The 115,420-nt window shown below is 37.0% G+C and overlaps 1 protein-coding gene across 2 annotated transcripts; it reads left to right on the forward strand.

The window, feature by feature from the left end:
• Positions 1-2,622: 2,622 nt before the first annotated feature.
• On the forward strand, positions 2,623-69,587 carry ENPP1 (ectonucleotide pyrophosphatase/phosphodiesterase 1). 2 transcript variants are annotated; one of them, XM_081296324.1, is made up of 25 exons: positions 2,623-3,031; positions 32,205-32,277; positions 34,828-34,944; positions 35,716-35,841; positions 37,028-37,088; positions 39,249-39,346; positions 41,400-41,479; positions 41,607-41,726; positions 43,139-43,248; positions 44,432-44,497; positions 44,997-45,069; positions 47,807-47,915; positions 49,176-49,307; positions 51,407-51,438; positions 52,275-52,402; positions 53,431-53,500; positions 54,257-54,344; positions 55,416-55,585; positions 56,461-56,512; positions 58,182-58,336; positions 59,763-59,892; positions 60,848-60,928; positions 62,112-62,244; positions 63,820-63,982; positions 65,232-69,582. In XM_081296324.1, the coding sequence occupies exons 1-25, from the start codon at positions 2,702-2,704 to the stop codon at positions 65,400-65,402; spliced, it is 2,868 nt and encodes a 955-aa protein (XP_081152450.1). In that variant the 5' UTR covers positions 2,623-2,701; the 3' UTR covers positions 65,403-69,582. The 2 variants fall into 2 exon arrangements, with proteins under 2 accessions (XP_081152450.1, XP_081152451.1); XM_081296325.1 differs by lacking the exons at positions 2,623-3,031; positions 32,205-32,277; positions 34,828-34,944; ... (3 more) ...; positions 41,400-41,479; positions 41,607-41,726 and having other exon boundaries at positions 43,181-43,248; positions 45,023-45,069; positions 65,232-69,587.
• Positions 69,588-115,420: the final 45,833 nt, after the last annotated feature.

Raw genomic sequence — 115,420 nt, forward strand, 5'->3', positions numbered from 1 at the left:
TACTGGAGTGAGATGGTATCTTAGGGTGGTTTTGATTTGCATTTCTCTGACTGCTAGCGATGGTGAGCATTTTTTCATGTGCTTGTTGATTGATTGTATGTCCTCCTCTGAGAAGTGTCTGTTCAGGTCCTTGGCCCATTTGTTGATTGGGTTATTTGTTATCTTATTGTCTAATTTTTTGAGTTCTTTGTATATTCTGGATATTAGGGCTCTATCTGAAGTGTGAGGAGTAAAGATTTGTTCCCAGGATGTTGGCTCCCTATTTACCTCTCTTATTGTTTCTTTTGCTGAGAAAAAACTTTTTAGTTTGAGTAAGTCCCATTTGTTGATTCTAGTTATTAACTCTTGCGCTATGGGTGTCCTATTGAGGAATTTGGAGCCCGACCCCACAGTATGTAGATCATAGCACTTTTTATTACTAAAGGGCAACTGGTTCACCTTTTGCAAATCTGCAGGGGGCTGCCTCACTCATTCATGGTTCGTGCTGGTGCCTAGATGTTTGAGATATTTGTGACCCTGCAGAGGCACTGACTTTTCCAATGGACTGAAGTCTTTAAAGTCATTTGTTGTTTTGAGTTGCAGACAACACACTTATTCCATTTGTTTTGTCAGGTTCAAAGCCACTTTGGAAAGTCTCTGTTGAGTTGCTTTTAGAAGTTCTGACACTCATTTGATCAATCTCAGTGAAGCAAATCCTTGAATCTGACTTCAGGAAACAGTCAAAGCAAGATTTGAAGCCAAGTTTGTGGTAAGAAATAATGAAATAGTGAAAACCTGTTTCTGTTGGGTGGTTTGTAAGCTGACTCAAAGGTAACAACAATAAAATAAAAGTTCAAAAGTGATTTGAGGGATGGCTTTTACATCTTTCAATGTCAATTACCTTTTCTATTAATTGTTCATAATATCCTATTGAAAGACCCCCCGGACCCTCAAATCCCCCGTCCAAAAGAACTAGCGTCACACTGGCTGCAAAAGCAAGAGGCAAGTTTATTAATACACAGGCGCCTGCGGGTGCACAGCAAAACCTCAGCCGAAGCTTTGGTGAACTGGCACACCGGGCTTTGGGGTACAGATCTTTTATAGGGAAAAAGGAGTTGTTTTCCACCTAGTACAATAACAGATGTTTTTGAATCCAGCATACACGTCACTTAAAGGGTAAACTTGTTTTTCACTATGGTAAACTTGTTTTTCACTATAGGTTCCCGAAAAACTCATAAATCTCACAGGTTTACATTGTGTTTCCTCCCTGTTCCCGCTTATGATCCCAGTTTGCTCAAGCATGTCCTGTGATGTGGTCAGGGTGCCCTTTCTAACAGGTCATGTGGTGAGCTCACCTGTTTACTACATACTTTCTACTTTTTATAATCAGGCCTTAGGTTATGGGGCTGGGGTCTATTATGCATACATGACTTAGGTTTTGATTTTTTTTTTTTTTGATACATGTTGGCCCCACTTTCTCCTCTTCACCAAACTGAAACCATTTAAGGGAAAAAATATATTTTTATTCATTTTTAAATATGCTATGCATATTTGGAGGTGGCAGATTGAAGAGTTCATTATTGAAGGAATGAATGAAGTGCATCCCAAGTTGACTGTTTTAAAGGGGACAAAATCCACTTTATACCTGCTGAACATTCATTCTCTTTTTAAAACATTTGCATATATTCCCGTCAGTGAAATGAATAAGAATTTAATTGTTTGGGGATTGTTGGATTTTCCTCAGTCACTGAAGTCAGTTGAGAGTCACTTTTCCTTTGACAGGAGACTTCCCTGCACAATGTGGTTTTTGCTAACTGACAACCAAGGAAACGTGCAAGTGGTAGAATCAAAGATGAAACAAAACACATCTAGAATTACAGCCGCTGATTCATGGTCTAGTTAAAACATAAAGCTTTCAGTATTTCAGACTGCTTTAGAATTGTTAATATTGCTAACCAAGTAACAGTGTCACTCTCAGGAGAGCACATTGCTAACGTTTGGAAACCTTCCATACAGAAAGCCAAAAGGAACTAGTAAGTAAATATATTAAAACAGAAGCAGCAACAAAGCTCTAGAAACCACATAAAACCATGGAAAACTAAACATCCTGTATGTATGTATGTGTGTGTGTGTGTGTGTGTGTGTGTAAACCCGTTTATTTTAAGGTTGTATCTCCTCTCTTGGAGTAGTGTAGCCTAGGAGGTAGGTAAGCAAGGGCTTTGGGAGAACTCTTGTTTTTTTTTTTTTTTTTTCCCACGTGGGAGAACAAGAAAGTCACCCCACCCCCGCCCTCGACCCTACCGGTTCATTTGCATTTCTCTCCAGAAACCCACAGGTCTGTCCCGAGACTCACTCCCCTGCCTTTGAGAAGCTGGGAGCGCCTGGGCCATGCATCCTTCTCCTCCTCCTCCTTGCTCTATTTTGGGGCCCCATGATCTCATGCCCTCTGCAGACCACACTCTGCAATTCCAGTCCAGCCCGCGCTGCGGGGCCACGCAGGGCGATTCCTGCAAGTGTTCTCGGTGGCCGGGGCGCGGAGAGGGGAAGGCTTTGGGGAGAAGTTAAAGACACGCCCACGTGAAGGACTCAAAATAACCTACACGCAGAGTGCCCGAAATCAGACAGGAAGCCAAATAATCCGGGGCGTTGAGTCGCTTTCCCTTCACTTCGGGCGCTGGGCGGAGGGACAGCAGCCAAGGGTCTGACGGTGGGGCGGCGCGGCATGGCGCGGCGGGCGGGGGCGGGGCCGGCGTGGAGTCTATTAAAGGGCACTGGGAACAGCAGGGCCGGAGCGCCCGGGGCCACGATGGAGCGCGACGGCTGCGCTGGGGGCGGGAACCGCGGTGGCGGCGGCGAGGGCGGGCGCGGTCCCCGGGAAGGCCCAGCAGGGAACGGCCGCGACTCGAGCCGCGGCGGCGCCACCGATGCGCCCGGAGACCCGCGGGCGGCCGCGTCCTTGCTGGCCCCTGTGGACCTGGGGGAGGAACCGCTGGAAAAGACGGCGCGCGCCCGCACCGCCAAGGACCCCAACACCTATAAAGTGCTCTCGCTGGTAGGTCGGCGACCCGGCCAGGCGCCCAGGAGGGCGGGAGGTGGGGCGCGAGAGCTCCTTCTCTCGCAGCGCGGTCAGCACCCGGCCCTGGAGAGAGGCAGCCTCTGGGGCGCTTCGCTTCGCCTGCACACCCACCTTTGCAGCTGTGCCAAGTCTCAGCACCGCTTTCCCTTCTTTTGGCGCCAGCGATATGTTTCACTCCGGATGCTCGGGAGGGCCTCAGTATGAATCCAGAGTGTTAAAACCGGTCCTCTTTAGCGATATCACTTTCTTCCCAAGAAGAGCACAGGGTTTTTGGAGGAGGAAAAATGAGCAACCTGAAAGTTGTCGGTCTTAGGAAGGTGCAGCAATGTTAAACCTCTTTTGGTGGCTCTGGCTCGGGATGCAGTACTGTAGTGATGATTTAGAGTAACTGATTCCAGTTGAAAAGATTTAACAGAGCTCTTTTCTGAGTTTTATCAGGAACTTTAGAAAACACTTTTCGTTCGGCTGTTTTGGTATTTCTTGCAGCTGCTCAGAAATGCCATCAATGTTAACATTAAGTGACTGTGATTCTTTGCCCACTCTAACCACAGGCTACGCGATCTGGGTTGCTAATGTGTAACTAACTACCTATGGTCCCTTCGCTATTTTGTCATGACAGTTGCAGGATCCACAGTTAATTTTCTTGAAGTGTGTGGTTGTTTTTTCATTCTAAATCTTTGGTGGCCAGAGCTAATCTTGGGTCAGAAGGCCTGGGTTTCATGGTCATTGTTAGTTCCTGGGGCCTTCCATAATTCTTCCCTAACTCACTTTTTTTTTTTTTTCTGTGTTAAAATGAGGTCGTGGAGTCTCTTGGACATCGCATAGATTTTTGTGAGGATCAAATGGAGCAATGTGTATGATAAATAAGATCAAAACCCAAAGAAGATATAATCGTTTTTATTTTATTAAGTGGAAACCACAGGCTTCTGTGTATAGAGTACTAAAACGTATTGTCACACATGATGATTGAATATAATTTGTTGTAAGACGTCTTTTCTGGTGTTCGAAGTCTCCTTTTTGTAGTCATTTCCAATTATATTTTAGGTATCATGGTGACATTACAGTACTTTGAGCCAAAATTCCTAGACTTAAGAGATGTTGTCATATCCTTAGTACTTAAAAATAAGCCTAAGGTTCAAAGAATAAGTGTCCCAAAGCACATGATGTTTGCATCTCAAGGTATATTTTTGTATCAGATGTCGTTGTTATAACATATGGTATTGAAGAGAACTTGTTTAATTTGAGTCTAGTGGATTTTGTTTTGTTTTTATTTTTAATGAAGACCTTTAAAAGCTTTTACAACATGATCATTTAAATTATTTAGTATTACTACCTTCAGGTGGTTTTAGCATACTATGAGGCAGTCAATAATTATACATCGAATTTTATGCAAGTCAAATGTAAAACCATCTCTACATGCCTGTAAGTCTTGAAAGTTTTCCCAATTGCTAAATCTTTATATCTTCCCTGCTCATTTACCTACTCTCTACCCATTGAGAATCCACAATGGGTATCCACAAAGGTCCACCTTTGGAACAAAGGTTTTAGTCTTTGAAACCTGCACTCAGCTGGTCAAACAGCATCCCATGTGTTTTTATGATGCACCTTTGCATGGTTGAAATGGAAGTGTCCTGGTACTTATTTCCTCATATAGGACTACTAGGAATATCTTTTTTGTATCCCACTAGTTGGGGCCTTTTTCTGTAACCTATATTTAATTCTTATTCCAGATCTTTTGCTGGAATCCTGAGAGACATTAAAGTATAAGTAATCACCAAACTCATTTCTTATTCTTGAATCTTTTTAAAGCTGAATGTGAAGCCTCTTCCACATTCTTCTTTCCCTACCTAACTTCAGTACCCTCCTACCTCCAAATCTTTCCTCCAAAGGAATTTGACAGCTATTATCAAAGAGCACTGTGACACATCTTCTAGAGAAAAACTACAGTTAGAGAATTTCTCGTTTTCTTTCTTTTTTCAGATTAAGCATTAGCACACTTTTCATAAAGCTGTAGAAATAGGTTGGACTGTTGCATCCTGGTGTTGGGATTAAGAGTGGTCACCCACTCTACAGCTACTCTGCTTTAATCCAGCAGAATAAGCATGAGAGTTGCTTTGCAAATAGATAATTAATCAGTGGTAATGACTTTTGCACTTTTCTGAATTTTTCTCAGTAAACTGAAAGGATGAGGGTATGTAAGAATATATAAAGAAGGGAATATCTTGTCCTACTCTTGCTTCTCCCTGTGTGGTGTTTGATCCTAGGAAAAGACAAGCAAGCTCTATTCTAGAGGCTTTTGGCCCTGGGTCCTGGAAATGCTTCTGCCTAGGCACTGAGCCAGATTGAGGAAAGCAGAAAGAGGAAAAAACAAGTATTAGTTTCTATATGCCTCAGTAGATATGTGTGTCAGTCAGCTTTCTGTCACTGTAATGAAATACTGGGATAATTAAGATACACAGAAAAAAAAAAGTTTATTCAGTTTACAGTTCTGGAGGTTCCAGTCCAAGATCAAGATGCCATTGCTGTGGGTCTCTGGTGAGGAAACTGATGGTGTTGGCATGAAGCACATGGTAGAGCAAACCACTTTCATCTTGAGCCAGGAAGCAGAGAAAGAATGAGACCTGAATTCCACAATCCCTGCATAAGGCACCCCCACCCCCATGACCTAACACCTTCAATAAGGCCCTGCCTCTCAAATGTTCAACTACCTCCCAATAGGGCCACCCTGGGGATCGAGACTTTAAGCTCATGGGCCTTTGGAGGACTTGCAACATCCAAACTATAGCAATATTTTAAATACTAGATGTTTTTCCTTGATTCCAAATCAAGTTTTGAAGTATAGACTTCTATTCAGGTTGGATTTGGAGTTTCATTTGAAATATCCTTGTTCCCTGCATGATTTTAAAGGGACAGGAAACTTTAACTGCATTGCAATGCATTTTTTCCAGTTCTTCTGAAGCATTGTTTTGTTATGTTGTGATCTTCTGCTGTACTTACGTAAACATATGTCCATGTGTGTGTCAAAGACTTCATGTATAGGTAGTGATCAATGAAGACTACTTTCACCTTTCCTTTGAAGGGTTTCTTTTAAGAGGTGGAGTTGGCCTTGGTTATCTGAGATTCGGATGTGAAGGTTAATAATTCCCTCAGCTTCCTTCCCTTTGCCTTGTGATCTATTATCACTAGAATACAATGTTAATAATACTCACGATAACTCTCTGCTCTTCATTAGATTCAGAATTGACATGGCTCTTTGGTTAATGAAGATTTAATAATAGTATTCATGATAATTCTCGGCTCTTAATTAGATTCAGAATTGACATTGCCCTTTGGTTAATGAAATTTAATATCTGTCAACTACAGTTAAGCATTTTATTTTAAAATGGTCGGAGCACCTTGGAGGTCAGAGCTGTCTGCTCTTTGCCCTTTATGGTATTTATTTCACGTGTTCTAATAAAATGCACCAAGGATTTCTAGGAACTCAGCTAGACTGTTGTTTTTACTTCTGGTTCTAAGATAGTACCTGTGTCATTTGCTGCTAAGACAAATATCTGGAGAGATGCAACTTAAAGGGGAAAGATTTTTTGGGTTCAGTTTCAGAAGTTTCAGTCCAGGGTTGACTGGCTCCATTGCTTTGAGCCCTTGATAAGGCAGAACATCATGGTGGAAGTGCATCGTGGAGAAAAGCTATTATCTTATGGCAGCCAGGAAAAAGAGAGAGAGAGGGAGAAAGAGAGACAGAAAGACAGGCAGACAGGCAGACAAAAGAAGGGGCCAGGGACAAGCTATAGACCTCAAGGGCATGCCCCTGTGACCTGCTTCTTCTAACCATGTCCCACTTGTCTATGGTTTTTGCTACCTCCCACTAGTCCATTCAAATTAATTTACCAAATGGATTAATCCACTGATAAAAGATAAGATCTGGATCGGAGCCCTCATTATCCAATCATTTTCTGAAAGCCCCACCTCTGAACATTGCTTCACTGAGGACCAAGCCTTTAAAATATGAGCTTTTGGAGGACATTTCAAATTCAAACCATAACAAGACCTAATGTGGTTCAGTGTCAGTGTTTGGTTGGCTGAATAATTGCTACATTTTTAATTAGAGGGAGTCACACTTCAACTTGTAAAAGGGCAAGATGGGAAGACCAAATATATAACATGGCCTCAAAGGTTCCACAAATTCAGAAATCCAAATATACATGATCTGGGTATAGTTTCTCAGGTAAGATCAGAGTGGGAATAACAATTTATTTGGGCAGAGGGAAATGAAACAAGTAATGAATGAACAAGAGTTCCTGACTGAGGCCACATGTCTAAGAAGATACCAGACAGGGCCTTAGTGATCATTTAGATTCAGAATTAGAAATCTAGCTGCTGGAAAATTTTTTTTTTCAAGTAGAAATAACCCAAATGAGGATGCACTAGGATATTCAAGTAAGGCCATTGTATAGGTAAAATAAATCTCCCTTACCTATGCCAAGGCCTCTTTTGTTTTGGTGACTTTGCTGCCATATCCACATTCAGTCTTTATAACTCTTATGGGGCACTGTTGCCTCCAGCATTGCTGTCTATTACTTCTTTTCTTTTGCATTGAGTCATGCTCTGTGATTTCTCTCACACCCGTTTGTATCTCAGCTCTTTCCGTTCCATGTAGTCTCTTTCTACGGCATGCACAGCCTTGCTTTGAATACCTGTCTCATTTCCCTTCTGTGCTGCTTGTCAGTTAATTCTCAGTTTTGCCATCTCCTATCCCCATCATATACTAATCAGGCCTTGAAGAGAATCCCTGATGGCCATGGGAGAGACATGCATTATGCATTCAGTATAAGAACAACTGAGGCTATTTACCTTTGTAGAATATTTGCAGAAATTTTTATCAGCTTCTCATGTTTCTCCTTCTAACTCTTTTCTCTTAGTTTTCAGTAGCTAAGGTAAATAAAATAGTTTTATATTCAATTTTGTTTTGTAATACCATTGTAATTTTTAATATTAATGAATGTATTGCAACTGTAATGGGCATGTATTATGTATTATGAGCTCTTTAGACAAGGCAGAGAACTTAATCATGATTCACAACTTTTTTGTTGTTGTTAGAGGGAGAGGTATTTCAAGTTCCAGACAACTTGGAAACAAATGAGCTTTTGGAACTTAACTTATAATTAGTGTTATGGTTTGGAAGTGAGTGTCCCTGAAAAGCTCACATGTGAGACAGGGCAAGAAGGTTCAGAGAAGAAATGATTGGGTTACAAGAGCCTTAACCCAATCAGTGAATGAATCATCTGATGGACTTTAGTGGTAACTGAAAGGGGAGGTGGGGCACTGGGGGTATGTGTACCTGTGGAGTAGAGTGTCTCTCTCTGCTTTCTGATCACCATGTGAGCTGTTTCCCTCTGCCACACTCTTCCTCCATGATGTTCAGCCTCACTTCAAGCCCCAAGGAATGGAGTCAGCTCCCTATGGTCTGAGACCTCTAAAACTGTGAGCCCCCAAATAAACTTTTCCTCCACTGAAGTTGTTTTTGTTGGATTCTTAATCACAGCAGTGAAAAAGCTGACTAAAACAATTAGTGATCTGCCTTTGGTTAAAATAAACTTGCCTCTATCAACCATGAAATATACCCCAAATAACAAAAAATACACAAGAAACCTTTTTAGTAAATGAACTCATGGCACAACATGGATTACTCTTCTCAGCATAAATCTTGTGCAACAAGAACAGATATGCAGAATGCTGACCTAACATGAAAATCCTTTGGCATTAAATAAAAATTGGATTATGTGTTAACCAAGGAAGGAAAGTGCAGTAATACATTTAAGAAGGTCTTTTAAAAGAGTAGCCAGAATTTCAGCTAAATATTAACCGGGGCACACTACTTCCTGAATATTTTAGTTACCTGAGGCTTCATTACAACAGTTAAGATATTGTCTATAATATATGTCAGTATTTTCTCTTTTACTTTTAGTTTTTAGAAGAAGAGCTGTTGGAGATATAAGTGGTTAAAAATTTAGATGATGATGATTAAACTTTGCAAATTTTAACAGGCACTTTCCCATATATTTTTTAATTGATCTACAACACATCAACAGCTCTGAAATAGGAAAGTATGGTGACATTCAGTTCTACTTTGCAGATCAGGAAACAGGTTTAGAGGAGTTCAATCAGGTTTCTCCAACAGTGTTCACAGAAACCACCTGGGGAATGAATGCCTTAAAGACATGAATTCTGGGATTCTAATACCAGAGATAAGGATTTGGAATGGATTCAAGGAGTCTGCATTGTTTTTCAACATTTTTTCAGGTGTAGGTGGTTTATTTACCTCACTTTTAGAAACATATCAAATGCCAAGGCAAAAGCCACACCATTAAGTAATAGACCATGATAAGTGAAAGGCCTTTTTTTTTTCTTTCTTCCTCCTCCTCTTCTTCTTCTTCTTCTTCTCCTTCTCCTTCTCCTTCTCCTTCTCCTTCTCCTTCTTTTTAATTGAAAGGTCTTTTAAATGACAGATTTTTATTGTGGCCTAATGGCTGATGTCATCCATTCCTTTGCCTTGTCCATGATGATTGTTACATCTTGATGCACCAGGCTTTGTCTGTCATTGGGTGTCATCTCCCCACACTTCAATATAAGCAATATGTGATTAGAACCCCTGTGATTTCTAGTGTGATGCCACAGATTGTTATATAATGAGATATATTTTTTTTGGTAATTTAGCAACTAAATTTCCCTGAAAAAATTCAGTGACAAAATCAGTGTGCTTTTCATTAGCATAAAGTCAGGCAATAATAAGGTTTTCATGATCTTCTAATATTGCAAATTTTTGGTAAATTACTTTCTTAATTTGAATTTCCTTCTTGATACATTTTTTAATTACAAGAATAGGAAAATAGAGAGTCATCAAAGAAAACTGTTTTTGCAAGGGTGAATTTTCACAAGCATATCTCATTGGTAATTTTCTCACCACATCTTATGACTTCACATAGATCTATCTGGCAAACATCCATTCAGATGTGATTGGGGATCTTTAAAGATCATTCTATTGTGCTTTTTAGGAGAATATTCATGAGAAAAATAGCTTGTTCCTAAAACTGGGTTCTTTCCCTTCTAAGGCTTCTTGGCACTAGCATGCTTGTAGGGTCTTAATGGGTCATCTGAGGCCTAAGATCTCTTATGGAAAGAGAAAAGAGACATTTCAGAAGTTTTTATGGTGCTTTTATGTAGCAAAATAAATAACAACTATTGTGAGTTTTTTTTCCCCAAATGGAGTTTGGAAGACTCATATGGCATATTTGCCCACATATATTGCTGTTTTCTGGAGGCCAAACCATCTTGTGATGAGGTTAAAAGCCAAGCTGCATGCTTTTTTCCCGGGAACACCCTTGTTATTTAGAAAGCATTACTGACAAACTGTTGTTACTGCTAGTTGGGTATTTGGCAGACATTTTATTCAAAATGAATGTCATTAAGTTTGTCAATTCAAGGAAAACAAATGAAGGAGATATCTATTGTCTACAATAAAATTGAGCTTTTGGGCAAAATTAGAATTTTGAATAACTTTCATATTTGATTCATATGTGATTCAGACATATATTTCCTGAATATCTACTTTACAGCTTCCCAATCCTTAAAGATCTTTTGAGGTTATGGATGAAGATAATAAGGGATGATATTTTTCATATTGTTCAATGATGTATGTCAACATTTCAAAAAACGGCAGAACTTAGTAAACCAATATTTTTCAAAGAACCAGTGGATGATGTTCCAAAATTATGCACTGATACAAGTTCCAAAGTACAAGGTAGACTAATGGATTTTCATGTAACAATATGAAAAGTTGTCAGTATCTATCCAAGTTTCATGTTATGATTTAAAGAATTGCCACTTGTAGAATTTTGGTGTGGTTTTAAAGAAAAGTGTCCCTAGTCCTCTGAAAAGCCTTCTTAGGGTTGTTAGCTATTTGTAGGAACATAGATCCTGAGACCAAAAGTTTTGAGAATATATCTGCTTTAAGGGAAAGTATATATTTAATAATGTTTTAAGAACTAGAAGAGGGAAATGGGAGATTAAAACACATAAAAATGATCAAACAGGTATAACATTTGTATCTTTATGTAAATTCCTTTATAGATTTCAAAATCCTTCTGCTTCTCCTGCCTTATTGAGTCCAATTATCCTCTTGTTAGAGATAATTTTGGGGTTTCTGATCACATTAGTAAGAATTCTGTTAATCTTATCTCTGTAGTTTATTGGTAAATAACTTTGGAGTTGGAATTGTGATAAAATCCTGATACTCTCTTATTAGCTGTTTGAATGTAGACATATATTTCCTGAATATCAACTTCCACAACAGTAAAATAAAACCACATCAGAGTGTTGTTAGGAGAATTGAATTATATGTGCAAAGTGGCACATAGTGTGCCCCTCATGGTAGGTTTTCTTGTCATTGATAAGCTTCAGAGTGACCGTGAATTTTAAATTTTTCTTTACTCAGAAGGCCCTTGACAACTTTGCTACCTGGTGTGTGCTCTCCTAATCCATCTGCATCATTTTCCTGAAACTTGTAAAAAATGAAGAATTTTGGGCCCCATCCCAGACCTCCTGAGCCAGAATCTGCATTTCCCAGGGATTTGTCTGTACATTAAAGTTTGGGGTGTCACAGCTCTCCAAAGTTATGAGACCTAATTATTGGAATTTCTGTAGCTATGAGTTATAATCAATGCTTGCTCTGCCTTTGACTTCATATAAAATGCTGTGATTAAAAACACAAAGCAAGACAGAAAAATTCAGTTCCTCCCTCCATGACCTCAACTATGATGGCATTGGGTTGAAGTGGCGCTACTGCTGGTTGCATTTGGTCCCTCTCCTTCCTTGGACCCCAGTGGTACATTGATATAAGTAGCCCCATTGCTTCTGTGTGTCCAGAACACTGCACACCATCTCCTACTTCCCTTTGCACATGCAGTTTCCATCTTTCAGGAACTTACCCATGCTCTCATTTGTTGCTTGTTCTTTAATTGCTTTTTCCTTACTCTGTACTGGCTTGTCCTTTAATTGCTCTTTATTGCTCTCAGCTGGGCCAATTTTCTATCTTTGCAATCATATGGTAATAGCCAGGTGTTTTTCCAGCTTAGCCATCCATCTACCAGGATCTCATGTAGATTTCTCTTTACAACATACCATCAATAGAACTCTTCACTTCAAAGTTTCCATTGCAGTACCTTCTTGACAATCCACAAAACCAAAACAAAGGAATCTTGTACTGGGGCTTTTCAGGTGATGTTGAATCAGGCTAAATGTCCTTGGCACAAGTTTATTCCATAATACTTCATCATCCAATACACTGGCTTCCTATAAATCACCACCTAACATCATCTAGATCAGAGTCTCTGGAGACTAGGAAACAGGTGAATGGAATGTGAATGTGCTCAGGTGGGAAGGGTATGGGCTAGGAGCATTAAGAACAGATCATATTGGTCCTGTCTATTTTTGGATTACCCAGGGAAATAAATACAAAACAACTCTACTTATATATGGTTTATTTATATACCACATCCAATCAGCTTAAAGGAAGTTAATGTGCAGAATGTCAATACTTGGAAACTTCTTTGCCATCTCTTGGAAACTTTGAAAAAGGGAGTGTTGATTTTTCCGGAATGATTCAAGCAAAGGTCTCGGGAGACAAGTATCTTGTAGAGGGTAAAATTGGAGTAATAAGAATTGTTTGCTATATGACCTTTGAACATTTTCTTTACTTGGCTAACTTTCAGTTTTCTTAATCATAATATAAAGGGTTAGGTGGGCTTCTTCTAGATCTAAAATCTTTGTCTAGAGAGTTTAGAGTATTTTTCTCCTGTTGTAAAAATGCTTCATATCACAGAAAATGCAAAAGTGTAAAGGAGAAAATAAACATTGCTTTCATTCTATGTGCAAGCTATTAATATTTTGTTCTTACCCCAAGGATTCTATGTGTACATATCATTTTTTTAACAAAAAATGAGATCAAATTGTATGTACTGTTCTCTTTCCCTTTTTAAAAATTTATAGTCTATGTGCTATTTTAACATTGCTAGACAGTCTTTTTTTTTTTGGTGGCCCTGAACTAGGGCCTTATGTGAGTGCTGTACCACTGAGCTACATCTCCAACCCTTTATAATTTCATTTTAATGCAGGATCTTATTAAGTCACAGGTTGGCCTCCAACTTCACTATCCTCCTGCCTCAGCCTCCTGAGTGGCTGGGTTTACAGATATATACCACTGCACCCAGATGTTAGTTGTCTTTTTAATGTATCTTTGATAAGTAGGATTTTGGGACTTTTATTTTACTATCCTTAGCTCAGTGGCAATCTTTGTAACTGTCCCTGCTTGTATTTTACATGCAATTAGTCCTCAGAATTTTATTTTTTTTCTGTTTTAATCATTGTTTAGCTCTACTTCCATTTCCCATGACTCCTTCTATGGTTATATTATTAATTATCCTAAAATAGTGACTGCTTTTCAGTATATTTCTTTTTCTTTTTTTTTTTAAGAATTAAGGTTTTTTTTTTTTTTTTTAAGAGAGAGTGAGAGGGGGGGAGAGAGAGAGAGAGAGAGAATTTTTAATATTTTTTAGTTCTCGGCGGACACAACATCTTTGTTGGTATGTGGTGCTGAGGATGGAACCCGGGCCGCACACATGCCAGGCGAGCGTGCTACTGCTTGAGCCACATCCCCAGCCCCTTCAGTATATTTCTTTTCAGAATTTTCTAGAGACTGCCACATCACATGTGGTAAAATTTGTATTCCTCAGCCCAGCATTTAAGTTTTTTTTTTTTTTAATTTATTTAGAGACAGCCTCTCTACATTGTTTTAAATTTAAATTTTTAAATTTTAAGTTTTATTTAGAGACAGGGTCTCACTGAGTTGCTTAGGGGTTCGCTAAGGCTGGCTGCTTAGGGGTTGCTGAGGCTGGCTTTGAACTAGCAATCCTCCTGCCTCAGCCTCAGGAGCTGATGGGATTAAAGACACACACCTTGCTAACCAGCCTCATTTTTATTTCTCATTGTTTGAGTAATAGTGGATCTTGTTTTTCCAGGGCTTATTAACAACAGCTATCCATTTGTAGTAGCACTTCTGGATGACTAGTACATACACACGCAGCCAGTTATTTAATATTTGTCAATCATTTAGAGTAGACCCTAAGTGCTAGTAAGTTTGGGAAGTACATACACGCCTTCACCTTTGTTGAGTTTCTCATTTGTCAGGTCCTGTGCTAGATATTTTATCTCCTCTAATTGACACAGTTCTGTGAGTGAAGAGGAGCAAACCTGTTGGCTGATGAGGGTGTCTGGTCTGGCACCTGCACCTTAGTGGGACTCAGTGTCCTGCATGTTGTGTGAGACATGTTTTATACCCACAGCTTGAATTGAGGAGTTTGAAGGGCTCAGGTATTTTTTGGTCTTAAAGTTCCTTATCAATTTAGAGTCAAAATCAAGCTCAAGATACATGTCTCTCTCAAATCTTCCAGCTCTGCTGATCTATACCTTCCATTACAGTCAGCTCAAAGTAGGACTGTTCTTCACACACACCTTATACAGGTTATTTCTATTCTCTATCCCAGGTGTGATTTTTTTCACTTCTGTTTTCTCACCCAGCACCAGGCACCCCCAAGTTCCACTTCAGTGTATTCTTTTGCATGAAACATTCTTTAGCTGCTCTTCCATCCGTCTCCCTTGACCCTGAACCACTCAGTTGCTGTATAATCCTGTAGAAGTCATAGCCCTTATTTAAGCATAAGAAGTCATAGCGCCTTGTTTAAGAGGCAAACTATGGAGCCAGACTTCTGGGGTATAAATTCTGTCTCTGCCAATAACTGCTGTGTATCCTTTAATTTGGGGCAAGTCCTTAAACTTTCCCATGTTTTAGTTTTCTCCCCTGTACAAAGGAGATAATAATAGTAACTACCTCCACATCTGATAGAGTCTAGGCTAGATTATAGATTGTAATTTATTGGACACATATTTAGAATTCCTATTGTGTGAGTGGTCTGGTGCAAGAGGCTGGGCCACATGGTCAATAACAGCCCACCCCTAGGGGACCAGATACTTATCAAATAATTACATAAAATATCTCAAGTTGCAACCATGGTAAATCCCACCCAGGAGCCATATATTGAGCTGTGAGAGAACAGTGATGGGAAACTGGCCAATCAGGGGATTCAGAGGAGGGGGCCTCTAGGAAGTATGTATCTTGCAGAAAAGGATTGGGAGGGGTGGTAGTAACAGGGGCAAAGGTCCTGGAAGAGGAGGGAACATGATATATCCTAGAACTTGGAGAAGGCCACCATGGTTGGCATGCAGAGCTTGTGGTGTACTATGGGACAGTAGGCTGGAACTGTCATTAGGGGCCAGGCAGGGCTTTGCAGACCATCTGAGGGATTTTTTTTTTTTTTTTTTTTTTAAGAGCAATTGGAAATCACTGAAGTCCTTTTTCTGTTTGCCTGTTTTGTTTGGTTTGATTTTTGTTCTTAGCAACAAGATGTAATTTACATTTTAGAAAGGTCATTTTAGTTTTAATGGTAGGAACAAATTAAAGGGAGTGCAGAGGGTGGATGTAGAAAGACCGACACTTTTTTTTTTTTTTAAACTCAACTACTCTATAACTCTCTTTCCTTCCACTAGGCACATATTGTAGCTACTTATATTAAAATTTAAATAAAGTAATCTTAAATAAAATAAAAAAATTCATTTCCTCAGTCATAGGAGCCACACTCCAAGTGCTCAGCAGTGACATGTGGCTAGTTTCTACCATATGGGTGACCATGGATATGTGGGACATTTTTATTTTTTATTATTTTTTATTTTTTTTAAGAGAGGGAGAGAGAGAGAGAGAGAATTTTTTTTATATATTTATTTTTTAGTTTTCGGCGAACACAACATCTTTGTTTGTATGTGGTGCTGAGGATCGAACCCGGGCCGCACGCATGCCAGGCGAGTGCGCTACCGCTTGAGCCACATCCCCAGCCCTGTGGGACATTTTTAACATCTTAAAAACTTCAGTTGGATATCAGGTAAAGAATGAGGTATCATGGTTTTTGTTTTTAAACTTTTACAATTCTTCAGCTCATAGTGGTAAAACAGTAGGTAGCACTTGCTCAAGAAACATTTACTAAAAGAACAAAATTAAAGGATTAAGTGTGAATGTCCTTAGCATCATAATTTCAAGATTCCTTATCCAAATGAATGAGTATAATTAAATTGACTTAACTATAAATGAATACATTAAAAGATGCTATATTTCTAAAATTATGTTCCCTCTCAAATTATAAACCCATGTATCCATTACCAATTTTTAAATTGTGTCTTTAAGTTGCCGCCATAATTGCAATTAAGTAACCATTGGGCCTTTACAGAAAGTGAGTGATGGTTTATTTCCCTGTTAAGCTATTTCCTGTCCTAGGAATAAGTACTAAAATCCTCTGTGTAGTTGCTTTTTTTTTTCTTCTTAATTTCTACTGAGACTGTTTTTAAAGGATAAACACAAGGTACTGTAGTTTGAATTTTTTTTTCAGAAAAAAAAGAACAAACATAAAACACACTTAAATGCACATGATGTTCTTTCCACCTTTTGTTTTTCATCTGAGACTACAACCTGAATGTGTAGGTATGACACCTGCCTAGGTGAAAGGTCAGTGCTTTAGTTGAGACCCATAAAGCTTTCCCTCTTAGTCCATCTATCTTATTCTCTGCCTGAGGTTAGGAAGGGCTCTTCTGTAGGATGAAAAAACAAACTTTTTTTCTTCCTTTTCCTATTTTATGAACTTTAAAAATTCTTTTCTAAAATCATTTAATAAAAACTCTTTTTATTTAATGAGTCATATCTTTCTTGATGGTATCTTCAAAAATGACAAGGTATTTTTAGGATGGGGGGACAGTATTTTTTATTGTTTGACATTCAGCTGAGCAAGATCTAACAATCTAAGATCTAAGCAAGATCTGTTTCAATAGCATTTGCATTTAGAAGATTTGAGAACCACATAAAACAGGTGAATTCCTAAAATGGAGGGTTCTTTGCCCACATTAAGTTTAGCTACAATTATCCCCTGAGATGTGTTGATTGATCTATCTCCGTCTATTTATTTTTAGCTGTGTTCATCAGGTCTAATCAGAGAAACAAAAGGCCACGTCTGATAATTTAATCAAAAGAATTTAAAATTGGAAGCAAATTACACCACAACTAGAAAAGCTGGATGATGGGGCACCAGGACAACCCAGAGGCTGCTACCACCTGGGAACAGAGGACAAAGGGCAAAGGTGGTGAAACCAGGCCTTGGGAGCTAGGGCTGTGTTGGAGAACTGGGACCCTGAGAGAGGTTGTCACCACAGGGGTCACACCTAAGACAAGGAAAAGAGAATGGCCCTGATTCTCACTTCTTCCTGCCCTCCAGTCTTGTGTCCTTGTTTCCTACTTGATTATTCTGTCCTAAGGACTGGGGTCAGGGAGTCTGGGAATGAATTCAGCCAAGGTTCTTTCTCTAAGATAGAAGATCAGGAAAAAGCCGGAGTCCCCATTTGGGTTTCTTGGAAAACAGACTTGGGGACAGACTCAGAGATGGAGACTAGTGTACCTGGCATTTTCCTAGAGCATCTCTTGAGGTCAGCACCTGTGGGAGGGAAGGCAAGGAAATAAGAAAGTGAAGGGGAGTTGATATGCTCAGTGGAATCCCCGAGGACTTGCCCACCTTGTGGCCCAAACTTTTTTTTTTTTTGGTACCAGGGATTGAACCCAGGGGTGCCTAACCACTGAACCAAATCCTCAGCCCTTTTTAAATATGTGCTAGATGTGCGCTCCACCGCTAAGCCACAACCCCAGCACCCCCATGGCTCATTCTTAAATTAACCTGAGGGGTTTTTTTTGTTTTGTTTTGTTTTGTTTTTTTGTAGTTTTCTAAGAGGGAGAAGCTGCCCCAGGAAGAAGGTGTGGCTTTGGGCAAATGGCTCTTTTCATCTGAGGTGATTCCTCTGGGGTGTAATCCCAAACCCTGGGGAGCAGTTCCCTCATCCTTGAAGGGTTGTCCAGACAGCTAGCCAGAGTATTCAGCACATTCAGAGAATAGATGTGAAAGCAATGTCTATGCCTTTTTGAATTCTTGAAAAAAAAAAAAAATCACACATTGCTGCAGTGTATGAAGTGAACATGCAACTTGCTTTTTTTCCCTTAGCAATAGCATATATTGCTGATGTAGTCCACATCCCAACCTAGAGATCTACCTAAAAAATTTTAAAGAAACTTATTGGCAAATAAAAAAAAAATGTTTATAAAGTAGCATTACATGGAAAAGGATGAAACACAATTGTATATGGAGTTGTTTCTTGATAATGTACATGTATGGGATTTAACATTTTTTTAATATTTTTTTTTTTAGTTTTCGGTGGACACAACATCTTTATTTTATTTTTATATGGTGCTGAGGATCGAACCCAGTGCCCCGTGCATGCCAGGCGAGCGTGCTACCACTTGAGCCACATCCCCAGCCCCGATTTAACATTTTTTTAAACAAATTGGAAAATTTCTGGAAGAATAATGTGAATGCATGCCTATTTCTTTTTCTCCCAATAAACACTCTATTTTGAACAATTATAAATTAACAGAAAACTTGTGAAGCTAGGACAGAGTTCATCTCCACATCATATGTGGTTTTCCTCTCCTAATATCTCCAAAATTGGATGGTACATTTACTACACCTAAAGAATATTGATGTATTCTTATTAATAAAGTCCATACTTTATTTGGATAACCTTGTTTTTTTTCCCCCACTAATGTTCTGTTTTGTTTTTTCTTCCAGTATCCCATCCAGGAACACCAAATTACATTTAGTTTTTGTGTCTCCTTAGGCTCTTTTTCACTAAAATTCTCAGACTTTCCTTGTTTTTGATGACTTTGACAGTTTTGAAAGAATGAGTCATATATTTTGTGGGATATCCCTCTATTGGGATTTGTCTGATTTTTTCCTCATGATTAGACTTGGATGCTGTAGTTTGGGGAGGTAGCCCGCAGAGGTAAAGTGCCATCCTCAACATATTAAGAGTCTTTGTTATTACTATGACTTATCCTTGATGATGTTGACCTTAATTTCCTGGCTAAAGTAGTATTTTTCAAGTATCTCCACAGCAAAGTTACTTTATTTGTCCCTTTCTACACTGTACCTTTGGAAGGAAGTCACTATGCCCATCCCTCACTCCAGGGATGGACACTTATGTTCCTTCCACCTTTGTGTTGGTCGAATATCTACATAAGTTATTCAGAGTTCTCCTATATAGGAGATTTGCCTATTCTTTCCCATGCATTTACTTTTTAGTCATTTAAAATATAAATATGAACTCATCGATATTTACTTTATACTTTGGGTTATATCCCAATACTCTGTTATTTATTATTTTGTTCAAATTGTCCTAAGCCATTGGGAACTGGCTTCTCTGTCACTTTGCCATACGCCTATTATTTGTGTGTGTGTGTGTGTGTGTGTGTGTGTGTGTGTGTCTGCATATTTAGTAGCTCCTAACTTTCTGGCACTGCAAGGTGTTTAAGATTTTTCAGCTCATTTTGTCCTGTTGTTTATTTACTGAAGGTTGCTCAGCAACATAAAACTAGTGTATATAGTCCACATTTCCACTTGCAAATTAGGAGTGGACTTTTATAAACCTCTCTGCTTCCACTCTGCATTTATCAAAGAGGAGGGATGAGGGGTACACGCTACAGTGCCAACATCTCATAGTGCTCTGCCTGTGCAGTAGTAGTCAGGGGTTTCCTTCCTCCACTAAAGTGATGACAACCCGGGCCATTACCTTTCAATGAAGCACACTTATAGCAGAGCCAATTCAGATTTCTTGATTAATCATTTTACCTTGCAAGTGGTTTAAGCATAAAATCTGGGAGAAGGAGGCAGGCAGTGTGCCTCAGGTGGCCAGGAAGCTATTTTCGTTTGTACTACAAACTTGATAAATTTATCTCTGTTCTGCCTCTGGTCCTCAGTTTGATGGGCTAAAAATCTCTCATGGTTTTTGGTGGGTCAGGAATTTGGGGGAGGTGTGGCAGGGCAGATGCAGTTTATGGTGTTCATGCAGTTCATGCAGCTGCAGTCAGCTGGTGATTGAAATTAGAATGTCAGGGCAGAGCATCTAGGGGCTGGCTGGGCGACTCATTCTGTCTCTTCATGTAACCTTGGGGCCTCCCCTGTGGTCCCTGTGCCTGGGACAGCTTGGTCTTTCTCACTGCATGGTGGAGAATAATTACTCTATTGTTTACAGTGGGGCTAAATGCTAAAGGAATTTAGAGCAAGTATTCCAGGAATAGATCTAAGCAAGTATTCTAGGACACATCTACATAATTTTAAACTAGTTGGGTGGTATTTTATATTGTATGGATTTATAATGATGTATTCAGGTACTGGAGAAAAAAACAGAGTGTCTGTTTTCCCTCTGCTTTCATGTCACCTTAGTCAACACGGCAGACTTCTGTGACCTCAAAAGATATGAACCTTTCTCCCCACCCGCCAGCAATGATTCTGCAGCTGTGGTCACCAGCCAAGTCCTCTAATGCATTTATGACACTGCCTACCTAGAGATGGCATGGGATCCCACAGGTTGGGAGTTCAGTCTCCAAGACTGACCCCACCCCAGATATCAGTTGCAAGCCCCACATTGATTTTAACCTGTGCTTCTGACTGTCCTGTTAAAAATTGGGGTTCCCATAACATCCTCTTTGGATTCAGTCAATGGACTTGAGCAGCCACAAAACTCATGTTGCTGGGTGCAGTGGCTCATGCCTATAATCCCAGCAGCTTGGGGCTGAGGCAGGAGGATGGTGAGTTCAAAGCTAGCCTCAGCAATTTAGTGAGGCTCTAAGCAACTCAGTGAGACCCTGTCTCTAAATAAAATGCAAAAAGGGGTGGGGATGTGGCTCTATGGTTAAGTGCCCCTGGGTTTAATCCCTGGTACCAAAAACCAAAAAAATAAAAACTCAGGTTGACATTTATGACTTATTATAAAACATATTGCAAAGGATACAGATAAAGAGATGCATAGAGCAAGGTACAGGAGAAGGGTTATGGAGCTTATATGTCCTTTGGAGTATGCTGCCCTCTACATGTTCAGTCCTCCCCAAGTTCTCCAAACCCTGTCCTTTTGGCTTTTTATGGAGACTTCATTACATAGACATGATGGAAGCATGGACAACCATGTTGAACTGTGATTAGACAGAAAAGGAATCATATGATGCTGATAAACTAAATGGGAAATATAGTAAGGCCTGTGCACTTCCACATCCTTGGTCTCTGTGCAATATTCCTCCCTCCAGGGTTTGGGGCATTTGGAATGAGGAGCATCTTATGACTATCAGACAAGATGGGTCACAGAATTTGTTTCTGACCAAGATACTGAAAAGCAGGAAAAGGTTAGAGTTTCCGTGACCCCCTTGGGGAGGGAACAATGAGCCTAGAAACCATGAATGAAAACCAAAACATATGTAATATTACATATTCTGTTTACTCTCTGCTTATTAATAAAAATTTAGATAGTCACAGGTTTTTGCCATGGTAAACAATGCTGCAATAAATATCTTTTTATGCATATCTTTGTGTTATTTATGTGGAACATATTAACAGATACATTAATAAAATTAGAATCACAGGTATAGAAGATATGCAGTTTGAATTTAGATAGATTCTTCTAAGTGAACTTTTTGAAAGCAATATTTAGACGTCTGTGAAGACAGTGTGTAAGGGCCTATTTCTTCTCACTACCTCACCGACTCTTGTAATTATGAATCTTTTTAACATTTGTCAATTTCATTGGAGAGGAAAAACATTCATTGGTTTTTGAATTTTAGTGAAAGTGATCTTTAAATACTGTTGTTGGCTATTTTTATCCCTTTACATAGCTGGTTTATTACTCTTGGTATTTTAAAAATGTGGAGTGTGTTTTTCTACTTTTTTATAGCTTCATTATCCGCCAGAGAAAGCAACCTTTTGTTGTATGTTGAAAATGTTTCATCCTCGGTTCTCCTGCTTTAATTTTGTTTGTGCTGGATATTCCATTTTAGTTTACAGAAATTCATAGTTTTTGTGGACTCATATCAAATTTTCCTTATAATTTCTGGATTTTGTTGCCATGCCATTAAATGTGTCTAACACCTGAAAATTATAGAAATATTTGCCCATCTTCTTTCTAGTGATTTCATTTTATACCTTTAATTATTTACTCTGTCATCTCTGTCGTTTTATTTTCTTATCAGGCAAGAGATAGAAATCCTGTTGACTGGACACTTTCCTCAAGATCCCTTTTCTCCATAGATTACTTTTCTGAAGAAGCTGAAGTAAGTTAGATGAATACATGAAGAAAGACCACAAAAATTATTTTGCTCTTCTAACGTTCTATTCAAGACAGAAGACAGTTAAATAAGCAGAAGTGTTGATAGTTAATAATTCTGTGATGACTCAGGTTCATTAGCCATTTGTGGACATAAATTGAAGTTCCCGTGTGGGGATTAGATTCTGTATCTGAAGAACTGTCCTCTGGCCTTTTGAAGTGTGATGCTGCTTTGCAATTGAGGAGTTTTGAGTCACTGACCTTATTGATGACATGCTTGTTTCTCCATATTCTGTGAGGGTGTACACATCACAGAGTGAAGGTTAGCAGACCAACATCAAAGCTCAGCAGAGCCATTACTGTACACGATCAGATGGATGTTTTCTTCTTTGACCTTTAACTTCAAAGAGAAATGGTCTGTGAAAGTACTTGGTGAGATCCTGGAGAAGCTCACTTTGAGATCTTTGCTCACTGAGGCAGAAGTAATAACTATTGGTTATTCCTTTCTTTGAAATGTTTGGTACTTATTGGAACAAAAATAAATTAGCATGATAAGAGAATAACTGGGTGAGATAAACCATTTCCCTTGGAGGGCTCTAGGAAAGATTTCTAGTATGAAGGGCATGGTGCAGGTGAGTTCCAAGCCCCTCTCAACCTTGTCTGGGGAATCGTGGCCCCGGGACTTGTGTTTCAGCCTCTTCTCAGGACAGGCCTCCTAGTTTATTCCAGTGGCCTCTGTTCAACCAAAAATGATACATAGGTGTATTTTGGGGGGTAATGGTCTTTAAGAGAGGAGAGTAGGATATAGGGTAAAGGGTCATCCAAATTAAGGTAGAATTGATTGTTGGAGAGAAATAATAAAATGTGCCAAAGTATTTTTTGGATTATCATATTAGTTTAGAGATGAATCTGATAGCATCATCTGCCCAAGAGAGACTAGTTGAACCCGTTCTATACTGTTTTTATTCGTTGATTGTTTGGGACTATATTTTGGGTTATAACAGATTCATATTATCTCAAGGGCTTCGTGTTCTATTTCATGAACATAGTGTCATCCTGGAAAGTTAAAATATATATATTTTACACACACACACACACACACACACACACACGTATATAGATATCTGCTGTCAATGTTCTTTTCCACTTAGGAAAACATTAGATGCCCAGAGCCTCTAGTAATAGGAGTAACATGTAAGAGTCCCTATGTTTAAAGTAATAATTTAAGGATTTCTATTTGGTGCCTTAATCACAAGACATCTCCATCTCTTTCAGACTTTCTCATCTCTTCTGTTCTTTTAAAAGAAAGGTGTCAGAAATAATATACATTTTCCAAAGAAGAACATGTGGTTTTTCAATGTGACTATAACAGTGGATTGTAGTTCTCTTTATTCACAGCTACAATCCATTTTGGCAAAGTCTATTAAACTTGGCTTCACACAGATTTTTCCTACTTATTAAACATGAGAAGTATTTGGTCTTTTAAAAAATGTACCAGATTCATGGCACTGTTTCTAACATATGTTAGAAGCAAGTACTATTTGAAAAGATGCCATACATCCAGTAATTCCATTAATCATGATTGTAAAAAAATGCATTAATTGTGGATTCTTGGAAAGTCAAACAAAATTGTAGTATGTCTTTGAAGTATGTTTTCACGGACTTCTGTCTTACTATCTCTCATTTTAAAGTTGGAATTTTTCCATTTGTGTTTGTAGAGAGCTCTGTATTGTCATCTACAGAGTAGAGGTTCTTTTTCTTTTTAAAGGAGGAATGGCTCTTAGGAAGAGTGCTAAAGCTTGTGAGCTTAGCTCTCTTAGAACTCACTCAGAGAGTCCTAAAAGCAGTTTAGCAGCTGGCTTGAGCAGGCAGAAACAAATCCCACCTCACATAAATGGATCTGTACACAACCAAAGGAAGCCAGCATGGAATTCCCTTCTGTTATGTTGCCATGAGCACTCTGACTGCCTCTTTGAGTCACTAATACAAGTAGTGATTTGGTAATAAATGGCCTTGTCCACCAAGAACAAGAGTGAGTTTCCTAGATTATTTGGGTTCTCTTTCTTTCTTTTCTTTCTTTTTTTTTTTTTTTTTTTTTTTTTTTTGGTTTGGTTTGGTACCAGGGATCGAACCCAGGGGCACTCAACCACTGATCCACATCCCCAGCCCTATTTTGTATTTTTATTTAGAGACAGGGTCTTACTGAGTTGCTAAGTGCCTCGCTGTTGCTGAGGCTGGCTTTGAATTCTTGATCCTCCTGCCTTAGCCTCCAGAGCCACTGGGATTACAGGAATGTGCCACCACACCCAGCTAGATTATTTGGGTTTCTGTTGTCATTGTGTATAGTTTATCAATTGCTTACAACTTTATAAAATAACTTTTCATTACTCTTTTTTTTATTTTAGTACTTCCTTTTCCACCATTGTAACCTTCAGCCTATACTAGTTATAAGTTGCTAAATCCTTCTATAATAGTTTCTGTGGTTTTTAAGGACCCATTAATGAGATAATTTTAAAAATTACTGTTCTCATAATTGCCAAGACTAACATAATTGTGATAATGAAGGATATTCTGCTCTAAGACAGTTATTATTATTATGTGTTCCCTGGCACAGTACAGACAGGCATTAAATTTCTTCAGTTGAATTTGATGAGGTTGAAGATGGGACGGAGAGGAAGAGATATAAAAGATCTATTTTCGGAGGCTATCATAACTCAGAAATGAAGGTAAAGTTTTTAAATAAACATTTCAGTCTATAAGAAATTGTTGCACATTTGTATATCTGTAAGGCATGTATTTTATTGTAAGTATATTATATTGCACATCCATCATATTTTGTAAAGTTAGAACAACCAGTCAAGGACATAGCTATTGTATAATTTATGATGTATTCTTTATATATAAAGACAATACAAGTTGATCCCACTTTATTTTCTTCAGGCTGTGAAGATGGTTTCAAGCTTGAAGTTTCCCCAAGGTTCCTCTTTGAAACCAGTATAAATCCTTTCTCTAAGAATACATCTTTGTCTTAGGCTTTAATGAGTTTTCAAATTTAATTTTTTTTTTTTTAAATTATTTTTAGTTGTATATTCATACAATACCTTTATGTTATTTCTTTATTTTTATGTGGTGCTGAGAATTGAACCCAAGGCCTCATACATGCAAGGCAAGTGGCCTACCATTGAGCCACAACCCCAGCTCTCAAAATTTTTAATGTTAATGAATAGAACATAACTAAAATCACAAAAGAAAATGGCACATGACCAAAACAAAACAAAACAAAAGGCAGAAATTTCACAGTAGAAGCAAAGACTTCCATTATACCCATTATTGGACACAAATTACAGAACCATTTGACGATTTTTGAAGAAACTATGGAAAAAATAAAAATGAGTTGGAAGAAATATAATTTCTTTTAACCTTTTTCTCTGAGCTACATGCAGGAACTGTCTTCTGAACTATCCTCCAGCTCACTAATTCTACCTCCCACTGTCTCTTCTGCTGTTGAGCATAATCATTGAATTTTGCTCATTTTACTTTTTATTTCTGGTATTTTATTTGATTTTTCTAAAAACTTTATAGGTCATTTTTCATACTTTATTGTTTTCTGTGATTATATCCCTCTTACCTATTTTTACTTTGGACATTATTTGAAGAGATAATAAATTTCTAGAACTGATGAAAGTCACCAATCCTGGGATGTAGCTCCTTGCATGTTAACTAGAGTTAATAAAATAAATATATCAACAGACAACAGAACTCACTGCAGAACATAAAGGTAAAAATTAAAAAAAAAATTAAAGATATTAGAGGTAAAAATGATTTCTTTCAAAACTATGACAGGAGGAGCTAAATTTTATGAGCTAAATTCTCAATAGTGGTGATTATAGCATGGATAGTGTAATAGTGTCATCACTCTGCTGAGAGAAAATAATTGCCAAGTTGGAATTCTATACCCAGAAAAAAATCTTTCAAGATTAAGAACATCTGGGCATGGTGGTACAGGACTGTAATCCTCACAATTCAGGAGGTTGAGGCAGGAGGATCACAAGTTCAAAGACAACCACAGCAATCTAGTGAGAACCTGTTTTAAAATAAAAAATAAAAGGACTGGGAGTGGGATTCCATGATTAAGCACCCTTGGGTTCAATCCCCAGTACCAAAAAAAAAAAAAAAAAAAAAAGAAAGAAAGAAAGAAAGAAAAGAAAAGAAAAAGAAATGGTGGTGTTTTATTGTCCTCTTGGAAGAATCTCTAGTAGGCCCAGTCCTCTCAGTGAGTTGGATATTCCTAGTAGGAACTGTCGATTATCAAGCACTTCTGGCCCCATACACCGAACTAGGCATCTTCTACACATTATGGCCAGAGCTGCTGACAACTTTGTGTGGTGGGTATCAGCACCCTTTTATAGATTAAAACAAAAAAACCAGAGAGGCTTAATGAGGACATGAAACATTCACAGGTCTCACAGCTGGTGTTTTCTAGAATTTGCCACAGTGTAACCCCCACAAAAGCCCTGAACTTGTTTTTTTTTTTTTTTCCCTGCTCTATCCCTAGCACTAGGTGAGTGCTCAGCATGTAGGGTCTCAAGAAATGTTTGTTAAACGCTGAATAAATGAATTGGCAGAAGTGGGATTTGAACCTCAGTTGCTTTGCAGTGGAAGATCTTTGCACCAGGAAGATGTCTGCAGCTTCAGAATGTTAGTGTTTCACTGAAGCTGAGTGTCAGGTTTGCCTCTGCGTGATGGGCTTGTTCAGGCTTGACGTTTCTTTTCCCCCATTTTGTGTAACTGATTCCATAAATTTCTTCACATACAATTTCACTGCAGTTTGTGAAGATCTCCTTCAGAAATATAAAAAATAGGGGCTGGCGATGTGGCTCAAGCGGTAGCGCGCTCGCCTGGCGTGCATGCGGCCAGGGTTTGATCCTCAGCACCACATACAAACGAAGATGTTGTGTCCGCCGAGAACTAAGAAAAAATAAATAAATGTTAAAATTCTCTCTCTCTCTGTCCCCCTCTCTCTCACTCTCTCTTAAAAAAAAAAGAAATATCAAAAATAACTAAAATGATGCTGAGTGTATCAGAGACCAAGCAGACTTGAACAACTGCTTGAGTGGACTTAGGAACTTGCTCTGAGAAAAGATTCTAGCATCTGCTTTGAACTTTGTAATGCTTAGAAGTGGATTTACTTATCAGGGTCTTATTCTCATTTTCCAGGAAGGAATATCTCCCGAAGACTCACAGTGCTGCAATAAACTGAATTCTCACTTTTTTTCCAGAAAACATGCAGCTTTGTCAAAAGTCAAAGGTCTGATAGGCAATGAGATTAGCTAATTAATTCATCTTCACAAAGGACTGGATTTTTATTCCATCCATCACATTACCAAATCTGGCAATCTACCATTTCCTAATTTTTTTTTTTTTGCTTGTATATTTATTATAGATATCCTTGGGCATAAAAGCCCTTAATGAACCAATGATCTTTTGTCACATCAGATGAGGAAAAGTAGGGGATCATGCTTTTCTTTCAAAATTGTGTTTACTTAAATCACTGCCTGATGGTTTTGAGCTGAATGATTATTTGTGGAAAGTCTACTGTGTGCAAGGCATCCTGCTAGACAGAAAAATACAGAAATGAATAAATAAATACAGAAATGAATAAATAAATTCATGGCTCCTTGGAACTTAGTCAGTCAGAGGCAGATAAATAAACAAATCTCATGGAGAATGGTCCAGGGCTGCTCTAACTGGGGTGAGGCAAGGCGTAGAGGAGCATAGAGCATCTCCTGGGAGAAGTAGGGCAGGTAAGGACAAGCCCTCATTGCCCATGTGGACCCCTGCCTTTCATGGTGTTGCCAGAGGACCTTTCTAGAACTTGTACATTTAGTCGTGTTACTTGTGCAATTAATTGCCCCAACAACTTCTCATTGGCTGCTCCAAGGCCTCAGCCTGCTTTCAGCCTCTCCATCCACTCCCCTGCTTGCCCCAGGCCCTTTGCAGCCTACCTGCTGAGTTCAAATCTTGCTGCTTTTGTTTTCCACTCCATGGTTCTTGACAAGTTACTAACCTCTCTGTAGCTCAGTTTCCTTATACTGATATAATCATCATAACCTATCTTGTATGGAAAGTAATTTAATATAATTGGAGAACCACCTGACACTGAGCATGTGCTGTGGAACTGTCAGTCATATAGTTGCAGTTGTTATTATTTTTTCCCACACTGGTCTTGTCTTCTGTCCTTCTATGGCTTCATCTGAAGCACTATTGTATATATTGTCACTGCAGAGATGAACTGTTAGGTTGCTTTTCCCTGTTTCATATCTTTATCATTGACATGGGGTATCCTTCCAGAGTTGTTGCCCTGACTAGATAATACAATCCAAAATTAGGTATCTCACCCCCATTTTTTTGATACTTCCCACTGAATCTACTTTTGTGCATTTTGGCAGTTACTCAAACATTTGTTCATTGCTAAAGGTGGGGAATGCTTTTTTATGTTGTTGTTGTTTGTTTTTGTTCTCAATGTCTCTTTGTGAAGCCTTTTGTAACCCTTTTCTCCTTTGCTGTTCTCCTCTCTGCTGTTAGTATTTTTTACATATTTCTACTGTAGCTCTTGTCCGGTTCCATTGCAGTCATTAATTTTAATGTTCACTGCCCTCACCTTTTGTTTCTTTATAGGGTTCAGAGTTACTTTCATTGTATTAGCCCAGAGAATGCAGCAGTAGGCATTCAAGAAAGAATAATAACACGTTAAATTAATGCCTGTGAGGGGAAAAACAGGGGTTTTTAAAATTGTCTATTTTTCTTGGCTCACTAAATGTGTAAGAAATACCAATGATTTAGGAACCCTAACAAAACAAGCAGGAAACTCCAAAAAAATTTTTTCTCTTAACATGGAGGCAAAAATTTCAACAACTTTGTTTTGTTTTCCAGCTTCAAGATTTCTAAGGTAAAATGCTTTTTTTCTCTATAGTTGCAAAGAAAATATTAAAATATTAAAATGCCTAAATTGGTGTAGAGATAATGAAGGGGATGGTGGATTTTGACAATGCTGAATTAGAGAGCTTTGAGAATAAACTTGAAACTGAGTAAGGTTTCATAACTCAAAAATTGCTGAAGAAAATTTTCCTACTAAAACATTTTGATTGATTATTTTGTAACAGAGAAGTAGATACTCCAAATTTCATCTTTTATGGGTGGGAGTACACATAAGAAGTAACAGTATGATCATGATTTTGATTCAGTTCTGTGATACACATATCTTATAAAAATCAAATCTAAGTAACTTTTGTTTAACAATGAAGAGGTGGTTTTTAAAACCTCAGCATGTATCTTCTGCTACTTAAGAGAGTAAAGAGCTACATATACCAGGCATAATTTAAACCAATGGTTGCAGTTTAAATACTTGCTTACCACCAAATCTTTCCAAAGTTTTCTTTTTCTTCCTACATATACTCATGGCCTCCGAGTCCTGTTAGACCAGCCCACCCTCTCCTGATTCCCTGTCTATCTGTGCTTTTTTGCCTGCCTTCAAATTTCCCTGGTCCTATCATCTTTTTACTCCATTTCCCCATTTCAACTCCTAGAGTTTCAGGCCATTCGGGTTCACTATAGTCCATAATTTCAGGTTAAGCTTGGCTCCCAGCTCTTGAAGTTCTTTTTACTTTTTCCTGTTGACTTGCTTTTCATTGACCTCTCTGATTTTTTGCCATCCTTCACACGGGATGTCCTAAGTCCCCTCTGTTTCCTCAGAGCCCCACCTTGACTTTCTCACTGCCAATAGATGCATCTTACTGGGTCAAGGAAATTAAGGAGATTCATCAACATCTGCTTCCAACTTCTTCTTGCTCAGGTTTTTGTGAATGTGTGAGTCTTCCCCCCTCCCCCCCCTTCTGAGATGCCTATCTCTGAGGCTAATCCCTTGAGAGTGTTCCATTGTGTAGACAAAACATGACTTGGTAAGCCAATTTCAAAACAAGTTAGGCTGTTTCTGGTTTGTTGTTGTTTGTTTGTTTTTGTTTTTAATGAATACAAACCATTTTTAAATGTCCTTGCATAACTGTGTTGCCCACTTGTGAGAGTACTGCTAGTGCTAGCTTCCTCATTCTCTGACACGCACATTTTCAGTTACCACTGTTTAATTGAATATCATCAGCTCTCCACAACATGCTTCAAATTTCAGCTACTCAGGTATATTACTGTGAGTAGTGGCCTAAAGCACAAACTTGGCTACTAGCTCATCAATCTGTGAATTACTGTGTAAATAACAGGTGCTTATCCTACTTAGTGGCCAATCACTTTTGTTTCAAAGTCTGTCAGTGGCTAGCCACTGTGCATCTTTTAGTCTGTTCACACACAGGCAGCAAAGCATATAGTTGTGTTGCTTCTCTGCCTCCCCATAGTAAGCTTACATGATACTCTATAGAAGTGTGTAATTGAAAAGGGAATTGAATGAGGGGTTGAAAGTACAGTAAAGAAAAGTGATGATGCTGGAAGTGAAACTCTAGTTGAATGTAAATGGAGTTATGGATAAAATAGCCAACCATGGGGAAGCTGCTGCCGCCACAGATTAGTACATTAGATACAAGCCAGAGGAATTTAGTGGAAGCAAATTTATGGATGTATATGAGGAGTGTGGTTATGACAAAGAGGAAGAAGGTATCTCAGAGAAAGTGACATAGGACAGAACTTCATAGGAAAGAAACCCTGCAGATGGTTCATGATATTGAAAGTACAAAGGTTGAAATGCTGGAAACAGAGCTAAGCTTAGAAAGGAATGTGATAATTCCTCAGGGCATACAAAAGGTTCTCACTCATGATGGGTGAGAAGAAAATAAATATTGTTCAAACTACTCTAGCTAAGTTTTAAAAAGAAGCAAAAAATTAAGATCCATTATTCTACTATTTTAAATTATACTAAATAGATATTGGTTTTACTATTTTTCATTTCCCTATATTTTCAAAACTGATAGTAAAATGGGTTTTGTGGTTTCAGTAGGTATTTGACAAATACCCTTCCATTATCATTGTGCCCATTTACACTACCATTGAATGTTAGGAGAATCCTTGAGTGTCCCCTTCTGATACCTTGTTGTCTCCTTTTATCCTTGTGAACTTCTTTGTGCAAGCTTTCTCTGATAGTTCCCTTTTGTCATTAGACATATACAATTGAGAATGAAAATGTGGCAAATGTTAACCCTGGAAAGATTTTAGAGATCCACGAAGTCCTACCCCTTAATTTTATAGATGAATAAACTGTTGCTTAGAGGGGCCGAATGATTACCCCAAACCATACCACCCGTGTGTGGCAATATTTGGGCCCAAAAAGAGCAAGTAAGCCTCCTCAGTGCTTGGCCCACACACTGCACATAGGAGGTTGTTCTGCTTAGGTTTGTGTTGTTCACTGTTAAGTGAGGCATATAATGCTCCCATTTGCCTTTAATGCATTAATAAACTGGAAATTGAGTCTCTAGATAAATTTTCATTTTGCTTTCCTTAAGTATTGTAATTTTTATGACTACTTCATCATACTATCTTAGGAGTTTCTCATTATATAACTTTTGGATGATCTAGAAATATTTGCTGACATGTAAGTGAATTTTTTATTGAAGTCAACGTACTCAGGACAATAGGTGAATCCAAGTATATAATACAGTTTGAAATTTTCAAATAGTGAAGACATCCCTGTGGCCAGCAGCCAGATCAGCAAACAAAACAGCACTAGCAAGTTTAAAAACATTTAGAGAAAGACAGCATTTGGACAAAAAGGATTTTGACACTCTCTAATTGTCGTCTTCTCCCCTTACAGGTTTTGTCAGTATGTGTATTAACAACAATCCTTGGTTGTATATTTGGGTTGAAACCAAGTTGCGCCAAAGAAGGTAACTAGTATTGCTTGTGTGTGTGTGTGTGTGTGTGTGTGTGTGTGTGTGTGTGTGTGTACTTGTGTTCAGCCTCATCCAAACCCTCTCAAAACAATTTAAAAAAAAATCACTTGAGAACAATGAAGAATGTAGACAGGGCTAGCAGGTTCTGCGCTGTGTCCCTAGAGCAGCCCCCACCCTCTAGGGACTCTTGAGATTCTTTCTCCCCCAAGGATTTAGTTGCTGAAGCAGATTCAGAGGTTGCTAGGTGACCAGGTAGAATCCCAGGCAACCAGAAACTGATCAGTATCCGATCTTAGGGTTTTTAAAATTGTAAGATGTTGTTGGTTTCAAAGTAATCATGAAATTATTAAGCTTCTGATTATGTTTCTCTTACTAACAAATGCAGAAATCTACCCAGCATTGATAAGATTACTATAAATAATCAAACAGTAAATCATAGTTTTCATTCTTTTGGCTTTGGTGTTTCTTTTTTCCCCTATAAAATCTTGGATGGTTTTCCTTGGGAATTCAACTTTGAAAACTGAACAATTTTTTCCCCCTCCTATTCAATTATTCTGTAATTTTAACAGTTATTTAAAACATTTTAGTGATTGTTAAGATGCCATATACTGCTGAAAAGAGTGGAACATAGTAATTGTATTTACCTTTTTCATTATGTTTTTATTTTTATTGGTGCATTATAATTATATATAATAGCAGAATTCATTAGGCTATATTCATACATGACGTAATTTGATCAGTCTCATTTCCCAGTACCTCCCTTTCCCTTATCTCCCCCCACATCTGTTTGTTCTATTCTACTGATCTCCCTTCTGTTATTATTGTTATTAATATTTTAATTAGTGCATTATAATTATATATAATAGGAGGTTCATTGTGGTATGTTTATATATGGGCATAGCATAATTTTTTGGTGGGGAATACCAGGGATTGAACTCAGGGGCACTCAACCACTGAGCCACATCTCCAGGCTTATTTTGTATTTTATTTAGAGACAGGGTCTCACTGAGTTGCTTAGTGCCTCTCCTTTGCTGAGGCTGGCTTTGAACTTGTGATCCTCCTGCCTCTGCCTCCCAAGTTACTGGGATTATAGGCATGTACCACCACTGTCTGGATGTGAAAGTTAGTATTCTTAATCCTAGAAATTATTGTTGTTACTCCTTCTTCCTAAAATTGCCTGATTTCCCAGTTCCAAATGAGAGTTAAATTCCAAGGCAGTGTCATCTTGTTGAATCAGGAGACCATTACTAAAGTTAAGATGTAAGATTATTCCTTTTTTGTGGTTGTTGGATGACCATGATTTTACCTTTTTTTTTTCCTTTTATTCATTATCCTAATTTTCTGGTAATACAATAAAACCCCAGATTATTCAAGGGATTTAGTAAGAAGTTACATAGTCAAATTACTGTGTTTTTTTTTTTTTAAGAGAGAGAGAGAAAGAGAGAGAGAGAGAGAGAGAGAGAGAGAGAGAGAGAGAGAGAGAGAGAGAGAATTTTTTAATATTTATTTCTTAGTTTTCGGTGGACACAACATCTTTGTTTGTATGTGGTGCTGAGGATCGAACCTGGGCCTCACGCATGCCAGGCGAGTGCGCTACCACTTGAGCCACATCCCCAGCCCAAATTATTGTTTTTAATGAAAAATATTTTCCTTCCATATTCACCATTTATCCGTTTAGCAAAAACTTGTTAGTGCCAACTCCACGTCAGACATCCTGCATCATGTTAGGGATACAGTGTACTGAAGAAAATCCAGATATAGCCTTTGTTCTTAGGAAGTGTGATGTCTAGTACAAATCTGGGACATTAACCAAGAAATCTGATGATCCCAGGGGAAGTATGTGGTTTTATAAAACTTAAAAAGAGAAGATGGGTCTGGGTTGGGGAGATTGGGAAAACCTTGTGGAGAGAGTCAGATTTCTGAAGATGAAGAGTGTCCCAGGTCATGATAGGGTCAGTGCTGGAAAGCATGTTCTGTACAGCTACTTCATGCCAAGATCACAGTGAGGTAAATCAGATATTTCCCTTTCTGAAATATTCCTAGATAGTCACCTTAATTTTTTTTTTTACACAGTTTGAAATTTTAGGGGTACCCATAGCTGCTTATTAGCTAACTTTTCATAGCATAAACATTTCAGAACCATTCCTTATTTTGATTTTTATCAGACTATCAGTATTTTAGTTTTTTCAGACCCAACAAGGTCTGTAATGAATTTTTAAAAATTTTTCTTTTGTTTATGACAGAGATAAAATTCTTAATTTTTTTCCCCATGATGCCGAGGATTGAACCCAGGGCCTCAAGCATCCCAGGCAGATGCTCTACCACTGAGCCATACCCCAAGCCTGGTAAATTTATATGTATAAATTACCTTTTGTTTGTGTCCCTGTGTGTATTTGTGAAAAGAATCTCAGGTGATTCTTACCTCACCTGTGCTTTCTATAGCATCTTTTGGATTTATTCTATACTTGAGCTAGGTATATGAGTTGATGCTTGCCTTGAAATTTAACCATTATTGGAATCATCTAATGTGCTGACTGTTTTCAGTGAAAAGTTGCAAAGGCCGCTGCTTTGAGAGAACGTTTGGGAACTGTCGGTGTGATGCTGCCTGCGTTGACCTTGGAAACTGCTGTCTAGATTACCAGGAGACATGTATAGAACCAGGTAAAAAGTGCAGGGGAAAAGACAGAGTCATGACATTAGGAAAAGATTAATTAAAAAAAAAAAAGAAAGAAAAACAGTTTCTGTATTCTTTAGTTATATGATTTATCCTTATTTGAATTTTTTTCCTTTCAATTTAGCACATATAAACATTCACAATAGCCTCTATGTTTTAATAGATCCTTGGAGAAAAAACTTTTCCATACATTGCCTTTGTTAAATATTTCATGGATAGCAAAAATGCCTGTTTATAGTGTCCTGAAAGCCATTGTAGTTTAATTTGCACTTAAACTAAGTTCAAAAAGATGCCTGAAATACATAAGTATTTTTAATGATGGGTCTATTAAAGCTGTATTTATAGATGTTCACTTAAACTTAAAAATAAAACCTTTGGAACAGAAAAATTTTCTATGTACTTTGGACATGCCTTGGGATACAAAGAGAGACCGTTGGATTTAGATTACATTTTGAGAACCCTGAAAATGTTGCTAGAAGAAGCCAGGGTCCTCATATGAGTTGTATAATAATAATGATGATGTATCCACATTTTAAAAAGATGAAATTCTAAGTTTTAAGTGAAATATGAACAATTGGGGTACACATGTTTTATATCTGTTAGGGCAGAGTGACCACAGTGGGGGCAGATTCTGTGAGTCACTGAGAGTTATGAAACAGTTCGTTGTCTCTCTCTTGGCTCCTATTCTAGGAGACAGTGATTCCGTGTTGACTTTGTGTTGGAACCATAACACATACTTTGTTGACATTTGTTTCTAGGACATATATGGACTTGCAACAAATTCAGGTGTGGGGAGAAAAGGTTGTCCAGAAACCTCTGCTCCTGTTCCGATGACTGCAAGGCCCAGGGTGACTGCTGCATCAACTACGGCTCTGTGTGTCAAGGTCAGGCTGCCATGTACCCACCATTCCCCAGCAGCCTGGCATCTTCTAGGTCTTCCAGGGCTTTGCATAGATGCCAGCTTTTATATTAGCAAGAATATTTTTAGCTACCCATATTTTCTGAAAAGGTACTTTAAAAACTTTTTATTAAAACACACATATAAGTAGAGAAAATGTATAATGTAGTGAACTTTGTTTCCATTGCCCAGCCTAATAGCCATTATTGCCTATACATGGCCAGTTTTGTTTTACCTATAGCCACTCACTCCCATCTCCTTCCTTCCCTTTTATTTTGATGATAGCGACATATGTAACACTGAATTTGTGGAAAGGCCACTTTTCCAGTTCTGCATGATATTTATGCCCCAAGTACCCTTGTAGTACATGAAGTCAAGGTTTAACTTAAAAGATTAGTTATTAGTTATTTTGTGAGCTGATGTTATTATAATGCCTCATTCAGGAGTTACAGGGTTCCTTGAAATTCCTTGACAGAACCTGACTCTATGTGAGAGAGAATGAAGACACTGTAATACCAAAGAGTTTGTACAGTAGATGGAAGAATGGTTATAAATCATAGTTGAAAATGTTAAATTTTGAAAATGAGAAAACTACTCAAGTTTTCACAAACATAGTCTAATCATCCCTCTGTGTCCATGTGAGATTTGTTCCTGAACCTCTGCAGGTATCAGAATCCAAGGGTGTTCAAGTTCCTCATGTAAAATAGCATGGAGCACAGTACTTGCATGTAACCTGTGCAAATCCTCCAGAATACTTTAATGATCCCATATTATTTAAAACATCTATACAATGTGAATGCCATACATATAGTTGTTACACTGTATTGTTCAGGGAATAATGAAAAGAAAAACACTGCATGTGTTCAATATAAATGTATTTCTAAGTATTTTTGACCTGCAGTTGGTTGAATCCATGGATGCAGAATAACACATAGATACAGATGGCTGACTTGAAATTATACATTCATTGTTTTCTTCCTGGCAACTCATTAACTCATTTGGAAAACAGAATAACTCTCTTTATTCATTGTATTTCTCTGGTGTCATGCCACATGTTGTCATATTTTAACATATTTTGTTTTTGGAATCTATCTTACTGTGTCTCATAAGCATCACAGTTATTGTCATCATTAAGTATGCTCACCTCATTTTATTTCTTGAAAATATTTCAGGTGAGAAAAGTTGGGTAGAAGAAACATGTGAGAGTATCGATGAGCCACAGTGTCCAGAAGGGTAAGATTAAATTCTCAGACATGTTTTTTTTTTTTTCTTTCTTTCTTAGAAGGACCATGTTTTTCTCTTTTCATATTAAGAAGATAAAAAATAATAATCAATTATTGACTCCTTTAACATTATTTTTAACAAGAGCTTTTGTTTGGCACTAGTGGTATAGAAATGATTATGGTTTGACCCCTACTCTGGAATTTAGTGGAAAAAGAGAGGCCAGGAGTAGTTAGTATTTATTGCTCATGATTGTCAAATGGAAGGACTAGGGTCTTCCTTCTTAGGAGGGAAGGATTTTTCAGAACTGAACTCGTAACAAATTGTAGCTTTTTAACTGTGTATGTGTGTATTTTGGTTCACTTATATTTTGGGGGATAAATAACAAGACTGTGAGTGGAATTACATAGTTTTAAAAAATTTGTATTTATTCCTTTGGGCTTTAAAATATTTTGCACAGTATCTTACAAAATGTTGGTGTGCATTATAAAGAGTAGACATTTTATAAAGGTATTGAGGAAGAACTGTCAGTAAATTAATTATTAAAGATTTAAAATTTGGAAAAAAAGTAAAAGTAAAGATATTAGAGATATTTATATTTTTCCTCTTGAGATCTACTATTTAATACCTGTTTAAAATAATTTTTCCCATACTTTTCAGAATTTTTGACTTGTATTTAGCTTATTTTGTTCGTGTATATAATTAATTTTTACTATGTAAGGTGCCTTTTCCCCCTTTTGAATGGAGAGTAACTTTTTTGGTGTAAAACCATAGTAACAATGGTAAAAGACTAAACCTAAACTAAACAATCTCATCAAGAGAAACTTTTTTTTAAAGGGGACTTCTCATGTACCTAAGCTGTCTTTTAATGGGTGTACTAGCAAGTTTTGACTCTTCTAAGCATTGATCATTTTTATTGAATCATTTAGTGGAGAATATAACTTTTCCTTTCTTTATTAACATGATCATAATTTAGAGCACATTTTATTCTTCTGGAAATTATTATACCAGTATATTTACCTGGGACCACTAAGCTGCTTTTGTGTTTTCTGTTTGTTGAGTAAAAATAGTTTTGTACAAATAAGGACCATTGTCTATATCTGCAACTAACTGCAGTCTCCCAAGGGTGCTTAGTATTACAAATATGAGTTAATAGAAATTATATGAGAAAGTTCTCCTTTTTACAGTGTTGCTTTTATATTTGGGTGTGAGAGTAGGAGGGGAGGAGCTAGGGTTGATAAAGGTAAGACAAAGTAAATTTGCTCTCAAATTTTAAATTACTGAGTGAACCTTCTGTGGAAGACCTTTTCACAGTTATCCAGTGGTCTACAACTCCCCTATCATTTACCAAGAGTCATTAGAAGCAAAGAAGCAAAGTTTCTCAACCATGTCTATTTTCAGATAGTCATGCAGCTATCATTCACAGCTGTTCTCTTGCTGTGTACATTGTCATATGTATGTTTGTGTGGGTTTTTTTTTTCTCTTTCTTTGGATTTCTATACCATGCACATTGACTATGTTTGTGTGTGTGTGTGTGTGTGTGTGTGTGTGTGTGTGTGTAACTTCATTGATCATTCCTAGCTTTGAATCTTTGAATCATTTCTTTATTGCTTAAATATTTGAATGTAATAAAGATCTCGCAAACTTCTGTATTAGCTATTTATATTTTTAAATAGATGAAGTTTAAAAACTAAATACATTTATGCTGTATGAGGTACAATCTTTTAGATTCAACAAGAGAACATTGGAAAGTAGTCATTCAGAAAAAAATAATGAAAACAAAAACATAATTTAGGTAATGTTGTTTATTAACACTTATTCTCCTGAATATCATAGAAATGCTGTTATATTTTAATAGTCTTTGGTCTAGCTTTGGGGATGGCAGGAACCGTGAATAGTGTTCCTTGTATGGTAGATTAAGTAGTATGAGTGCTTAATAAGTACTATGTGATGACGGATACACAGGAGGCAATGGTAAAGCATGAGTGTGAATATAAGTACATGGAAAATGTCCTTTATGAGTGTGCTTGCTAACTTGTTAGTTTATTTATGATTATATACCAACTGCAGTGAAAAATCTTCACTGGACCTGTGCTGGGAAGGGGAAAATCTTCATTGGATGTGTCTTTTTTCTGCTCTTTTAACACTGTTTTTCCTTTCTCATAAACCCAGGTTTGATTCACCTCCTACCCTCTTATTTTCTTTGGATGGATTCAGGGCAGAATATTTACACACTTGGGGTGGACTTCTTCCTGTTATTAGCAAACTAAGTAAGTAGTTTCAGGTTTGATGACTGGGTTGTCACAATTTTGGTGAGATAAACTAGAGAAGCAGTCTTTTTTGGAAAAGTACTGGCAGACCTAACTATTCTACCAGACTTCTCCATTGCAGAGAGCCTGAACCTGGTGATAAGGCTCCAGCCTTTAATAGTGTGATCACTCTAAAGCTACCTTTTAAATACTTCTAAAATGATTCAGTTATGTTAGGATTGTAACCCATTTTTATACACATTTACTCTTTTTTTATTATTATTATTTTGAGACAGGGTCTCACTAAGTTGCTGAGGCTGGCTTTTCCTCCTGCCTCAGTCTGCCCAGCTGCTGGGATTACCAGCATGCACCACCATGCCTGGTCACATTTACATTTTCTTAGAATTTTGCATTCTTTTTGTGGAAACATTCCTTCTTATTTTATGACTATTCCATTTTAAAAATAGAATTTTAAAACTACAGTTTTTTTAACAGTAGAAGTAGTTTTTATTATAATTATCATTATTTTTGTTATGACTCTAAAACATTCCTTTCTTTTTTATTTGTTCTTTGTAGTTATACATGACAGTAGAGTATATTTTGACATATTTATACAAAATGATATGATACTACTAATATAGACTTGAAGTACTTATCCTGTATTATCGTTTGAATTGAATCCTTTCAATTTTTAAAAAAAATCTCAGTTGAGCCCTTAGTTGAATGATTATTCTGCAGGTCACTGATGAAATGGTAGAATGGTCTTTTCCTGATATTGATGCCCCAATTTTAAACTCACATTAGTAACCAGCAATATGGATACCAAAAATCAGTTGTATTAGCATTATAGAAAAAGGAAGATAATCACATATGAATATTAAAACTGTAGAAGTTACTGGTTATTGGTGCTCAGTAATTATGTAGCTGTCATGTAAATACAGCAATTTTAATGTTCTGCTGGCATTCTAATATGTTTTTTTCCCATAATTGAGTATACAAGGTTGTTTTAAACATTACAGTTACTCTCAGTAAAGGCCAAATTATGTCTTACTACATGCCAAAATGAGTTTTGTAGATTTTTAGAATTTCAGTTTTTAATTTCCACCTGGAGGAAAAGAATTTTTTTTTTTTTATCTTGAGTAAAAAACATTTGGTGTAAAAAGTTTTTAGCTTTATATGGACAAGATTGTGTTCTTACCAGTAGGCCCATGGATTTTGAAGCTTTTTGTCTCTATCACACCAGCAAGACATCCTGATTTCAAAATTAAGGAGCTATAGGTACTCATATATGCAATTTTCAAGAAATCAATACACAATGAGCCCAAGCCCTAGTACTGGCCAATTGGAGTATGCAGCCTGCAGTTCCTAAATGTTAGCAAGGCAGTGAGTGATGCAGACACCTGGCAATCTGAGGAACATTATCAGGCAATGCAGTATTGAAACACTGGAATCATTAGGTAGAAGTTCCTTCCTTAATAATAGAGGCAGCAGAAGAAGAGTGGGACACCAGGGAAAAATGAGTAGGCCATCCATCAGAGCAGTCTGACTTCCTTGCTTTCTCTGACTTGAAGCCAAATGACACCTTTTGTTTTTAAGCAGTCCAGTTCATCCAGGGGTGGTTGGTTCTGAATCTGTAGCACAGTACCCTGACACCCCAACTACTATTTCACCCTTATTCTAATTTGTAGATTTTGTTGCCAGTGCAGCTTTTTTTGTTCATTCCCTATTATAATTTAGGTGTTTGACTACTAAGTCCGAGCAAATATCTTGCAAGCATCATGTTATTCCAACTTGTCTGTCTTGAACTTTATGTTACTGTTAAGTATGGCATAACTACTTAATTGACTTAATTATTTTGTTTACCATGTTTCTGATTAAGAGGAAAAAACACATCTTTAACATTGAATTTATATCCCAAGTGTTACTTTATAATTCATCCTGAATTTTAATCTGGTTATAAATCCATTCTAATTATTTTACTTGATTTAAAGATACTGCTGTCGTATCAAAGCTAAATGAGATAAGTAGATTGTCAGATGTATTTAATAATGATGTTTATTTTTTCCCCTCCTAGAAAACTGTGGAACGTATACCAAAAACTTGAGACCAGTGTATCCAACAAAAACTTTTCCCAATCACTACAGCATTGTCACAGTAAGCTTTACATTTCAACTTTTTTTCAACTCTGCATTCCCTTATTTAAAGGGAATAAGTTATATTTTGCATAAAAAAGTAACTTGTTTTGCAATGCGTGACAGAATCCATGTTTTATCTTTTGTAGGGACTTTATCCAGAATCCCATGGCGTAATTGACAATAAAATGTATGATCCCAAAATGAATGCTTCCTTTTCACTTAAAAGTAAAGAGAAGTTTAATCCTGAGTGGTACAAAGGAGAGCCAGTGAGTTCTTTGTTTTAGTTGCTAAAATAGTTTATTATTCTCGTTTATTTCAATTAGAGTAAAACAACCACATTCCTTGAAGTTTTTAATACCCTATTTCATTTACTGTGTCTGTGGTCATCTTTTCATAAATGGAGATGAATGCTGGTAATCTTAAATGCAACTTGTATGATTGTACAAATTGAGAGTCTTTTATTTAAAGATGGATTTGGATTGTGCTGAGCCATTTTTCCTTTCTCTTTTCTTTCATATAGTAGTATCATCTAGCAGTGATGTTTTTTAAAATTAATTATTATTTTAGTTGTACATTCATATGGGGCACACAATGTGCTGATTTGATACATGTATAGAATATGTAGTGATCAAATCAGGGTAGTTAATATTTTCATCTTTTAAACATTTAAAAAACAGTTTTTAATTAACACACAGAAATACTAAAATATGGAAACATTAATTACTCTGACTTGATCAGTACATATTGTAAACATGTATTGAAATACTACACTATACCTCATAAACATATGCAATTATTACAGGGAGATATATATATATATATATTATATGGTGCAGGGGATCCAACCCAGTGCTTCATGCATGCTAGGCAAGTGCTCTACCACTGAGCCACAACCCCAAAACCCAGGGTAATATTTTTGATCTGTACAAAGCTATTTTTTTTTTTTTGAGACACGCAAGCTCTGGCTTTATTTGCATGTATAAATAACTTAGTAGGTTCTTTCTGATTGTAATTTAGAAATGTTCTCCTTTTTACTTTTAAAAAATTGTCATAATAATGAAAAATGGTCTCTCTGGATAATCTTGATGTTCCTCTTAGAAGGAGAAAGAGCACAGTATTTAATTTTGTAGGTCATGAATTAAAATGTTAGCTCTGATGTTTAAAGCTATGTGACTTTGGGTAAGTCATTCTTCCTGTGCCTTGATGTTCTCTATCTATACTGTAGGTAACAGGATTAACTACCTCAAGGTTACTGTGAAGATCATGCAAATTAATAATGTAGGAGGCTTATAGGAATCCTATTCATGTATATTATTGGCAGTAATAAGTACTTAATAAATATTGGTTACATAAGGAAAAATGTCAACAAGTTAAAGACAGGTATATTGATGAATTTTTCTTCTTTCCAGATAAACCTACTAATTAGGGATAGAGCTCTAAATGTTAAAGGAATTGCCAGCTGCCTTATGTCCATCTTTTAAATCTCTATTTAAATTTCCATTTGCTGCTGTTTAAAAGTCATATTATGTGATTACTGTAATCTAATTGCTGGAGCTTACTGACCTTTAAAACAAGATAGCTCTTGAGAAGGATACCGTAGTGTTGCAGGAACACACTCTCCTTCCTGAAAGATGAATGTTCACACGATTTCCTAACTTTCCTTCATTTTCTTCCCCAGATTTGGATCACAGCTAAGTATCAAGGCCTCAAGTCTGGCACATTATTTTGGCCAGGATCAGATGTGACAATTAAAGGAATTTACCCAGATATCTACAAAGTATATAATGGGTATGTGTAAACGAACTTTTTCTAGGACCTTGCAAGACAGAACATCTTATTTTTTCTCTCATCCCCTCCTCCCCCTTCTCCCTCTCTCTAATGGAATCCTAAGCCCTAGCATTTGAGTGGTGTGTGCAGACCTGAAGAATGGAGACACTAAACATTTTAACTCTAGGAAGCAAAAGAACTTGGAAATAGAAAAGGCAGATGCATTAAAGAATACATTGGTAGGAATGACTCCCTGATGTTCAAAAATATTATTTAAAAGAAAATATTCATGATATCTCTGAATTTCCCTTTCTAAATTACTTCAATAAATATGCTTTCCAGTGTAAGAATCTGATTAGGATAACTTCCTCATGATATCCAAAATCCACAATATATTCAGAAAAGGCAAAAAAAAAAAAAATAAGGGAAGATTCTTGGCTGATTTTTATTGAAAAGTCAATACAGGATATTTGGAGCTGAGATGGAGGATAGGGCAAACAGAAAAGATCATAAATCCCAAGCAAAAATGGCATAGCAGTTTCTTTCGTAATATTGCTATGTATTCTTCAGGACTCACCTGGGCACAGTGTAGTGTCTTTCCTTGACCTTGTTATTTGCCAATGTTTCCATCCCATAAATGAAATGGAGATGGCGAGTAAGATTGGATGTGCCATGTACTGTACGAGCATGGGGAAATTCATGGTCTCTGGCTTCTCAAGCTCTATTCTTGGGGTTGGGCAAGCACCCTGATGGAGCTCTGTCAACAAAGCCCTGTACCCAGAGGAAGGCATAATTAACTCTGCTAAAGAGATGTTGCCTGGAGAATTGTTATTTGCTTATCAGATGCCTTAATCCAAATTGTACTAAGTGTCATCTATGGCTGAGCTCTGCCTGAGGTGTCCTTTGTAGACTGTATTAATGCATTGATATCTGTGCAGTAAACAATACCTGTTTCCAGATACATGAATAATACCCTCCCGTAGAGGAGGAGAAGCAAATTTTTAAACCAAATTACCACTTTTGTTTATATAAAAGCTCAATTTTAGTCCTTCATTGGAAAAAATTGAAGTTTTCGATCAAAAGCTTTCTGTAACTTCAAACACAATAAATGCTTGGCCTTGTTTTAGTATTCCTTAATGCTATTTTATTTTAAATCCACACATTTCTCACAGATTTGTTTTGTTGTGTTCTTCCTTAATTTTAGTTCCATTCCATTTGAAGAAAGAATTTTAGCTGTTCTTCAGTGGCTACAGCTTCCTAGAGATGAAAGGTATGTAGAAAGTTAATTTCTATTATAAATACTCCTTTGGCCAGTTGTGGTGGCAACATCTGTAATCCCAGCTGCTCAGGAGGCTTAGAGGATTTGAGAGTTCAAAACCAGCCTTAGCAAAAGCAAGGCACTAAGCAACTCATTGAGACCCTATCTCTAAATAAATATAAAATAGGGCTGAGGATGTGGCTTAGTGGTTGAGTATCCCTGAGTTCAACCCTTGGAACCTTAAATAAATAAATAAATACTCCTTTGTATAATAGAAGTTACATACTTATTAAAAATAGACTACAGTAAAATCGGGCTATTGGCTTTAATGTTTTAGATCCAAATTAACTCTTTAATGAACTATTATAGTCACATTTTGTTTGTTAGTAAGTTTAGAAACATTACCTCAGTGTTGTAGAATTTTTAATCACTATCAATTGTTGAAATATTCTTTCCATTCTGTTTTTCAATGTGTTCGTAAAATATTACATTTTGATATTGTTTGATTTAGACCACACTTTTACACTCTGTATTTAGAAGAACCAGATTCTTCAGGTCATTCATATGGACCAGTCAGCAGTGAAGTAAGTACATTTTTATCAGTGATTACACCATTAAACCTAGTCTCATTTAACCAAACTTTTGAAGCAGAATTCTAGATCATTCCCTAAGACCCTATGATTTCTGGAAAAAGTAAGTAGTATCATTCATAATTTTACTAAACCAAAGAGTACGCTTTCAACAAAATAAGAGTTGGGAAAATTGTTCTGCTTGTATTTTCTTCAGTGCAAAATTGAACTGATGAATTAAATTCTGTATTTTTTATTCCAAAGCCTTTATTTACTTCATATCCTTCTCTCTTGGCCTAAAAGCTAAGTGCTTTTTAAGAATTTTATAAGCAGGCAAAATTCCAAATTTTCATGAAAATATAGGGCAACAGGTTAAAAAGGAGAAGCTTCCTCTGAACTCTTCTTCTTAGGAGATCTGTCCCTAGCTGCTGAGACCATCAGGCTTAAAACAGAGCTTGAATACTGAAGGATGGAAAAGGTTTATCAAATGTATAGAGATATTCACATAATCATCTTTTATTTAATGGTTGCCAGGAAACTAAAGAGACCAGCGCATGGACTAATGCTTGTAGTGTGACTCTTTGACCTGACCTCCTTTCAGGAACTTAGCCAGCTCCTGTCTATGTTTGTCATCTATACAGTGCTTTAAAACACTTCTTGCTTTCAGAGTTCATGTGGCCACACCATTTTTTATATCTTGGAGCACAGAAAGTGTTAGCATAGAAAAATGATTTGAGTTTCTTTGCATCTCTAAATCGACTTTCGTTATGATTTATCTGTGACCTAAGCTATAAAGACAAAGGAAAAGTAAGAATCTGGGGGAATTATTGGTTACAAAAAAAGGAAAAAGAGGTATTGCCAGGATCCTTTATTTCAGAATCCCAGTTTACTTACCTTTGCCTCCTGTGATTCCATGGGATAAGAAACTATAAACACACTTTTCTTTAATAGCTTTGGTTTCCCCAACAAATTTATATCAGTTCCTTTACCCAGGTCGCACAGGTTGGATAGTTAGCAAACCTTAAGGACTTTCATGATAGGGTCTCAATGAAAGCCTGTCCTGACATGTTCATTATGATTCTGTTTTTGAGGGCACTACTGGGTCTCAATGCTTACTTCTGTAACAGTAGAGGAAGAAAGAAAGAAAAGACAATGTCCACTTTTCTCACTTGACTCTAGAACATCTGCCTAAACTACTTTCCCTTAGTTTTACTGACCCTGCATTTGTCCTAAATTTGCCCCTCTTAGTGAGTAGGTACTACTGCTTAGATTGCTTTTCATGTCATATAAAAGAGAATGAAATGGAGGGGAAGATGATCTCATGCAGGTCTGTTTCCATCCTTTGTATTCGTTCCATCAAATTCCATCCTGGTAGCCCCACTGTAGTTTATAATCCCACTGTGCCCTCCTTTGAGTCTGTTCTATAGTTCAGCAGAATTGCTTTTTCCTACAGGTGGGGTAAGGAAGATGAGTGCCCATCTATGTGGCCATGTCATATTTGGCCTAAGGGAAATAGTTCTTGTAACTCTTTCTACAATTTGAAAAACTAACCAGGGGGTCAGTGTGCTTTTTTTAACTCCTTTACTATGGTCCACTGGCACTTAAGACCCATGTCTAGATCTTTGACTATAAAATACTTTGATTCGTTTTGTGATTGTTTGTCCAGTTAGGTAAGTTTTAGAGTTGGTGCTGCTCTGATTACTAATAATTTTGCACAGTACAAGCTTTCCTGATGTATCTTCCTTCAAGGTTGAGCCTGTTGCCCTTCAAATCTTATTTATTAATTTGTTGATTCTGTTAAACTCTATTTATTACTGGCATCTCAATATCTACTTTATCTTAATACTTAAAAATTCCAGTTTATGTTGTTTGGAATACACATATTTGCCTATATATAGATTTTCCATAAGAAAATACATTCTATTTATATATATAAAATATAGGCAAGAGCTTTACCCCACTGAAGTACAATGCTAGCCCCTGGATGTCTTTGAAAGGCTTGGAAGAACATGTCTCATATTAAAGTGAAATATACTGACTATAAATGAAGATTAAACTGATTCGATATATTACAAAACTCTACAAGAACTTTCCTCACATGCTTTTACAAAGAGAGAGGAAAAGAACAATGCCAGAAAGTGAAATGCCGAGAACCTTTGCCATTCTGTATCCTTAAAATATTCATATGTAATATGTATGCAGTTTGTATGGAGATAAGTAACTTTTTTAACTTGTAAGTTCCAAGTTAAAAAATTTAAATGCATAAGAAGCATATCATGAATAATTTTAACACTTTTGAAAATTAGAAAATCTTTTACTTAAACAGTAACCATTTAAATGATCAGAAAGTACATGAAGAAACTGTAAAAAAATGAAGTAGTAATTAAGAATACAGTGGTTTCTTGCCAAACACTAGATTTGAGCTAGTATTAGTTTGACACTTGGGTCTCTTCTAAGTAGTAGCTCTTGAATCTCTAGGAGGTAAAATTAATCAGAACAGCTAACGTCATTCCCAAACTTGTAATTGAGCAAATGCAGAATTTGGACCTTCCCAGTGTTAACGATTAGCAGGTATTTACTGTTCTCCATTTCTTTGATCTTGACCTGTGCTAGTCTAACATGAACTAGTGTATCATAATTACACCCATTATTCTTTTTCTTTTCTTGGTGTTTTTTTTTTAATAGGGATAAATTTCTGTAGAAATAATCATTAGTAGGGAATGCTCATATGAGATTTGCTTCCCATCCTTAGGTCATCAAAGCCTTGCAGAGAGTCGACAACATGGTTGGCATGCTGATGGATGGTCTGAAAGGACTGAATTTGCATAGATGCCTGAACCTCATCCTTATTTCAGATCATGGTAATCTGAATTTGTATCATTTACTCCTCAGGTTAAATGGTATAAAAATCAAAGTGAATTTGATTAACTTTTATTTCATATTTCCTATGAATGTTATAGATCAAAATGTACTTTCTTATGGAAAGTCTTTAAGAAAAGATTACACTAATAATGATAGACACAGAATTCACAGAAATTTAAAAGCCTATAGGCTCCCATCAGCCAAAATACACTTGGCTTCTGATTTTGGAAAATCCTACACCAGGCTATTTGAAGAGTTGGAAAAAACTTTTTTTTTAAATTTTGTTAACTTTACAATTTTAGATTCAACTGGAACACATTATCATGTACATATTTAATTTTCTTTAGCATGAAATCTGACTTTAGAGGCAGTATATATTTTGATGACATAATTTCATAATAATGTAATGTTTTTGACATATTTGTGTATAGCTCTAGGACTAAATAATTTATGGTATAATGGCTCCTGTAATGGTTCTTGCTTACAATCCCAGCTACTGGGGAGGTTGAGGCAGAATGATCATAAGTTCCAGGCCAGCCTGGGCAACTTTGGGGGATCTTGTCTTAAATTAAAAAAATATATATGTAGAGGTATAAAGCTCAGTGCCATTAGGTTCAATCCCTAATACTACAAAAAAAGAAAATGGTGAGTATGCAAGAAAGGAAAAAGTGTATTCTTGGGGCTGGGGATGTGACTCAAGCAGTAGCGTGCTCGCCTGGCATGCATGGGGCGCTGAATTGGATCCTCAGCACCACATAAAAATAAAATAAAGATGTTGTGTCCACCGAAAACTAAAAAATAAATATTAAAAAATTCTCCCTCTTTTTTAAAAAAAGTGTGCTCTTTTTTGTTTTTGTTGTTTACTTCAGAAATAATTGTAGACAGCTATATTTATAAATAGTCCCAAGAAGTTCCATGCTAAAGAAACTTCAGTCCCACAGTGAGATTAAAATACTAGATGATTTTGGGCAAATAACTGTCTAAAACTGTGATAAGTCAGTGTTTTTTACTCACGTAATGACTTGGAAATAAAGAGATAAGAAGAAACATTAAACTAGTTTGGTGAAGGAAAGGGAAAATATTTTGAAAAAAGTGAACTGGAGGATTTAGCTGAATTTCTGTATTCTTGTCTATCAGATGTTGAACTGATAGGAGTGTCAAACTCAAATGTAATTCAATTCTGGAAGTAAAAGAAAGTTTTCTTTTATATTAAATTCATTATTAAAGTTAAAATATGTTTGGTGATTTCTTTCTCCTAGGCATGGAACAAGGCAGTTGTAAGAAGTATATATATCTGAATAAATATTTGGGGGATGTTAAAAATATTAAAGTTGTTTATGGACCTGCTGCTCGATTGAGACCCTCTGATGTCCCAGATAAATACTATTCATGTAAGTATGGTTAAGAATATATTACTCTAAATCATTATTTCTGTAAACCGAAGGGAATCAGTTAGTTTAATAATTAAATTTGCAGTACAGGTCTTTTCTACTTACAGAAATTTTATGAGACTAGATTTGAGGACACAAGTTCAACGTGTACCTACTTAATATTCATAGGCTAAGCATATTATTTGATTTTCTTAATACATTTCATATTGTGGTGTGTATTTTACTTGTACTAGGCTCAAGATTGTGATTAGAAAAAAGTTTAAAGGAAAAATTCAACTGCATTTGTTAGAATTTAGGTACTTAATGACACTTCATTAAAATAACTTACATCATTTTGGTATAATATGCTATTATGAGGAGGAATGCTGAGGGAGATGGTTAATTCTATAAGCAGTTGGTTGCAGTCCTTAGAAATTACATAAACCATTCCAAAAAGCAATGAGTCTTTAAAACAGGGAAGGAAAAGAAATTTCATATTCTCACTTGACCACATGTGAAATACAAAATACCAAGAAATTAAGTTGTTTATTCTTTTGTAAATCAAGCCAATTTTGTAACTATTTTTGCCTCTTGAATACCATCCTTGATAACTTTTGGATATGTATGGCGAATTTTATCCTTTTGATCTAATTAACTTTGAAATGGGAAGAGAAATGAGCTTTTCAGAGTTATTAGAATTAGGTTAGGTTTAGGCTCTATAAATAGATAGAATTCTGTGGATACTGTTGAATATTAATGAGGAAAAATAGATTTCACTACAGGAAAATGATTATGCAGATAAATTAACTCAGTGACACAGCACAGGTTCTTGTGCACAATGAAAAGTTTTAATTAATTTTTTTTTAATTTAGAAAAGTAAAGTACAATCAGCTTTTCATACCTGAGAATTCCATATCTGTGGATTTGACTAACTATGGATTGAAAAATTTGGAAAAAAAATTGTGGTTTTTTTTCCGAGCATGTATAGATTGTTTTGAAATTATTTTCTAAACAATATAGTACAACTACTAGTTAGATAGCATTTAGTTATTTTAGATATGATAAATAATCAAGAGATGATTTTAAAGCTGTAAGGGGTTGTGTGTAGGTTATGTGCGAATATTACTCCATTTTGCTAAAGAGACTTAAGCATCTCACTGAAGATTTAGGTAGCCATGGGGAACTCCTGAAACAAATCCCCTCAGATACTAAAGGAGAACTGCACGATTGTTATAAAAACCATACAGGCAACAGCAGTCCCCAGACATTGTTTTGGGAATTAGCTTTAGCCATACCTTATCTCAGGTAGATCCCCAAATTTCCCAAATTAAAACAAAAGCAATGTATCAATTCATTTCTATACATACAAAAATGTATATTTTTTTCTGAATAATTTTCTCAAACTTTACATGCAAAGAAGAAATGAAAGAATATTTAGGAAACTAAATGGTTATTGATGTATAGCACCAAATATACCTAATAAACCTAATGGGCTTATTGTGTAAATTTGTTTTTAAAACTTGCCCTCTCTTCTAAGTTTTCCTATGCCCCTCTTACTTGGAAATTCTACAATTATCATTGAATATTGAAAAATACAAAGTAAAGAATAACAGTTTCACACCATAAATCCCCCTAGTTAGCAACTCAATTTCCATCTCTAGAGACAACTACTGTAAAGTCTGGAATGTGTCTTCCTAAGTATTTGCTATATGTATATAAAACACATATTTTAATTTTTACACAGTAAAATCATACTAGATCTACATTGGTTGTAAATAAATAGGTAGATATTCAGATGAATAGGTAGATGAACAGGCTGATGAATAAATAAAAGGATGAATGGATTGGAATATAGATGAACAACATGGATGGATAGATGTTCTATAACTTGCCTTAGCAATATGACATGATATCATGGGTGCCATAATAGAGCAGTATCTAAGGATCTGTCTTAAATTCCTTTCAATGACTACTATACTGTGACTTAAATAAACCATTTGAAATCTGCTTTGGTATTTAAATATAGGGTTTGAAGCTGACATTCTGCATTTTTGTATTATTTTTTATTTGTAATTGTAGCATATCATCAACTGTTAATTCTTATGTTTGTTCCCTTTCAGTTAATTATGAAGGCATTGCCAGAAATCTTTCTGTGAGTACAATTATTCCATTTTATAGTTATTGTTAATTTTTGTACTGTATATTTAGAGAAAAGTTTCAGTATTTGTAATTGGGATTATGGGATTTGAATTTTGGGGTATATGGGCCAGCATGTAGAAGCTTATATTTAAGGATATGTCTCAATAATCTTATGTTTGAAAGTTTTCAAAAATTGTTTATTGGGATTTTAAACTTTTTATGAAGGTACCAGAAATAATTGAAGGGGAAAAAAAAAACAGAAAGCAAAACCTATTGCTGTACCAGCATAAAAGCTGTTAGCATTATGGATTATTTCTTTTTAGGTTTTTTTTTTTTTTTTTTTGTTATTGTTGTAAGGTTTGTTTCTGTGGTGCTAGGATTGAACCCAGGGCCTTGTTCCACTGAGATATACCCACAGTCCCCATCTTCTTTTTCAATGTTTATTTTTTAAAATAAGTTTTTGTCCTGGTGCTAACTTATTTATGCTACGTTTTCCACTTGCTCCATTTTATATCTTGAAGAAAATTCTTACAATTACTTATCAGATATTTGATATTAGGCTCACCAGTTGTAACTCCACTATAATCTAGTGACACAGTCCAAGAGCCCTGAGGCTTTTATGCATTAATAATTATGATAACCTATAAAAGTTTTAACTAGCTTACAATAGTCACACTGTAAATTATACAAATAGTAAGAGATATTATTTTTCTTTCTGTGACTTTTTAGGCAGATGGGTAAAATGTGTGGGAAAAAAATTCACATGAAGTTAGGAAGGAATTTCAATAGAAATTTGCACTTTGGATAATATGGAAATAATAGATTTTCCTTTGCTTTTTGCAAATTTAGTGCCGGGAACCAAACCAGCACTTCAAACCTTACCTGAAACAATTCTTACCCAAGCGTTTGCACTTTGCCAAAAATGACAGGATTGAACCCTTGACATTCTATTTGGATCCTCAGTGGCAACTTGCATTGTAAGTTCTGATCTCTTAGTAATTCAAGGTAACCATTGGGCACTTTCTATGTGAATACAATATGATTCTCTTTAACTCAGGATTTCTCAACCTTGGCCTATAAACATTTTGAGTTGGGTAATGTTTTATTGTGGGGAGCTGTCCTGTGCATTGTGGAATATTAGACAGGATCCCTGACTTCTACCTGCCAGATGAAAGTAGCACCGTTTCTCCAATTCTGACAACTAAAAATGTCTCCAGACATTGCCATAAATCCCCGGGGGACAGGAACTTTTGCTCAGGCCTCCCACATCCATATTGATAATTATTATTATCTATATTCACATTATCACTTGATATTTACCTCTCTTTTACAGATTACAGTTATATCTGACAATACTTCAAAGTCCAACAAGAAGTTGATATAAGCACTTTATTATTTGGGTGGTTAATATTGTTAATATCTCAAAACTTACTCACAATTTTGATGATTGCAAGAAACCAGTTGTGATACATACCCCTGTCAAATAAAAACTTAAGCGGTGGACCAGAATCCACTCAACCCAATGACACCATTTCTACTCTTACTAGAGAACTGTGTTTAGAAGAATATGAAAGAGGGGATGATCCATACCCTTATAGGAAGATTAATATTTAGTGTCTCTAAATGATGTATTCTAAACATTTCTTTATGTCACTGCATTTTTACAAATGACCTAACATAAGAAATTTTAATCAAGAGAAGGTAATTAAATTATCTGAAGTCACAACACAGCTGGCATAGTAGGATTCAAACCACATCTGTCTTGATGTTAGTGGCTGTTCACCTGTCTTTTTTTTTTTTTTTTTTTTGTCTATTTCATGGACAAATCAACTCTAAGTAATACAGTATAAATGAGAATAACCAAACATTTCAAGGCCAAGTGGTTTTATTTACTTTATGTTAGTTCAACAAAATAATTTCTTTTTCTTATGAAAATAATGTCATGACTTTCAGTTATGTTCCATGAATAGGCTTTACACTATTAATTCATATCTGTCAAAATTAGGAATCCCTCAGAAAGGAAATATTGTGGAAAAGGATTTCATGGCTCTGACAATGTATTTTCAAATATGCAAGTGAGTAAATCTTTTATACTTAAAAAATAACATTCAATCTGAAGAAAAACTGACAACAGAAAGTTTGAACCTTAAAAACACACTGGGATTATATGTCTTGAATGAGAATTAATGCAACATTTTCATAGAGCTATTTTTCTTCAGATATTCAAAAATTTTGTTAATATTTTATATTCTTGTCTCATGGACATATGACTTATATCTCCTAAATTTCTAATAATTATTTCACATGTATTTGTGTTTCATGAAATATATTGCCCCACAGTAAAAGAAAGCCAGTGATTTACTAGATGAAAAAGTATCACACTTAGGTTCTGAAAGATGATAGTATCTTATGTTTACCTAGTACTTCTATATTTCAAAATACACTTATTGTATTTATCTAATTTAATGCCTGCAGCACTGTGTGGGGTAGACAGGGTGAAGTTTATATCCTATTTCATAGGATATAAATGTCATAGGGTGCCAGGTGCTCCTGACATATGTTATAGAAATATTCAGCAAAATAGATTTCATTATCCATTCTATGTTGATTATCAAGTCAAGGATTATGGTAAAACTAAGAGAAATAGTCTTGGTATTCTTAGATTATATGTGCAACAAGTATTATATCCCACCAAGTCCAGTGGGCATGGTATTTTCCCCATGTCTTAACATGACCAGTTTATACATGTACCATGTGAATAATATGGATTTCTGACCAACCACATACATCACTGAACTGTACTGATAAGCTGACTTTTCTGGCTAATCCAGGCACTCTTTGTTGGCTATGGACCTGGATTCAAGCATGGCATTGAGGTTGACACTTTTGAAAATATCGAAGTCTATAACTTAATGTGTGGTAAGTGTGAATAGGTAGCTTCTTTCCTTCTGGAAACAGAGCTGGAGTATTATCAAAAGTAGGTCACATGGCGAGCCCCTGTGAGGGGAAGAGGATGAGGCAAGGCAGACACATCCATTCTGTTTCTTCTTCCTGACCCAGAAATGCTGATCAAATGTGCAGAGCATACATCTTATTACTTATCTTATTTTTTTCCCACCAGGCTGCACTTTGGGTTGCATGTTGCTAGGTCCTGGGTTTCACATACATGATTTTGTGTCAGTGTAGTGGTGGAAGCCAGGGAGGAGAGCGTTGGGAAGTGAAAAGTGGGCAAGACAGGTGGAACCTGTGGTAACAGTAATAGTTGAGTGGATGGCAATGTGGAGGGTGTAGCCATAAAGAACAATTCATTAAGTATATCCTTCGTTCAGTCTGTGGCTTCTGAATTAGTGCTTTTATGATGGAATGTTGGATTTTAAATATTATTTCAAGTTAAATATTATTACATTTACAAAACCTTAAACTGTCTTGAGGATAATTCTTTCAGTTGGGTGCCTGTAAAATTTAATGAGATAATATATCCTAAACACTTAAGGCAGGTCCTGGCATGTAGTAAGTGCTTTATGCATGTTCACTATTTTTATTATTAAAATCATGAGTCTTAGACTCAGGAATAGCTGGGTTTTGAATCCTTGATCTACTAAATTAATAGCCTTTGGGACTTGGGCAAAACACTTTGATTATTTATCTACCAAATGTGGATAGTAATTTTATTTGTTTATTTTGAAGATTAAGTAGAAAAATATATTAGCAAGCTATTGGCATATAATATGCATTCAACAGAGGATGACTATAGTTATTATACACCTTAAAATTCAGAGAATTTTACAGCAAAATAGAGCATAGGTAACAGTATTTCTATTAAAAATAGCACTAGTCATAAATAGTTCAAAACTCAAGAGAATTTTATAGTTTTAGTTACAGAGTAAAGGATTCATTTATACATATCTAACATACATATATCATAGTATAAGTCCACTCTTTGGTTTTGAAACTTCTAAGTAATTCTTTGCCATTCTTGGCATCTTGCAGATTTACTGAATTTGACCCCAGCTCCTAATAATGGAACTCATGGAAGTCTTAACCATCTTCTGAAGAATCCTGTTTATACTCCAAAGCATCCTAAAGAAGTGCACCCCCTGGTACAGTGTCCCTTCACCAGAACCCCCAGAGATAACCTTGGCTGCTCCTGTGACTCCTCGGTGGGTATTGCTGAAAAGCCCAGCCCACCAGGGAAGGGCTCCTGGCACCCTCTGCACAGCATGTGTTATAGAAATAGTCAGCAATGTAATTAAACTTATGAGTGAGAGGTAAACATTTATTTTTAAATCTAGGGACACATAAAGACCCATTTATGATTTAATTTTCCTCCTCCTAATTTGCATTTTCAGCTCTGTTTTTATCCATCCCATAGTGCTGTGATGAGTTGAGGACAAGTAGGGAGAGTTCTAGGGGAGCTCTTGAGCATCCTGAATCCTGGAATCTGGGCTGTTGTCCTTGCTATGATGTTTTAAGCACAAAGTAAACCCATTCCAATGTTCCTTCTCTAAAAACAGCCCAACCTATTACAAATGTAGGGGGAAAGTAACATTTTGGGTACAAAATGGGTAGATGATACTGCTTCGCTTTTACTCCTATCTTCATGGAAGCTGTAACTGCCTTAATAATTACTGTCAATCAACTATCTTTGTCATTGTTTTAAGAAGGTAAAAATACATGGTCATTATCAGCCACATTGATAACATTCATAAAGGTGGCAGTTGGAGGAGAAGTTTCTTTTGTGTTGTCCATTTTGTTTGATTTGATTTAGGTTTGAAGAAAGACAGTTGAGGAAGAGACCATAATTCTAAAGCAGATTTTATGTTATTATTTTCAATCACTAGTGTTGTGCTGACACTTTTGTCTTGCTGCCTCTGTTATTCCTCTTCCTTTGTCCCCCCATTAGAGAAAACTTTTCATGCAGAGGACTATGTTCATTTTATCTTTGTGTTGTGTTATTTAAGCTACAGAAGTTGTATGTTTATGAAATTTAAATATGTCTCTCAATCCTTAAAAAGAGTTTTCTAAACTTTTTTAGATTCTGCCAATTGTGGATTTCGAGATACAGTTTAATATGACCATGGCGGAAGGTAAGACACGTTAATTGCAGGCCTGGAGTATGAAAACAGGATTTTTATCAATAGTGTGAACCACAGAAAATTGGTTTGGGGGCATTATTTAAGACTATCCAATACAATAAAGGTAATGATGGAAAACCATTTGATGAAAACAGAGCTTTCTCTGCCTGACAGTCTACGCTATTAGTTACAATGAAAGAAAGGATATTTTATAGTGGAAATGGTGTATAACATATTTAGTGGAAGCTGAGTTTCTCTTTAGGGAAATTATGGAAGCGTTTTGAGGATTTTCCTAGGTTTAGAGTAGAGCCCCAGGTTTCCATTTAAAATACCTATTAAGTTTCTGTTTTGCATGGATCTTAATTCTAAGAGATTATAAATTGATTGATGGGTTGTTTTTTCACAACTTTTGAATGAAAATTAAGAACATGTAAGCAGGTGATAACATTTTTTCAGTTGTGATTTAGATGTTCAGAGTCAGATCTTTAAGTTACTTGGCTCACATTTTTTTTTTTCTTTTTGCCCTGCTGGAATAAAGAGGTAAATTCTGCATTAATCCTGACTTGAGCTTGTCTATATAAAATTGCTACTGTAAACATTGGACTTCACTGTTTCAGAGAACTCAGTTCATAGATGGCCAGATCCATTCCTCAGGAGCCTGAGGTGAGGCAGAACCGCATGGTGGAAATGTAAGGCAGAGGAAAACAGCTGGGAACAGAGCAGAGAGAGAGAGCTCTCTGCTATGAACAAAATATATACCCTAAAGGCACATCCCCAATGACTCACCTCCTCCAGCCACACACTGAACAAAATATATACCCCAAAGGCACACCCCCAATAACTCACCTCCTCCAGCCACACACTGCCTACATACAGTTATCACCCAGTTAATCCCTATTAAGGGATTCATGTGCTGATTAGGTTAGGGATCTCAAACCCAATCATTTCACCTCTAAACTTTCTTGCATTGTCTCATACATGAGCTTTTGGGGACAACTCATATCTAAACCATAACAGAATTAGAAACACCTTTTTATCCCCCAGGTGGTAAAGTATTGTGCTGAAGGATGACACCTTGAGCATTATGCAGATCTGAGTTTGAATATAAATTTAGGAACTGTCTGTATCGAAAAAGTATTTATTTCCTATAAGTTGTTGTTTCCTCATCTGTAAAATAAGTGTATAATGTTAATTTATAGGGAGATGTGAGAATTAACTAGTTGATGTAAAAGAGTTCTACAGAGCCCTTGACACTCAGAAAAAGGCAATAGAAAGTATCTATATTGTTATTGTTCCATTGGGTTTAGACTCAATTTCAGTTCTGAACCTTTGTGTTCCAAGTCTCCTTATATGCTTTCTGCAGTATGACATTAAAATAATGAAGATATTTTGAGTACTATAAGTCCTAATTAGCTGGAATGCCTAGCAATTTCATGTTTTATCCTTTAGTGATAATGCTGATAAACACATTGATCTTTATAGGCAAAAATTGAAGTGGACCACATTTTTCAAATGTTTATGTTTCTGCTCTATGTAATTAATTGTTGTTTTACAGTTAAAAATAATTTTTCAACATGCTTAAATAGAGGAAAGGGTTAGAAGGGTGTATCATCACATATCATCATATAATGTACACTGATTATATTTAAATGGTGATCTCATTTTTCTTCTATGACCCTAGAGGAGAATATCAACCTTGGCACTTTACCATATGGAAGACCCAGACTTCTTCAGAAGAAAAACAGTGTCTGTCTTCTTTATCAGCACCAGTTTGTGAGTGGATACAGCCATGACCTCCTCATGCCCCTCTGGACATCCTACACCGTCAACAGAAATGCAAGTATTTGTTCCCTCTTTTCACTATGTGTACCTATTTCAAGTTATTAAGCAAAACATTAAAAGCATAGTTTCTCACTGTTAATCTCTATTATGTTTTCCCAAATGAGGGTAATACTGAACAGGAAGTCACATAAATTAAATTTCAGTTCTAATTCTGCCACTAACAAGTTACATGACTTTGACATGCATTTAGAGCAGACCTCTGTGAAATAAGGTGTGTGCAGCACAGGATTCTCCTTTGCCTATCTCCTCCTGGTTTTGGTAGCTTATGATTCTGATTTATAATTTCATAAAATCAGTTTTACAGTTAGTCATAATTATTCATTTCTAAATACACAGCATATGGGCACAAGTGCTTCCCTCAACTGCCCACATCGTAGGGGGTCCTCATTGATGGGGAAGCCATGGAAGCTCAGTCCCTTTGCTACGTATGCCATCTGGAGGGGAAGATGCCAGCCACCTCTCCCTGTCCTACCAACACACAAGGAGCTGGGTGTAGAAAGGGGTGAGGGCAAATATCCCAGGAAAAGACCACCATTTCCCCTTAATCCAGCCCCTCACCCCAGTGCCATGGTGGAAAGAGAATGGTGATGGGGAGTCCTAGAAAGAGAGAGAACAGGGGAGGAGGTCCTACCTGGTATTAATTTTAAGCTAGACCCACCAGACTTTCAGAGACCAAGAGTGATTGGTCAGCTGTAGGATGCTCTTAAGAGATAGAAAAGGGATTTAAGAGTGCTTCATTGAGAAGAGCTGTTAGAGTTAATAAAAGTATCGCTACTCCGTAGGTAAGTAAGTACAAAGATAGGGCACTGGAGTACATATGATATATAGTATACAAACATATTTATGTGTTTATATAAAGTATCTTGAACTTCATTTTTTTTTAATTTTCAAAGACTGCCTTTAATCACTTTTTTTATATGACTTTCATAATATACAGCATGCATCCTGTTTTGTAGGCACCCTATCCTATCTATTGTTGTTTAGTACTGTAATTATGGAGGTTGTTGTTTCTGTTTGAACTTTTTAGTTTTGCGATGTCATTGAATCTGTGTGAATTCAGACATTGCTGTTCCTGAGGTTTCTCCCTTGCTGGCTCTCCCAACAAGTTTTGGCTGCATAGTTGGAAATGGAAGACCAACTCCAATCTCCAAAACTGTTTAGGTAAAAACACGATAAACAAAATGAGCAGAGCAGAATAGGAAGATATTTGCACATCTCTGACAGACAGTGTCCTTAACAACGTAAAGAATCTTTGTGTTTCAGTTAGAAAAAAGATGACTATACCAGGAGGAAAATGGAAAGTAGGGAAGGACGTGAACTGACAGGTAGCCAACTGCAGCTCACCTCTTACTATTTACCCAGGGATTTTCTTCTCTTCCTGTGCCCTGTACCTGATGGTTCTTTTCCTTTGGTTCTTCAGGACAGTTTCTCTACAGAAGACTTTTCCAACTGTCTCTTCAAGGACTTCCGGGTTTCTCTTAGTCCTGTCCACAAATGTTCCTTTTATAAAAACAACGCTAAACTGAGTTATGGGTTCCTTGCCCCACCACGTAAGTATCTTCCTCCTGCCCTTCCCTTTTCTTCTCTTGCTTTCTTTTGTCTTCTTGTTTATTAATTTTTCATACAGGGCTGGGGGTGTATGTAGCTCAGTGGTAGAGCACTTGTCCAGCATGCGCAAGGCCCTGGGTTTGATCCCCAGCAAATAAATAAACAAAATAAATAAATGGGTGGTAAGAAATCTTTCATACATGATAGGGAAATGGACCTTGGAAAGCGGCCTCAGGTTCTTAGGAAGGAGATATACCTGTATTGTTTGAAAATAAAGTGTGATTTGTCAAAGAATTAGGTAAAGGTGGAGCCTTCCAAATGCCTGCTTGTTCACTGCTGCAGAGCCCCCTCGGGAATGGACTTTTGAAGTGCCAAATTTGGTTTCTTTTTTAGAGACAACCTTAAAAGGTAAAAATCAGAAGACACCAGGTGCTCAAATACCCTCAGCATCCAGTCCAGTCCCCAGAATGTCTGTAGTCAGAACTTGGCTGTTGCCTTCTAGAGACCGGAGCCAAGCCTGCAGCTCACACAAGGCGGCCTTGTATAGCAGGTTGAGGCAGACAGCCCGCAAGACCGCCCATGGTGGTTTTTTCTGGGTAGTAGGTGTTGTTATGAATCAGTCTTTTTTTTTAATTTGATTATGAAAAAGTTTAAGGAAAGAAGATTGTAAATACAATTCACTTTAGTAGAAATAGGCATATGTTTACTCTGAGGCTCTTCTAGTAAGTTTTTGCTTTTTGGATAAATTCATCTTGAAAAGGGAAAAAATATAAAAACTTTTTTTTTTAAGGGACTTGACCAGATACATTACATTTCCCCTTTACTTGGTACCTGGGAAAGTTTTACAGGTTTAAGATGACACTTGGCTTATGTTTTTAAATGTCACCCCTAGGGGAAACTATAATTTCGAATGTTATTTGTGTAGGATGAAAAAGTTGTCCTTTTTTTCCCTTCTAGAATTAAATAAAGAGTCAATTCAAATATATTCTGAAGCTTTGCTAACTACTAATATAGTGCCAATGTACCAGAGTTTTCAAGGTAAAAAGCTTTATATTTTATAAATTCAGTACATAAAGGTATAGTCTGAATATAATAGGATTTATGGCCTAAATTAAATGAGTGAATATCAAATACATTCTTAAAGATTTATTTGATTTTGAGAATTATAGGACTCAAAAAATTAGAATTATGATATATTTTAATGACGATGCTGTTTTATGTTTATAAAAAGTATGTAAAAAAAAGATGGGGGATTTCCCCACCTTAGCCTAGAGCAGAGGTTTCTGGGGACCCTACCAAAAGATATGAGATTAGGCTGTGTTGGGTTTCATAAAGAATACTAAACTAAAAAAATCTTTTGGTGTCCTCAGAAATGATCAAATCTTCCTTAAAATAGAATCAGAGTCTTTTTTCCTTTTATGTAGTATTATCAACACATGTTATGGTGATATTTCAATTGATTTCACTCTTTTTTATCCCAACATGACACCTACATTACTCACAGAAGAATAGTGTTTACAATATACAGAGAAAGAAAGCAAGAAATTATAAGATAAACATTAATCATATGTACTACACTTAGGTTTTGCTTTCTTTTGTTTTCTTTCAGATTTTCTGACCTAGAAAATAAAAGTGCTTTAATCCTAATATAAAAAAGTATATAAAGTTTTTCGTAAAGTTATCTACCTAATACAGTCAACTAATACTTATATTAACTTTCAGTCTGATTCTCTCTTTAACTATTTGAAAGTTCTTGGTAATTGTTATTGTTTTTAAATGTACTTCATATCATCATTAGCCATTGTGGCTTGACTCCTGCAGAGTAAATATACATTCGTATTTTAACTGCTCTATAAAATATCAAAATATAGAGCATATATGGAGATTTTTACTCTAATTTAGATCTATAACACTTGTAAATATTTCAATATTTAAATAAATCTGAATAATTTACTTGGTGTTTGTAATGTTGTTATATTTAACCGTGACATATAATCAAAATGGTTCATTATAGTGCACACATGCAGGGATGCCCGAAATAGAATTGAATTCAGCTTTTGACCAAAGCCAAACAATGGATTTTGGAACTCACATTTAAGACTTAAGTCAAACTTGACTTTATCTCTAATTATAGCAAATCATTAATTTTGAATCATGATGTGAACTGATTTCACATGTGGCATACAATTTTTTTTAAACTATATCATCTGCCTTGTTTCAGTCATATGGCGCTACTTTCATGACACCCTCCTGCAAAGGTATGCTGAAGAAAGGAATGGCATCAACGTCGTCAGCGGTCCTGTGTTCGACTTTGATTTTGATGGAAATTATGATTCCACAGAGATTCTGAAGCAGTAAGAACATATTTTATTACCTTAAAAATAGCTGTCAGTGGAGACTACTGTCCTGTGGAGGTAACAGAACCCTTCCTCTCTAGTATAATTCACATCTACTCACAAGGCTCTTCTGGCTACACTGAAAGCTCATGAAATCTCTGATTAATTTGATGTTTTGCTCAGTGTTCAGCAAAATAGTTCTTAGATAAGAGAACTTATATTTTCCCCCCTTTTGATTCAAATCAGTAATTACTGGGCTCAATTTCAATGCTGAACTCAGTATTTAAGATCTCTGTGTAGTGAAATGTTAAGATACTATCTTAATACATAGACTTCCAGGCAGAAGATGAAGAACTGAATGGTGTGGCTGCAGATACCCTGAGGCCAGGAGTGTAAAACCATGGTGCCTCAAGTCTGGTGGCTTTGGGTTAAGGTCACAGCTTTTAGGCAACTCTGACTGGAGGGCAATGATAGAGCAGCTCCTTATGGTGCTGTTTTTATAAAATGAGATGGGAAAACATTTTAGTCTTTTTTTTTTTTTTTTCCATTTCCAGGGGTCAAATCCATGGCTTTGCCAGTGATCCCCAGCTAGCTAGTTATCTTTTTTTTTTAAAGAATAATTACAAGATTTGGGGGAGCAATTTTGCTTTCAAGATCACAAGACTGAAGACTCCACTGAGATATGGCCTCTTGGAAGAATTTTCCTACTCTCCCAGGCTGACTTAGGGGTTGCTATTTACCCATATTTATCTGGGATCATATCAGTCTGCAAAATTGCAATTTTGTTACTATATAACTTGATACATGAAAGTCCCACATAAGCAGCCTCAAAGCTCAGCAATAGAGAGGAAGAGACCTTCATAGCTTCCCACTCATAGTTTTCACCAGAGCCCTATGTTCTAATCTGTTTTATATATTATGATTCCATGTAATATCATATTGGAAAATAATCATCCCACTACCTTAAACTTTTAAAGATGCTGGAAAAAACCCCACAATTTTAAAACCAAAGGAAATATCAATCTCAGCACTGCAAAAAGAAAAAGAAATGGAAATAGGAGAATCATAATAAGTTAAAGATTTTGCTTCAAATATCTTAATAGGTTGCAATTTTTAAAAAATTAAGTTTCAAGGTAAGAAAGAAAATCCAGTTAAAACAAAAGAGAATGCATGACACCATGTCCTCTCTGAAGGAACTAGAATTAAAAAAAAAAAAAATTCCTCACCTGTTACCTCTGTGTCTTCTATTTGTTCATAACTTCAAGACCTATTGAGAACTGCCAGTAATCCTAAGAATCTTGTTGCTAGGTGTTCAAAAATATTTTTGTTTCCCTTAGCATCTCAGTTCAAGTGTCTTTAGGTAGAACTGAAAAAAATAATTTGAATTTCAATACAAAGTAATTATTTGGGTCTTCTAATTATTAGTTTCAATCAATAGAATATATTCAGACACTGTGATTACCTAACTTCTTATAAATAATTTAATTGAATTTTAGTTTTAAATGTGCTTTGTTAGAACATGTTTTATCAAAGTGCTCATTAAAAGGAAGATCATTATTTCCTTCTGAAAGTGAATACTGGCATATTTTACAGAAACATCAAAGTCATCCGTAATCAAGAAATTCTGATTCCAACTCACTTCTTCATTGTGCTAACCAGTTGTAAAAATAAATACCAGGATCCCTTGCAGTGTGAAAACTTAGATACCTTAGCTTTCATTTTGCCTCACAGGCCTGACAACAGCGAGAGCTGTGCAGTAAGTAGCCTTCATTAATCTCTTTTGCATATTGAATATCTAAACGTGTGTGTATGTTTGTATGCATGTCTTATATCAGACAACTGTGGAGAAAAACACAACTGTTTAAATATATGTGGACTTTGAAATTGTGTCTTGATCCTCTAAGATGACAGGTCTTTGAAGAAGTTCACGTTCTCTGCTAAAGACACTCAAAATCAAATTGGATTCAAACTTCACATGGTCTCATCACCAAATTCTAAGTTTATATGAAGTGTGATTTTTTTTTTTACTTAAAAACTGGTTTTATAAACATTTTCAGCACTATTATAAATTAGTCTTAACGTTGTGGTTAGACATTTCAAATAAATGTCTACATATAACTTTATTATGAAAATCTCATTTCCTGTTGTGTTGTCATTCCAGTGTTTGGAAACCATTGTTTTATATTATTTTATATTTAGAGTTTTAGAATTCTAAATTGTAGATTTAAAAATTAAAATGGCACACATGTTAACAATTGGTAAGTGTTTCCAAATGAGGAAGAGTACTCCCCACATTTCCTGGGGTGTTTTTGTGTTTCGAGGTTGTTTTCTTTTTTGTGGAGCTTGGGATCAAACTCAGGACACTATGTGTACTAAACACACACTGTGCTACTGAATTGCCCTCCCAAACCCCTAGGTCTTTTTTTTCTTTTTTCTTTTTTTTTTTTTCCTTCACTGAAGTTACATAAAGTAAATCCAGACCTGAGTTGGCAAGAATTTTTGACTTTCATACCAGACCCTGAGGGTGTGGGTGTGAGTGTGTGTGTGTGGTTGATATCTGGAGTTCCGTGGTCAAAAGGATCTTGAGGCCCACTGTGAGCTCAGCAGGAGAGAGTGTTGCACTCACTCATTTATCCTTGGTCTTCTTTAGTCAGCTATTCATCAGGGCATTGAATTTGACCCTCTGAAACCCCACACGAGTGACATTTCTTGCAATATCTATGCAATATATAAGCATGTGTTACAGGCCTACTTTATTTTTTCCAAATTTGATACAACTAGTCGAACAAATATGATATACATATTAGATATCTATATATATATATATATATATATTAGAAGACAAGCTACTCAACAGTGGGGATTCTGTCAAATTTCATATGGCATCTGCCATTTCGGAGTACTGCAACATCCCAATTGATTAAGCTGGGGAGATGGGAGATCTTATTGGAAAAGCGAAGTGAGTGTTGTTGGTGATTCTCCTTCTTTGTTTTCCATCCTCGTAGCAGGAGAAGCTTGAGCCCTCATGGATTGAAGAGTTGTTTATGTTGCACAGAGCCCGGATCACAGACGTTGAACTCATCACTGGACTCAGCTTCTATCAAGAAAGAAAAGAGCCAGTTTCAGACATTTTAAAGTTGAAAACACATTTGTCAACCTTTAGTCAAGAAGACTGATTTTTTTTTATTAAAAAAAACACACCATAAATCTTTTTGAGACAATCTTATATTTTATACAGCCCTCTACCCATGCTATTCCTTTTTTTTTTTTTTTTTTTGGAAACTGTTGAGCAGAGTTGGAACTGAGAATCCTCTGTGATTCAGACATCTCAGGGAAACTTGTGGACTCAGCACAGCAGCAGGAGAGTGCTTCTATTGTGTCTTGCAGAAATTTCTGTGCAGAAACTATGTGTGTTATTGAAGTTCAAAGACAGACCACACCTAAACTGCTCTTCTATTTCTCTTAAGGGAGAAATAGCTGTGAACATTGTCTGGACACCAGATAGTAGAATTATATTATTGGTAATAAATATGGTGTTGGAAAACACTAGGCTAATTAATAGAATTTTCATAGTCCATGTTACATTAGTATCTTAACAAGAATTTACAAGTGGCTCTAGATTCCTTTTCATTTGGAGTTTCTTTGTTTTTAGTTTTAAACAAAAAAGAAATAGTGGAAATCAAAATATTTCTGAGGTCCTATTTCTTCCTTTTCTTTATACTCCCTCAAAAACAAAGTAATTAATCTTGTGGCTTTTTAAAGTTGGATTGTATTTCTTTATATTTAATGTCTCTAACACCTGTGAGTTTGGTGTATTTACCAAATTTAAAATTTTACTCTATGTTTGTACAAAAAAATATTTCCATAGTGTTCATAATTAACAGAGGCTGAAAATAGCCCTAAATGTGGTTCTTTAAGACTGTTAAAATTGAGTCTTATCTGGGTGAAACCTCAGAGAATTTGTGAGTATATGAAGGTGACATTTTTCACAGAAAAGGTAGGAATGTTTTCCTGTGTACGCAAGAATGACTCCACCAGCTACAGAGCTGATCTGTGCTCAGCTGTTCGTTTTGAAGCTCCATAAATGACAAAATGAACTTGATTTTCCTACTACTTGGCAATAACCTTTCATTCCAACTGTGAACCTTCAAAGACTACATTAGGCTACTTGGGTCCAATTTAGGTATAATATTAGTACACCAAAGATTTGTATGTGTCCTACATTTGATAATCATTCTTCAACTGCCTAGGAATGAACTGCAAAGACCTTCAAATAATATAAATTGTGACTGAAATTTTAATTTAATAACTTAGTTTCATTGGTTTTTGTCTTGGTCTCACAGTTTCCTAAAGCTCTGAATGTATATTTTTTTCAGTCTCTTTTCTCTCCATTGTTCAGATTTAGTTATTTCCATTTTTCTATTTTAGAGTTCCCTGATTCATTTTCACCTTAATCCATTCTGCTGTTGAGTCTATGCATTGATTTTTACATTTCAGCTTTTGTATTTTTTTTACTTCTAAGATTTCTACTTGATTTTTCTTTATGTCTTTTATTTACTGAGAATTTTTATTTCTTTGCTAAGATTTTCTGTTTTTGTTGTTGTTTTGTTTTGTTTTGTTTAATTTGTTTCAAGGGTGTTCTCATTACTTGTTGGAACATTTTTACGTTGGCTGCTGTACGATTCTCATCAGATCATTACAACATCTTTGTCATTGCAGTGTTAGAATCTTTATTTTTTTTAACTTCGAAAAAAATTCCTGCTTCTTAGTAAGATTAATAGTTTTTAATTGAAACCTCTATATTTTAGGTATTCTGTTATAAGACTGTGGATCTTATTTGAACTCTCTGTTTTTGCTAGGTTTTTTTTTTTTTTTTTTCTGATAGCATCCTAGCAGGGAAATTGGGGGCACTGCCTCCATATTACCAGGTATGGCTAGGATTCCAGGTTCCCCACTCAGCCTCCATTGACACTTGGGGTGAGAGGAGATAAATAAGGTGGGAATTTGGCTCTGCATTAGCTCTCTATTGATCCCTTCTTAACTGGGATGTGCATGGCACCTGTTAACTGCTCCCACGTGGTCTCCACTTATACTTTGGGACTGGGGTGGAGGAAATGACTTCATTATCACCAGGTAAGGATGAAATACCCAATTTGCTATTCTCAGCCTTCCCTGACCCTTACCCTGCCAGGAGATCTGGGACACCTCTTTATATCTTGTCAAGGTTGGAAGTCTGGGCTCCCCACTAAGCCCTTGCTGGTATGGGGGGACCACGGTTCTTTTTGTGGTGCTTCATTGGAGCAGAATGACTTTTGTTTCATGTCATGCTAGGCTACCCATTTTTTCGCCCATTGGCTGGCAAGAGAGCAGGCCTCTCTTGGGACATTTCTTTTTCTCCTTTGCTCTTGTTGTTTGCAGGTTGTTGACTTCTTCAGCTTCCAGTCTGAGATATATGAGCTGAAAGATAACTTAGGGAATACATCCCAGTGTTATTTCTTGGGTCCTGAGGCCCCTATCCTGTCTTCCGCCTTCTCTCCACCATTCAGAGTCTTCTTGCATTTGTTGTATATATAGTATCCAGGCTTTTTGTACACTTAGCAAAAGGATATCTACTTCATCTTTGTAGAAGTGACTCGTTGATTTTTATATAGTCTTTAAAACATGTATAGACACATGATAAGCTCTACTTAAAAAATCTTGGCAGAGCTTAATTAAATAGATAGGTGCCCAATCCCTGTGCTAGACACCAAGAATACAGGAACAAGTTAAACTCCTTACATTCTTGAGAGAGAGGAAGCAGCCAAATGTAAATGATCCCTAAGGAGTGGGAACTATTATTTCAAAGCCATGAGCTGGGTGCCAGAGAGCACAAAGGAGATACTGGGTACTTCTTGGCAGTTTCAACATTGTTTTCTCAACCTTTGGGCTAAGGCTTGAAGGATGAATTGGAGCTCTGCAGGAGAACACAGTGAAGATGGGACATTCTAATATCCCTTGGATGGATACATTTTTGGAATTTCCCCATTTACCACTATTTTTGATATATTATGTAAGCATCACAGTGACCAATTTATAATGTGCAACTCTATTTTTTTTTTTTTTGCTTTCCTATAATAATCTGTTCTTAAAGGAAATGTTAGGCTAACATTTGTTACTCTGTCAGTATAAATAATCTGGGACTCTTTAAAGGAAAGAGCATCTGTATTCTTTTTAGCTATTTATCTGTTGCTCTTATACAGTATTCTTTCCTTTTTTTTGTGAAAGAGACCTCTCCTTATATTATTTCTTCAGTTTAAAACATGTGACATATCTCTACTCCCCCAATTTGAATTCACATGACCATCCCTCAGTATTCGTGGGGAATTGGGTCTAGGATCCCTTCCACATTTCAATATCAAAACTTTTGATACCCAAATCTATGGATATTTGAGCCCATTATATAAAATGGTATAGTATTTGCATATAATCTACACAATCCTGTAGTTTGTCATCTCTAGATTATTTATATTAACTAATGCAATATAAACACAATATAAATAGTTTTTATACTATGTTTATAGAATGATGACAAGAAGGAAAATGCCTGTGCATGTTCAGTATAAATAATTATTTTTTAAACATTTTTAATCTGCAATTGATGGAATCCATGGTTATAGAACCCACGGCTCTGAACGGCTGACTGCATATGGAAATATCTTTTTTCCTATTTTTCCTAATAAAGGCTATTCTTTACTTTTCTAATACAAAATGAAACTTTAAAAAAAAAATCCTGAATATTACTGCTATTCCTCCAGTCATACTCCCTATTCCTCCAGTTACTCCAGGTAAGTAACTTTCAAAGAAAAATTTGAAGTAGTCAGTTCATTCATTGCAGAGAAAAAGAAACAGGCACAATTTTAAAATATTTTCTTGAGTCAAGAAAAAAGGACAAACCTTAGGGGCAAGAAGGTACATGCTCAGGCACCCGCAGAGTAAATAGACACGTAGAGTTCAAGGACTCTTAGGCCAGTTGGCCAGTCCTGTGTGAGGAGATAAGGTGGGGGTGGAGCAGAGACCACCCCTCTCCTGGAGAAGTTACTCTCTCCCCTTGGCTTTTTTCTGTAAGTAGCCACAATAACTGCCGGACCCTGCACTGCAGGTACTGGCTTAGATTTCCGAGAAGCTAAGTTTGACCTTTGAAACTGAATGTAGTGATTATACTTACTGAAGCTTATCAGAGGAATTTGGGGAGGCGGTCCGTGCTTTCATAAGCATTAAGTAAAACCTTACCATGGCTATAATCCAAGGACATTTTCCCTGATATTGGGCCAGTCTAAACATTGTAAGAGAGAAAAAAAATTCTTCTATAGAATATAGGTATCTCTAAGTTAAGAAATGTGGGCTTTCAAATAAAACTTAAATATACTGAATCTTGTCTGCTTTTCTGTGTGGATATGTGTATCAAGGGTGGGGAGGGGAGGGAGGAGGTACTTCTCCAAGAATATGACACAAAGTGCAAGGGTTGTTGACAGTCAACCACAGCTGTATTGTTGGAAGGAGAAAATAGATCCAAAGTTAATTTCAGGATCATAGAGTAAACATTTCTGATCTATAATCTATATCCTTGTTTGGGGTATTTTTATCACATGTAGTCATACTTCCAGGTAAAACCAAGTGACATACATATATAACTATCCTTCCAGTATTTGGAATTGTTTGAAACTGGAGGGAAAAGTAGCCCACTTGTAACTTCTCCAGGAGTCTTTCGATGTGAACTGTTTGCATTTACCCTTTCCATTACAGATCTATGGTTGAAGAAAAATAAAGATGTTTATTAGCAATTATATTCATACCAGAAATTATAAATGTATGATATATGACTTACAAAAGGAAGCTATATAAAGCAAGCCTTCTTCATCCCCCAGCATGCTGCTGTTTTAAATTTATGCTTATTTATAAATCATCAATTCAGGGAATGATTTTAGGATTTTAAAAGGAATAACTAATACTTTGACTTAAATTCATTTTTTTTATTTTATGATATATCAGAAACTCAGGGCTCAGAATTAGAACCTACTTTAGCTTTAACATAGTAAAGATACAAAACAATTTAATAAAGATACAGGAAATAAAATGTTTACAACATCCCTTGATAATTTTGTCCCACATTATCCCAATAGTTCCCACTTTTGAAAAATGTTCATGGATACACTTATGTGGCATCTTACCAAGTGTGATATAAGGGAAAAAAAGCAGGGGTCTCAGAACTGAAAGTTTAAATCATTGAAAACTTGAAAGTATTTTAAAGGAGACTGAAATTTTCTCAGTCTAATGAATGGGTCTCATTGCTCAATTTTTCATAGTTTTTTAAAATTTTGAGATGGTGAGAAATTGATGTGACACCATTTTTGAGAAATCAGCCTCTCTCTACCTCAGAGCAAAGCCTGTCCAAGGAAGGAGACGTGGCTCTTGTCCTTGAAAAAACCCACTGAGAAATCCTAGGCACATACCCACCCTGCTGAGTTGTTTGTCTGCAAAAATGCAATTTTTTGTTGTTCCTTAATTTATATACAGTGGCTGCTAGATGGCATTGTGACCAAATAGGAAGTTGTACCCAGACCCCAGACACTAAATTCAAATAAATGATTTGCTATAAACCATCTATGCAACCAAAAGAAAGAAAATAATTTCAGGATGATGTGGTTGTAAAGGATGGTTAGCTTCTACTTGGGAGATCAGGGTCCTGATTTGATCTTACCCTCAAGAGAATATCATTATCACAAATTTCATAAAGAAGTCAAAAAGTCTCAAGAAGCTTCACTATCTAAACATTACCCAGCCTGTGGCCTTCTGCTAAGTTTACTGATACTGTAACCTTTGAGCTTTCCCTCCAAAATTGTAACTGATGAGATTTTTTGTGTCAAGAGTGTGCTGTTTCACATGGACTATAACTCAATATCATGGGATTTTTTTCCACCTAGTGTCTATTTTCATTTGGCATTTACCATGCATTTCTTATGTATACAGATAAAGTCATATATTTATTGTCATGTCTCCAAAGTTATCCATTACTGAGAACAGAAACAATCTGTATGTACATCCACTGTTGCAAGCATAGTGCCTGGAACAGAGTTGTTGTTCATTAAAAATGTGCAGATGAATGAGTACCAATGGGACAATCCTACCAAAACATCCATTTAAGATAGCAAATGCATCTCAGCTTACAGAAATGCAGCTAGAAGACAACTGCACAGAAATCAATTGTTCTTTGCCTCCTTGATTTTTAAGTGCCAGATGGAATTTTCCATGGGATTTTTTTTTAAGAAGCTCATTCATAGAAATCTTGCTAGGGTACAAGGCAGGATTTTTGAAAACAATAAATGAAAGATGAGGATGTCATTTAAGGACCATTTACAATTGTTCTAAATAACTTCATGCTGTGGAAAGTCTGCTGCTTTGTGAGCTGAAGAGAAAAGAATGAACTTTCCAGGGTTTTGACATCCCAAAGGAAACTTCTCTATGAAGCACACTGCTGGCACGGACTCCCCCCGGCCCCCAGGGCTTGGATCCAGCCCTGGTTTCTTGTTGTGCACGTCAAAGAGGCCAGCTCACAAGGCCTTGAAGGATTTGTGGTGTCTGTTTCCATATTATTCAGCCCTTAACAGTCATGTGGGAACGTCCTGACCTGCTTGGGTCTGATAAGGTTCCTGGTTGAAGGCTTAGTATGAGTCGACAAGGACCACCTGCCCCCCTCCGTCCTTGCTTCCGCCTACCAGTAACTTTCCATTCTGTCTGAAAGAAATATATAAGTATGAGCTGAGATAATAAAGACAGACTCTCCCTGGATGAAGAACCTTGGTGTCCTGTGAAATCTTTTAACCCCGACGTCTCCCGCCGGACTCGGTCCATTTCTGCCGGACGCGGCAGTTTGGAGGTCCCACCGAGACCTGAAAGAGGAGGTAAGCGGACGGGGGCTCCCTCCACGGAGAGGGGGGACTGGAAGCCTTCCATAAGCAGAAGGGGTCCTTCCATAAAGTAAAGAGACTGGAAGCCTTCCATAAGCAGAAGGGGTCCTTCCATAAAGTAAAGAGACTGGAAGCCTTCCATAAGCAGAAGGGGTCCTTCCATAAAGTAAAGAGACTGGAAGCCTTCCATTAGAAGAAGGGGTCCTTCCATAAGAAAAAGAGACCTTCCATAAGAGAAGGGGGAAAAAGTTGCAACTTAAATAAGGAACCATGGGTAACTCAGCAGCAAAAGTTCGTCTGGCCAACGAACTCAGGGAGCTGCTGAACACACAAGGAACAGGAATAAAAACAAAAACTGTAACAGAATTCGTTGAAGTTATTGCCCAGGCATGTCCTTGGTTTCTGACAGGGGGATTTCTTAATAACAATGATTGGGATCAGGTCAGATGTGATTTACAAAGATTGTTGAGGGATCAAGGTCCGGAAAGTATCCCAATCGCCACTTTCTCTTTATGGAGACTGGTTAAAGATGCTTTGTTAATAGATAAAATAAAGATTAAGGAACAGCTTGCAGAATGTGAACAGGTCCTTGACCAGGTCCAGGAAGAGCAAATGGCAGAGTCCTTACCCCTTTCCCATTATTCTTTCACATCTCCTTCTTCATTCTTAGATCCACCCTAGCTGCTCTCAACCCTGCCTTCTCATCTTCCCCCTCCCTAATAGGCCCACAAAAAAGTCTTAACTGACCTTCTCCAGAATATTCACCATGGCTTATTTTAGGACTTTCTACAAAACAATCTCTACAAAAAGGTTCAATGTGGATAAATTTCCTATTTTCATATTACCCTGTTTTATTTGGCTACTGTCTGAAAAGATCAGCACTCCAGGCGCTAGACACTCCCTTACTAGTTTTTCACAAAAATATGTAAACAAGGCCTCTGGCCTTGAGCTGGGCTTCACAGTGCTGAGTACATTTCTAAGATAAGGGAGTTACTAACTGGGCTCCATGGTAACAGCTGGCAGGAGGAGGAACTGGAAAGGGAGATAGAGGAACTGGAGGGTCGAATGAAAAAGTCAAGATTTAAAGCACCTATGGCCCCAATCCCTGTTGCGCTCCCTCCTTATAACCCCGATTGGGACGAGGACAACCCCAGAAGGCAGAGTGTACGGGGCGATCCAGAGACAGAACAAGCTGCTACCGCAGTAAGATCTTGGCCAGGCGGGGAAAAATGCAGACAAAATCAAACAAAATGCAGGTTAGGAAAACTTGGGGAACTTTTGCCCCCAAAATGGGCAACAGACTCCATGCTGTTTGCATCACCATGGTAACCATGGGCTGCCTGGCCGGAAGAGCGGCTTCCTGGTCCCACCTCCCACACTTTTGGGGCTACTGATTGGTTCTTCCACAGTCACTCAGACAGGACTTCTAGTCCCGCCTTCCAGCCACTAACCTGTACTGCTGTGTTTCAGATTTCTACCGGAGCTGCTCAGAGCCTGTATTTTTAAAAGATGCCTACCTGTAAATGCTAACGAAAGATATCTTTTTCAGACAAAATTTAATTCTACAGGTTTCTATGTTACAGTCCTAAATTTAAGCTAATTCTAAGTTAAATAACCTGACTTTTTCTTTATAGTTGTGTTACTAAATAATGTTCTATTGATGAGAGATATCAAATATGTTTCTTTATATTTTACCTTTAATTTTAGAGGTCATGAGGATGCATTTGCTTGCCACAGGAACAAGCCGGCAAAGTTCCTGTGATGACCAAAAAATCCTTATTTTCATTGCTAACTATAAAAATAAAAATGTATACTCAAGGATCTTATTTCAGTTACATCAAGTGACGTCACATAAAAGAGTGCACTCCTAGTTAAAAATAAATTAAAATGGATCCAAATATTTTAAGACCACGTGGTTACATAAAGTTAATACAATTATAAGTTAAGTTCTTATTCTTAATATATATTTTTTAGATATTTAAATAACCTATATTTGTTAATCTATAAATTAATTAGCACATGCCTAATTGATTAGTTAATATATATTTGCCTAATTGTTTTTCTTCAACAGGAAGCCCATAATTTATGTTTTATATTTACATTTATCAAGATACTCTGCCTTTTCAGTTACAGATATTTGAGATAAATGTGTTTACTGTAAATTTGCTTTTAAGTGAAAATACAACCAAGTAATTTCTAATTCTCAAAGTTACTGTTTAAACTCATAAGATGATAAATTATTTCTACAAAATATCTAAGGGTTTTAACCATACTTTCATTGATATTCCTTATCAAAGTATAATAATTTGTTTATAGATTCTAAGGTTTTCAGAAATTGTTCCAAAGTATATATTTTTTTTTTAAGAAAAAGGTGCTTCAACAAAGAAAAAGCACACATGGATCCTAAAAAGAAGAAAGAAATCATCTTTGGGTAAAACAAGGTCTTTATATTCATTTTCCTAAAAAAAAAAAAAAAAAAAAAAAAAAAAAAAAAAAAGGGGGTTTTATATTGGTATCTAAACAGATGATGTAAAAAGTTAGAACAATTAAAAAAGAGATTTATATATACTAAACTGACAATAATTAATTTAAGGGTATTTCAGGTTATTTTCCTAATTTAACTATACTAATGTGAGCAAAAATTTTGTCCATATTTTGATATGATAAACACCTATTAAAATGTAAGTTTATTTCTTTAAAGAAAGATCCTTATTGCCTAATAATTCTTACTGTTTAAGATAAAGATTAATTTTGGTAAATAAATTCACATTGTTGATTAAACATTAAGTATATTGAACTACTAACTTAAATCCCTGTATGACCTTTTGAGAGGAGACCCCTCACCCACCTCCCTGTAAAAACCTACTCCAAAAGCTTTGAAGGCACTCAGGTTAATAAAAACAGCCCCACAAAAGATACAGGTTACCCAGATAGATTATTCTATACCCCTATCATTTATAATCCTGCCATCAAAATTAACTCCTACTGGAGTGTTTTGGCAAACAGGTCCCATTTATTGGGTCCATCTACCCGCTTCTAACTCTCGGGTGATAACTCCCTTTTATGAACTAGTGATAAATCTGATCTGGAAAGCCAAATATTTGGGTGATGCACTGTTTGGAAAAACTTTTGACATTCTCATTCAGCCTTATACCCAGGATATGATTTTAAAATTACAACAAGAACATAATCTTTGGTGTCTCTTCCTTTGTAATTTCAAAGGTCAAATTGATGATCACTTCCCCCGACATAAACTTCTAGAAGGCCTTAAAAAATGTTCTATTATTTTTCCTAAAATTATTAAAGGGGAACCTATCCCGGGGGCTCAGACTGTTTATACAGACGGAGCAAAAGGGGGATTTGCTGTTGTTTTTGATGGATCTCAAGTAATTCGACATCCTGTACCTGAAATGTCTGCCCAAAGATCAAAAGTTGAGGCTCTAATTATGGCCCTTAAACTATACAATTCCATCCCACTTAATGTGTACACTGATAGTCTCTATGTTGCCAATTTAGCCTTAGTTATTGAAACAGCCCCTTATATTGGCAGGCAATCTACTATCATGGAACAATTACAAACAGTTCAACTTCTTGTTTGGGCTAGACGAGATCCTTTATTCATTGGACATATCCGAGGACATTCAGAGCTTCCTGGACCTCTGGCGGAAGGCAATGCTAAAGCAGATGCCTCCACTCACAATATGGGACCGCTTTTCGGTCTCCTCCTTATAGTTGCTGTAGGCCCCTGCCTTGTCAAGAGAATGACACAATTTATTAAAGATCAAATTAACATTCTGACTTCTAAGCCAATACAGGTTCATTATCAACGCCTACAAACCAAGGATGATCTTGCTGAAGTTTGTCTCCGACCAATTCGAAGATGATTTTTCTACAATGATCCCTGCTTCATGCCTTCCTCCTTTTGCCCCCTTCTTTTCTTCTTTATTTTTATTATTCCTCTCCTCTGACTCTATGCCTTGTCGAACCGGAACCAATTAAAAACCCAATAATGACTGGCTGAATAGATACCACTGAACGCCTTGACAACAACAAGCTGATCTTGTAGTACCCAGAGACGGGCAACTTTCACGCTTGCACTGCAACCTAAGACAGGGGAATGAGGCCTCCCCAAAGACGGGTAAGCAGTGTAAGGACAGTGAACGACCTAAGACAGGGGCTACTTGATTCCCTTTGACGTGCAACAAACAAAAGAGGGGGAACTGCTGGCACGGACTCCCCCCGGCCCCCAGGGCTTGGATCCAGCCCTGGTTTCTTGTTGTGCACGTCAAAGAGGCCAGCTCACAAGGCCTTGAAGGATTTGTGGTGTCTGTTTCCATATTATTCAGCCCTTAACAGTCATGTGGGAACGTCCTGACCTGCTTGGGTCTGATAAGGTTCCTGGTTGAAGGCTTAGTATGAGTCGACAAGGACCACCTGCCCCCCTCCGTCCTTGCTTCCGCCTACCAGTAACTTTCCATTCTGTCTGAAAGAAATATATAAGTATGAGCTGAGATAATAAAGACAGACTCTCCCTGGATGAAGAACCTTGGTGTCCTGTGAAATCTTTTAACCCCGACGTCTCCCGCCGGACTCGGTCCATTTCTGCCGGACGCGGCAGCACACAAAGTTTCTCCAGCAACGTGCTGCTCTCCTAAATACTGGCAATGGTGGAGGTAGATGTGTAGAAATACCTCCATTCTCTTTCCACCAATCCCAGGTCATACTTTCTTCTGCAAGGAAGAGTTTATCAGTGCAGAAGAACATAAGTAAATAGTAGCACCCACACCAGGGCATCTGGAACAATTAGACTTCAGATATCTTCCACATGTATTACAGAGAGGAGTGACATTTCCCATTACTTCCTCCCATCTTTGAGATTCCAGGCAATGGAATTTACTATGATTTTAGCAGGGAGCTAAAAAGGATTCAAATCTCCCTATCCTTCAGTGTCTCATGGAAGACTGATAGTGAAAATGAAATACAAAATGTAAATTTTCATATACAAAATGAAACAGTAATATTGTAATAACAAAGACATCCCTGAAAATGGGTCAAATATGAAAAGACTGATCCTTTACCAGTGTTCTGTTCAAATCTCTGTACTTTAAGTTTACTCTAAAGAGACCATTGTACAATTTTATGAAAGTACAGTGATTTTCAATCTAAATATTAACTCATGTGAGAAATAGTAGTAAGAGTTTATTCCTATAATAGAACACTTCCTTAATAACTGAAATTTGTCAAAATTTACTAAAGTGAAATATATTAATTCAAATATAGTTATTTTGAAATTAATTCATAACACATAAATTGAAAATGACAGCTTCTAAAATAGCACTGGAAATTTATCTACTCTCGTGGCTAGAAGAATCCTTTACTCCCTTTTCCCACTTCTCTCTTATCTTCCTCTTTGGCTCTCTCTCCTCTTCAGTTTCTTTTTCATCTTTCTGGAAGTGAATGAACTCAAATGCTAACGGTTATTGCATCTAAGTGGTAGTATTTGGAGGGTAATTCTCACTTTCTTTTTTCCCCATAAATAGCACTATTTCTATAATCTGGAAAAAAGCATCAGTAATGTTTATTCAAGAAAGAAAAATTTTCTTAATATAAAAGCAAGGAAGAAAAGAAATAAGGAGAGAGGAGAGGAACAGAAGAAAGGCTCAGTCTACCCAGTTCACCTAGTAGAAAATACAGGTCAAAGAATGAGAAGAGACGACAAAGAAATGCTTACTATATAGAACAGGTTAATGGATACGTGAATCTAATAAATAGAAGAAGCTGCAAGAAGATATAAAACAAAAAGAGGAGATTCAAAAAGAAGGGGAAAACAAAAAGAAGGGGAGCACTTCCCAAGAAATGACGGTGTCCGGTTCACCGTGTACATACGTGTAAGTTTCCAATAACATCTAGAGCAGCTCCCCATTGAATTTAAATGGTCCTCTGTCATTTACTGAGATTTGCCGTAGTGATGTGAATACGGTTTAGAAAGGCCCACCCTGGCTTGGCATCTGGTGGGTGGCACCACTGGACACCATTTCTCTTCCACTTCCAAGTGTCTTGCTTCCTATCTGCCCCCTGCCTTCTAGAAGTCATCCACAGAGAAGTGTGATTCTTCCCTGTGTAGCCCATGTCCACCCTTCCTACGGGTTTCTCCTCCTTACTTACTGACTCTTGCATTTGCAGAGCTTCTTCCTCTCCACTGGAATGTGTGCCGGCCCTTCCACTGTCCTGGATCTCACAGGCATGGCGGATTTTTCCACGCTTCCTCCCGACATTTCTTTTCCTTTTGAAACTCTCATTCATTCTTTCTGACCGCTTCCCACCCACCCCCCTTACCTTCCATAGCCTCCCTTTTTAAAAAAATAAAGGTTATTTCCAAATTGACAGATTTGATTTCTATTCGAGAAATTTCTTTTAAAAAAAATACAGTAAAGTATAAGGAGGGAAATAACAATCATCCATTTATCACACCATGGTTAACCTCCCATCAGTTTTATTAGCTTCTGGATTATTATGCTAATCCTTTTTTATTTTATATTTCAATCACTAAGACTATTTCAAACAACCCCTGATTCCATTTTTCATCAAAGTTCATTTTTTTTTTGCTATTTATTATTTCTTAGGACCTGCTATTCCTTCTTTTTACATCTCTACCTTTATTTTATCATATCTTCTTTGAGTCTCTTTTTGTGTATTGGATCTACATATTGTGAGAACAGGCTGCGCCTAACTCTGTTTTGTAAAGCAGACGTTTGGCATGAATTACTCCATTGAGCACAAGTGCCAGGGTAGAATGACTCCACACCTTGTTAAGATGAATAAATAACCACCAGCTGCCCAGCACAAACATAAGGCACACATTGATAATTATTTGTGCCAACTTATTAAATTAAATCAGGAGTACCTGGACACCAGAGCATGTCAAATCATGTCAGAACACCAGACCCAGGAGCTTAGCAACTTCACCAGATGTAACTTCCCCACCTAAGACCTTGAAAAGAAGGAGCACCCAAGACTGGACACAGTGGCACAAGGACCTCCTCGCCTGGTCACTGGTCAGAAGCCTTGCCCAAGAAAATCCACAGGAAAGAACCTCTGCTTTCTGTCCCAGGGCTTCAGCTCAGCCCAGTTCTTCCTGCTCATGAGGACAAGTTGACACTTGGAAGCTGTTGGACCTCGCCTCAACTCTGCGTTTCTTAAATCTCTTATGGGACCACCTCCAGTAACTCTTTGCCTTCATATCTGCTCTTTGCCTTTGCCCTTGGTTCGGCATCCTGAAACACCATGGCCATCTCAACTGCTACTACTACCACTACTACTACTAACTACTACTACTACTAACTACTACTACTCTTCTTCTCTAGCTTTTCTACAATGTATACACAATATCATGTGATTTATGACGTGTGTCTTGAGTATTATACATATTAGACTTTAAGACTGGAAAATAAAAGAACTTGTGACTGCTTTGGTCCTGACACATAGTGACCCACGAGGATTTTTACTTAACTTAAATATGGTGAGTGTGATGTAGCTTGTGAATCTGCTAGTATGCAATAAATTTTGACATCGTGGAAAGACGCAATCGTGTCTAATCTGCTCATGGCACAGCTGGCTCAAGACATGTCTGTCATCTTGTTCTACACGTGAAGTGTTTCTCTGGTGCCTCTTCTCATTCTTTGACCTGTTTTCTTCTAGGTGGGCTAGGTAGAATGAGCCTTTCCTCTCTCCACCCCCATAGTATATTTGAAGAATTTTGTGCCTTTTTGTTGTTGTTGTTCCATTTGCAACTGAAATTCTATTTGAGCGAAGAGGATGTGTGGCCATCTTCCCATTGTGTCCAAGTTGTTGGATCGTCCTTTAAACCAGTGTCAGGGGAAAGCCTTTTGTGTCCTGTCCATTTTTCTACAGTCCCAACAAAGGGCAGCAATGGAAGAAAAGATGGATTAAGGTTGTCTTCATACTTTTCATGATATTTGGGCTCTTTTCCTCTTTTGAAGTTTTGCTTCACGTGAAGGTTCTCTTCATCTGAGGTGCAAAGTCTACACTCACACTCTGGATCACTTCTCCCATATATTGCACATTCAGGGAGGTGAGGTCACACCTCTATCAACCCTATTTATTCTTTTTTCTGTTTCACCAACTTTTCTCCCAGAGTAATTTGCATTCTGTTCCCCGGTTCATCATTGTAGTAGATTGTTGTTTTCCATCCTTCATGCAGCCTTGTTGCTCCCCCAAACAGCATGTTAAATCTGTTCTCTGTCCCTTGAGTGTTGGCTGTCCTTGAGACTTTCTTTGGCTAATGGAAAATGGCAGAAGGAACATGTTGCAACTTATGAGGTGTCCTTAAGAGAACTGAAGCTTCTGTTTTAGGTTCCAAATGTTCCTACCACTACATAAGGGAGCCCTTATGAAGGATGAGAAAATCTGTAGGAAAGATGCTCAGGCTTACAGCCAACACCAACAGGCCATATGAGAGTTAAGACCATCTTATACCCCTCAGCTACAAGAGAGCTGCCAGATAACTGAAGCTGCATGAGTGATCCCAGGTGGGACCATCCAAAGAATTTCCCACTTGAGAACAGCCAGGGAATCATGTTAAATAACAAGTCATTCTTTTAAGCTATTCCATCTTACTGTAATTTTTTATACAATATAGAATTTAGACATATATTGGCATGGAAAGTAGATGGTACCATAAGTATGACTTAAATCATGAGACAATGGCTTTGGAATCAGGCAGGAGACAGAGACTAGAAAATGGTAAAGAGATTGTCAAAGACTGTAGAAAGCAATACCTGCAGTAGGGGTTCTGTAGTGTTGGAATTGCTCAAAATCTATCCCATACTATCTTGGAAGACTGATAACATACCCAAGGAACCTTAGGATCAGGCTAAGGAGTCTTTCAAGCAAAAGTTGAAATTTCCAGTTGGCTGTTATTTACATATTTCTTCCCTTTACGGACAGGTATGAAGGTATTGAAAGACAGATGAGCCAAAGAGCACTGTTGCACTTGTGAACAGAATTGAGAAGAAATATAGACACCTTGGTACTTATACATCCAAAGACAGAGGTTGGCATCTGAGACTTAAGGATGAATGTGGCTTTGGGGGCTCACAGTAAATACTAATAAGATTCATGAGAAATCCAAAGTTTAGAGAAAATTGTATCAATTTTTTTAAGTAGTGCTAAGGATCAAACCCAGTGCCTTGCACATGCCAAGCAAGTGCTTCACCACTAAGCTATCATTCCAGCCCCTCAAGTTTGACTAACAGTTTAAAAGAGACTTCTAGAACCTTAACTTTGTATGAGTGAGGATTAAGTTGAGAAAGTTTTTCAGCTACAAATGTGATCCATTTTCATTAAAACAAACAAAACAAAACAAGAAAACATTTTAACATTGCATCTCTCAGAGGGCAGAACCAGAAGGTTTATGATAAAATGAGTTAGGAAACCCACTCGAGGAAGAAGAATTAGATCCTAATCAAGGAACTGTCACTGTCCTGAAGGAGGGGGAACTGGTAACCAGTGCCCCATCAGATTTCAGAATTGCTATGTATCAGTGACTGTGCTGAGGTGTCCAACTTTCCTTCTGCAAGCAGGAGTGTCTATGATAATGACCCTGTCCCAAGTTCACCACACTGTGCTGCGGTGTGTGGGAAGAAGAGTACTTGCTTAGTTAACAGGTTTTTATGCCTAAGGACCAGCACCTGAAGGACTTTCTTTGCATCTAAACCTAATGCAGATCAGAAGATCTTGGACCTTGAATTTGATGATGTGACTGGATAAGATTCTGGAGGTTTGGTGACAGGGTGAATGGGTTTTGCTTGTGGGAAGGATGTGAAGTGCTGTGACCATAGAGCAGACTGTGGAAGATTGTTTGCAAAGATTCCCATCTGCCCCTTTGCAAGGCGCCCTCTCCACTTATCCCCCTGAGAGGTGAAGTCTATTTCTCCACTCTTTGAGCTCAACTTTTTTTTTTTCTTATGCATTTTGTTTTGAGATATTGTTTTATAAATATTCATGTTCAGCATATCTGTCGCCCTATGGTTCTTTTCAAGCTTTTTCAAATTGTGATAACACAAGATCTGCTCTCTTACGTTTTCGTGGACACATAGAGTATTGTTGACCATAGGTATAATGTTGGGAAGCAGATCTTTAGGACTTAATCTTGGTGCATAACAAACATCATGGAGGGGATGAGCCTGCTCTCCTGGACTCCCCTGCTGTCGTGTAAGTAGACACAGGCTAGGGATTCTGCATGGAGAGAGGTTGCTCAGACAGTGACTGTGGCACCAAGGTTCCATACAAGGCAGTAAGGCCATCTTAGCCTTCTAACCCTGATGGAGCTGCCAACAGCTGCAAGAGTGAACCCAGGAAAGACCATCAGCAGAGCCACCAGCTGAGCACAGACAACCCACAGGACTGTGAAAACAGAAAGATGTGATGTGAAACCAATAAGTTATGGTGCAATTGTTAACTAAATAAGACAAATGGTTTTAAGTCCAATGTGGTCAGAAAAGGAAACATGGTAAAGGCACACAGTCACTTTGCCTGTCTTAATATTTGAGAGAAATGGTGAGCAAAGAAAGGATTCTGAAGGGCAGAGGTGGGAGCCAATTGCGTCCCTGCTTCTCCCATTCAGAATCCTGTATATTTCAGAAGCTTCAATTCTGTGAGTCTGGTTAAAAGGAGTATGAACTGTTCTTCTGCTGTGCATGTTCTTGGAATACAATCTGTTACCTTTATCCCACTTTGGATTCTATTCCTTGGATTGTATGCCTAATTATGGTGTGCTCAAGGACATGACTCTCTAATATTAATGTCTTTTTAAAACTCAGCAGACCTTCCAGGTGATGGCCCAAGCCTGTAAGCCCAGCAGCTCAGGAGGCTGAGGCAGGAGGATGACAAGTTCAAAGCCAGCCTCAGCAAAAGTGAGGAGCTAAGCAGCTCAGTGAGACCCCATTTCTAAAATAAAATACAAAATAGGGTTGGGGATGTGGCTAAGTGGCCGAGTGCCCCTTAGTTCAATCCTTGTTACAGCCACCCACCACCAAAAAAAAAAAAAAAAAAAAAAAACAACAACAACAACAACAAAAAAACAACTCAACAGACCCACCAGCAGGTAGGATCCTGCCCATCACTCCCACACTCTGATTTGGTAGATATTCCTTTTACATACACACTGGGTAATTCTGAGGCTTGTGGTCTATGCTTTGAGAAACTGTTGAAATAGATACAACTTTTCAGTAAATAGCAGGTCTGGTTTTGCTTCTTTCAATCTAGATGTGTGTATCTCAAAGAAAGAAGGCTGAATTAAAAATTGAGACAAGTCACTTGTGAATGTTTTTTTATTCCATATTTGAAAGGATGTATGGGTGCACACCCATGTCCATAGCAGTCCTATTTACAGTAGCCAAGAGGAAGAAATAATTTAAGTGTCCACTGAGGCATGAATAAGCAACATAGGTGGATACACACAATAGAATATTATTCAGTCTTAAAAAAGGAGCCCCCATCACATGCTACAATCTGGGTGGACCTTGAGGATATTACGTTAAGCCAGTCACAACAGGGCAAACATATATGAGATATCTATAGAGGTCAAATTCATAGAAAGAGAAAGTAGAATGGTGGTTACCAAGAGTTGGGGGAAGAGGAAGCAGGAGTTGTTCAATGGGTGCAGTTTCAGTTTTATAAGATAAAAAATTTTAGAGGTCTGCTGACCCATGGGAAAATACTATTGCCGAACTGTTTCCTTAAAAGCAGTTCGATGGTAATTTTTATGTCTTTTTTTTAAGATATTTTTTTTAGTTGTTGATGACCTTTATTATTTATTTATTTACATGTGGTGCTGACATCGAACCCAGTGCCTCTCACATGCCAGGCAAATGCTCTACCACTGAGCCACAGTCCCAGCCCCATGTCTTTTTTTTTTTTTTTTTTTTTTAACTGTAATTTAAAACATCATGGTGAGGTTTTGGGGGAGGGAGGGAAGGATGTATTGACAGGATAGATGGAAGTTCTGATTATAGATGGGGAATTTGCAAGTTTTTATGCATGTGAGACAACACATACATGATCAGTAAAAACAATTATCACTTTAGAAACATGGTTAGCTCTAGGAAAGTAGGCCTTTGATAAAATTGAACATACAAGAGCTGCAGATGGGTTGCAGCTTGAAATCTCTAAACTAAGGAGTTATTCTCCCCCTGCTGGCCAGACTTGGAATTGTTCAGTTTGAGCCAATAAACCAGACAGCAGGAGAGTGTTCTCAGAAAGATGTTCCTATTACAATGAATGCATTTTTTCATTCACCAAAATATTTCCCCGACATTTATTTAACCCATAATGAGCATTGTGCTAAACATTATGGTTTCAAAGGTGACCTTGGTGTGGGCCTGGGTTTGGTATCCAGTCGAAGGACACAGATAACCATTAAATCAAATGCTGTGGAGTTGAGTGATAGTGAGCCTCTATGTTCTGGAGCAGGCGAGGAAGTAAAGGGGTTGGATAGGAGTCCATGGGTTCCTGACATTTCCTTCCTTAGAATTCACAAAGAAGTCATTTCATCACACAGAAGCACACAATTAATTGTCAAAGATCATTCTTTCTTTACTCTGGTGCTGGATTTTTTGAATCAGGCCTTTCATTTGAAATAATTTCAGATTCAGAGTTGCAGAGAGAGCGCAGAGGGGGCCTGTGTTCCCTTCACACAGTTACCTTGGCGATGATGTCTTCAAACCAGAAATGAGACAATGGGATAAAACGGGTACACAGTTCTGTCTTTTTATCTTATGTTTAGGTTTGGTGAGCACCACTACAATCAAGATAGAAAATTATTCCCTCATCACGAAGGTCTCCTGGTGTGGAGCCTTTATCATCATAGTCTCCTCCTCCCTCTGCCATCCCTAAGCCCCTAAAGCTGTCAGTCTGTCAGATGTCTTTGGCAGAGGAGCGTGGTGGTGGGGATGGGGGGGGTGGAGTGGAAGCTGGGGCCCAAGAATTGAAAGTTCAAAGCCTTAACAATTTTATCGAGGCCCTAAACAACTTATCGAGGCCCTGTCTAAAAAAATAATGAATGAATGAATGAATGAATGAATGAATAGATCAGAGATGTGATTGAGTGGTTAAGCGGACCTGGGTTCAATTCCCAGCAGCAGCACCACCACTCCGCTAAAATACCATTAGCTCCAGAAATGACATCTAACTAGGAGATGTAAAGATGTAAATTAAATGCAGAAAACACACTAAGGTACCTTGTGGAAAGGATGTTATATAAATGGAATGTTATATAATTGGGATTATTTGCATGTAACCCTTTGAGATCACCCCTCACACACACACCCACACTCCAGGCGCTTTCCTCATGATCAATCCAAGTCATTTTATGTATCAAGTTTGTTGCTGTTTTATTGCTGATCAATATTCTTGGTATGGATATATACAGTTTATTTAATCATTTACTTCTTATAGGACATTTTGGGTTATTTCCAGTTTTTATTTATTACATATAGAACTACTATGAAAAATTGTGTGCCAGTTTGGGTGTGGATGTAAAATTTTCCTTTCTGTGGGTTTAATGACCAGGAAGGCAATTGCTGGGTTGTATGATAAGTGTATTTTTAGTTTTTTTATTTTTGAGAAACTACCAGACTATTTCCCAGAATGGCTGTAACATTTCACACTGCTATATATTGTTTTCATTTTTTATTTTCACTTTTTGATAGGTTTGCAGAGATACATTGATCTTACTTTGCATTCATTTGTTAATCACATTGAAAGTTTTATGTGCTTATTTGCAATATGTCCATCCTCTTCAGTGAAAAAAATAAATCTCATTATGTCTTTTAACTGTTTTCTAAGGGAATGGCTTAATTTTTTTTACTGTTACTTTGAGTTTTTACAAATTCTAAATATGAGTCCTTTATCATGTGTATATCTGGCAAATAAACTTCCAGACACTGTGGTTTGTCTTTTTCACCCTCTTAATAGGATCTAAAGCAGAACAAACGTTTGTAATTTTAATAAAGTCTAACCTGGGTTTTTTATTTGTTTGTTGTTGTTTTTTAATTAATCATGCTATTGGAGTCAGTTCTAAGAATTCTTCACCAAACCTTAGGTCCTAAAGAGTTTCACTTGTTTTTAATATTTTTAAAATTTCTTTATCATATTATACCTTCCCTTTGAATCTGTGATCAGAATTGTGGGTTAATGTTTGCACAATGCTTGTGGCTTAGGTCAAGGTTCACGTTTTTGCCTGTGAGTATCCAATAGTTCCAGCACCATACACTGGAAATGCTTCCCCTCCTCCAGCGCCTACTTTTGGACCTTTGTCAAAAATCAGTTGAGTGTACTTTTGTGGGTATTTCTGGGTTTTCAACTCGGTGTGACTGATCTGTATTTCTATCCCTTCCATACTGTAGTCTGTTTACCTACCTGTATGGTAAATCTCCAAAACAGGTAGAATGAATCCTCCCAATTTATTCTTTTCATATTTGTCTTAACTATTCTAGATTTTTTTTTTAGTTTTATTGATTTTATTATTTTTAAATGCACAACAGTGGAATGCATTACAATTCTTATTACACATATGGAGTACAATTTTTCATATCTTTGTATATAGAGTATGTTCACGCCAATTCATGCCTTTATACATGTACTTTGTTGGGTTTTTTTTTTGCATTACAATTCTTATTACACATGTATATCACAATTTTCATATGTGTTTATATATAAAATATGTTGACACCCAATTTGTGTCTTCATACTTGTACTTTGGATAATGATGTCCATCACATTCCATCATCCTTGCTAATCCCCCGCCCTCTCCCTTTCCCTCCCATCCCTCTTCCCTATCTAGAATTTATCTATTCCTCCCATGCTCCCCTCCCTACCAACTATGGGTCAGCCTCCTTATATCAGAATAAACATTTGGCACTTGATTTTTGGGATTGGCTAACTTCATTTAGTATTATCTTCTCCAATGCCATCCATTTACCTGCAAATGCCATGATTTTATTCTCTTTTATTGCTGAGTAAAATTTCATTGTGTATATATGCCACATTTTTAATCCATTCATCCACTGAAAGGCATCTAAGTTGGCTCCACAGTTCAGCTATTGTGAATTGTGCTGTTATAAACATTAACTATCCTTATAAATTTTAAAATAATCATGTCCTTATCAAAATATCTTTCTTGGATTTTGAAAGGAATTGCAGTAAACCTACAAATCAACTTTGGAAGAATTGACATCTTTATTATGTTTACTTCCAATCTATGACTAGTCATATCTTTTTATTTATATCTTTAAATCTTTCATCAGTGTTTTTCAGTTTTTAGTATATTTTCTTAGTTTTTTTAAAATCTAAAGTTATTTTTGCAATCATAAATGATATTGTATTTTTATTTTGGTTTTCAAATGGTCATTTAATATACTGAAACACAACTAATTTTTATATACTGATCTTATATCTTGAACCTTGCTGAATTATTTTATTAGCTTTAGTTTTGTGTTTTATTTCTTTGTTTTTGTTTTTTGGTACATTCCTTGGGATTTTTGAACATAAAAAATCATGTCATCTTTTCCAATTACCATGACTTTTTTCTTCTTCTTGCTCTATTGCACTGTCTTGAACTTACAGTACTATGTTAAAAGCAGTAGGGAGTGAACATCTTTGCCTTGCTCCTGATCCTGGCAGGGACACAATGTCTTTCATCCTGAAAATGTAGGTTTTTTTTTCCTCCCCTGTATTCTCTGTTGGTAGAAGGAAATGTAACATTTTAATTTACCCATCACTGTGAGGCGTAAGAAACACTTTTAATTCTCTCTTAATGATTAGCTTCCATTTCTTCATGTAATAATAGTAGTTGCTTTTTAAAAAACACTTAGAACAAATAATAAATAACATAAGAAGTAATAATACAAAGAAAATAGAACAGAAAAGAACTTTTACTCTTGGTAAAATTTTATAATAATCATATGAGCATTGTCATAAATAACTTTAAATTTTTACCTTGTCATTGTATGCAAAGCAGCAATCACATTAATAATTAACTTAATAAAGACTCTAAAATATCTTTTGTGCCTTCTCATTATAAAGTTTTCACCCTTGTAAATAATGTCACCAATTATGATTGGCTCTTGCAATTGTTTTATGTAGAATTGAAAAGCCAAAAAAACTTAGCTGTCATCTTATTGACAGGATAAAAATGGATACCCTAAAATCTTTTTCAGTATTTTAAATATCAGTAAAATATCAGTCTCAAACATGTTTAGCTTAGGAAATATTAGGGGCATTTGAAATGGAATGATCATGAGCTAGACACACAGATGCTGTGGGAATTCCCTGGGAACCAAGGCCTGGGCCTCTCCACTGGAGCATCCACTGAGCGTGCTCAACACAGTCAGGCGCTTCCTATGGGCAGAAGTTCCTTTCTTTGTTTCTCCAGGGTCACTGAATGTAGTATCATCTGCTGGAGTGACTTCCTCAGTACTTCCCATGCCCTCCCCTCCTTTCTCTGGAGTCCCTTCCTTTACTCTGTTGTTCTCCTTTCTATTTTTGTGAAATTCCTCTTTTATCCTTTCTCCTGTCTCTTTAGCTTCCACATATGGGTCAGAACCTCACTTAGATATACAATTATAATGCACTAATTAAAATGATAATGATAATAACAGAAAGGAGATCAGGAAAGTTGAGCAAGCAGATGGGGGAGGGAGGAGGAAAAGGGGAAAGTTCCAGGGAATGAGATTGATCAAATTATCTTAAGTGCATACATGAATATGACCTAATGAATCCCAATATTATGTTAATTATAGTGTACCAATAAAAAGTTTCGAAAAATTAAACTTAATAATAATAATAATAATAATAATAATAATAATAAAAGGTCACTGGAGTCTGGGCCAATGAGTGGGACATTCACCAGGTAAATGAAAGCTCTCAGAATGACTGGCAGTAGCAGGATGTTTCTCAGAATTGTCTAGACTGTTCTATTTTTAATAGGCTTCCTTTGTAACAACTACAGAAACACCAGAGGACAAAGAACTGGAAGTTTTTGCTGCTTAGGCCTATTGGTTCTTAATAGATTTCACCCTTAAGTGCTACCTCGCTCTGCCCAGCAGGTGGCAGTAAGCCATTATGAGATATACTGGGACAAACACAAAAGTAAGGGACCTTGGAGCTGGTATACTTAGGGCTGCTTGGAAAAGCAGCTCCAAGAGCATACTGGATAGACTGTGAATCTGAAGCTAGCTTTTAATCCAGAGGGCAAATGAACTACTGTTTTATTTGGTGCTTCTAAACTGACGAAGCTGTACCTACTGTTTGAGAATAAACAAATTTACAGTAAGTTTGCTCTTGTTCAATAGGGCCTTGAGGCCTGTGCTGACCTCTCCTCAAAGTGTTACCTTTTGAGATTTTGAAACAGACCCTGCTTTGGCTCAGATTGTTACTGGGACAACACACATGTGATTCTTCCTAGTCACCCCCACTCAGATGTCTGGCAGTTACCTCAAATTCAACACATTCAAACCAAGTCGAGGTGTTGGAGCCTGCCTCTACCAGCTCCCAAGAGCCTGTTGATAAATTGTCAAAGATGTTGTGAGCTGATTGACTTACAATTGCTAGTTTGAAACTGGCCATAGCAGAAGCATTTACCATAAAAATCAAAAGCTGCAAACCAAGAGCTTTCTCCATTTTTAGCTGGTTAGGAAATATTTACCAATATATTCTACTGACCCAAGCACGTGGGCTTTTTCCCTTAAGAATACCCCCTTTACTGCCCACACATCCCATCCACACCCCAGACTCTCACTATCTCACTACAAAATCCAGTCCTAATTCACATCTCCCTGCTGTGGTCCTGGATGTGCCTAGCCCGCATTCCTTCTTCTTCCCTGCCCTCTTGCTTCCCAAAGTCCTTTGTTTATGACACAAGGTAAAATGCTCATTTCATAATGTGTGTTTCTCTAGACAGGACACTCACTATTTGTTCCAAGAGGGAGCTTTGAACCCTGTGTCTGAGGCTTCATGGTAACCTTACTTGCTGTGGTAGATCTTGGTACACAGTAGATGCTCAATAAATGACTGTGGTTTGGGTTCTTATATTAGAGTAACTTTCTAGTTCATTTATGTTCCCCCATCTGCCCCCAGCTAACCTATTAATGTTATTTTTTATTTATCCTCTTCATTCATCTGGTTATATTTAATGCACTTGATTCCAGCCATGACCCTTGGCATGCCCCACATCTACCCCACATCTTCTCCATCTTTGTGTGTGCTCTTCCTTCCCCAAGGAGTACTTTCCCCATTTCCTTCAAGGTCTTGCTCAAAGTGCCATTTTCTCTGTGGAGCTATTTGCTCCTGATCCTTTCAATCCTGCCAGTCTAAAGAATCTGATCTCTCAACAGCGTGAGTCTTTGAATTTACCCACTAACTTCTAAATTCCCATTAAAAGGGGAAACTGAACTAATCCGCTGTGGCTGAGGAGACCACAAGGAGGAATGCCAGAGTTCATGAAGAATATTCTGAGACCCGTGCCAAAGTCACTCCCTTGTCCAGACCAAACACAGAGTGTGAATGATGGATAGAGATTTCGGATGTGGGGTATGATGAAGGGTGGCGGCGGGGTGGGGGTGCTAGGCTGGTGGGCTGGAGTCTCTCTATTTAAAGTGGCTGCCAACATGTTTGGCCTGCTCCCTGGAGGTGAGAGGGCTGTTTATGTTCTGGTCCATATCAAAGGTGCCATTAACACCCCTATAGTCCAGGTCTGTTAGCTCTCCTCGTAAAACGGTGTTTGGAGAGATATCTCCTGGGAGAGAATTTGGGTTTGAAACTGGAAGAAAGAAAGCTTGAAACTTATTTGGGAAGTAAGAGATATATCAAGGAGGAAAAGGTAACAATTTTGAAGTGGAAAATACCTTGTGAAGAGTAAAAATAGTGTCTTTTAGGTGGCATATGAGGTGGTTCAGCTGCTAACCCTTTCATTAGCTGACTTCCTGTGCTCCACTGGGAAGGTCCTCTGAGGGCTGATTGCCACCCCTGGTGCCTCTAACCAGCTGGTGTCACCTCTCATGCCTCTGATTCCAGGAAGACAGGTTGCTTAGCAAACAGTAACCGATGTTACATTTCGGGAAAGGCGACCTATCCGTCATCAAGAATTTATTGAGCACCTTTCATATACCAAGAATGGTAACAGGTGCTGGGGTGGGGACGGTGGGGGGGGGGTTAGATATAAAGAGAAACACATGACATCATTTTGTTGTTGTTTTTGTACTTTGGGTAAAGTACAAAATCATATGATTTTCATTTGTTTGGGGAGACTGACAAGAGAGATAAAAAAAATGAGCAAACCCTTTCAGTAGGAAGGAATACTATATGGTTATAGGCTTTTCCACTGAGCCATTGAACCTGGATACTCTCAGGGCATAGGTCTGGGAGCCACTACTGGTCATTTCCCATTAGTGCAAAGCACAGACCTAGTTCTCACCCCATTCTCATTCATAATTTATATTCTGCTTCACCTTTATATTAGCTCTTGAGATGGTGGTCTAATATGCCTGTGTTTTATGTCTGAACAGACTCTCATGAAAGATTATTTTAAAATATGTTTTGTAATTTTGATTTGTGAACTTATGTTATGCCCTATCTGTGGAAATTCTCTACTACCTGCCTCTTGAAAAATTTCCATTGCTTCAGTCAGGCACACTGGAGATACTAGCGTCTCTGGACTAACTTCTATAATCACCTCTGCCTTGAGGTTCCCAGACTAGATAGGTGGTGCTGCTTCAAACCTCCAACTGCATTGTGGGAAGGCACAGCTATAAATTCCAGTGGAATTTTTTCTCCCTATCTAAGCAGATGAGACTATTTCTCCAGGTATTTGTGGGTGGGTTTTTTCTAGTCCACCCCTTTAACAAAGGTGTGTGTTGGTGAGTGTCCTAGGTTTATAGGGAGGGTGAGTAAGGGGTAACGTTTATAATTGCATTTCTATCAGCTGGGTTTGGAGTTTCATATGGCCTGTTCATGAAGGTGCTAAGATCCTAGACTACTGATTATGGGAAATGGAACCTTCTTCCCTTCCAGGCAGCCTCAGTGTTATTATTTACCACTTATGGCTGTAATTTTTAAGTTCTTGTTATGTGAAAGTTCTATAGAATCCCCTATTTTTCTTGAAAGCTCAACAACACATTTTAAAGAATGTTGACCATATTTTACTGATAACTTTAACAAAGATTGCTGGTCTCCATCCTCAGAGTTTGTAATTTGAGGCAAAACCTGATCGTTTACTTTTAATGTTGAGCATATTTCTAGGTTTGTGGAAGGAGAATGTTTATCTACAGCCCATGAACAGAAATGTATACAGAAAATCTTAATGTTGAAAATAATTCAGGCAGTCCTTAGCATCTACAGACACTGTTGCAGAGCAGGACCCCATGATAGCTGCTTCTTCGCTGGCTCTTTGGACCTTACATCAATCTCAAGACAGAAGGTTGAATCCTGTCTGATTCCCCATGGCAGAAATAAATTATATATTAGAGACATGCCCCATATCACCATTTTTTAGTGAGCAAGTATGTTTATCCCTCTTTATTTTTCTGTGTAATATCTTTAAGTCCATCTAACAGTTTTGAGGCCCCACTTTTTCCTCATGATTGCTCACTATGAAGGGAGACTGTCCTCTTCCAAGCCCCGCTGTTGTCTCTCAGTGCAGCTGTACCAGCCACTGCCACATGGAGGCGCTGCTAAACACAGCAGCCTTCTGGTCCAGGTTGTTTGGTGCTCCCTGGTAACCTCATTTGGACAGCAAGCTTGCAACTCTGCAAGGCACTCCAGATTTGCAGCAATCCTACTCTAAAGCTATGATGACGCAGTGGCTGGTCCTGATGGCCTGTTAGCCTCAGCCAACTGCTGTTTCAAAGTAATTCTTTCTCACTCTCCTGTCCTGCATTGCAATAGTGTTCAGACTGCATATATTTCCTTCAAAGATACTAGGCTTCCCACATCCTTTTTGTTTCTCACTTAAAACTAATAATGATACTCACTTTCATGGATAAAATGACTGTGCATCTAAAAATTGTGCATCAAAATTCACGTATGCAGGCTAGGCATGGTAGCACATGCCTGTAATCCCTGCAACTCCGGAGGTTTGAGGTAGGAGGATGATATGTTCAAAGCCGGCCTCAGCAATTTAGAAAGACTCTCAGCAACTTAAATAAAATCCTATCTCAAAATAAAAATACACTAGAGGACTGGGAATATAACTTAGTGGTGACGGCCCATGGGTAATAAATGCCCACTACAAAAAACAAAACACAACATAACCACCCACCACCACCACCACTCTATTTCCCTTGTCAATGGTCTGAGATTCTGAGCTAACTGATCTTGATCTGGATTCCACCAAGTGCTAATGCACAGTAGTTCTCAATGAGTCGATGGACCAGGAATGTCAGCAATACTAACAGACTTGTAAGAAATGCACATTTTCAGATTCCACCTCAGAGCCATAGAGTCAAACTCTGGAGGTGGGATCAGCAATCTTTGTTTAAACAAACGCTGCAATGATCACTCAAGCTTGAGAAGCCCTTCCATCCAACACATATACCATTTTATCTACTAGGTTCTCTGGATTGTATGCCTGGAGATTTTTGAAGGCCTACAAAAAATGAGTGCTATTTGGAAAACAGAGTTTTGTCTCCAAGTCAAAATGTGGAAATACTAAACCGTTTTTCAAAACAAATAAATGTTTTATTATCCACAGTACAAAACAAAATGTCAATTAATTCAATTAATCTGAATTTTTATAATTATCTCTACAGTATGTTCAAAGTCTCAAAAAGTCAGTGTATATTTGAGTCTTGTTTTGTTACTTAATTATTGAATACAGAGACTCAACTTCTCTTATGGCATCTCTGCAGATGAAGGTTAAAAATGTGGGAATGACAAGGGTCAATTTCAGGGCTATCTTCAGATGACCATAAGATGTCGGCGTTATCTAAATGAAAGAGGAAAGGACTATATTGTAGTGGGCTTCCATTAAAAAGCCTTTAATGTATCTCCACGTCATGTACAACTACAAGAATGAAAAATTATACTCTATGTATGTATAATATGTCAAAATACACTCTACTGTCATGTATATCTAAAAAGAACAAATTAAAAAAAAAAAAGTTACCTAGGGCCTCACTACGTTGCTGAGGATGGCTTTAAACTTGCGATCTTTTTGCCTTGCCTCCTGAGCTGCTGGGATTAGAGGTCTGCACCACCACGCCTGCTCAGTATAGCAGTTTTAAGAGTGCAATATTAGAAACTAATTGTTTAGTAATAGCAAACTATGTTAATAAATTGTAAAAAAAAAAAAACCTGAAAAAATGCCTTTAAAATTAAATCTGTATAGGTAAATGAAATAAGAAAGATACCTTTCAAAAATACATAATCCTAGTAGTTTGTTATATCAGGATGTCATGTTTTATTTCTATTTTCTTCCTATCTCTTCTCTTTTACCTGTGTACTCTAGAATGTAATCAGGTTAGATGTTTCAGTAACATAAGGTGGAAAAGAATAATAATTAAAAAGGTTTACTAAGTGTTCACTATATACCAGCTAGTGTGTGTCTAGCACAACAATATTTAAAAGAATGCATTGAATCAAATACTAAACTTTTTATGCACATTGACACAAAAGGCATTTGTTATTGTTTTCTTTTACAGATGGGCAAACAGGAGAGACTTAGGAAGGCTAAATTACATTCTAAGGTCATGCAGCTACTAAATGTGAATCTAGGATTCAAGTGCAGGTCTTCGTACACCAAAAACCTAATATCATGCCTCCTCTCTGAGAAGACATTACTTGGGGATATTGTCTCAGGACAGTTTTGACTATGCAAGGAGTTTCATTAACTATTTCTCAGGGATCTGGAAAGTTGTGAAATAATTTAGCTTTTCTGCCAGTCTATATAGGCCTGTGCACAATAAAAGTATTCCTTGAGGATGAAAAGCCCAGATTTGCTATATTTGAACTGAATTTCAAAAGTGGATTTTAAAGGAAAAGTTTTAGTAAGGCAGCCTATTTTGGAGACTTTATTACTCCCGCTTCTCTTATAAGACTTTAAGAGCAGCAGGTCCCATCAATCTGTTTTGTGTTGGTTGCTTAGAGGCCATCTGTGGCTACTGCCAGATTTGTCAACTATACAGTCACCTCCTAAAAATAGTATTTATTGCCTGATCATAAGTCTGTATGAGAGACTAGCCCACGGATACTAATGACAGATGATTGTCTGTTATTGTTACTGCAACTAGGGCAAATGTAATATGAAAGGTTTAGCTCACAAACACTCCTTTCATCCAAGTCCCCACTCAGATTCTTGGAAACATGTCTCATCGAATGGTCCAGGGTACCCCACCTGCTAGTTCTCTGCACTTGGTATTTTAGGAAAAAGTCTAAGAAATGGAACTCTAACGCATACAATCTGCTCGCAGTTAAGCTGATTCCAGGAAATAAGGATCTCTCATTGATTTTAGTGCTTATGAGGCTGTAGATGAGTATCAGATGTAGCAAGATGCTCTTGATACATTGAGAAGTGAAAGAATGGTTACCAAATATTTGTAGGGTATTTGAGCATTAATATTATAAATTATGTTACTTGTAAATATGATTTATAAGTGTAATCTAACAAATTATGTTTGTTAAATGATCTAGAAGAATGTATACACCTACATGTAATAGAGTAGTGCTGTCCAAAAGAAATATATATGTCACATAGGTAATTAATTTTTTCTATGAGTCTCATTAAAAGAATAAAGAGAAGCAGGTAAAACTAGTTTTGATGGTATATTAATATATTCTTATTACATGAAAGTATACATTTATATATTCTCATGTACTTGAATATATACATTTACATATCTATATTTAAATATAAAGTCTATTGATAATATATTTTAACACCACATTATTGCTAATGCTAAATAATAAAATAAGTTAGTGATATTTTACTTAAACCAATATAATATTATTCTTTCAACATATAATCAACATGAAATTATTGATATATTTTGTACCTTTTTCCATTTTCATCTTTGAAATTAGGCATGTATTTTACACACACAATGCATCTAAATTTGTACACTAAATTTTCATGCAAAGTATTTGATATGTGTTTAGATCTCATAAAATTTATGGCAGAAAAAGAGATTCAAATACCTCTCATTCTAGTCCTATATAAAACTTTTTCAGTAACTGACATCACTTTTTAAAACTAAATGAATTAAAATTAAATATAGTTTAAAAATCAGTTCCTTAGTTATTCAAGACACATTTGAGATGCTCAGTAGCAACATGTCACTAGAGGTGATGGCTTTGGACCACTGAGTAGAAAAGTATTTACATGAAATCTCAAATCGCGTGACCACGGATAGAACCCAGCAATGACTTTTCCTGCTCCTGCTTGCCTGATCCGTTCCCAACACCCTTGTCTCTGTCGTTAGGCTCAGATCCCTGCATCAGATTTCCCATGTACAGTGACACAGGTGGCACACTGTAATTCCAGTGGACACCACTCACTGTGTGCTATGGCCTCCAGATAGTAGTGCTGCCCTGCTATGTCCAGCATCCAGCACCCTCAGTGCCAGGCCTCTTCCTCCATCAGCCTCTGCCATGATGGACTCTGTGTGATCCCCTCAACCTCCTTCCAGATCTGCTCAGGACAGAGTGGACACCCATGTGTCCTTTGGTGAAACTTCTCTCCAGAAGAGCTCTTCACCAAGAACTAAAACCTTCCATTAAGTGCTATGATCAGAGACTACTTGAGAAAGTGTCCTGTCAGTTTTCATGATCAAGAGATGAGAACAAGCCTGAGGGTCAGACTTTAGATTTTGGTCCTTGTCCATTAGGGCATCATTACTAAGAGTGAAAGTATATTTTTATTAAAAATCAAAATAGTAACTAAATTCTGAAAGTTCTCTTCTTGGATTGGGTGTAGACATACCTGAGTTTATCATTAGAAAAAGCTATGGAAACAATTTTACTGGCTGTTATTGTTACTGCAACATTATATATGGTATAACAGTGGCGTCTGCTTCAAAAATCAAATGGAGCCAGGAGCGGTGGCACATACCTGTAATCCCAGCAGCTCAAGAGGTTGAGGCAGAAGGATTGTGAGTTCAAAGCCAGCTTCAGCAAAAGTAGGTGATAAGTGACTCAGTGAGACCCTGTCTCTAAATAAAATACAAAACAGGGCTGGGGATGTGGCTCAGTGGTTGAGTGCCCCTGAGTTAAATACCTGATACCCCCCCCCCAAAAAAAGAAAGCCTTCAATCGTAAAGGTCATCAGACTCTAAGCATCATAGGATCAGAAGTGCAAGTGTAAAGAGAATAGATGTGGAAATCACTTTGAATCTCGGGCAGTGTAGCTTGATTTAAGGAACCCGCCATAACAATTAGACAATTTGCTTTGGACAAATCAGATCAAGAAGAAAGAGACACATTCGGAAGGATACAGGTCTCTCATGGCATGAGAGTCAGAGCCCCTTCACTAAAAGGTCAGTTCAGAACAGTTTAATGTCTTGGGGCCACTAAGGGAAGGGAGAATCTCATGTAAGGAGCTGTCATGGGAGCTGCAGAGGCCTCTGGGAGGACATGAGTCTGAAGAAAATTTTGTAGTCTTGGGGTGGGGATGTGGTAGACTTATTTGGAGTCACAAAGTAAAAGCACATTTCTGGCCCTAGATCACCACAACAATGTGCTGTATGATAAAATCAGCTCTTCAACAAGTCCCACGTCCAAGAGGCCTTGAGGGGTGCTGATGTGTATACCTTAGTACCCGAGCACCTGTATTCCTTCCTATTCTTCCTCCCTTCCCATATTCCTCACTTCAGACTCAAGTTCCTGGCTTTTGTCCCCCTGTCTCACATTCTTCACTCTTTGCGCAACATGAGTTCTGTTCTTTTTTTGATGGAATCTCACTATGTTGCCCCAGCAGCTCTTGATCACCTGGATTTCAAGGAAGATTCCCATCTCAGCCTCCAGGGTCATCTACAGGTGTACACCTCTGTGCCTGGATAATACTAGACTTGGTTTTTTTTTTTTTTTTTTTTTTTTTGGTGCTTGTGGATTGAACCCAGAGACATTCAACCACTGAGCCACATCCCCAGCCCTTTTTTGTATTTTATTTACATACAGGGTCTCACTGAATGTTATGGTTTGGATGTGAGGTGTCCCCCAAAAGCTCATGTGTAAGACAATGCAAGAAGGTTCAGAGAAGAAATTATTGGATTGTAAGAGTCTTAACTCAATCAGTGATTTAATCCCTGAGACGGATCGACTTTAACTGAGTGGTTACTGAAGTGGTAGGATATGGCTGGAGGAGGTGGGAATTAGGGTGTGGCTTTGGGGTATATATTTGTATCTGGAAAGTGTAGTTTCTCTCTGCTTCCTGATCACTGTGATGTGAACCACTTCCCTCCATCACACTCTTCCGCCATGATGTTTAGCCTCACTTTGAGTTCTGGGGAATGGTGCTGGCCTTCTAGGGACCTTTAAGACCTCTGAAACTGCGAGCCCTCAAATCAACTTTTCCTTCTCTGCAGTTGTTCAGGTCAGATCCCTTAGTCACAGAAGCAAAAAAGCTGACTAAAACACTAAGTTGCTTAGTCCCTTGCTAAGTTGCTGAGACTGGCTTTGAATTCTTGATCCTCCTGCCTCAGACTCCCAAGCCATTGGGATTACAGTGCACCACCATGCCTAGCTAATACTAGACTTTTAATTTCAGTTTCTTCTTAAAGCTTTGTTTCTGGACTCCATATTTTAGGAAGCATTTTTCCTCACTCAGAACAGCTCTGAGATAAAGCATCTTCAGGCCTATTTTATCCATTGGGCAGTAGATGCACATATTCTGGAACCCATGAGTTTTTCAGAGGGCTATGAAAATATTTCAGTTCTGAAAAAACATGTATTGGCTCAAAATAATATGAGAAAACTGGAAAGCTGAATGTAATAAAAGTTCACTTAAAATCTACATATATAACACTGTCAACTATATTAATTGCCAAATTTAATATTTCTACAAATTTCATCACTTTTGAAAATAACTTTGGAAGCAGAAACTTCTTATTTTGAAAGAATTCCTAAGCATACATGGTAATAGCTAACAGATCATGGCCAATCATAAATCAAAAGCTACTTGTAGCCAAATAATTTGAAAAGCAAAATTATTAACATCCTTTCAAAAAATTGACAGCCAAAAGCTATATTTAAAGTGGGGTGAGGGTTTGTTTTGATATATTTTATATGATATAGAGTGGGACTTCATCATAAAAGTATTCAAGGCCCACCAAGGCCTTAAAATAGCCCTGAAAACTCATTTCCACCCATCCCATACCTGGTTTCCTTTCTGGGTAGGGCAATTCCACATAGTAGGCAGTGTGGTGTGTTGGAAAGAGTCAGGAGAGTATCACTGCACATATTAGCTTCTAGCTAGCAGTGAGAATTTTGATTTTTCAATCTTTTAATTTGTTTAAATACACAAATATTCCTGGAAAGATTATGGAAGATGGCAAATGGGTCTGGTAACTAGTAGATGGGTAATGTCTGAGAAAGAGAGAAGATGGGTTAAATCCTTGTATCCTGGGGAGAATATAACTGAACTTGGAACTGAGGACTTAACTCGGGAGTTAAGAACTGTAGGAGGTTTCAGAACCTCATATCTTATAAATGTCAGTACCATCTATCAGAGGAAGGATGTACTTAGGATGAACATATTGACTGGGTCTTGTGGTATAGATCATATTGCTGTTCCCAGAGATTGACTCCCTTCTGCAGGGCAATTACACATTCTCTCCCATTGCCATGAGAAATGCAAAGTCCCATTTCTACCAAGTCCACTTCTGCTCTGTACCAGCTTGGCCATGTGACTTGCATCAGCCAATGGAAGTGCAGTGTTGCACCTCCAAGCCTCCACTTGAAGGACAATTGTGAGATGTCGCTCTGCTCTGCCTCTTACTCTTTCCTCCCTGCCTCAAGCATGATGTTGTGTCTCCAAGGGGGGCTGTTCTCATAGTGTGGGTCCTGGAACGAGAAGCTACATGAAGCAAAGCCACAGCAAAAAAAGGACAGCTGCTAGCATGTAACTAGGTGAGCAATAAACTTACAAGTCACAGAGATTTGAGTGTTGTTTGTTACCATGGAAAAGCTGATTCATATAGGTTCAGGAGAAAACCTCACCTGAGTGAGGGGATTATTCTCATAGTTCTTTTATTGATCTAATCTGAAAGGGACTATCTCATGCATTAATCAGCAATAAAGAAAACCAGCATGTTGACTTTCCCAAAAACAGTGTTTTGCATACTTGATGGCAACCAGCATTTAACAGAATTAGAAAGTCAACCTAAAGTTAATCCCTGTGCCACCCTGCCACAAGGTCCCATGACAGGATTCTGGGAGAAAGTTTCTGGGACATCAGGAGATAGATTCTAAGTGGTCAGTAAAGTTACTTAAGTTATTTGCCCCTAATGACATCTTCTGGGATTTATTGAAGTAGGCATTTCACCCTTTTCAATTACAAGTGTGACATTTTCTTATTGCCAATTTTGCTGGAGTTAGAAATTCTTTGCAAGGTACTTTCTGTACTTCATAGAAAAATCAGTGTTAAATAAATCAAGTCATTTCCCAGTGGTTTAATTTAGCACACCACTTATTTCTACGTGGTGCAAAGCTGTTGTTTCTTCTCGGAGCACTGGATAAACAAAGTGCTTTGACTTAGACGAACGTTAACCTTTTCCAGCATTTCTGCATTATCCTGCTGTCTGTATCTGCTCTCTTATTTGTCTTAACACATAGGTCTCATTCATTCATTCAGCAACTATTTATTCAAGCCTACTATGTATCCAGTGGTGTTCTGTACCCTACAGATAGAGTGAAAAACAAGAGAAACAACCATATCTTGTGCTCTCAGATTTAACTTTCTTAGAAATTCTTAGGAAAAAGATGAGACTAGGAAAAAGGAGTAGAAAGCCTGAGAGCCATGAGGCAGGCCTGATCTTGGAGTACTCAAAGAACACCTGGAAGGCCATATTTCTGACAAGGATTTCTGAAGTTAGATGAGGTGGGAGGATGGAAGGAGCCTAAATGACAGGGCCTTGTGAGCCACACAAAGGAGATTGGATTTTGTTCTAAACCTAATAACAAGCTACAGAGTGATTTATATTTTAGAAAGTTTGTTTCAGCTGCTGAATGGAGAATGGACACAGAGAAGTAAGGGGAAGGAGGGACTGTGGGGAGGCTGTTAAAGAAGTCCAGGAGAGGGACCTGGTGACCCGGACTCTAGCTGTACTCTTGGAGCGGGGGAGAAGTGTCGTGTTCATTAGGAATGTTGCACATGAAACTTGCTAACAGGTTGATTGTGGATGAGCAAAACAAAATCAAGGATGTCATCTCAGCTTTTGGCCTGAATGACTGGAAAATGTGTGGTTTGGTGTGGTGCTATTGGGCTTGGGAAAGACTGGGGAAATAACAGACTATTTTGGAAGTGGGGAGGGAGAATATGTATCTTAACATGCGAAGGTGTTATGACCACAGGCAAATTATTGATGCCAGGGCTGCCATCACCCACAGTTTTGTTCCCATGAAGGCTGACACCTTTCCTCCTGTATTTCAAGCATTTGCCACCTGGACACTTTGGAGGCCATTTAAATTTGAGGCCAAGTGAACTCTGGAGAAAAGTAGTCCAATGAAAGTCTTCATTGTGGTTCTTATGATAGAGAGGGAAAGATCTAAACAGCCACAGAAGCACTCATATCTACATTGTGTTACCCATGAACACTTGCTTCTTTTGGTTTTTATTGCCTGATTGCGTTTCTGATAACTCTCCTTAATTTCTCTCTAGTGCAGCAGTTGGCAAACTACGGCCTTTTGGCAAAAACTAACCTTCCTCCTGACTTTTGAAGTTTTATTGTTATACATCTATGCCCATTTGTCGATGGATTGCCCATGGCTACTTTTGAGCTGCAAAGTTGATCAGAGACAGTATGGCCTGCAAAGGCTAAAGTATATATTATGGGTCCTTCACAGAATAAGGTGGCAGATCCCTGCTCTAGTGGAACTGACACGCCCCAGCTTTCAGCTCCTGTGCTGTAAGTAAAGCTGACCCCACCCAGGGGTTTCAGGGGTCGCCTGGATTAAATCATTCTGCCCCTTACCTCCCACTGGCATAGCTGATTGGTTCAGGGGTAAGCATTGGTCCCAGCTTGTCTAATCTACAAAAGCTCAAGAATTGTGTTTAGAATTCTGGCTTTTCATATGGGTTCTGCTTTTAGAAAAATGTAGTCCTGGGAGTGCTTGCCGTCACCTTGGGACAGACAGATATCCTCACTTAACTTTTGAGACTGAAGTTAATACAAGGCAGAAAGTAGAGCAGTGCAGACAGACAGAGAGGGCAAAATCCTGGTGAGATATTGTGAATTCCTTTATCTTAGCTGGAATCAGACCACCTTAGGACTTTCAGTTAATTTCCATTTTTCCCAATAAATTCCTTCTCCAGGTCAGACTGATTTTTTTAAAAAATCATTTTCAATAGAGTCCCAAAGAACAAAAGTGGATATAATGCTGGATTGTAATGTATGATCTACGGGAAATGGAGATGAAATTAGGACATGCATGCCTTTTGGTATTATCTTTCCTACAAATCCTAGCTCAAATGGTTCTTCTTCATAAAGTCTAAGCTGAAAGTGGGTTTTCTTTCTTTTACCCTCCTATGGGATATTTTCCCTCCATAAAACTCTTAAGACATTTAACATGTTTTACTTTATTTCATGATGATTCGAGGGAACTATTTCTGTAGTAAGATTTGTGAGAGCACAAATGACGTCTTACCTGACTTTACATCTCTCCTTGTACCTAACATGCATTCTCTCACCATCATATGTACTAAAACTGTGACCAGCAAATGATTCAGAGTGCCTTGGTAACAGCTAAATTTGAAAGCACAAATGAAAGATGTGTCAACATGAGGGAGAACAAGGGGAGTGAAAGGAGAGACTAGTCCCCTCCCCAACTTTCTATCCTCACTTCCCTGAACTGAGGGAGGAGAAATTATTTAAATTAATGCAAGTTTCAATTTTTGATTTATATTGGACTATATTTTAAAAGTGTCTAAATGTGAAAACATTATAATAGCCAAAAATAATCTAAAAGTCATGGGATGTGCCCCAAATGTTTCCAGAAATGGGATTGGCAGATGTAGCAAAACATGCTTAATGTCTCGGGTTGGGCATAAGTGAGAAATAACATCAGTATCCTTAACTATAGTCTAACAAATATGGTCCTTTCCATAAACTATTTAGCCATATTCTATAGCTAATTGCTTTGTCTTATACTTGTGGCTTTGGAATTTAAATACAAAACATCAACTTGTTGAAAAAGTTTTTCAGTTCTTCAAGTAATCTACGAGGTATGTTAGATCTGGTAGATTAATAATTTAAAGAGACTACCCATCTATTCATGTGATAGCATAATTAAATAAGCTGTTTATTGAGAATCTTCCACCTATAGATTTCTGAGCTTAAGAACTTTGTCCCTGAAAGGGAGAGGAATAACATAAATTCATAATGAAGTAGAATAATGTTTTCAAGTCTAACTTTCTGTGATGACAAATGTTCAGGATCTATGCCATGCAACACAGAAGCCACTAGTTGCATCTTGTGACTAAGCTTTTGAAATATTCCTAGTGTGCAGGGAAGCTAAATTTTACATTTTATTTCCATTTTAATGCATTTAAATTTAATGAGCACCTTTGTCTGTTGGCTACTCGGGATAAAAAAAATTAGATTGTGAATATAACTGATATTAAATGATAAAATAAAGTTATAAATAGAAGTTTTGTTAGAGCATTTGAAAAGAAAGAGGGCTGCTATTAGGTTGGGGGATCAGGAGAGAATTCAAGTATTCTTGGAAGTAGCTTCTGGGAAGGGCTTTAAAGGGCCTTTGATGAAAGTATGCACATTCTCATACACACGTAAGGAAATCAGCAGGGGAAGAATTCTGCAGGCCAAAGTACTACGTTGGAGGTAAAATGTGGAATATATTTGAGAAAGATGAGAAAGTCCAGTTTGATTTTGGCTTCAGAAGTATGCGCTGGAGTAATTCGAGGTTATTCTAAGTCCTTTGAGGCCATGTTGCAGAAGATCTTGAACACCAGGAATGCTGAATGGATAGTATTTACCTTGACAATATTTAAGGGAGCCAATATTTAAGGTTGCTTTCTTTTTAAGCAACAAACTTAAGTGATCCGAGTTATGAATCTGGAGGCAGCAATTAAGAAGGAGACTTGAGGTGGACCAGGAAAGCTAATTAGAAGACTCATAGCAATCCTGCAGTCAAAAATAGAAATACCTGCAATAAGAATTATGGAAATGGAAAGTTGGAGGTGGTTTAGAAGAGATTTTCTGAGTTTAGAGTCATGTGAATGTACTTGTTACTTGTCTAGACATTTATGAAGATGGGATGGCTGGCTCTAGTAACTTCTACCAGAACAGCAAGAAAAGACTTTGGTACCTGGGAATAAGATAGAAAACTCTGAACCATTTGAGTTTTATGAAGTTTATTGAGAAAAGGAAAGAAGGCCTCAGCACTTGGATTTCTCGTGGAAGCATATGGGAGGCCGGAGGAGCACAGAAGTGGTTGGAACCCTCTCGTGGCCACCTGATACTCTTAGGAAGCCATTCTTAGGAAGCCATACTGAGAAGAGGTGGGCTGTCTGGGTAGTTAGTGGGGTGAAAGAGAGGCATAACCTTCCCATGGAGGGTTTCTCAATGATGGAAGAGACTGACCATCAACTCAAGGAAAGTAGACCTAATGTCTATGTAAAGTCTCATCAGCAAGAGTCATTAACAGCAGTATGTGGTCCCAATAGAAACCAGGGATACCTTCGTTCCCTGTGACAGGTGAGCAGCTATGGGAGTCAAACTTTCTTATGCCTCCAGTACCTTCCTTCAACCCTAGCAACGAGATGCAGAAAAAGACCAGGTGAACAGTAACCATCTGCCTGGGGGATAGGGGTTAGCGATGTTCTTCACAAACCTTTTGCCTCCTTCCAACTGCTCTGTTGGTACTACTGCCCATGAATCCTTTTTTTTTTTTTTAAATTGATAAACTTTATTTTTTTAGATTACTTTTGCATGATACCATCCAGGAAATGATAAAGTGTTATTTTGAAAATGGACCTGAATTAGTTGTCAATATATATTGCAAATTCTAACTCAACCACTAAATTTAAAAAAAGAAAAGAAATATAATGAAAGGAGTGAACTCTCTCAGGCTTTGCCCTGGGGAATGGCAGCGGTGTTAGGGTGCACTCCACGGTGGTAGTGGGTCTGAATGCAGTGAGGGACACCATGGATGTTCTACTTGAGATTTCAAGAATTATGAGTACTGGCTTAGATATGGAAACACTGTCTATTTATGTATGGTGTTGTGAATAAGGAATTAACCAAAAGGCTTTTTCATCCATTATTAAGGAACTTCTCAAGGCTACTGAAGCACTAAGGGTGCTGAAATATGACAAGCTGGCTTTCTGGAGAGATCCTGATGAGATATGTCAAAGTCCTCAAAAGGATTTGAAGGTTGCTTTTTAGTCAAGAATGTACAGTGAAATTATTTCATGCAGCAGTTTTAGAAAAATTTTCCTTTTAAAAAGAATTAGAAAACCATTGCTTTATAAATCAGTGGAAAGTGACTTACAGAGACCTATCAAATGTGTTTGCATTGCGTCTTATTCACTTTTTTTTAATGGCCCTAATGTTTTAGCATTGTTATGTTTATATTTACATATTCCTTATTTATACCTCTGAATTTATTTATTTCTTCTTATTTATAGCTTTAATTTTCTAAGCAGTCTATCAGATATGCACATCTGCTGTGCATCCTTGAAGTAAAATGGAACCCATCAGTTGAAATGTGTAGTAGTTATAACTTGTTGACATTTCCATTATAAACTTTAATTTTGAATTATTTATGCATAATAACTGTTGATTTATGTTGAATCAGGTTGAAAGTTGACAGGATTTTATCCAGCAGGTATGAATTTATATTTAAATTCCTTATGTATATCAGAAATATTTTCCATGCTCTTATTTTTTTTAAACAAGAGTTTTAAAAACCAGTTTTAGAATCTGCTTTTTAACAAAGAATATTTAGGTTTTTAAACAATTTGGGGGCAGTTAATGGTGTGACTAGATCATTTTTGACTGAAAAATAAAATTTCTAAAAACTTAGATTTTAAAACTAATAACAGTGCTTAGCTTATGTTTGTAGTTTGAGTCATTTACATCTAATGAGAATATTAACTGAGAATGTTATTCTAAGTTTTATATCCTATAAATAAAGGCCTAAAAATAATGTGTAAAATGACACAGAGCCAACATGCAAAATTCCTGTTTACTTTTATTACATAAAAGTAATGGGAATGTTTATCTAATAAATATAATGTGGATATATATATATATATATATATATATATATATATATATACAAAATAAATCATTATATAGGTGGTGTGTTTCAATGAATATGTAATATTTTCTGAAGAAATAAGGATTTCTAGTAATTAAACAAAAAACAATGAAATATGTATCAAGAATTATAAATATGTCTTTCTGAAATTACAAAAAAAGAAAGGAATGAAAACGGAATCATACAAAATGGTCAACTAATGCCATAAAAATGTGAAGGACAAAAAAGGCAACAAAGAAGAAGGTTATTACGTAGAGAATAGTAATACATAAGGTAGATATTAATGAATGATGTCAATAATCACTTTAAATATCAGTAGTCTCAATATAGCAATTATGAGGAGATTGTCATAATATATTTTTTTAAAAAAGAAAAAGAAACAAATAAACAAGAAGTGTAGATCCGCTGTCCACAAGAGATCAACTTTCTTGATTGATCAAATAGGTAACATATTGAAAAACCCCAATAGGTTAGGTTCTGGTAAAACAGTTGCTCTGAGGGTAGGAAGAAGAACAGAATGCTATGATGTATTTCCAAGTCATTACTCTTCCTTTCCCCTTGCCTGAAGTCAGAGGAGATTTTTCTCCAACATTCATTGTGAGGACCTGGTGGAGCTCCTTGAGATAGAAATCCCCAAAGTCTGTGTGTAAATTAGGGATGAAGGAGGTATGATTGGGTCTTGGACTACTTAATACAAATTAATTTCTAAAGCACAGTTAAAATATTTGATTCTGGGTAAGAGAAAAACAGAGGAGTCACCAATAATGAAGTATTTCCACTTGCACAACCAGTAGATTAATACTGCTATTCATAGAAATGCAGGAGCACATGGAGAAGCTGGCATAAAAGAAAATTATGTTGCTCTCAGTGTAGTGGGTAATAAGACTCACAGTCTTTCTCTTTTTCTCCAGAATCAAAAAATGATTCATTTAAGCATATTTAAACGGAATAACAACTTCAAGAAAAACACCCTCCACCCAAAAACTGTTCAAGTAGCTGATCCACAGACCTAATTCTCTGCTAGATACACCCACTGTTGCTTCCAGTCAATAGCTCCCCGTGGATACTCTTGGCCCGTGGGTCTGGCAATGGCAACTTCCACCAGTTACTACTTCCAGCCACCGTTAGCATGGGTTGCCATAGCAACAGCTCTGGTAGTCACTCCCATTGGCTTGCATCCTTCCTAGCACCACCTCTCAGCAGCTGTTTCTACTGGTGAATGATGCTCCAAATGATTACCAGCAGCTCCTGACTTTTATGTCCCTGAAATTCTATCAGTTTCTAAAAGGTTCCACTTTATAGGACCTCAATCCCAGATATCTTCTCAAAAAATCTTGTGGATTCCCTCAATGGCTATAGGGAGTATAAGACTCCTAGCCAGCCAGACCAGCTCTCAACAGGCTCCCCACTAAATCCTTTAGGGGCAATTTCAATGCCACACTGCTCTGTCAAAATCCTTTATATCTCCATTGGCTGTTCTACATATCTATGGTAGAAATTTTGCTTAGACAGAGATCATGTGCTTCCATCTTGAAAGATTAATGATTATTTTCTCATCATGGGGTACTCCATCAGCTGAGCAATTTGTGTGTGTGGGAGGTCACTAAATAACCATGTCTGGAAACAGTGCAACAGAGACTATTATAATAGATAGTAGAATAAAAATACTCATGCTGAAAAGACGGAAAGCCATCAAGAATTGTATGAATGACCTGTGGATATTTGTACATCCCACCCTACTTGCCTTTCTGACTTCTTGCTGTTTCCCAAGGCTAAATGCAGGATTTTCCCAGTACACACATCAGGCTCCCATCCTTTCTACAAGTTGTCTTCCAAAGGTCACGTAGAAGCATGTAACTTCTCCCCTAAAATATCCAAATCTAGGAAACCATAGTGTTGGACAAAACCCCCATATGTCTCTGTCTATCTCACCACATCCTGGTATTGTGGCATCTATGCAAACAGAGTTCTGGGAAGTGCTTCTGAACTTCTGGAACTCTTTAACATAAATTTGTAAACTTACCCAATAACCCTGGGTTTAAGATGATGAGTGACATGACATATTCTTTTGCACTGGGATTCACCAGCCCAAAAAGATGGGTGAAGTTTAAAAACAAACAAATAAAATGAGAGGGAAAAAAAGAGTTGTAGAAACTTCCTAAGACCTTGATTTAATGTCATTTTCATTACTTGATGGTTCCTCCCTAGAGAGGGTATAACAAAAACTGAACAAGGATGACGTAGACTAGAAGGAATTTAGCCAGGGAGGAATTCAGATTGAGATGAAAAATAAGGAATTGGGCCTACTCACATTAAAAAACAATCCCTCTGGAATGACATAAAAGAACATTTTTTTTAAAAAACATTAAAAGAAGAACATTTAATTTTTAAAATATTTCTAATGCTAAGGGGATTCAATTCTAAAAGACTTCAATCTCAAACATAGAATAAATCAATATAAGTTGGACTGCAAACTAGAGAACAGTCAACATTGCTAACAATGAATGAAGATTTATAAGTTCAAAATGTGGATCAAAATTTCCCCATTCAAATTACTTTTCTGATCTTGGATTACATATGGTTTGTGTTAAATCTGTCTGTATTTCCTAAGTTCAAATTTCTTGCATAGCACCCACCATGTTGGCAGTTAAACTGGGGTACTTTATATGATTTTATGTATTATTTTCATAAAGATGATGATAGATTTGAGGTTACTTTAAAATACTAGATAATGAATACAAGGTGGTTCTCAACCAATTAGATTCATGAGCCTTATTATCATTTACTTTATTACATGTGGATTAAAAATGTAACTATTATAATATATTTTTATAGCCCAATCTTTGCAGTGAATGATTCCCTCTGTGGTATTCATCAAATCTGGTTTCTTGTATGCAGAGTAAAGAAAAAAATTAGATCAAACATCTGGGTTTTATTTGAAACATTTATTTATCTGCATGTATCACCTCCTCACCTCATTTGGTTCAGGATGCTTCTATGTTTGGGCTTTGCTAGTTGTTGTAATTTTTTTTTTTTTTAAACTTAGGTATGGGTGGAATGGATGATCAGTTTTTTTGCTATTTGTAAATGTGGTATTTTCTATTCATTTTCCTGCTAGTATCCTGCTGAAATGTATATATATTGATGAAATGTGCTTCTTACCCTTACTGCTAACATGGAACATACAAAGTGAGATGTTATTTTCTACTTGGTACTCTAGGAACCTTAAAATCTTGTTGCACTGTATAAAAAATTATGTTATTGAGATACATTAAATATACATCAAGTATATCATTTCACAGTTTCTACTTATTAGTTACATTTTGGAATTACATTTTATTGAATGAACCTGTTGAGAAGTTAATGCAAAATCAGGGACTATAATCCAAGGATGAGGTCGACTTGTACTGTGAGATTTAATTAAAAATTGGTACAAGTCCATCTGTTGTTAAAGGGAAACTCAATACCTCCTTAAAATATTTGTGTATTTGGGGGACTTTCTTCTCATAGGTACTTTTAGCTTTGAGCTTCTACCCTCATCAAATGGTCCCTTTCATTTTCCATACATATGAAGTTCTAGTTAATTATGCAAAGAGGCTTGTTATATGTATTATCTTTCAGGAGCTCATCATCTGAAATGTTAAAAATAAGTTCATTTTTGTGACCATAAAGTAATAACTATTCTTTGTAAATAACTTGGAAAATATAAAATATGAAGATAAAAACTCTCTGATAATTCTTTTTATAATAAGGCATAATTCTTTCTAAAAAGTGCTTGAATTTATTTGTTTATTTTTAAACCTTTAATACACAGTATATGCATTTAATAATGTGGCCCAAGTTCTCTCATGTCCCCACCTCCAGAATAATCACTGTTCTGACCTCTATCACTGTTGATTAGTTTTACCTATCTTCATTCTCATACAGATCATACAAATGAATTGTTCAGAATATACAATTTTGAGCCTGGCTTTTTTTTTGCTCAACATAATAGCAATTCTTTCTTTCTTTTTTAAAAATCAGTGTATAGGGGCTGGGGATGTAGCTCAAGCGATAGCACACTTGCCTAGAATATGTGAGGCACTGGGTTCGAGTCTCAGCACCACATAAAAATAAAATAAAGATATTGTGTCCACCTAAAACTAAAAAATAAATATTAAAAAAATCAATGTACAGTATTCCCATTGTGTAAATATTCTCCCCTATCCATTCTTCTATTGTTAGACACGTGGATCGTTTTTATTTTGGAGATGGGCAAAATTGCTTTGAAAATTTCATACATGTGTTTTTCTCATTCCTTTTGGATATATAACAAGGAGTAGAAATTTGATGTCATAGGTATGTGTTTAACTTTTAATAAATACTACCAAATTTTCCTGAAATTGTGTATTTATACAGATTATAAGTGTTAATTGTGCTGACAAAAAGAGTTTATTGACCTAATGTAAGTCTTAACATGTTTTATATTCTTGAGATGTAAATGCTAGTGAAGTCAATGATAGTTTACATTTCTTACTAACTCTTCTTTGACTATCTTTTAAACATCTAATATAGAAGATAGGTCTACATGTCTATTGCTGTGGATCCTATATTTAGATTTGGAATCTGACTTAGTATTTTAAGAATAAATTTTACTTTGTTTACTTAATTCTTAGTCATAGTAAAAGTTTATATATAATAAGTATGATTCATGAGGTGAAGAATAGTTATATACTTGTGGACTAAAATCTTCCACAATTCTATTTATGGCATGGGCAAATGGGATAAGAGAATTCATCGGATACACAATGAATGTCTGAACTCCATAGAGATTGTTATGTGTGCTGTACACACTGCACATGGTTAATTAAGGTTCAGTAGCTTAAATAGCTAAGCTATTTATTTGTGTATTATGAAATATTTATCAAAATTTTATGAAAATTTTATCAAATCATGGACAATCCTAACAATTTTGGCATATTTGCTATTTTTAATCAGAAGGTGTAATATTTCTTTTAAAAATCTTTCTAATTCTAAAATAATGCTTATTTATTTCATAAAATTTTAAAAAGCATAGGAGATTAGAAAGAATATGAAAATTATACTTTAAACTGATCATCACGAAGGGAACACAGTTGACTAAAAATTTATAATTTGTTTTCAAAGCTGTCTCTAGGTTATGTTTGGGCTTGATCCAGATTGGACTGATCTTTTCTGAGGCACTAATAGATGTGTAGTATACCTGCACCCCAAAATACTGAAATCATCATAGAGAAATTAAATTTTGTGTACACTGAATCAGTTCTATATCAATATCAGAAGTTGTCTGTCTTGGCCTGTTTTCTGTGTTATAGAAAAATAAAACTAGAAAGTTTATAAATTAGAGGTGTATTTAACACACAGTTTTGGAGGTTAAAGTCCCAAAATTTGGCAGCCCCATCTGTTGGTTTCTGATTGGGATCTTTTAGCTACATCACAACATGGTGGATGACATCATGGCAGGAATACATGCAAGAGGGGAGAGAACAGTCACATGGTGAGACAGGAAGAAAGAGGAATTCAGGGTTCAGACTTGCTCTTTCTATGATAGTTCACTCTCATGGGAAATATCAGAGTCCCATATAAACTACATTGCTCTATTCTGAGAGTGGTGCCCCCTGTGATATAACTTTCTCTAGGCCTTGCCTTTTATATTGTCTTCTACCTCAACACTGCCATGCTGGGGACCAAACTCCTAGCACATGGACTTTGTTGGGGATGTACTCAAACTGTAGCCAGTGCCATAGCAGTGTCAATTAGTTTTTTTTTTAAATAACTATTTTTATGAACTCATGAGTGTAAGCAGAATTGACAGGTCTGATGCATGACTATTTCTATCCTCATTGAAGGTTACTTGCCCCATCTGTATAAGGTATCTCCTTAATTTGTCACCTCAGTCCCTTTGATGTGATTTTACCGGCACTTAACCGCCTTATTCTCCAATATTAAAAGACATTCTAAACTTAAATGCATTTATCTTACACTATCTTGCCCCAGACTTGGAATCAGCAATTTCCCCAAAATCCTTAGTTTTTTCTTTTTTTTTTTTTTTTTTTAGTGTTTGTATTTCAAGAGTAATCTGAGGCTAGGATGCTCACTGCTTTTGAGTTGTCTTTCTGTCTGAGATTTTCAGTGGGCAGATGAAGAGAGTAAAATGTGTGTGTGTGTGTGTGTGTGTGTGTGTGTGTGTGTGTTTTAAAAGACAAACTACCTCATGCCTTATGCTGATATTTCTTCCAATTCAAATTCAGAATTTTACTTAAGCATTTTATATTCTATCTATATTTTCTAACTTCCTCACTGAAAACCCATGTGAATACTCAAACACTGGGGATAGTAGAGCATCCTTGAAGGTTAATTTACTTCATACCACCTCAGAGTAACAGTCTCAGAATGACAATATTAATACCACCACTAGCAATAAAAGCAGCTAATTTGGGGGGGGGGTGGGAAGGGCATATGCTATCTCCATTCTTTCCTTCACATTTTATGACTGTATACCACTCCTTTCCAGCAGAGAATGACACCACTGTATCCAGTACTTTCTCCTTTTGAACCTTCTTTTCATCTGGGTTGTGAAGATAGAATCAGTGCTAAACACCAGTCCTTGTGTTAATGTATCTCACCTTTCTCAGGACCAGTATGTCCTGAGTTCTTTTATGTTTTCAACAGCTTGACTTTATTCTTTGTTTTTCTTCTTAAAAGTCATTTTGGGAAGGTACAATTCTTTGGCTCACATTTTCTTCCTTGATTATCCCAAATGTGCTATTCTGTTTTTTTTCCTAGCATTAAAGTATTGCTATCAAAAGTCTGACGATGAACTCACTATCATGTTCTTTTTGTCTATATGTCCGAGTGCTTGTTCCTGTTCTTCAAATTCCAGCAATTTTGCTAGGACATTACTTGGTGATGCATTGGTTTTATTCGGTAGACAGTATGTTCTTTCAATATGTACTTTCCATTTTTTAAATTTTCTTGATTTATAATTTTTCTCCAAGAGCTCCCACTCTCCGTATATTGTATCTTCTTTGTCTACTTACAATATTTGTCACTTTTTCTCAAAGTATTTTTATTCCTTATATTTCTATTTAATTTTTTTTCCGTTAGTCTGTTGTGGTTAATCACTATTAAGTTCCTTCTAGTGCATTATCTTTCCTTCATTTCCAATTCCTTCATCTCATAGTTAAGTTTTACCAATTCTGATTTATGTTGCTATTTTATATCATTGGTTGTTTTCTTATCATCATTTCTGTATTGTATGATTTTCTTAATTTTCTTTTGGAATAAGAAGTTTTAGCTTTGCAATGTTTTATGGATGCATATTTCTTAGATGTTTTTGTTATCTGTAGAGATGTTTTTCTGCCCTCTATTTTCTCTTTTTCATATGGTAACTTTGTGTGGGATTTAGCTTCGATAATTTTGTTTTCCTAATTTATATGGAATCAACTTCTTTTAACTTTGTCTGGTAAGGAAGCTTGGTATAGATAGCTCTTTTAAATTCACAGAGACGCCTCTTTTGTTACAGTATTAAAAAAAAAAAACATGGCTGTTTAGTGGGCGTGGTGGTGTGCACCTATAATTCCAGTGACTTGGGAGACAGAGGCAGGAGGATCCCAAGTTAGAGGCCAGTCTCAGCATTTTAGTGAAAACCTGTCTCAATCAATCAATCAATCAATCAATAAAAAGGACTGGGGACATAGTTCAGTGGTAAAGCACCCCTGGGTTCAATCCCCAGTACTAGGGTTGTGGGAGATTTTAAACTTCTGTTCTTATTTTTATCTGAATCATTTTTCTCAATGTCTGCTCTCTCTGACCTGCTTAATTTTAATTCTACTCATAAGAGTTGTGGGTATCCTCTCTTGGAAAGAAGCTCTGACTTAAAAGTTTTGTTGGAAATGTCAAACTCCTACTGTTTTCAGTGCTGTTCTCAAACTGGCCACCTGTACTTGTAGTGAATACTTGCTGGCTGCTTTGGGGACTCTCATTTTTTAGAAGCATCAGATACCTTGTTTGTCCTCTGCTCTTCCTCACGCACATGCTGACACAGTGCAGGCCTTTGGTGGTTGATTGTCTTCATTCCTATTTTGGGGGCCAGGGATGTCTTACCTCCTAATTGCATTGTAAATATTGCTTATGGGATTTTGGTTATGCAATCTGGTTACCCTGTTTTTAGGTGGGGATTTGGAAAATCTGAACTCTATGCTTCCAATACTGCTTCTATGTTTCCAGAATTCTCTGATTTCTTTTGGAATAGTTGGGCTCATTTACCACAACCCTTCATTTTTGCAGCTAGTAATCAACAGAAAGGAAATGTGAACTAACAATGTACTGTGTGTGTGTGCGCGCGCGCATGTAGGTTTATTTGGGGAAGGAGTTCTGCTGCTGACAGCATTGCTATATACACATGTGGTTGTACCCTGAAAACCCAGTGTTGTAACCAGAAATACCTTTTGCATTTTGAACAAGGGAAGTTTTTCCTTTGGTTTGTGCTGTGGTCACTATTTGTAGAACTAGTCTTTATTTTCAGGTGTATTTTTGTCTCTCAGAATGACTACAACATTGCTAATTACCCTGGGACAGTTAGTCTGTCTCCATTTTTTTTTGCCCCCTTCCTTCCTGGTATCCACAGCTAGTCTTATCTGAAAAAAGAATTGGACTCCTGGTTGCCTTTGAAGCAGTTCTTCAGTTTGCATTCACTTTGGTTCCTCTTTCAGTAGAGGCCTGGG

Source organism: Spermophilus citellus, assembly GCF_964194105.1.
Source record: "Spermophilus citellus genome assembly, chromosome: 5".
Lineage (NCBI taxonomy): Eukaryota > Metazoa > Chordata > Mammalia > Rodentia > Sciuridae > Spermophilus > Spermophilus citellus.

Excerpts from the sequence above, each read along its gene's own strand:
- ENPP1 (XM_081296324.1), top strand. The coding sequence starts at position 2,702 with ATGGCGCGGCGGGCGGGGGCGGGGCCGGCGTGGAGTCTATTAAAGGGC. Across the intron at positions 41,480-41,606 it reads ATCACTACAGCATTGTCACA|GGACTTTATCCAGAATCCCA; the intron begins GTAAGCTTTACA and ends TATCTTTTGTAG. Across the intron at positions 47,916-49,175 it reads CATCCTTATTTCAGATCATG|GCATGGAACAAGGCAGTTGT; the intron begins GTAATCTGAATT and ends TCTTTCTCCTAG.